Below are 105,780 nucleotides of genomic sequence, written 5' to 3'. Positions count from 1 at the left end.
TGTGGGAAGTGGGAATGGACATTACCAGAGGCTCGGGACAGTTGGCATGTACTGGTGAAACAATGGGCCAGGGAAACTTAGGGTATTGGCAAGGGTGGATGCAATGATGGACCTTGAAATACATATTGGTATTGAGAGAAACAGTAAGCCAAATCTAGAGAAGCAACATAAGGTAGTCTGGACTTAGAAACTCCTATCAGGTGACAAATGATATAGATAGAGGTAACTATGTCTTCTTAGTCTCAGATCCTCAGCTATGTCACTTGGATGTATGGATGCAGAATAAGATCTAGGAACCCCCCAAATCTGATTAAGTCTAGCTGGTCTTTACATCATACCCACCCATGAGTCCTCCCAAGGCAAGCCTTCTCAAATTCTGTGTCTAGTACAAGGGCCAGAGATGCCTGATTGTTCTCCTGGTCCTGTGATACTGTCTTGGGCATAGCTTTGGAAATCATCCCACAGGCCCGAAAGAACACAGACATTGGAAGGCCAGGCCTGGCTAGGATATAGCTGATCATTTCTAACTTCTCAACCTCCCCTCCCCAAGCCTGGATTTTGCACCCTGAAATTCCTGGGCTCCCATTCACTGGGTGGAGGAGTTCACACCGGCAAAGTGGGAACCAGCCCAACTTGCCAGGAGGTTTCTTGTATGAGTCAATTTTATCCTTACTTTAAGGTGCGCTATTGGTGTTATTGCTGGGTGAAGCAGTTCACATATCTGAGCCTCAGTGTTTCAAGCTACAAAGCAAGGTTGCCTTCCCAATGAGCTGTTGATTGTGACAAAATACTAGCACATCCTGTAGCTGATGTTATTTTTTTCCCACAACATCAGAAGTTTTTCATGTTTGTTTTCCCCTTAAATCCTTTGCTATCCTGACCAGATCTTCCAACCTGAGTCCTGGGAAATAAAGAAATTCAAATCTCCAGCCTGAAGTAAAATAGGACCAAGATTTGGCAAGTTCTTTCCTCAGGATTAAGGCTGGCTACCTGTAGTGAGGAGCCATTGTCTGGAAGTGTGGATGGAGAGGGATTTGCAGAGTGCTTGTAGAGTACTTGTGCTGTTCAAGTACACACACATAGAACTCAAGTAGTCCTGCTAATGATCCTGTGATCTCCATTCCATTGAGAAGTCAGAGCATGGAGAAGTTAAGTAACTTGCCCAATATGATGTTGCTGGAGCTTCTCAAACTTCTTATATATGTCTTTTGTGATACCTCCCCATTCACACACAGGACACAGGATATGGCCATGCCTGTAAGAGACATCCAGAATGCTAGGCTGTCCTCTGAAGTCTCAATTAGGGTCCCCAGATCAGGGCAATGATAGCTGCTAAGAGCCAAGCTGGGGTCTGGATCTAAGGCAGGAAAGAAACAGACCAGACAGCTGGTTGAGTTGAATGCCAAACCTCCCAGAAATTCTAGTACTCTTGATCCACTGAGTCTATGGACTCAGGTCAAGCTCCTTCCTTGTGCCAGGGGCCAGGCATGCTGAACACAGCAAGAACAGATTCTCCTGAGGAATCAATGAAGCCTGGAATGACAGGGTCCAAGGTTCTGTGATTCCAGAGTCCTACTCTGCCAGGCTTGGCATCCAGCAGGTTCTGAAGGAACTCTTGCTTGTAGACCCTCATAGAGTATGGGCAGGTGCTAGAATAGGATCTGGCCTTTCCCTTCTTCTGGGGGTCTAACATAGTTCCCAAAGGGTATGTGAACATGGGGACAAGCAGAATCATTCTCAAACACAGCCTGAACACAAGAAGGTCCTGCTGGGGTCGGAGTCAAGGGAGCTGAAGGAGTGGAGGCAGGCCCAACTGTGTTTACAGCAGCTTCTTTCTCAGCCACCAAGATCTGCCCTTAGAGTCCTCCTCCAGGGTTTCAGGCTGTGAGGCAGCTTCCATTCTTCCAGTGCCTTCAACAATCAAACCAGCTATGGAACTCAGGAACGACTGCTGATTTGGGCCACATGAGCCAGGCTCTCCTCCTCTCTAGCTTCTAGTTTCCCCTGCCAGGTTCCACACAGGACCAACCCTCAGGAAATTCCTTGTATTGTAATAACCTGCAAGCAAGGAAATACACGGAGGCACAGTTAAAGATGACAAAGGAGACGGGCGCTGGTGGCTCACGCCTGCTAATGATGCTAAGATCTGAGGATCGTGGTTCAAAGCCAACCTGGGCAGGAAAGTCCGTGAGACTCTTATCTCCAATAAACCACCAGAAAACCAGAAGTGGTGCTGTGGCTCAAGTGGTAGAGCACTCAGCTTGAGCTGAAGAGCTGAGGGACAGCGCCCAGGCCCAGAGTTCAAGCTCCACAACCGACCAAAAAAAAACCAAAAACAAAAAACTGACAAAGGAGTTTTATTAGTCAGTCTGCAACCCTGTCCTGGTTTACCTCAGAACTAGGAGCACCTGCAACCTCCAAGGGGGCAAGTTTTTTTTTTTCCTTTTTCCTCCATCCCATAGGCCTCTCCACTCTCTGCAGGGCTCTCTGCTCTTTGCAGGCCTCTCTGATCTCCGCAGTCCTTTCTCAGCGGGCCTCTCCACCTCTCTATTGTTCTTTCCAATTTCTTCGGGCCTCTCTACAGGCCTCTCCACTCTCCACAGGCCTCTCCACTCTCCACAGGTCTCTTCACCTCCCCGATCTCCACAGGCCTCTCCATTCTGCGCAGGTCTCTTCACCTCTCCGATCTCCACAGGCCTCTCCACTCTGCGCAGGCCTCTCAGCCTTGTGTGGCCCCCTCCACCCAGGCCTCTTTTCCGGCCCAGATCTCCTCAAGCCTGAGGAGAGCCCAGGCCCTGCTTCACTCCCTGAGGCACCTTGCCACGTTATATCTTGGGGTGTCCCCTCTCTATATTCCTTCCCCGGACCCCCCTCCTCCCTATATCTGGTGGCCCACTCCCCTCAAGCCTCCCTTTGGCCCCCTGCCCCTCAGCAGCCTGGCGTGTGTGGTGATGACATCAGCGTGGGGGCGGGACTTCCTGCCCTGAGTTAGTTTTTTCCCTATGTTGAGGCTAGACATTAGCAGTATTGCTGGGCAAAGCAGGCAAAGGTGCAGCTAGTGTTTGACCCATTACAGAAGTATGGAGGTACTCAGTCATTCCCTAAATACACCTGTCCTTTGAAATCCAATATGACAGAGAATGAGATCACAGACATCCAAACCTTCATATATAAAATGTCATGGCATTTGCATACAGCCTACACACATACTCCAACCTTCTTTAAACCATCCCTCACTTATAATGCCTGATACAATGCCTACTCATCATTCCATTCACATAGATTTAGCATAGTACTTGGCTCATGACAAATGCAAGCTTTATTCTTCAGACTTTTCTGGAATTTTTGAATAAGAAAAAGGTGGTTTTGGGTTTTTTTTAAATGGTACTGGGGTTTGAACTCAGGTCCTTATGCTTGCAAGGCAAGCACTCCACCACTTGAGTTCTAAGGGTACAAAATTTGACCTTCAGCCAGAGATCTGCTTCCTGCCTTCCAGGAGAGCTGCCCCTTTGATTCTGTGCAACAGCCAGGATTCCCCTCCTAAAATTCTTTGAAATTAAACTCAAGTCTCTATCTTAAGATTTCCCCTCCCACCCCCACAAAGCCAGGCACAAGTAGCTCATGCCTATAATCCTAGCTACTCAGGAGGCTGAGTTCTAAGGATTGTGGTTCAAAGCCACCCCAGGCAGGAAAGTCTGGAAGACTCATATCTCTAATTAACCACCAGAAAATGGAAGTAAAACTGTGGCTGAAAGCGGTAGCCTTGAGCTTTGAGCCACAGCCTTGTGCTTTTGTCCAGGGTCAACCTCAAACTGTAATCCTCTGACATCTGCCCCCCAAGTAGCTGGGATTATAGGGTTATACCTCCAAGTGTAGCCTCCCAAATATTAATAACCCATGGTTGGTTGATTCATCTGATGACAAACCCTGAGATGAGGTCCTTATTCCATTCTAAGCACCTGCTCTTAGCCCCTCCCCGGGAATCTCATCCACTCCTGTGTTCAGTGACCATGTTGCCAAGCATCTCCAAACACATGTCCTCCTCCTCTATGAACTCTTGGCATCTCCCCCTCAAAAATCCTGCATCCAGTACCATCCCCTCAACTTGCTCTTCTCACTGCACCCAGCTGAGGATCTAAAAACCAAAGCAGTTGTGTAATGCCTTCCCAGCTCCCCAAATCCAAAGTCAAGTTCTGTCCATCCTGCCTCCTTCCTGTGTCTGGAGTCTCTATTCTTTGTACCCTGCCTTAGTCAGATCTTGCTACCTTTGGTTCATTTCTGCACAGTGACCATAATGATTTTTCTATCATGATTTTATCTCTCTTGTAACAAAAAAAATGTAAGTCCACAGTTACTCTCAGGGTGGAGTGTGAGCTCTGCACCTGTTTGTAAGGTCCTAAGGCCTCCTCAGACCCTGCACTCCAATCCTCCCAAACTTCTCTTTCTTAAGCCTTTTCTGCATCAGTCACTCTCTTGATTTCCTTCTCTGCCAGCTCTTCCCTCAAAGGCTGATACTGCACCCCAAGGAAGAATGTGAGGGCAGCTACCCAGCTCCTGAGGATTTCTATCTTCTTATCTGAGAATGATGTGGAATGAAAGGTGAAATTTCCTATGTATTCCATATATTCTAAGGCCCTGGCCTTAGTTGATTGGACCCTTTGGTGAATACTTGATCCATATTTGACCAAACACAGTCTCTTACCTGAGTGCTTAAACTTGAAATCCAGGGCTTGGGAGTCCTACACATAGAAAGTCACATGGAGGGGCTGGGAAGGTGGCTCAGTGGTAGAGCGCTTGCCTTGCATGCCTGAGGCCCTGGGTTCGATCCCTCAGCACCACATAAGCAAAAAGAAAAAAAGCCGGAAGTGGCGCTGTGGCTCAAGTGGTAGAGCGCTAGCCTTGAGCTGAAGAGCTGAGGGACAGCGCCCAGGCCCAGAGTTCAGGCCCCATGACCGGACCCAAAAAAAAAAAAAAGTCACATGGAGAACCCCTAAGCAATAAGGTTCTAGGGGTACAAAGCCTAACCTTCAGCCACAGAGATCTACTTCCTGCCTTCCAGGAGAGCTGCCCCTTTGATTGTGTGTAACAGCCAGGATTCCCCTCCTAAAATTCTTTGAAATTAAACTCAAGTCTCCATCTTAAGATCCTCCCTCCTACCCCCCACCACCCACCAAAAGCCGAGCACCAGTGGCCCATGCCTGTAATCCTAGCTTCTCAGGAGGCTGAGATCTGAGGATTGCAGTTCAAAGGCACCCCAGACAGGAAAGTCCATGAGAATCATATCTCTAATTAACCACCAGAAAACCAGAAGTAGAGCTGTGGCTGAAAGTGGTAACCTTGAGCACAAAAGCTCAGGACAGTGCCCAGGCCCTGAGTTCAAGCCCCATGACTGACACACACAAAAAACATTTTGCCCCGTTGCTCAGTCTCCCTCCAGCAACTGTGACTCTGTCCTTCCCTTCTCCTTCATCAAGATTCTTGGTAAAAAAAAAAAAAAAAAATTGGGCACTGGTGGCTCACAGCTGTAATCCTGGCTACTCAGGAGGCTGAGACCTGAGGATCGGGGTTCAAGCCAGCCCAGGCAGGAAAGTCCATGAGACTCTTATCTACAATTAACCACCAGAAAACTGGAAGTGGTGCTGTGGCTCAAGTGGTAGAGCACAAGTAGTAGAGCTGAAGGGCTCAGGGACAGTGCTCAGGCCTAGAGTTCAAGCCTCACGACCAACAAAGGAAGAAGAAGGAGGAGGAGGAGGAGGAGAAGGAGGAGGAAGGAGGAGGAGGAGGAGGAGGAGGAGGAGGAGGGGAGGAGGAGGAGGAGGAGGAGGAGGAGGAGGAGGAGGAGGAGGAGGAGGAGGAAGAAGAAGAAGAAGAAGAAGAAGAAGAAGAAGAGGAAGAATATTCTTGGTAAAGTTTTCGAGATATCTTCTACTTCCTCACCTTCATCTTTTCCTTAAGTGCACAGTCACCAAAATCCACAAATGTTCAAGTTCCCTATCTAAAATAGTACATTATTTATATATAACTTACACAAACACTCCCTTACACTTTAAACCATCTCTAGATTACTTGTAATGTCTGTAGCAGTACCCACACGTAATTTCATTTGCATGGATTCAGCATAGTTTGGGCACATGGCAAATACAAGTTTTACTCTTTGAATGTTTCCCCAAATATTTCTGACCTATGTTGGTTGAACACATGGGTGCAGAACCCATGGAAGACTGACTGTAGGAAGGGTTGACTGTAATTAGCATCCATCTTGTCAGTCTTGGTATATACAACTTGGGGCCTTAGAGAGCTCAAAGTTTATCTGTAGGAACAGGCCTGGTGAGGGGCAGGTCCCAGTGGTCATAAACTAAGATGTGGCCAGGGCAATATGGAGAAACTGATAGGGTGTGACCGAGGGAGAAGGTAATGTAGGAGAGGAAGTCTAGGGAAAGTCTTTCAGCTGAATGATAAAATCTGGTGTAGGAAAAATGCACATGGTGATTTCTTATTTTTAATTAAAAATGAAAATCAATTTATTCCTCTATAAAACATAATATTATATATAACCAGATTATCCACTTCATTGATAAGAAAATTTTCAGTAAGAAACTTGGCACTGGTTTCTACCCGCTTGAATGTGTCCTCCAGGCACATGTGAAATACATTTGAAAGGCAGGCCCAGGGGCCCAGGGGTCAGGAGGCCAGGGACTGACATTAGAAGGGTAGGGCTCCCCAGGCAGGGGGAACAAGGTAAACAACTACATGGCACATAAACCGTTAAGTAGGGAGTGTAGTGAGGAGGCACAAAAGGAGAACAACAGGCCAATCCAGGCCTGATCATAGAGGCTTTTCCTCCATACTCTTCTGCTGTTAGGCTTTATCCTAGGAAAAGCAGGAAGCCACTGAGAGTTATTGAGCAAGAGCAGGTCATTGACACTTTGGTGGACAGTGACAGGAAATGGAGGATTGTTCTGCCCCTGGTCAACCTTTAGGCCCTAGCTACCTTTGTCCCTGAGATCTGAGATGCCCACATAGCATCCACTGTCCTTAAAACATCAGAGATGGAAGGAAGGGCAATGTCCGAAGATCGAAGATCAGAGAGAGAAGTGGTCCCTGCTTCCTTCTGTCTCCAGTTCACCAGCCCCAGGTTGGATATAATTGTCTTCAATGAAGCCATCATCATCCTCATCTTCACCCACCACTGGACGGTCTCCACCCCTAGTCCTGGGCAGAGGGCGATGCTGGTAGCTGGCACGGTATCGGCGGCAGACATGGCATTTGGCAGCAAGTGCGATGAGGAGAGAGAGGAATACGGCCCCTAGCACAACCCCTACTAGTACTGGCCATGCCCGGCCCCCGCTGCTGGGCTCAGGGGTCATAGCTGATGCTGTGGGGAGCACTGATGGCCCCTCCTGGGCTGCGGAGAAAAGGACAGCATTATAGTCCCCAGCTGATGCTGCCAGGAAAAACTAATCAAAATGCAGGCAAAACCCTTTTCCCAATCCCACCAGCTAAGGGGACCCATCCTCTCATTAGCCACCCACGCTGCTACTCACTTTGGTTTGCCTCACTCATGGAGTGGCCTGATGACATCAGGGAACTTTCGCTTCTACCAGCCCAGGCTCCAGAGAGACCCCAGATGCCCGGCAGATGTAGGGCAAAAGTCTAGAAAATACACAGAGGCATAGGGGTCAGGGACAGCCAGAGGATCCACAATTCAGGCCATACTCACAGCCACATCTGGCACTACACAGATGCTGATGGCTGGGCCACTGCCCATTTGTCCAGAGAAAAGAAAAAGCTGAGTGCACAGAAACTGGCTCTGCCTTTCTAAGGGATGGTTGCTGGGCTTAGTTCTAGAAACTTGTAAAACAAATACATTCTGATGCTCTTAATGACAATTCCTGAAGGCTCAGACATCATGTAACACACACACACACACACACACACACACACACACACACACACACACACACACACACATTGTGCATATAAACACTACCCCACCTTATAGATGAGGACACGAAGGCCAGAAAGGTGAACAGACCCAACCAAAGCCCTCAAACTTGAACCCAGGCCAATCTGCCATGCTGCCTGTTAATGGGAGATCTGGCAGAGGCAGATCCTGGCTCCCAAGATTAGACAACAATTTTGGGGGACACTGAGGAGAAGGATACAAGTCCCTCCGAGGACAGAGATCTTAGATACAGCCAGAGCAACCCAGAGGGGCAAGGGCACTGCCACACACCTCTACCCTCAGCCCTTGCAGCAGCGCCTTCAATACTTAAACCCACAGGAGGCCTACACTGCACCATAAAGGGAAAGTTTATACCAGAGATTATCCCAGCCAGGACTGCCTTAAGCAGGAAATGATGGGGCTGAGGATCACCTAGGCTGGGCACCCTGGAGGGAAGCACCTGAGTCAGGTGACTAGCTAGAGAAGCTCATGTAGGTTTGGGCACCCCAGGAAGAATGGCACCTGAGTCAAAGGTATGGGAGAGACACACCTCAATGTACCAGAGAAGGGACAGCTAGGGCTGGGCTGTACTTAGGGATCCATGCAGCAGAGCAGCCCAGCTAGGGAAGCACCTACAGAGAAGCACCCAGTGTCGGGAGTACCCAGGCTATCCTATGCGTTAATAGAGATTCAGAGTGACACCTTTGTTCCCCACACTCAACCAGCTTTCCAGCCCCCAACTATGGAAAATACTTCCAGCTATCCACCCCTCCCCCACCCACAAGCCACCATCCCCTTTTCCCTCAAGCCACTATCTCCTAACTGGTCTTTCCTGACCTCTAGTCCATTCCCCAGAGCAACTCTGACCCTAACACATGCTTTAAAAAAAGAAAAATCTTTCCAGAACCTTTCCATGGCCCTCAGCAATGCGGTTGTTTTTTTTTTTTTTTTTTGGTTCCTACCCTATCTTGAGGCCTTGTAATCCATCATGGAGCCCTCAGGCCAAACTTCTTCCTAGATTCCTAGATTCCAAAGGCTCCACACTCTCATTATTTCTCTTTCTTTCTCTTCCTCGCCAGCCCCAACTTGCTCTCCAGGAGACTACTCCTCGCCTCAGGTTTTTGAGTCTTCATCTCTCAGGACCAACACAAACCATCCTAATCATGGTTGCCCAAGGATTCCCCTGGGTGACCTCTGCTTGTTCTACCCAGTCAGCTACCAGTCAAAATGGGCCACTGTCAGTTTCCTGAGAGCCAGGACCAGGCTGACTGATGTGTGGTCAGTGCTGCAGGCAGAGCTGGGCACAGGTGAGTGAAATTAATGGAGGAAAGGGGAGAGTGAATGAATATGGGAGGAAATGCTTTACAAAGGAGAGACACATTGGTCATTCATCCATTTGCAAAGCACTAAGCATGAGAGTTCATTACCTTGAAAGGAACCAAATCCAATTAGAATTTCTTTTTTAGTGTACAGCTATTCCTTTTCTCCCTGTAAATTCTTCCAAAAGATTCCCGTATATACACACGTTAGATACATTCCCCAAACGACTGAACTCACAGCCCATACTGTCCTGTGCCCATACCCCCTACACACACACACACACCTACAGATCCTGGCCCACGCAGATCTGTAGTGTTTGTTTTTTTTCTCCTGCTATTTCCAGCAGCCTTTGGGGATCCCTGGGGCTCTCCCACGCCCCCTCCCAACGTCTCCCCCCACCCCTGCTCCCCACCTTCAGGAACTGTGCACAGGCGGTGGAGGTGGCTTCCGGCTGGGCGGGCAGAACGTGGACAGGTGGGCGGGCTGCCGCGGGCTGACTCACCTGCGGACGCAGTGGGCGGGGCGGAAGTGCAGGTGCGGGGAGGGCTGAGCATCCGGGAGGCGGGCAGCGCCTCGGGAAGGGAGGACTCTTACTACATCTTCCCAGCTCTTTATGGGTGAAGGCGCACCCTGCCCACGGGGTGGACAGTTGTTACATCTGGGGTGCAGAGGCGACCTAGAAGGGGCCTAGCCGGCAGCGGCTCAGGCTGGTTGCCCTGATAAACAAGTGAATTTCCGGTGACTGAGGGTACAAAGTTCGCAGTGGAAGGGAGAGTTTTGCAGGCCGCGGCCGGCGGTGGACCGGAACCGCAGGGGAAGGCGAGGGCATTCTTCCCAGGCAAAGCCGGAAGCCCACGGACACTCCAGTATTCCCCATGAACAGGTGTGTGTATGAATCCCTGGATTTTCAAGCTTCCTGGGTCCCTGCCAGAAGGCTCTGAACCTCTCCCAAGTGCTTGCCTACCTTTCACCTGGCTCTTCATCCCTGGGCCCGGTGCCACTTGTCTGTCCTTCAAGATACAGAGCAAGAGTCACCTTCTCAGGTGACATTGATCAAGACACACTGTACCTATAGACTGATTTGTTTCATTGAAACCTTTTTGTACAACGACTTAAATATAATGAAAAAGGAAGTGGAGGAGGAGGTGAGGAAGAAGAAAAAGAAGTCACCTTCTCTGAACTCTTTACCCTGGCAAGCCCTACCTGGTTTAAGTGCTGGGTACTCTGTGGATACCTTGCAGCATTTTTCTCAGTACCTGATACTAATCCTCTCTGTGCTGCCTTCCCCAGTGGCCTGAGAGCTCACTCGGAATAAGAGACCCTTCTGAGTCATCTCTGGGTTCCCAGTACCCAGCACAGAGCCTGAGGCAGAGCAGGCTCGATAGACATCTCAAGGAAGAAAGATTGCCCACGCCAAGGCAATCAAGGTAGCTAAGACAAGGACATGCCAGGATCCACAGGGACTGAGGGCATTGCTGAAGCAAGGGCCGCCCAGAGGTGGTACACAACAGTGATAAGGAAAACCATCTGAAATATTCTGTTTCATTACAGAGAAATGGAAAAAGTTCATCAGCCACAAGTTACAAATTACCAAATGAAAAGTCTGAAACAAGAAGCAGCAGCAACAGCAGCAAAAACCCAGCATTGGTGGCTCAGGCTTATAGTCCAAGCTACTCAGAAGATTGAGATATGAGGATCTCAGTTCAAAGCCAGCCTAGGCAGACAAATCCAAAACAGTCTTAGTTCCAACTCAACAGCAAAGGGCCAGAAGTGGAGAAGTGGTTCAAGTGGTAGAGTGCCAGCCTTGAGTGAAAAAGCTTAGGGACAGCATGAAGCCTTGAGTTCAAGCCCCAGTCCTGGCATGAAAAATTAAAAAAAAAAAAAAGGTTTATTTTACCTTCTTAAATGTGTGTAAAAGCCTTAAGTGACAGTCCTAATTAATACAGGTCCACCTCCTGCTCTTTGGTGTTATCTGCCCCTCATGTATGCTAACAAAGGGGTCAATCTAAAAAGCCTAGGCTTTTCTTTCTTAGATTTTCATTACCATGAACTCTAGCTTTTTAGAGCCCACTGACCTTTTTTCCCCCAGGTGTTACCTGACCTGTTGCTGGGGGTACAGCAGCTTGTCCCAGGACCGGTCCTTTTCTGACTAGCACCTGTAATGTTTTAATAGTTGTACAAAGGGGTTACAATTCAACATGTCAGTTTATGAGTACAATCATCTTGATTGTTGTCACCTCTTCCATTTTTCTCCCTTTCCCCATCTACCCCAACCCCTCCCATCCCCTCAAGTTAATCTGGTTTCAGGAACCTTATTGTCTAGACCAGTCTTCCTTGATGCTGCCTCATCTGAGTGAAAACCCTCTCCACTTCATCTGGTCCTGCACCCCACACCCCTCAGTCCTTCTCCTCCATAGCCCTGACCATACTGCATTGTGTTGTTCTTTTTGTATCCCTTACAGTTGTGGGGGATATTCTGCATTGGTTATGTTCTCATGATATCCCCAATATCTATCTACATTGGCAAAAATGAATGCTGAAATGAATGAAGGAAAAGAAAGTGGTCATTAACCCTAAATGGAATAATGTATGCCAAGGAATGAGAATTTTATTTTATTTATCTTGTATTTATTTATTTGTTTATTTATTTATTTATTTATTTATTTTTGTCAGTCTTGGGGCTTAAACTCTGGGCCTGGGCACTGTCCCTAAGCTTTTATGCTCTACCACTTTGGGCCACAACTCCACTTCCAGGTTTCTGGTGGTTAATTGAAGATAAGAGTCTCACAGACTTTCCTGCCTGGGCTGGCTTGAACTGCGATCCTCAGATCATAGCCTCCTGAGTAGCTAAGATTATAGGTGTGAGCCACCAGCACCTGGCTTTATTTTTGAAACAAGGAAGTCATACCAACATCATTGAATGACCAACATCCATTGAACACCTACTATGACCCAGCACTTAATATTTACTGGAGTTATTCATATAGCATAATCTAATTTATATAACATAATATCCACCTTTTTAGTCATTTGCAAACAAATGATTCGGTAGCATTACTACATTCATAATACATAAGATAGATACTGTTTATCCTCTCAACAGATGAAAAAGGTGAGTCCAGGAGAAGGTAAACTGTCATGAAATCCTCAAGAAGAAAATAAAGCAAAATCTCCATTCATCAGTCGATCATCCATCATTAGTCTAGCCTTTATGCAAAGAATACTAATCGAATGGCCCCCAGTGGTGCCACAACCAGCCCATAGAACACAAAACAACAGGTAACAACCTGCTGGATGATCCCACAGCACAGAGAACAGAGAGTAAGCTGGAAAGCAAAACATCCGCTGGAGTTTCAGCAGCTCTGGTGCACTGACCAACCTTTACAACCTTCCCGGCAGCACTGGCAACGGTGCGGTAGGCTCTGTGTGAGCTGCTGGAAACAGTTGATGCTGCCTTTACACTTTCATTCTGGCAGGAAAAACAGGCACTACACAAACAAATAAGACTATTTCAGATAATGGCAGATGTTAGGAACCAAATAAATTCATTTCATGTGTGCATTAGAGGAGGCTGTTATTGTAGATGGCCAGAAAAAGAGGGGACTCATCGAAGGAGAGAGAGAGAAAGGGGTGGAGGAGGTGTGGGAAGGGAGAGGAAGGCTATGCCAATATTTCAGGAAGAGAGAACAGGCCGGATACATAAGAGTCATGTCTGGCTGATTCAGACAGCAGCAAGGATGCTGCTGGATGGGATGCAGGAAGGTAATTGGGTGATCGATGTAGATGATCTTCTGAGGTTCATCAGTCCTGCCCCCCTTCTGTGGGGCTCAAGGCTTTGCTATTTGGTCTGAGGAGGCCAGGATGAAAGCGAGGAGGGAAATCAGCTAGGCCGCTGCTGTAAGCTTGTAGGGGAGAGGAGACACAGCCTCGGGGAAGTCAGGAGGAGAAATATTCAGATTACAGATATATTTTGAAGAGGAAGCTAACAAAATTTGTTGACTGGATGTGGGATCTGAGAAAGAGAGAGAGAAGAAGAATTTTGTCCCAAGTAATTGGGAGATTGGAGCTGCCATTTACTAGTGCAGGAACACAGTGGTATGGAATATAGCGAAGGGAGCCAGGACCAAGGCTTTGGGCACATGAACTAGCCTGGGTTCTCACGGAACCTACAACAGGTGGATGATTTGCTTTAGTCAGATGTTTGAGTGAGATTCCTCAAGGTGAAAGAAGAGCTCAGGAATATACCAGGAGTAGAGGTCAGAGAGGGGAAGAGAAGCAGGAAGTGAGCTTGAAGGAGTGGCGGTGTGGTAACAGAGGGAGCCTGGCCAGAGAAGAAAGCCATTTCAAGGACGAGGACTTGGTTAGCACAGTTAAGTGCTACAAATAGGTCAACTAAGGTATCGACTGCAAATCAACCTTTGAAATTGGCCAAGTGAAATCCCCAATATCCTTGACAAGAGCAGTTTCTCCAGTGTGTTGAAAATCGATGCCTGATGGAGATGTGCATGAATTTGCAAGCAGAGCCCTCTTTTCCAGGAAACTGCTATAAAAAGGGAAGACAGACAGACAAAGAGAAGGAAGACACTGGGGAGGAGCAGAACACGAGCTGCTACATCATGCATGTGCTGATCAGAATAACCCAGGAGAGACAGGAACTTGATGATGAAGAAGGAAGGGAGAAGCAAGGGTGAAGTCCCTGAGGAAGCAGTGGAGAGGGTGGGGTTGGATACAGAGGTTTGGCCTTGGACAGGAGCAGCACAGTCCCTCTGAGTCACTGGAGGAAGATGGCCTGTACAGAGAAAATACAGGTCTGTCATGGGAACCTCAGGGCGATTTCCTCTGATGCCCTCTGATTTTTTTTTCCAGAGCAGTAGCAAACAAAGTCCTCAGCTGGGAGGGAGAAGTGGGAAGGGGGTACTGAGGCTGGAGAAGAGAAGAGAAAGTGTGAATTCATTCCGGAGCAGAGGGAGAGTATGGGCCTAGCTGTGTAATAGGTTTGTGGGTATGCATCAAGTCCCTTTGGGGTAAAGGAGTCCATTTGGGTGGCTGAATGCTTTTATTTTCTGATCACTCCAAGTATAGGTGGGGAGAAGATGGTGAGAAAGATTTAACCAGGATTAGGGATTTTCCAGGCAAATACAATAAATCAAGAGAGAGGCAAAGGCACTGAGCTATAGGCAAGGGAGTGGTTATGGGGATGGACACAAGATCTAGCAAGAGCAAGAGAAGTGGGGGTGGAAGGTGTGGGGAAAACAAAACAGACAGAGTGATCTGATGATTTTAGCAATCGTTCCTGGTGTACTAGAGAGAGTAGGTGGACATAATGGCAGGTGGTGGGCAGATGGAAATGAGGTCATCCAAGCAGTGCGATTCTTGATAAAGACAGGTACTAGTGTAAGAATCTTAACACAGTCCTGAAGTGGGACCTTCAGAGCAATGGTAGTTTTACTCTTATCTGAAGCACGTGATTAACCTGCTGGATCAGAGCCTAAGGACAACATTCTTAAGACTCGATTAATAAATAACTCCAGGCTCCTGACTCTTGGTCCAGCACCTATCCAGCTCTATCCTTCTCCACTGATGATCCAAATTTCCCATCACAGTTTTTAATTCTGCAATCATTTGGAGTAACAGATAGCAATCACTTCCCTTTGGAGATATAATTGCATTTCTCAAAGATAACTCAGGGTTCTGCTACCTAAACAAGGCATGGATATGGAGGAAGCAAAAGCATGAGGATCCCCAGAACCCACTCACACTGGCTCCTTTTCCCATCAGACCTAACTCCCACCCCCCTGGAACAGGTAAGACTCCTAATATGGGGGTCTCAGTCTTGGGGTAGTTGCACAGCCTGCTTGAGAAGCTGAGGGAACAGGAAAGCACATGTGTACATGCAGGAATATGCTCACAGGTATGAACATAGTCACACTAATTGATGATCAATCAAAAATTAGTTGGATTGAGGTATGGTTAAGATTCCAGGCAGTTTACTTGCTGGCTCTGGGTCAAGAACTGGTTATCAACCCTCTCCATTCTGTGTGCCAGGAACTATGTTCTGTTATAAACAGATATGAAACTTTTGCAAGCCTCTGAAGGGAGGTTTCCCATCTCTCATGCTTCCAGCCACTTTCACCCTCCCGCCCCCAAATCATCTCCTTCTTTGGACTTAGGCTTGTTCTTTCAGAGGACACACATCTTGTCCTCCTCTCAACCTTCCCTTTCCCAGGAATCTGGCCTTTCTCCACTCTAGATCTGCTACTTCCCACTTCCTAGATATGTTCCCTTGCCTAGCCCCTGTCATTTAGAGCATCCCTAAAGTCCACTGAGGATAGGGTTTGGTGAAAATGAACCCTTCACTGAGAAATCAGTGTATGAAAAGCTCAAAGGACCCTTCTCCCAGTGGGAGACCTGAGACCAAAGCAACATTTCAAGACCATAGTTTCTAGGGTTTTCTCACCTCCTCAAAGTTGATGGACCTATCCAGCATCATAGTATTCCAGGAGGCCCTGAGGCCTTGGACATCCCCAACCACACTACACTAAAACTCCAATAAAATGACCTCACAGAGTTGCCACATTGAATTAACATCCAGGCTCATGAGTCAATTTCTTCCCAAGCCACCAAATCCACTTGGCCATATCTGATACATAAAGATAGACATGGTACATGCAAAGTGTACTGATGTGGCAGTCTGTGGACCGTCATGGTTTTAGTGAGCTCTGGGGTAGCCAGGCCTAGGGAAAGCAGAGTTCGGTGAGCCTGGCAGGGATAACCACGTCCTCTCCTGAGGGATGCCTCAACCATGCAAGTGGGTGGAGGTGTTAGACCAGCAGGACAAGAGGTACCCACCATGCTGTCATAGGGCAAGTAATAGAATGGTTACGTTATGCCTGACATGTTCTTGCTCTTATGGAGATTCGGTTAGGAAAGGGAAAGGAGGAACATGGTTACCCACTTGAGGTCTCAGAAGTGTTGGAGCAGGCCCCATGCAGAAGTCCTCTGGTGACAGGAACCACTCAGGCCTAGATGTGGACTATCTCCCCGTCAGAGCAGGATACTCACAACTGTGTGCATTTGTAACACCATGCACCCTGCCTTTTGGAACAGTGTTCCTTCTTCCAAAGGGAAACAAGGGCCAGGTTGGCAAACACCACTGTGCCTTCAAGGGAAAGGGCTAAAGAAATCATAGAGTTGGAACACTGCCTTAAAGTTGTGCTACCATGGTAAACACTAGTGGATTTGTCACTACTTCTTGTCCTTCATCTAACATTTAAAGTATTAATGAGCAACCAGAAGGCACTCCTCATGAGCAGATCCTGAAGTAATATGTGACTCAGGCCATGGTGGCAGGTTTTTTCTTATAAAATGTGCTTTGTATGCCAAGCAGGCTTGCTGTTGTTTGAGTCCAGACAATGAGTCATTTGTGTCCCATGTTACTGGATGTGCTATGGGTTCTAGGATTTCAGAGTGACCCAGTATAACTCTGAGGCAAGATGTCCTTAAAGCTCATGCCTGCTGCTCCCCATGTCTGCCCTTTGCATTGTAAAGGGCCCCATTCCACTGTAACACAGAACAGAGCTCAGCTCATGGTTTTTCCAGAGTAAAATCTAATGCTTTCTGAGCATTGGTTTTTCTAAGTCATCGATGCATGCTCTCTGGCTGTGAATCAAATTGTCAGAGGTCAAAGCTGAACTCTACCATGAAACTAACCTGAGGAAGCATTGTTTTCTTCATCTGTAAGAGTCCATGAAGAGCAGCCAATACCTTTCTGGCACTCTTAAGTCTCAATATCTGTTAGCTATTGTAACCTCTGTTGGTAGCTATTCAAGTATCAGATTGTTTGCATTACTGGGTAAATCTCATTCTAACCAAGGTCAATAAAAGTGTATTCCAATTTAAGTAAGTCCTGAGCTTCTGTTCGATCCCTGCATGTCCTGTTCATTTCAGCTTCTACCTCACAAGACTCCTCAGAGCCAAATGGCCTTTGTCAAGCATTTTGTATAAAAGGGACTTCATTCAAAGCCTTGTTGAATTAACTGGGCCTTCCTTTAAATAAAGGCCTGTTTTTAGAAGCTTTTGTTTTTCGACAAGGAAAAGAACACAACCCATTCCAAGTAATCTACAGTCCTCATCACAGCTTATCACAAACACCTGGCACCTCTTTTCAGCCCAACATAAACAAACAAACACACACACACACACACACACACACACACACACACACACACACACACACACACACACACACACACACACACACACACACACACACACACACACACACACACACACACACACACACACACACACACGCTAACTTTAGGACACTGCCTCAGCCTGATCTTCCAAAAATATTTGCTGACAAACTTCCTCTCACTACTTGTTTCCTGGCTTTTAACTCACCAATATGTTTAGTTTCTGCTGAAGTGAAAGTTCCATTGTTACTATAAATATAAATCTCTCTCTCTCTCTCTCTCTCTCTCTCTCTCTCTCTCTCTCTCTCTCTCTCTCTCTCTCTCTCTCTCTCTGTCTCTCTCTCTGTCTCTCTCTCACACAGAGCAAAGATACTGTTCTTTCTGTCAATGGACATGAGAAGTTGAAAAGTGTTTCACTGGCAAATTTGATTTCAGACAAAGACAGGACTTAAGAATCTGTTATCATGTTACTTATTCTAACCAAAAGTAAACTTGATGATGTTGTTTGGGCGACACTTACTTGGTTCTTCAAAAAGCAACTGTGTTAAACAATAAAGTGAAGGCACAGAGATGGAAAAGACAAAGACACCAGCTTTGGGCTTGCACATGACAAAGAAATATCTCAAATACTTTTCAAAATATTCTTGGAGCCAAGATACAAGGGCATGCTTTAGGAGAAGATAGGAATGTCATCTGGGAGGGGGGATAAAAGGCATGTTGGAACTGCTCGTTTCCAAATCACTGAGCAGGACAAAGCAGCCTTCAACTTCACATACTGACTTCACATAGTTTGTACACAATAGCTTCCCCAAGAAGCAAAGATGTGACTCTTACTCCATTAATTTTGAAAAATAATTGCATGGACGCTCAGGTAATCCACCCCAGTCTGGCAGGTTTACTTGGGAGGAGTCTCCATCACTTCAGAAGATGACCAATATGACACTACTTCAAATGGTTATGATGTCAATTTTATTGTTTTGGTGGTGCTGGTAGTTAAAGTAGGGCCTTATCCCATGCTAAACAATGCACTCTAAAACTGAGCTTACCCCTCCACCCCCTGCTTCTTGAGGCCAGTTTTGGAGGACAAGTTGTCAAAGAATTTCTGTCTTTCCCCCTGATAGCCTCTTGATGGAGCCCAAAATTTCACCAGTAACACTTCTGCATTTCTTGCCTTTTAGGCAACCCAAGCTGGCCTGGGATTCACTACGCAGCCTACATTGGCCTCACTTGAACCAGAGTGGTTCTCCTGCGTCTGCTTCCTGAGTGCCAAGACTACAAGTGTGCACTACCATGCCCTGCACTCATTTTATTTTCAACTCAAGGAAATAAATGTGAAAAGCAGAGTTACCTTTAAATGACTTATTCACAAGAAGATAATATAGGTCAGAGAACAGTCAGCAGTTTATACGAAAGATACATGATTAAGTTTCTCAGTACCAGCCCTCTGCTCCCATTTGCCTATAGCTTTCATCCTAAGTAATTAATCTTATTTATTATCTCTCCAAAGTTTCAATATATACAAGCAGTATTGATTATAGATTCTTTTCCTTTCTTAGACTAAAAAGTATCCTTGTGTATACTATTTTGTACTTCCTAATTAGTACATCTTGAGGAACTTAAAAGTACATGAACCTGAAGAGTTTCTTCAGTCATGTTTATTATGCTTTTGTAATATTCCATTGTAGCGCTGTATCAAAATTTCGTTATTAGTCCCCTATTGGTTAAGGTCTGGTTACCAGTGTATGTACAAGGTAGCCATAAGTATTAGTAGTGTTTTATATGGTGTAAGTATATCTGTAGGATGAATTCCCAAAAATGTGAGTCAAAGGGTAAATGAATCCATGAATTTTTTTTTGGGGGGGGTGGTCATGGGGCTTGAATTCTGGGCCTGGGTGCTGTCCCTCAGCTCTTCACCTCAAGGCTAGCACTCTACCACTTGAGCCATAGTGCCACTTCTGGTTTCCTGGTTTGGAGATAAGAGCCTCACAGAGTTTCCTGCCCCATCTGGCTTTGAACCATGTTCCTCAGATCTCAGCCTCCTAAGTGGCTAGGATTACAGGCGTGAGCCACCAGCACCCAGTACATCCATGATTTTTGACATCTATTCCCCAGTTGCTCTCCATGGGAGGCAGAACAGTTTGCATTATGTATGAGCACAATTGTGATGATAGATAAAAATACTGGTCTTTGTATTATTATTACATGGGTAAGCTCCAGCATGTGTTTGTATATCAAAAAGCCATATGTTACTTTTCTATACACTTTTTATAATCACACCCTTTTATCTTTTTCATAACCTTTGCCCAGTTACCTACTGGGTTACCTATCATTTTGATTTCTAATCTTTCACATAAGCTAAAAACATTCCTCTCTTATTTTTGCTGTTAAGGTTTTTCATTTGTAACATATCTGATTAATATTTTCTTTTAGAATCTGTAACCTTTGAGTTTGACTTAGAAAAGTCCCTCCCACCCAAAGTTATAGAGGAATACCCATGTTTTTTAGTTCTTTTGTAACTTCTGTTTTTGAATGTTTAAATATTTAATATACTTGGTGTTTATATTGATAAAATGATGTCAATATTATCTTTCAGATATCAAGTTGTTGTAACACTGTTTGCTAAATTTTTTAAAAAAGCCCAACTTTTCCCACTGGTTTGAGGTGCTACATTTTTCAGAAGTTTACTTTCTTCATGACTTAGGCTCATCTCTAGGTTTTCTTACCATGCTGCTTTAATGAGTATGGCTTTAGATATGTTTTGTATTCTAGCAAATACTGAGGTGAAATGAATTCCCTCATAACCTAGTTACTTAAAGCAACAATGGCTTTATTATTTCTCAAGTCTCTATGAGTCAGAAATTTGGTGGCTCAGTTCTGGCTCATTCATAACCAGTACTATCTGACCATTGTCAGTGGGTAATGAGAAGTGGAACTGTGTTGAAAGGACAAGGGAAGTGCTAAAACAGCTCAGGCTAAACAATCATCTATCTGCATACATGCATTCATGTGTGTGTGTGTGTGTCTCTTTACCTGCCTCTCTGTCTCTGTCTCTTTATCTCCCTTTCTAACTCAGTCTCTTTCTGTCTCTGTCTCTGTCTCCCCTCCCAAGCCCTCCATATGTAGCCTCAAGACTTTTTTATGTGGTTTCTGTGCATAGGAGACTTTGGGCTTTCTCCTAGCAGGGTAGATTCAGAGAAATGGTTTTATGAAAAAAGTAGAAACTGTCCTACCTTTTCTAGCTTAGCCTTCTTTGGAAGACACAATGCATCATGATGCCTGCATTCTGTTTTGTGTGTGTGTGTGTGTGTGTGTGTGTGTGTGTGTGTGTGTGTGCACTTGTGCATACCAAACCTCAGATTTGAACTCAGGACACTGTTCCTAAGCTTTTTGGTCAAAACTAATGCTCTACCACTTGAGCCACAGCTCCATATCTGGCTTCTGGGTGGTTAATTGGAAATAAGAATCTCAAAAACTTCTCTGCTGCGTCGGGCTTCAAACCGTGATCCTCAGATGTCAGCCTCCTGAGTAGTTAGGATTACAGGCATAAGCCACCAATGGCTGGCCCATGACAACACTTCTCATAGGAAAAATGCCAAGGTTACAATGAAAGAACATGTAGAATGGGAGTGGCCAATTTGGAAAATACAGTCTGCCACATCTTACTTTCTACTGGGGATGAGGCATCTTTCACAGATCTCTTCCTTAGTTATTATTACCCATAGAAAATTCTTACTTTCAATTAGCCTTTTTAGAAACCTGCTATATAAGGTCAGTTTGCTGATAATCACATGCCAACCTTTTATCATCTTCATATAGTATTTAACTTTAACTGTGGATAAATTTCCACTGTCTTTTTCCCCCTTGAAGATTGAAGCCAGGGTCTATGCATGCTAAATAAACACACACTTCCCACTTAGCTGCATTCCCAGCCCCCCCCACACACACACATAGGATTTGCTTCTGAAAATCTTTTTTTTTAATAAAATAGTTGGCATGAATGTTGCGTGTGTGTGGTGGGGGATGGAGGTTCCCAGATCAAAATCATTACCTCTGATCCATATGATAATAGGTGAGAGTTGGGAGTCATGTTTAGCTTAGCACCTATACAAATAACTACATATAGAAATACATTTGCAACAGTTAACACATGTATTTCCTTGTCAGCTGAGAGATCCTAGAAGCAATGACAACTTGGTACTAATAAGTGATCCCAGGTTTTGCTTGGTGCTGAGTATTCAACTCAGGACTCATAGTTGCAAAGTATCTATTCTACATCTGAGTTGTACCCCTGGTCCCCATTCTCAAATTAAAGAGACCAGGGCATCTTGAAGGTATGGGATGATTGTAGGACTACGGTAGTAAATGTGCAAGATGAATCTAGAGCATGTTGTTTGTGCTTAAAAGTAAACAAATGATAGAGGATAATAAACAAAGAACAAACTTTAATTTGTGAGTGTGCTAAAAGGGACATGGGGCCAACCAAAGGACTTCCCAATGGCCAAAACTGGAATAATTCAAGCAACAAAATGAATAAAGTAATATTGGAGTATAATACAAAGTGTGAAAGAAATATCTGTAAGTCAATAGTGATAAAAAAATAAAAGATTAGTTAAGTATATAAGTGGGTGAAAAGAGAGAGGAATCTGCCTTTAGAAGATTTCCAAATAATTTATGGAGATACTTCACCTTCAAAGAAGGAAGACATAAATCTCCTCTCCTTAAGTTCAGGCTATTTATAGTGACTTCCTCCACAAAGTACGAATGGAAAGGGAGGAGAATAATAGTAATTTTACAGTAAAGAAATCTGAAAAGTTATACCACTAGCCAGGTTATTGATATCAACACGGGCAATGATAAACTGTGTTACTACTATGTGCCCTTGACACAATATGATGAAGATAGCATTTGACCTCTGTAGTCTTCCTCCCAGAAATCTATAGCCCCAGTCCTTTTTCATGAAAAGCATCAGGAAAGCATCAGGAAAATTCCAGAAGGGGTCATCCTATAAAATATTAGCCTTGTACTCTTTAAAATTGTCGAAGTCATCAAAGCAAGGAAATCCTGAGACACATAGCCAAGAAGCCTAAGGCGACATGACAATAAAATGTAATATGCTATCTGCAAATGGGTTACTGGAAGAGACATAGAGGTAAAAAGATGGAATATCTATTTCATTTGTTTAAAGTGCTATCCAAAGAGTTCAAACCCAGCCTAGGCTATATAGCATGATCATGTCTTTAAAATATCATAAATAAATAAACAAAAGATGGACAAATAAATACCATTATCCTCTCTATCTCAGGAGATGGAGATAATGTGATGCACAGGAGTCTGTGGGCTGTGTCCATTGGCAGTGCAAGCCATTGCCTCATCTCCATTGCCCTGACACTTTGTAGTCCATCCAGGCACCATCAGCTCTATCCTTGACTTCTACACAAGCATCAGGGTAAAAGCTGGGCAATCCCTTGGCTTAAACCTGGGATAAAGGAATGTTTGCCCAGGACCATCATTATCTGAAGTACACACCCAGTGGGACTTAGGTAGATATTCCTCACCCCTCAGGGTAAGCTCCGCACCACCTCCTGCCTAATATCAGCATAGCCTGCTGTTCTCTGTTTCCCTAGCGACCCCCCCCCACCTCTATTCCTGGAGGAACAAGGGTGGAGGAGGTCAGATGAAAAGATGGTCCAACCTGGAGGAAAGAAGTTCCAACCCTAAATAAAAAAGCAAAGGGCCAATCAACCATATCTTGGGGCCTTCTTAGAGCCTTGGAATTAAGTAGACCATACATTGGTCATTGGTCATACCTAAGAAAAGACACAGGACTACCACCCTAACACCTTCATCATTTCAGAGGACCGTCCTTCTCATCACCACTCAAGAAATCTTGGAATCGGGCTGGGAAGGTGGCTCAGTGGTAGAGTGCTTGCCTTGCATGCATGAGGCCCTGCATTCAATTCATCAGCACCACATAAGCAGAAAAAGTCAGAAGTGGCACTGTGGCTGAAGTAGTAGAGCACTAACCTTGAGCTGAAGAGCTGAGGGACAGCGCCCAGGCCCAGAGTACAGGCCCCACGACCAACAAAAAAAGAAAGAAAGGAAGAAAGGAAGGAAGGAAGGAAAGAAGGAAGGAAAGAAGGAAGGAAGGAAAGAGAGAGAGAGAGAAAGAAAGAAGGAAAGAAAGAAAGAAAGAAAGAAAGAAAGAAAGAAAGAAAGAAAGAAAGAAAGAAAGAAAGAAAGAAAAAGAAAATCTTGGAATCTCTCTATAAGCAAACTAGAATTGCATCTTGAGTTAATTTAAGAGTCTCAATGTCTTGTTATGGTCTTGTCTTCAAGTTTCCAAGTGTGTGCCATGAAAGGATCTCTCTTATTTCTTAAGCTGTATGTTCCAAGGTATAACATCTCTCTTCATGGTTGTACCTTTAGCTTATATCCCAACGTCTGACATATGGACGGGCTTAGTAAATACATGATCTGCCTCCATCTTGTTTTCATTAGCCTGGTCCCAGAGAAGGGCTGTTTCTCCAAATGCAGAAGCCCTAAATCTACTAAGCAGCTAAGAAAAACACATATCAATGTTCCCTGTCACTCAGTACAGTCAGCACCAGGAAGCAAACACAACCCTTCTTAGTCCACAGCCCACTGTCCTAATGAGTCTTGGATGGTTCTGAAACACATCTGTTTTTTAGTAGAGTTAAGAAAATAGGCTGGGAAGGTGGCTCAGTGGTAGAGCGCATGCCTTGCATGCCAGAGGCACTGGGTTCGATTCCTCAGCACCACATAAGCAAAAAGAAAAAAGCCGGAACTGGCGCTGTGGCTCAAGTGGTAGAGCGCTAGCCTTGAGCTGAAGAGCTGAGGGACAGCGCCCAGGCCCAGAGTTCAGGCCCCATGACTGGACCCCAAAAAAAAAAAAGAAAGAAAATGGCAGCTAATTCCATTAGCTATTGTGGATTTTTTTTTTTCTGAGATGGTCTCATTATATAACCCAGGCTGGCCTCAAATTCAAGATCCTCCTGCTTCAGTCTACCAAGTACCAGAATTACAGATGTGCCCCACCACCTTCAGCTTTACTTTTTAGGCCCTACTATATGCTTTTAACTACTTTACCACTGCTAAATCAAGATCAGTAAAAGTTAGCATTTGGAAACTAAAATTACAGATAGCATTTACTCAAAGCTTTACCTCAGTGCTGTACCGAGAAGTCTGGCTGTTCTAGACCCCTGGCAGCCCAGCAAAAATCCAGCATATCCCCTGGTGCCCACAGTTAGAATTCTGGGGAGGAGGATATCTTGGTTAGCAGTGATATATTAGCTTCATGTAGAGGTGGTCATGCTGCCATCTTTGCTTTTTATAAACAGCCTTTGGCTTAGCTCTATCATGATCAATTTGGTTTATTTGGGTGGTAGAGTTAATCTTATAATTGACAGAACTACATATTTGCTCTAGCGTTATTTTTGGCCTATAATTTTCCAGTCACTGAGCCTTAAAGCTATGTATTATGGTTTAAGTATTTCCTATTGTAACAGCTGATGTATTCACAACCCACTCAACATTTGTCTATGCAGTGATATTTCATTTAGCACATGCTGTTTGTAAACTGATGCTATTTAAATTACTTGCAACATAAACTCAACATATGTAAAAAATAGTTTACATTTTATAGGACATTGTTGTATAATACAAATTCTTATGTATGGACTGTAACAGTTGCCTTTTATTTATCTACAAATCATAATTATCAGGATTTGTTTCCCAATTGAAAGTAAGGAAGACAGATGGGCCTAGAGTCTATGTATATGCAAGGGTTAGTGTCTCAAACTTTCCTATTCAGAGAAAACACCTGTGCCTGTCTCTGTGTCATTTTCAAGAATAAACACTGTTCTGGTAATTCCATATATCTACAAAATAACATCATGTCCACCAGGTTTTCCCAGAGCCAAGGACAAATTCCACAAAGGTGTACTCTACCTGCAACCCTGCCACACAAACGACCCCAGCATTTTCCAGTCCCTTTCTCAATCCAGATCCAAAGGTCTTGGCACCAAATGAGCTGTATTTTAAGGCATCAACCACTCCCATTCCTCCCAGATCCTGCTCAGAAAGAGCTCGTGTCAGCCTCTGACCTAGGAAAAGGAATACCTGTAGACTAGGGAGGTCTTTATGATCTTCTTTTCATGGTACAGCTGGAGTCAAACACTTGGGAATTCCCAGGAACATTCAGAAGAGTTGCCTAAACCGTCGAACCTATGTGGAGGGATCCAGCTTCTCCAGGAAAGTGAATTTGAGTCTATATCCAGAGGAGACTCTAGCTGTCTCCCAGAACAGGTTCTGGAAGATGTCCCAGCCCCAGAAGGAGGATATGCACTTCCAAGTCACCTAAGTTGATACTAGGTCTCGGCTCCACCTGACTCATCCCATTTAAAAGGGGGTACAGAGGTAATCAGTGAGCACCTCCCTCGCCTCTCTGCAGCACAGCATTCACACTACAAATCTTGTTCTGTTCTGGGAGCTACTACTTGAGCTAGAAATGAGTATGAGCATCCGTGTGCTGAGAAATGGGTCTGGAAAATGCAGAAGAGGTCAGAGTCATGGGGTTTGAAGGAAGGGCTAATAGACTAGGGCTGTTCCCAGATATGGTCAGCCTTTTAAGAGTGGATGCATCTCAGCCAGGCACTAGTAGCTCACACATATAATCAGCTACTCAGGAGGCTGAGATCTGAGGACTGTGGTTTGAAGCCATCCTGGGCAGAAAAGCTCATGAGATTCTTATCTCCAATTAAAAAAAGAAAGACAGAAAGGAAGGAAGAAAGGAAGAAAGAAAGAAAGAAAGAAAGAAAGAAAGAAAGAAAGAAAGAAAGAAAGAAAGAAAGGAAGGAAGGAAGGAAGGAAGGAAGGAAGGAAGGAAGGAAGGAAGGAAGAAAGAAAGAAAGAAAGAAAGAAAGAAAGAAAGAAAGAAAGAAAGAAAGAACCAAACTAGAGATAAGATTCAAGTAGCAGAGCACCAGCCTTGAACAAAAAAGCCAAGTGAGCCAGGCACTGGTGGCTCACGTCTATAATCCTAGCTACTCGGGAGCCTGAGCAGGAAAGTCTTTGAGACTTTTATATCCAATAAGCTATTCAGAAAAGGCCTGGAATGGTGCTGTGGCTCAAGTAGTAGAGTGCTAGCCTTGAGCAAAAGCAGCCTGGGGACAGTGCCCAGGCTTTGAGTTCAAGCTCCAAGATTGGCACCAAAAAAAAAAAGGTCAAGTCAGAGGCCCTAAGTTCTAAGCCCACAGTAATGGCATGTGTGCACATGCACGTGCACTTGAGCACGTGTGCGCACGCGCGCACACACACACACACACACACACACACACACACACACACACACACAGAGTGGGTATATCTCCCCTACAGACTTCTGCTGCCTTCATATACAGAGGAATAGACACGGATTTGCTGCAAAATAAATCACAACAGACAATGGGCTAGAGCCTTGTCAGCAGCCTCAGCTAAGGGCCATCTACATCACAACTCACTGCTTGCATGCTCCCCTGAGTCTGCTTAATGTGTATCCTTGTGGAACAACCAGCACTAACATACCAACGCCCGAGTCATAAGTTCAAGCCCCAGCATTGACATGACTTCTGTATGTTCTTAAGCTCTTCAGGTCTAAGTTTCCCACATGTAAAGTAAGAGAATTTTGCAAGATGGACTGAAAGGATCTTTGTGAGCCTTGTGTTCCTTTGAGTGTACATTCTCAGATCCAAAAGATCCTTGGAAGAGGTGGAGTTGGAAGGGATGGGGGAGACTGACAAAGAGGTGACATTGATCAGGATGCATTGTATTCATAAAGGGCTTTACTGAGTGGCAATTCAATGGCTTAACTGAGTGGCAATTCCTTTGCACAACTACTTAAAGATAATTTAAAAAAACATATTTTAAAAAAAAGATCCTTAGGATGCATGCGAACTCCTCTCTAAAATCCTATGCAACACTGCCTGTGTCCTGGAAGGCCATGAAAAGTCACATGGGCTGCATTGTGTATCTGTGCTGGGAGGAGGGGGGATTACAGGACAACGTCCTGCCTCCAAACCTCCTCAATAGGCGGAAGCCACTGGCTTCCTCCCTTTCCTGCCTCCTGTGTGCCAGCAAGACTCAGGGCTGAAGGGAGAAGGGATGGGAAACATCCACCCAAACATCTCTAGCGCTGTCCTTGCCATACCTTCTCCTGACCCCCACCTTTCAGGCGGAGAGAAGGCTCCTTTTAGAGCCTTCTAGGCCACACTCACCCCTAGCCTCATGTGAGCTGGACTGGGGGGGCCTAGAGACTGGGAAACAAGACAAACCTTCCCCACCCCACTCCTACCACGCCTCCCATCTAAGCCACCTCATTTCCTTTTCCTCCCCAGCACCAGGGCACACTGATCAGCACAGGCCAAGAACTCAGACCACAGCAACTAAGCCCAGGCCTAGTCGGTTCTGGCTGGCCTGGGTGAGTTTCTGGAGTATGGTCTGGCTGGGCTCCTTTTTCCTGTTGCCTGTTCTCTTCTTGGCCTCTCATGTTGGTAAGTTTTCCCACCCACCTCGTTCCCCTCCACCTTATTTCCAGACTCCAAGGTCTTTATTTGTTCCTCTAAGAAACCCTGTTGTATCATGGAGACAGAGCCTAATAGTAGTTGCCATGAGCTGGGGAGGGGAAATAGGACTTATTGTTTAATGGGTAGAGTTTGTTTAATAAGATGAAAAGAATTAAGGAGATAGACAGTGGTGTTTGCACAATGTAATGAATGTATTTAAAAACACTGAACAATGTGTTTACAAATAGTTAAGATGGTAAAGTCTAGGTTTTGTGTATTTTATCACAGTAAAAAGTAATCAGGAAAAAAAGGATACTGTTATCATCATTGTCATGACTTTGATCAGCCAGAAAGTGCAATCAGGATGCTAGAGCTAGAAATCACTGCAGCCTGGTCCTAGGGCAGGGGTGTGGACAGCCACTGAGCACTGAATCTCAGGGTCAGTGGGAGTAGTCAATGGCCCTGTGACATTTTCAGTGCATACTTACAGGTGTGTTGAGCTCAATTATTCACCGGACAAGATTTATTGAGCACCAAGAATATCCCAATACCTGAGGCCGGCAACCTCTAGACCTGCCGTGATGCTGACCTATGGCTCCTATAGAGTTTAGCCAATATAATGTATGCAGTGTGCTCAGTACAGCATCTGGCTCTTGGCAAAGCTTTCTGAACAAGTGGGCTGGTTTCTTCAGTCTGCTGTCTAGAGAACTAGAACACAGAAGCTGCCTTTGAGTGGTTTGCTATCTAGTGGGGAACACAGGCCCAAGGATGAAGGTTAAACAGAGACAGACAAGGGGAGGGGGCGTGAGGGGAGAGGAGGCAATGAGAAGGAGGAGCCACCTTATTCTGCCTCAGGCAGCAGACAAAAAAATGGAGTTTGGAAAGATTTCATTAAGAGGAGTGGAAGTATGTGAAAGCTAGATCTAAAATAACAGAACATAATAAATTATACAAGTTTCTAGGCATTCACATACAATGAGACCAAAAGAAGATACTCGTAGGAGAAGAACAGAAGGCACAATGCCTATGTGCATCCATAAGAAATAATAGTTATCGAAATGAACTCCAGGAAATGAAAACAAGAGTCTTTTTCTTTTTTGCTACTTTTGTTTTCTTTTCTTTTTGTTCTGTTCATTTATATGTCTCTGGAAGTATTAACGGAAGGCACAGAAATGGAGGGACAGAGGGTTAAAAAAAAATACAGCACTGGTACTCACCAGACACTTTGTTGAAAATGAACTATACAACTTATGGGTGAAGATGGGAGGGAAAAACTGAGAGAGAGTGAAGGAAGGGGTGACACTGTCCAGAAAGAAATGTACTCTTTACCTAACTTATATAACTATAATCCCTCTCTACATCACCTTAATAATAACAATAAAAAGAGGTGTGGAAGCCAAATAATAAATGCACATCTCAGAGTCTTTGAAGTACATAGGAGAAAAGACGCTTGCAGGGAAAGTAGCCAGAGAGATAAGTTGTGAGCACACAAGTGCTCAGGAGCATGCACATTCTCCTGAGAGCAGTGGGGAGCCATATAGGATTATAGTCAAGAGTCACAAGGTGGCTTTTGTTTATTTGTGCTAATCATGGAGCTTAAACTCAAAGTGTGAGCTGCCGCCGCTGCTGCTGCTGCTTCTTTTTATTTATTTTTTTTTTAAAGCTAGCAATCTACCACTTGAGCAACAGCTCTACTTCTGGCTTTTTGGTGATTAATTAAAGATAAGAGTCTCACAAACTTTCCTGCCTGGACTGGCTTGGAACTGGGATCTCCAGATCTCAGCCTCCTGAGTACCTAAGATTATAGGTGCCAGATGACAGCACCTGGCTCACGAAGTGGTTTTGAGTCAGATGGATCACTTTGGAGGATAAGCTGGGAGCGGGGAGGATGTTTGCTGGGATGGTTCAGGTGAGGCTTGAACAAAAATGGGCTTGGGAGATGGGGATGGTGTCGAGGGGTTTTTAGGAAGCATTCTGCAGAATTTTGTAAGTCATCAGGATGCTCAATAGTATGGATTTTAGATTTGGACAACTTGGCTCTGCTAGTTGCTGACTGTATGGCCTTGGGCAAGTTGCTTAACTTCCCTGGTTCTTCCTTTCCTGGCTACAAAAAGGGTCTAATAACACCCACCTTCCAGGATAGTCAAGATGGTAAAATGAGAGAACATCAGTAAAGTGCCCCTTGCATGGTTAATAGTCAATAAAGTTCCATTATTTCACAGTGGCTGTATGACAGGACTCCTTAGTCATGGTCTCGGGTAGCAGGTATTCTCCTGAGTCAAATAACCCAGCAGGTTTGGGAAATACTGTGGAAAATTATTCAGGTGAAAGATTATGCCCAGTACTGACTCAGAGGTGACAGTTAAAGCCCAAAAGTGGAAGAACTTGTTCAAAGAAGCTTGTAGGATCATAATGATCATTCCTTGTAAATAGAAAGAATGTCATCCTTCAATACAGGCCATGAAGACTCAATGGGGAAAAGGTTTTGGTAGGTGGCCGGTAAATGCCAGATTTGTTCATTTATGGCAGGCTTTCAAAGGATAGTAACTAATAAACTATATGGCCTTTAAATTAATTAATGACTGGATAGTTAACAAGCAGGGATAGGAAAGAAGGGGGCCTAGAAGGTGTGAGGTCATGAAGCTAAGGTAGACTAACTAGCCTCTAGTTTCATGGTCTCTGCAGGTGCTTCAGTCACCCAAACTTGAACAGCTCCCTCCCCACCTACCATGGTTTTCATGCCATACCTTTCCCTGTGTCTAGAATGCCCACTTCCCACCTGTAGCCCTCTCCTCTCCCTTCTCTTCACCCATGGTATCCTGCCCAAGTTTCAAAAGCCCTCAAGTTTTGTTTTGTTTTGTTTGGGGTGGGGGGTCCGGTCGTGGGGCTTGAACTCTGGGCCTGGGCGCTGTCCCTCAGCATTTCAGCTCAAGGCTAGTACTTACCACTTGAGCCACTTCCGGCTTTTTTTTTTTTCTGATTATGTGGTGCTGAGGAATCGAACCCAGGGCCTCATGCATGCCAGGCAAGCACTCTACCACTGAGCCACCTTCCCAGCACCCAAAAGCCTTCAAGTTTTATCTTGAAGATACCCCTCCACCTCCTCCTTCCTCAGGCTGGGATAAGTTCCCTCTCTGCTCCCACACAGAGCACCTCTTCAGCTCACAGCATCCATGTCTGTCCCTTCAACTAAGCAGTGAGTTCTGTGTCAGCAAAGACCTAGCCCTACCCATGTCTGCGCCCACCTGGGTCCCAAGTCTCCCCCTGTATCTCTGGACAGGACAGGGCCAGCTTTGTTTCTGCTCCAGGCCCACCTGAAACCTCGACATATCAACTATTTCTCCATTTTTGTAATGACAAGGAGGGGGCATGGAGACACTGTGGTCTCCATGCTTGTTCCAGACTACATCTCCTGATAGGAGCAACTAGAAATGGCTCAGAGGCAAAGTTGGCAGAGCAGTTTTAAAGAGGAGCCTAGCTAAGGGGTCTCACAAGGAGGAAAAGAGATGGGGAGCATAGATCATTCCCTTGGGAAGCTGGACTGTCAAGGGAAGCCATCTGGCAGGAGCCAGAGGTTTATATGGTTTGGGTTTTGTTCCAGGGTAAGGGGCCTCAGGGCACCAGGAAGGGGAGAAAAGAGAGAGAGGAGGAGGGGGGAGAAACAGAGACAGAGACAGAGAGACAGAGGGACAGAGACAGAGACAGAGACAGAGAGACCTAAGGTAGTGAGGTGTCTGGCAGGGAAGGGGTGAAGGCAGGTACCAGGAAAGGGAAAAGAGGCTCCCCCTTCAGAGGGGATCAAGGACCGGAGCAGAGGCTCTAAGGCTAGAGGATTGGCTGAGGCTACCATGGAGTCACCGTTGTCCTCGCCCAGGTGCAGCGGTGGACCTGACACTACTGGCCAACTTGCGCCTCACCGACCCGCAGCGTTTCTTCCTGACCTGTGTGTCCGGGGAGGCGGGAGCGGGGAGGGGCTCGGACGTCTGGGGTCCACCCCTGCTGCTGGAGAAGGACGACCGCATCGTGCGCACCCTCCCGCCGGGACAGCCCCTGCACGTGGTGCGCAACGGCTCCCACCAGGTCACGCTGCGGGGCTTCTCCAAGCCCTCTGACCTGGTGGGCGTCTTCTCCTGCCTGGGCGGGTCCGGGACACGTCGCACGCGGGTCCTCTACGTGCACAACAGCCCCGGGGGTGAGTGCGGCCTGCGGGGGGGCGGGGGGGGGGAGGGTGCCAGGAAGGATGCCCGCCCCCAACACTGACCTCACACTCCACCCACAGCCCACCTGTTCCCAGACAAGGTCACGCACACAGTGAACAAAGGCGACACCGCTGTGCTTTCTGCCCGGGTGCACAGGGAAAAGCAGACGGATGTCATCTGGAAGAACAACGGTGAGAAGGGCATTTGGTTGGGCTGATGGACACTGGTTCTGACCACCCCTGCACTGAATTCTCCTTCAGGGGCTTGAGCTTTGGCCCCATCAGCTTGATGTGTTGTTCCTTTTCTGAAAAAGGGGCCCCTTTTCTTTTCTTTTTGTCAGTGGTGGGGCTTGAACTCAAAGCCTGGGAGTTGTCCCTGTGCTCTCCTGCTCATAGTCTATCACTTGGAGCCACAGCTCTACTTCTGGCTTTCTAGTGGTTAATTGGATCTAAGAACCTCATGGATTTTCCTGCCCAGGCTGGCTTTGAACCGCAATCCTCAGATCTCAGCCTCCTGAATAGCTAGGATTACAGGCATGAGCCACTGGTGCCCAGCTCCTGGGGCCCCTTTTCTGTCCTGAACAAGATCCTTTGGACCTATCAGCTCTAGCGCTGAGTCACCTTCCTACTGTACTAGGAGATGAGGAGCCAATAGTCAGCTACCTCTTAAGTGCTAAAGTGCCCACAATTGCCTCTCCCCTGAGTGTTAGCAGGTTCATGTAGTCCATCTTGGTAGGAACATCCCTCCTGGTGAGAGCAGCAGTCCTTACAAGGACAAAAAGAACCTCTACCAAGGTGTTCAACACAGGCTTGAAAAGTCCAGCTCGTCCAAAGATCTACCCAGCCCTGACTCTTGATGCCCATGGCAGACAGACCTATGGATTACAGTTGTACGTCTGCCCTCCACCTTGACCCTATCTGGCCTTTTGGCCACTGAAATGGAGAGCTCTCAGACCGGTTTACATCTCAGACTCTTGCATCCATGGGCTCCTGAGAAGGAAGTGTTTGTTCCCTGAGCTCCAAAATCCCTGAGCTGGATGTAGCAAGAGACATCATTCTCTAGATTATCAGTGCTGTCCTGAGCAGATACAAGAAGAGGCTGGGGCAGGAACGGAACATTTGGCTAATAGTGTAAGCCCTGAAAGGAGAGCCTGTAGAGGAAAACACTAGACTCAAGGGCATCTACAACTGTGCTCAGAAGTGGGAAGACAAACGAGGCAGGCAAGAAAGGAGGAAAGGCATTCCAGGAAGCCTAACTGACAAGAGCAAAGGCTTGGAGGGTCTGAAAAACCAGGTGTTTCCTGCAGAGACCAAGCAATTCGGGACTGTTAGGCGTCAGGCAAGGTACAGAGAGTATGGGGGCGGGTTTGGGGACTCAACTGGAGAAAAACAACTGCTAAGGAGTTGAGTTTTTGTCCTGAGGGCAGTGGAGTGCTCTGAGAGTCTGGAAGGTGAGGGGTGTTAAGGAATGTTATAGAAGAATCAATCCCATGGGTGGGCAAGTGGAGGTTGTTAGAAAGATCCAACATGGAGGCAGAGTCCATGTACTAAGCAGCTGGAGGCTAAGGCCAAGGTGGTGGAGGCAGTAAGTGTGGGGAGACGTTGGCTTGTTTTACAATATGAGGAAGAAGTAGACTGGCTAGAACTTGGTGATTTACTGTGTGGTTCCCAAAGTATGAAGAAGAGGCTGTTCCCCAGCTTTCTGGCTTGGTTACCAACATCTCATGGTGCTTTATCCCCAGATCTGATCCATGGGGCACATGGATGTGACTTGGGCAGAGGGAGGCCTGTAACCTTGCTGCACTGAGGCCCCTAAACCTTTGTATCCCCCATCCCCAGGATCCTATTTCCATACCCTGGACTGGCATGAAGCCCAGAATGGGAGGTTCTTGCTGCAGCTCCAAAATGTACAGCCACCATCAAGCGGCATCTACAGTGCCACCTACCTGGAAGCCAGCCCCCTAGGCAGTGCCTTCTTTCGGCTCATCGTGCGGGGTCAGGAGCAGAGGTCGTGGGTGGTGTGGGAGGCTATGAGCCCCATGGGTCCTTCTGGTGGGCTCCCAAGGATCCTTGAGCTACCCCAGTCTTCAGTCTATGTGGGAAGGTAGGTAAAAGTCAGCAGCTGAAGTCACTGTCCTCCAGGCTGTGGGGCCAGACGCTGGGGACCAGGGTGTGCCAAGGAATGCCCAGGCTGCCTGCATGGAGGTGTCTGCCATGACCATGATGGGGAGTGTGTGTGTCCCCCCGGATTCACCGGTACCCGCTGTGAGCAGGGTAAGGAGGAGGGCAGCTAGGACCCAGGCAAGAAAGAATGCCCAGCTGGGAGAGTCCTAGAACCAAGGCATTGGTGCTTGGAGGGTGGAGGTGCCTGCTAGGATGGGGACTGTGGTGTTGAACAGGGGCCAGTACACCCACACACCTTCTTTCTAGCCTGCAGAGAGGGCCGTTTTGGGCAGAGCTGCCAGGAGCAATGTGCAGGCACAGCAGGCTGTCGGGGGCTCACTTTCTGCCTCCCAGACCCCTATGGCTGTTCTTGTGGATCTGGCTGGAGAGGAAGCCAGTGCCAGGAAGGTATGGACTCACTCATGGCCTCCATGGCCACTAGGTTGGCCCAAACTCTTCACTCCGACTCTGATTTACACACCAAGCCCTCCACAGTCACCTGACTGATGGTCTCTATACTCAGACTGTTATGCAAACCAGGCCCCATCTGTGCTCTCTTGGCCTCTGGCCCCTAGGCCCTCCCTTCTAACCACATCTCCTCTCTTGCCAGCCTGTGCCCCTGGTTATTTTGGGGCTGATTGCCGCCTTCAGTGCCAGTGTCAGAATGGTGGCACTTGTGACCGTTTCAGTGGCTGTGTTTGCCCCTCTGGGTGGCATGGAGTACACTGTGAGAAGTCAGGTATGAGCATCTGGGTCTCTGAGATCCCTCAAGTCTAGTCAGCCTTTACCAAATATCTCCCTAGCCCTCCTCCTTTCCTTGTTATCTGCCCAATTCTAACCCTCAGGCAGCAAATAGTCTGCCAGGAGTTCTCACCATTCAGCCTCCCGTATCATGGAAGATGGCAGATCAGAGTATAGAGCCAAAGGAAACCCAGAGCAGTGTGAGAATAAGGGAAGGCTTTTGGGAGGACAGAAGAGCTGGGACTGGATGCAGCGGATAAGAGAGAAATGGCCAGGAAAGAATGTGGAGAAAACCCAGGCATTGAGACTCAGGTTTGGGTACCAGGACAGTGAAGTCGAGGCTGAGGGACTGGCCTTTGAATATGTGGCCAAAGGGTTTACACATTCAATATGACAAGAGAGAATGAAAACTGTTGAAGGGACACAAGGTGGTCAGGCTTGTGTTCGAAAGAACCTTTCATGGCTGGGCCAACTACAGGAGCAGGAGTCTGTGGCCAGGGACCAGAAAGGAACAAGCCCTGAACTGCTTTGGCTGTGAGAGTGGTGATAGGCCTGGCTGTGAGTATTAGGGGGATTGTAGGAAGTGTATTGGGAAGGGGTAGGAGGTGGAAGCTGAGGATGATTTGATCTGGGGCTGAGAGCAGTTGCGTTGGACAGAACTTTGCTGGTTTCTAGGCTTAAGTGCCTAGAAGTGTTGAGGCCTCCACTGAGATGCAGGGCAAAGAAGGAGGTGTATTTCAGTGGTCAGGGGTCTGCTTTATGGGAGCACCAGGATGAGTGTCCTTTCTCTCATACCAGACCGGATCCCCCAGATCCTCAACATGGCCTCAGAACTGGAGTTCAACTTAGAGACGATGCCACGGATCAACTGTGCAGCTGCAGGAAACCCCTTCCCAGTACGGGGCAGCATAGAGCTACGGAAGCCAGATGGCACCGTGTTCCTGGTCAGCCCTAATGCCACCAGCTTTACAATTGATTCCTCAGTCCCTAACCCTTCAGAATTTTCTGTAGGCTCTACCTAGTAGCCTGGCCATGGCTCCAATGGGATCTGGTTAGTTAGTAAGATGTCTCTGGGATCCTATCTCAGCAGTAGTCCAGAAAGACATGAGATCTGCCTCATGGCTGTACATTTTCTGTTCCTCTCCCCTTTGTCTTTCTTAGCCTACCAAATCCATTGTGGAGCCAGACAGGACCACAGCTGAGTTCGACGTACCCCGCTTGGCTCTTGGGGACAGCGGGTTGTGGGAATGCCGTGTGTCCACATCTGGTGGCCAAGACAGCCGGCGATTCAAGGTCAATGTCAAAGGTCAGTGATATCTTAAGGTTATTGGAGAATGGAAAGTAGGTACAGTAGGGACTATTTGATGCAGGTCACACCAGGGATCCTCGCCGAAGGTCAAAGACATCTAGGTCACTGTCCAGCACCAGTCAAAGAAAAGAAATCTGGGCTGGGCAGTGTCAAGGCTGGAACATAGCTTGGTCCCATCTGAAAAGGGCATCCCATGATTCAGAAACTGAGGGTATCTCTAGACTTGCCTTGCCTCCTACCTACCCATGTTCCTCCCACCACTGCACACAGTATGCTTTTAACTTTGCCTCTAGCACACTGTTCCATTTCTGAACCACTCCACATGGACATCTGCTTGGCTGTCCAGAACAAGTACATGCACTGGAATCAGCCAGATGAATAAGAAAGGTACTGCCAATGCCCAGGATCGCTCTCTGAATAGAGCACCCCTTCCCTGGATTAGGCATCCTTTTACCTCAGCACCATAATCCCTGGGCAGCTCACACTCCTGACCACCACCAGGCTCTACTTGACCTCTGCCCCTACCACGGCCCCTACCTACCTCTTTCTCACCTGCACACTCTGCTTCTCAGTTCCTCACCATGCCCACCCTACCATCCTGATCCATCACCACCATCCACCTTCAGCTGACTCCCCCCCTCAGCCTTTGCCATCCCAGGCTTCGGGCCCACACCTTCATTTGACTGAGATTTGAATTCTTTCTCTAAAAATTCCTAGCTCCTGAACTGGGCAAGTAGCCCAAGGGATAAGAGTATTTTCCAAGCAAACCTAAGTTTCTGAGTTCATTCACCAGGACAGGGGTGGGTTTGGGTGTATACTCCTAGCCCTGTTACCTGGAGGTAGTTTCTCTTCGTCTTAAAAGAACTCATTGGATAGGGCCTGTTCTGGGACTAAACTGGATGATGCGTTTAAGTAATTAGCACACTATCTGTCTGACACAGGGTTTGTGCTCAGTATATACTGATAGTTATTAGCATTTAAAATGGCATCTACTTCCAAGACGCCAACCCTTGGGACTCCCACCTGTGTTTTGCAATTACCTCTCCTAACCCCAGAGCTGTTTGGTGGGATCTCCATGAAGTTAGGTGGAAATTCTGTGGAAGTCTTGTTCTAAAGTCAGCATGGTTGTTTAGTGGCATATGACTTAGGGGCCCATCTTAAACCCAGCTACCTCCTGTACATCTGATCCTGCATGAACAACATGAACTACAGGTTTCTCAAGATCCAAACTGAACTTCATTTCCCTCACTAAATCTGCACCTGCTCCCAACATATTCATTATTGCCCGACACTCCTTCAGCTTACTACTCTGCATCTTCTGTTCTCCATGCCTATCTGTCTACCTCCTTCCCTGCTGCCTGCCTGCCTTTGTTCCTTCATACCCTCCGTGGAATTTTTTTAGAAGAGGCAAGAAAACAAAAGGCGTTCATACAATAATCTGGAGAGAAAACTGAGGCCAGAATAGAGACAGTGACCATGGTAGAAGGGGGTAGAGTTGATTTGAGGAGTCCAGGTCAGGTGCCCTTAGTTATTCAGTATCTCTGAGCTTCGGTTTTTCCATTTATACCACTGAAGCAGTGAGCCCCATCTAAACACTACCTGTGACAGTTAGAGGTTAAGCTTATGGAACAGCAAGGGCAGAGCAGACAGTTCATCTCTGGCACCTCTCACGGGAGGGGGGTGGGGTTGGAACAAGAGCAAAGAGCACCCAGAATGTCCCCTGCCTTGTATTCCAGACCCTTCTGCATGGACACAGTGCTCTTCCACAACCCCTGTCTGACCATGTCACACTCTCACTTAACATCTTTTGAGAAACCTATGTCCTTATGGCTGTGTCCTATGCTCCCCAAGCTCTACAGGCAAGAGAACTATGTCCTTGGGCCCTAGTCACTTCCAGCATCTGTTGAACTTGGTCTTTTCCCATCTAGTCCAGAGGATCTTCAGATCCAAACCAATACATAGAGATGTCCAAAGCCCAAAGCAGTGAGTCTTACCCTGAGTCTCCTGGCAGTACCCCCAGTGCCTTTGACAGCACCTCGGCTCCTGGCCAAGCAGAGCCGCCAGCTCGTGGTCTCCCCACTGGTCTCATTCTCTGGAGATGGACCCATCTCCTCTGTCCGCCTGCACTACCGGCCCCAGGACAGCATGATGGCCTGGTCTGCCATTGTGGGTGAGTGGGAAGAGTACTAGGGAAGTATAGAGCTTGGAGGAAGTGGGAGGGTAAGGCGAGAATGGAAAGGGAGGGAGGGTGGAATAGGGGGTGGGGCATGGTGGCCTCAGAAAGCAGCTGGGACTAAACATATGTGGCACACTCTACCCACAGTGGACCCCAGTGAGAATGTCACATTAATGAATCTGAGGCCGAAGACAGGATACAGTGTCCGAGTACAGCTAAGCCGGCCAGGGGAAGGAGGAGAGGGGAACTGGGGGCCTCCTACCCTCATGACCACGGATTGTCCTGGTGAGAAGCCAAGAGTCATTCTTCCCTAGCTCCCTCAGGGGCTACTGCCCTGTCCACTCACAGTTGTTACATCCTATCTAGCACAGGAGCTCCTCCCTACCTTATAAGAGCTTTTCCTACCCTGTCCACTGGGAAGCGTTGCCCCATCCAGCCCCAAGAACCCATTTGACAGTTCTGACCCTTGATCTCTTGGCCCCAGAGCCCTCGTTGCAGCCATGGCTGGAGGGCTGGCAGGTGGAGAGCCCTGACCGGCTGCGAGTGAGCTGGTCCTTACCCTCGGTACCCGGGCCACTGGTGGGTGATGGTTTCCTGCTGCGTCTATGGGATGGAGCGCGGGGGCAGGAGCGGCGGGAGAATGTCTCGTCCCCCCAGGCCCGCACTGCCCTCCTGACTGGACTCACACCTGGCACCCACTACCAGCTGGATGTGCGACTCTACCACTGCACCCTCCTGGGCCCTGCCTCACCCCCTGCACACGTGCTCCTGCCCCCCAGTGGTATGCTCAGGGCGAGGTGAAGAGCTGGGGATGAGGATGGGAAACATAAAGACACGGGAGACTCAAGAGACACAGGAGGTTTCGGGAGACTGGGTGGACATGGAGAGAATGTAGGATGTATCTCAGGTGTCAGACAGGACATGGAACCTAAGGAGGATGACTCCATCACCAGAGCATATAGGATGGGAAGGTCATGGTTTATGTGAGCCTGAGTAATGGGGAGGGGCTTGATGGAGTTTGGGGAAACAGAGAGAGAAACAGAGATACCAGAATTAGAGGAACAAGCAGCATGAGGCTGAATGTGGCCTAGGAATAAAGATTAATCCATCCAAGATTGGGAGGATGGAGGAAGGTGCCAATGAGGTTCCCATTCTGGGGTTCCCAGGGCAGGGGGCATAGCTACATAGCTGGTCCAGTCTGGCTCTGCCTTCTCACTCCCCTCTCCCTAGGATCTCCAGTCCCCCGGCACCTCCAGGCCCAGGCCCTCTCTGACTCTGAGATCCAGCTGACATGGCAGCGACCAGAGGCCCTCTCTGGGCCTATATCCAAATATATTGTGGAGGTTCAAGTGGCCGGAGGCTCAGGAGACCCACAGTGGATGGATGTGGACAGGCCCGAAGAGACAAGTACCATTGTCCGAGGCCTCAATGCCAGCACACGCTACTTGTTCCGTGTGCGAGCCAGCGTGCAGGGTCTCGGAGATTGGAGCAACACAGTAGAAGAGGCCACCCTGGGCAATGGTGAGAGGAAAGTGTCCAAAGGACTCCCGGGCTCTGGAACTGGTTGAGTTCCACCTCACCCCCCCCCCCCATCTTAGAGCTAAGCTATGACATCCCAGGCCCCAACCAACAAGTGACATAAGCTCTGAGCTAGCTGGAACAATCATACAGCTCCCCATGGCCTCTTATACAGATTACCTCCCCATGTTCTAGTGCTGGGATCTTTCATCTTTTCACCCATTTTCCTCTGTGGGTGGCCTTACGATTCCTCAACATAGGCATCCCCCAATGTTCCTCTGTGTCCAGGTCTACAGAGTGAGGGCCCAGTCCAAGAGAGCCGGGCAGCTGAAGAGGGCCTAGATCAGCAGCTGATCCTGGCTGTAGTAGGCTCCATCTCTGCCACCTGCCTCACCATCCTGGCTGCTCTACTAGCCCTGGTGTGTATCCGTAGAACCTGCCTACATCGGAGGCGTACCTTCACCTACCAGTCAGGATCAGTGAGTGTCCTTGGCTTTGCCCTTTTGTGTGTGTGTGTGTGTGTGTGTGTGTGTGTGTGTGTGTGTGTGTGTGTGTGTGTGTGTGTGTGTGTGCGCGCGTATGTGTGTGTGCGTGTGTGTTTCTGCCCATACATATGCAGATACTTGTACACAATACATTAACATAGGTGTTAATGTTACACATGTAAGATTGCACTCAACAGTGCAAAATACCATTTTCTTTCTTCTTGTAGAACTGAACTCAGCTCGAGCCCATTTGCATTTTAGTGGTGAAATATTTAACATTTCCAGCTCAAGAGAACTCAGTTTTGTCTGTATTGTAACCTTGGCCAACTTCAGGCTTGGAGGTGGTTAATTTGAGATTCTCCTCCCAGTCTTGAACTTTCCCGTGGGAGTGCTGCCAGCCTAGATGGCATGGTAATATCCTAGAGAGGCAACTGGGTCTATTCTTACAGGCCCTCCCCGCTTGGGAACCAGCCTCTTGTCCCCACACATCTGGGCCTGAATTGTTCTCCTGCCAACAGGACATTCAGGCTGTGGACTCTTATCCTAGCCTCCATTCTCCCAAATCCCAAAGCCCTCTGTAGAAACTGCCCTGTGCTTGCCTGTACTCTGCAGAGGGCAGCAGTAGAGGGCTGTGACCCCAAATAATATAGCTGGCTTTGCCCCTCTAGCATTGCCTCAGTCTTCACACATGAGAAGCAAAGTATGTGTCTTTTCTTCCAGGATTCCCCGCTAACCTGCCTGAGTTTTCTGTCTTCCTGTAGGTCAATCCTCTGGCCAGATATTTATGTGAGGTGAAGGAGGGGGGCTGGCATCTCTCAATATCACCTCATCATACTGGGCTTGTCTCTTTTAAACAAGTCCCACTATTGTCATTGGGATCTGAACTCTATCCTTGACCCCACAGGTCTAGTTCTTGATATCTGGAGCCAAGCTTTAACATTTAAAAGAAAACAAACAAATAAAAAACAACAACCCTCTTCTCTCTTAAGGGTTGATTCTTATGATAGAAAGCCCAGTGTCCAAGGCCAGTGACTCTGCCATGCCTTTAAAAAATCCATCCAGAGTTTCAATTGGCTTCTTTGTTCAGACGATGTTGTCCCTGCTTCTGAGGTCAGCACACACAGAAAGCCATCACTGCCAGGGGGCCAAGGGGGAGGGTAACTGGGACAAACATTGAGGAAAGGCAGTGAGAAAGCAGCCTTTAATGCACATATGATCCTAACATATCAAGATGCATCCCTGTTACATGTGCTTGCATACAGCAATGTGTGGATATGAATGTGTGTGCATGTGTACCAGTGTGGGTACTCCATGCATAATAAATGTGTCCTTGTGCATCCTCAGGGTGCTCGTAGATATGCATGTGTAGGTCTGTATGCATGCATCTGTGTATGGTGAGGCCACAGAACATGCTGGTCCATTCTGATGTGTGCCTTCAACCATCCATGTTTTGTGTACATCCATGTGACCTATGTCCCCAGCTTTGCCCATCAAACTGGGGTTTATTTCATCCCACCACAAGGTTTGTGGTGATCCTCCTTCTAGTTCTCATATTGCAGCTCCTTGGTCCTGTTCAGTGATCCCCTGTCCTGCCATCAACCTGGCCCAGACAGACCTCTAACTTCATACATGGAATGTCCATTCTTCTTTGTTAGGATCCCACTTTCTTCAGGTCCTGACTTTAGAGCTATGGCTAGATGCCAAGTGGGTGAGCAAGAGTAATCTCTGCTTCTACTACTGTGGGGAAGAAAACTCTAACACTGGCTCTGAGTAGCCAAGGGCTTAGTATGTAGGAGATGCTCACTAAATGTACCCAAAGCTGTCACCTCTCCTGATTGGGATTTTAAAAAAAGCCTACTTGTAGGATCAGCACAATAATGGGAAGCTCACTACTTTCCAGTACAACTCACTCTAGTTCTTTTCTGTTTTAAATGTCAAAATGCCATCTTTCTTTCTATTGACTCACCTGGCAGCATTCTAATGACTTCCCCATAAGTCCTGGTTCTACCTTCTGGAGCTCCATAGTCTAAACCTCCAGCTTGTGACCTCGGCATTTCTCTTTTGGGATACCTCTTCAGCCAACCACCCTCCTGTGGCTCTCTTACCTCTGATTCTGTGTCAGTTTAAGTCTCTGTCCCAAGCTGAGCTCCAGGGTGCCCTCTGTCCATTTTTCCTTGTATTCCTGTCCTTGTGTTTCTTGTGTCTTCCCATTTGTCTTATCCCATGAAGGGAGAAGAGACCATTCTGCAGTTCAGCTCAGGGACCTTGACCCTGACCCGACGGCCAAAACCTCAGCCAGAGCCCCTCAGTTACCCTGTGCTTGAGTGGGAAGATATTACCTTTGAGGATCTCATTGGGGAGGGGAACTTCGGGCAAGTCATTCGGGCCATGATCAAGAAGGATGGTCTCAAGATGAATGCAGCCATCAAAATGCTCAAAGGTGCCTTAACCCCAGCCTGACCCTCTATCCCTCAAAGATCCCAAACCCACCTTGTTTCTACCAGCAATTGCCTCTAGGCCTCAACAGCCCATGATCTTTCTCCCCATTTATTTGTGGCAAAAGTGACACTGGACTCTTTACACAGAGTATGCATCAGAAAATGACCATCGGGACTTTGCAGGAGAACTAGAAGTTCTGTGCAAATTGGGGCATCATCCTAACATCATCAATCTCTTGGGGGCCTGTGAGAACCGAGGTGAGCCCTCCACTCATCACCTACCCCTTTCTTCTTTTTTTTTTTTGGGGGGGGTCCAGTCGTGGGGCCTGAACTCTGGGCCTGGGCGCTGTCCCTCAGCTCTTCAGCTCAAGGCTAGCACTCTACCACTTGAGCCACAGCGCCACTTCTGGCATTTTTTCTTTTTGCTTATGTGGTGCTGAGGAATCAAACCCAGGGCCTCAGGCATGCAAGGCCAGCACTCTACCACTGAGCCACCTTCCCAGCCCTACCCCTTTCTTCTAAAGCCCCACCATTGGCCATTACCTCTATATCAGTGGCTTGCAAAGAGCTGTTCAACCACATATCACTCCATTCTGCTGCATGCTTCACATTCCCCATCTCTTACCATCAGGTACTGCTCACACGGTCTGTTTCTGAATCACCACCCTCTATCTCCTCACTTTCCAGGCTACTTGTACATTGCTATCGAATATGCCCCCTATGGGAACCTGCTAGATTTTCTTCGGAAGAGCCGGGTACTGGAGACTGATCCAGCTTTTGCCCGAGAGCATGGCACAGCATCCACCCTTAGCTCCAGGCAGCTGCTGCGCTTTGCCAGTGATGCTGCCAATGGCATGCAGTACCTGAGTGAGAAGCAGGTGTGTGTGAGTGTGGGGGGGGCAGAGCCTGAACCAACCTCAAGAGGCAAAATGAGTGGCTCTTCCTGGGTAGGAGGGCTGAGGAACAATGAAAAGGACATGACTTTGGACTCTAGACCACTGAAGGGCCATGGTGAGGGAGCAGCGAATGAGAGGCAGGCTGGAGAAGGTACAGCCCCTGAAGTACCTGAGGGAAAGTCTGCTCTGTTGGAATGGATGACTGTGGATGAGAGGCCAGGAGAAAAGCCTGGGCAGGAAAAAACAGTCTAGGAGCTATCATCCCAAGATGCAACTCCAGTGGGGAGTGAAGGGTAAAAGGAAAGAGGTGGGGGGACTGCTGCCAGAAGGGAATTTGAGACTGAGGAAAGTGAGCCAGGCACTGGTGGCTCACACCTATAGAGGCCACTCAGGAGGCTGAGATCTGGGGATCACTGTTCCACACCAGGCCGTGAGCCTGGGCAGGGAAATCGATGAGACTTTTATCTCCAATTAACCACCAGAAAACCAGAAGTAGAGCTGTGGCTCAAAGTGGTAGAGCACCAGCCTTGAGCAAAAAGGATCAGGGGCTGGGCACCAGTAGCTCACGCCTAGCTACTCAGGAGGCTGAGATCTTAGGGTCACAGTTCAAAGCCAGTCCGGGCAGGAAAGTCTGTGAGACTCTTATCTCCAATAAACCATTAGAAAACTGGAAGTGGCGCTGTGGCTCAAGTGGTTGAGCGCTCACCTTGAGCTGAAGAGTGCAGGGACAGCACCCAAGCCCAGAGTTCAAGGCCCTGAGTTCAAACGTTCAAACCCCATGACTGACAGACAGAGGTGGGGGTGGGGGGGAAGGCATCTCACAGAGTTAAATTTTGAGGGCCTTTGAAAGTTAGGAGCCAGAGCCAGTACAGGAGGAGAGGCTGATAGAGAAGACTCTTGGAGGATGGCGGAAGGCCACGAGGGAGGGCTCTCCAGAAAGGCTCAAAGGGGGCCATCATCAATGGGGAGATGGTGAGAGAAAGGAAGTAGGAAACATGGCAAGAAGAGAAAATGTGCTGTAGTCATTATGGTCCTAAGCAGAGGGATACAACCTGCACATGGCCAAGGAGACAGGTCACAGGAAGAAGGGAACATGCTAGCACTGACCTTTCCTAGACAGGTCAGCTTATCCAAGATTGAGACCTATGTGGACAGGAAGAAAGGCACCTCAGATATCCGCACACAAACCCCACTGTACTCAAGACTGATGATCTTGAATTCCCTCACTCCTCCCTTCCCTGATTTCGGACTTTACCTGCAGTTCATCCACAGAGACCTGGCTGCCCGCAATGTGCTAGTTGGAGAGAATCTGGCTTCCAAGATCGCGGACTTTGGCCTTTCTCGGGGGGAGGAGGTGTATGTGAAGAAGACTATGGCAAGTTTCATTCAACCCTCCCCCTCCGAGCCCCTGCCTAGACCCTTTCTCTACACCTGACCCCAGACTCATTCTCTCCCAGGGCCGTCTCCCTGTGCGCTGGATGGCCATAGAGTCTCTGAACTACAGTGTCTACACCACCAAGAGTGACGTGTGAGTGTGGGGGTGGGAAGGGGCAGGAAGCCTTGGCCTTCCAACATCACTTGGGCATAAAATAGACAAAAGTGAGTAGTCTAAGGCATGATTGGGGCTGTTGGGTGTGGTCCAGATGTGACATAGATGCATGTTGAGTATACCTTGGTAGAGTCCAGCACCTTAGACACTGGGTGGGGACCATCTAGAAGGAAGTTTTATCGGGGAAGGTGTTTTTTTTGTTTGTTTTTTTTTTAATTTTTTTATTGTAAAGATACTATACAGAGGGTTACAGTTACATGAGTGAGGTAATGAGTACACTTCCTCTTGAACATTGTTACCCCCTCCATTGCTTTCCCCTACCATCCCCTCCCTCCCAAGGGGAAGGTGTTTTTGAGGCAGGGACAGTTTAGGATTTTGTTTCTGTGCGAGATTGAGGCGATGCAATGGGTAGTCCCTTGGATAGCTGGAGAGAACACTCAAGAAGTATGTTAACCTTCTCCCACAGGGCAAACTCATGATTTCCTGAGCATATTACCAGCTTATGATCCAACTTTTTCTGGGCTCCCTATATCAGATAGCTATCTTGGCACGCTCCTCCTCTGACTCAAGAATGTCCATCTCAGTCTAACGCTTGACCTGCCCAACTTTTTAGATTTGTCTCCTGCTCTACTCAAGCCCTGAACCCTTTCACCTGGCCTGCCCTGCCCTGTTTGTTGTCCATCATACTGAATGCCCCCTTGATCATCATGTGCCTACTTTCTGCTATGCCTCAAGACCTCTTAGATTCCCTCCCCTTACTAGAACTCCTTGCCTTGGCCTTGGCCTTGACATATACCTACATGGAGTTCTTTACTCTGTGAGATGTAGGTAAGAACAAGAGTTTTGGAGACCGACTGACTGGGTTTGAATATCTGCTCTGCTGCTTGTCAGCTGTGTGATCTTGGGCAAGCTAGCTAATCTCTTGGTGCTTCTGTGTCTTATGGAGTAATAAGGGATAAGTTTACTGGTAGAGTGCTTGCCTAGCATGCATGAAGCCCTGGGTTCAATTCCTCAGTACCACATGAACAGAAAAAGCCTGAGTGGTGCTGTGGCTCAAGTGGTAGAGTGCTAGCCTTGAGCAAAAGGGTTCAGGGACAGCATCTAGGCCCTGAGTTCAAATATTCAAAGAGAGACTTAGGGACAGTGCCCAGGCCCTGAGTTCAAGCTCCAGGATTGGCAAAAAAAATGGGGTACTAATAGAGCCTTTATTATAGAGTTGGTTTGAGAGTTAAATGAACATATGCACTCAGTGCATGGACTATAGTAAATATTCAATAAAAATGCAATTCTGTTGAACCCAAGGTCAGAGGTTATGAAGGAGTATTAATGGAGTATAGATGGCAGCTGGTCAAGGCCAGGTGCTTGCAGAGTAGACACATGCAGGGTCTGGAACGGGGCTGCACATCCTGGGTAGATACAGACTAAACTACTGGGCCCCAGGTCCTGGAAGGCAATCAAGTCTATCCTTCTCATTTCAGCTGGTCCTTTGGAGTCCTCCTCTGGGAGATAGTGAGCCTTGGTGAGTCCACACCCAGTTTCCCAGAGCACCCCACCTTACCCACGGGGTTCCCCTAGACTGAAGAAGCCTTATTTCTCCTGCAGGAGGTACCCCCTACTGTGGCATGACCTGTGCTGAGCTCTATGAAAAGCTGCCCCAGGGCTACCGCATGGAGCAGCCTCGAAACTGTGACGATGAAGTGTGAGCCACTCACCCTTGAGCTCTAGGACCTCATGTCTGTGATGAGTGACCTTGATTTTGAGCCCTGTGCCCCCACCTGGTGACAGTGGCCTGACCCTCCCTCCCAACACCTGTCTGTAGGTACGAGCTGATGCGCCAGTGCTGGCGGGACCGTCCCTATGAGCGCCCTCCATTCGCTCAGATTGCACTGCAGTTGGGCCGCATGCTGGAAGCTAGAAAGGTGAGGGGCTGGGCAAGATGGCGGTGGAGGCTCACCAAGCTCACAGGAGTGCAGGGCCACTGAGTCCCGGTCCCCACCACACTGCTCACCCAAACTCCCTCAGCTGAAGCTGTCATCACAGCTGGACTAGGCCCAAAACTCAGCCCCCTTACAGGCCTTGCTGGGTTAGACACTAGGCCCTTCTACAGCCTTCCAGGATTGTCAGTGTTTAACCACAGCATCAACCCTTTCTCCCACCCCACAGTCCCAAACTACTTGCCTGTCCTCCTCTGCTGAGGCCATCAGGACATCGTTATCTGGTATCATTCTCCTTAGCTGGCACAGAGCCAGAGAAGAAGGCATGAATGGCCCACTCACCAAGGATGGATGGGTGAATAAATGAGACAGGAAAGGCTCAAATGTGAAGGAGGGAAGTTAGCAAGTAGATAAGATAATCATATGAATAAGTGTACAACTTAATAATGGAATCTAATAACCAATCACGTGACTAAATGACTAAGCAAGTAAATATATGGAGAAATACATCAAAATGAGTAAAGATGAAAATACTTCTTCATATGATGAGAGTCATATTCATCTTAATTAATATTCATCTTAAGTAATACTCATGATGAATTCATGATCAGTCATATAAATGATAGAATTGTCAACACTAGCCATAGAATTGATGGCTACATGAATGAATGAGTAAACAAATGAGCAAATAATTGATGGGATGAGTACATAGAAAGGCCTCATCTAACACTTGTGTCTAGGACCTCTCATCTGAGATTCCCAGCTATGGTCTGATGCCCTCACTGCTCTGGGCTGGTATGGACTACCCTTGATCATGGGGCCAACTTGAATCTGTTCAAATCAGTACCAACTACATGAAAGTTAAGGAGTTTGAGTCCAGAAATGGCTCATACTAAAACTTGCTTTGTCCCCAGGCCTATGTGAACATGTCGCTATTTGAAAACTTCACTTATGCGGGCATTGATGCCACAGCTGAAGAGGCCTGAACACCCCTGCCTCTCGCCAGAACCTCGCTCTGCTGGCCGGAGCAAACTACTCTCCAGCCTGTGTCTTCTGACCCTTCTAGACTTGGACCTGAGCTGCCTCAAATAATCATTTTAATTTAAGGGGGGAGGAGAGGAGATCCAGGAAGGGGGCAGCTGAGGAGAATAGGGTTCCCCCACCCTTTGCAGCTGCTCTTATAGCTACCCTTCATGCCCTTCTTTCCCATTAAGCTGCTCCATATATGTGCTGCCCATTCTGCTGATCCCTAAGCCCCTACTTCAACTCCTTTGCCTAAGCCAGCCCACATTCCACTAACATGTCTGGTTCAGTTATTCCTCCCTCACTGCCTTGTACTCAGAAAAAATAAACGCTCTGAGAAGCTGCAGCCAATGTCTACCTTTGACTGATGGTCAGTGAGGGGAAGGAGCTAAACACAAGAGAAACTGGATTTCACAGGAAAAGAAGTGCTGTCCCTGGACACACTGTCTGGGACCCAGGCACTCTGAGCAAATTGTCTCTTCATGATGGGTGGGAGAAGTTCTAGGGCTCTCTGGATACAAACTCCACGAGTCCCCACCTCTGTTCCAATTTTGTCCCTCACTCCCTCCCTGCTCTCCAGCCTCCTCACCAACATGTTCCCTTGTATCTCTGGGTAGCTGCCAACCTTGGATTCTTTTCTCTGTCCAAACACAATCCATGCCGGCTGGAGCCCAGTTCACACCAATATTCAACATCAGGCATATTGTGACCTGTCTCTAGTTTCCTATCTTCCTGGTGCCTCTAGGCAGACTTGTCCATCTGAGTAGACACTTACCTCCTGGCTGATGGACCCAAAAAGAGGAAGGCAGGGTTCACTCCCCATGTCATCTAGCCATAGTGAGATTCCTTTGCCTTCCTCCAGATCTCATGATGTTCTGGAAGGAGCTTGGCTTCCCTCCTGGATTCTTGCTCCCTATCCTAAAAGTCAGTCCTGCACTATCCCATGCTATGTCTTGTTTACCTCTCATCTTGTTTATCTCTATGACTACTGCCATGCTTCTGTTTATATGATTAGATTGATGTCAGTCACTAAACGAATAAAAACAGGTAATATTGCTGGGTATGGTGGTACATGCCTCTAAATCGCACTTGGGAAGAATCATGACTTGGAGGCCAGCCTGGGCTACACAGAAGACCCTGCCTCAAGAAAACAAACAGAGTCTTGGGCAATGCCTTCCCCAGAGACCTGGCTGCCTTGTCAAGAACCATCCATGAAGAATTGGTCCTCTACCATCCACAAACTTGAATTTGGTCCCTAGAAGGCAATCAGAAGTATACAGATTCCCCAATAACACTATCAAGAGATGGGGAATTACCTAGGAATCCAAAGACGATTAAGTCATTGTCTAAACCGATTAATTCGTCATCTCAACCGTTCTCCTGAACAAGTTTTTAAGCTGGAGACAACTATAGACAAAGAAGAATGTATGATCTGCTTAGAAGATCTTGTCTGTGGGGACATTGTCCGACAGTTGCCATGCCAGTACGTTTTTCATTCAGAATGCATAGAAAAGTGGCTGGTGATGTCCAGCACCTGCCCCTGCTGCAGGAGGCACGCCGCTCCAACTTGATGGATTCCTAGACAAACACTGATATTGATAGCTTTGACCTTTATCATGAAGTACCAGGAGCCAGCCTGAAAAATTATAAATAAGAGTTTTTGAAACATTCCCCAGTGACAACGGGGATTGGGATACAGCAAGTGACATTAAAAAAAAACTGACAAAGAAAGTAAGATGATATGTTGTCTGGCACTGCTTGGGATTGAAGTCAAGGCCTTATGCTATTCAGGCAAATCTTGTACCACTCTTGGACCATGACCCCAGGATTTTTCCTTATGTTTAGTTTTTAAATAGGGTGTCAAGCTTTTTCTGGGATAACCTTACACACAGATATACTTACACTACCTCCTGAGAACCTGGGATTGAAGCCATATGTCACCACAACTGACCCAGTAAGATGATAATCCACCCAGGGTTCATAAATATAATTGTATTGAGGTCTTGTGGGTGTTCCAGCACATAGGGGTTGGCTAAAGTGTACCAACAACTCTGTGATATTGAATCACTTAGTATTAAGGCAAACAAAAGTAAAAGAAAAAAACAAACAAACAAGCAAACAAAAACCAAGTCACTCATGCCCAGAATCCCAGCCACTCAGGAGGTGGAGATCAGGAGGATTATAGAATGAGGCCAGCCCAGGCACAAAGTTTGTGAGACCACCCCACCCACCTCAACCAAACAAGTCAACATGGAGTATGTACCTGTTGTTCTATCCATATGGGAGACGTAGACAGGATGGTAGTCTAAGGTAGGCCCAGAGAAAAAGCAAGATGCTACCTGAAAAATAAACTAAAACAAAAAAAAGGCTAGAGATGTGGTTCAAATGGTAGAGTACTTGCCTAATAAATGCAAGGCCTTGAGTTCCAAGACTATTACCATCAAAATTTCCCTTTTGTTTGTTTCAAGAATGTATTGTTTCAATAATGAACTTTGCATGTAAATACCTACATATGAATAGTAAGCAGGTCAGGCTGACAATTTTTATTGTCTAGAAATACACACACATATGTAGATATAGATATAGATATTGATCCCACAAAGGCACCATTCTCCCATTTCCCATTTTTAACAACTTTGTCACAAGTCTGATTGAGAAAAATTCTCTCTCTCTCTCTCTCTCTCTCTCTCTCTCTCTCTCTCTCTCTCTCTCTCTATATATATATATATATATATATATATATATATATATATATATATATATATATCCCTCTAAGTAGCTTTCTCCCATTTCCTCATCTTCTTCTTCAACACCTCCAGTATAAAAGACATTGTAATACCTTATCAGAACTTTACCCAGATGTCCAGACAATGCTCTATCTATGGGTTCTTCTGTATTTGCAAGCTGCCTATTCATATAGCTATCAACAAATGTCAAATAGCCTTTGTATTCCATTCCCCACTTAAGTTTCGCCATCCCTGGTTTTCCTGGTAGTCCATAGAGGAAAGGTAAACTCATCATGAATACAGGTGGATACACAGGTTCTCTGCCGCAGACTGGCATGCCAGTCCCTCATGACTGGAGCTGCTGCTTTGAGCCAGAACCCATGAGCAATGAAAGAAATCCAAAATTTCTTCAAAGAACTAATAGATGGTGCTTAAATACTGACCACTGTTTCAAGCCCTTTGCGAATATTAATTCATTCAATCTTCAACAATTCTATTAGGGAGGCATCCTCTTCCTCCTCATTTTACAAAAGAGAACGGCTCAGAGAGCTTAAGTAACTTGGCTAAGTCTGACAGCTAGTAATAGGACTAGTACCAAATCTGGATATTCTGGTTCCTGCACTCCTCTCTCTTAGCCACAGTACAATGCTGCTTCTCTGGTACAGTGGGAAACAGACAGACTTGGGCATAGTAAATTGTCAAATCCAACACAAATACATTGATCCCACACAAAATGCTATGGCAACAACCCTCCCGGCCCTCCCACACAAAGAAGAGCCCCCACATTCCCATTGTGGCACCCTAACACTACTATAGACCCAGAACCCAGCTTGCAGGCATGGGCCATGGTTGAAATTCTCAGCCTTGCCTGGCCCCCACTCCACCTCATTCCAGCTTCAGTTCCCACTGCTTCCCTCTCAGATCCGATTCTCATGGGAGATGGCCTGAGCTGGGCAAGGGTTGGAGTGAGGGACGAGCACAACAACACAAGCTTGTTTCCAGAGAAACTGACAGCAAAGGCCAGAGGAAAATCCTCACTATGGAAGTAGCTGGGAAAGGCAAACGTGGTAGGCACCTGGCTAGAGAGGCTTCATTGAAGCCTATCCTGGCCACAAAAACGGAAGTCCCACCAGCAGCCCTGACTCATTCATTCTCCTCTCCCCCAAGGAAGGGGTGATTTCCTGCAGGCCCTTCTGGACAGCTTAGGCCCCTCCCCATGGTCTGTTCATCCTCTTATCTTACCCCAAGCCCTCTCCAGGCAAACCCAAAGCTGGCTTCAGTGGGGTGAGCCTTCCTCTTTTTCGGGCAGGCCTAGGATTCAGGAGCTGGAGAGATGCCAGCAGCCTAAGTAAAGGCAGTTCAGAGGCTAGGATGTCTCATGGAAGACAGAACAGAGACAGAGAGCTGACAGTCAGCATCCTCTGTCTCTCTGTCTCTCTGTCTCTGTCTCTGTGTCTCTGTGTCTCTTTCTCTCCCTCTCTCTCTCTCTCTCTCTCTCTCTCTCTCTTTCTCACCTCTGTGATCTGAGGATTACTGTTAGAAGCCAGCTGGGGCAGGAAAGTCTGTGAAATTCTCATCTCCAATTAACTGCCAAGAAAAGCCAGAAATGGAGCTGTGGCTCAAGTGGTAAGATACTAGCCTTGAACACAAAAGCCCAGGAACAATGGCCCAGGCCCTGAGTTCAAGTCCCAGGACTAGCACACACATGAGATAATGAGAGAGAGAGAGACAGTGAGAGAGAGAGAGAGAGAGAGAGAGAGAGAGAGAGAGAGAGAGAGAGTTTCTTTTTGGAAGGTGAGGAAGTTGTTCAGGAAGGACAAATGCCCACTCCTATTCAGCTTTTACCCCAGCAGGAGAGACTTAACAATCCCTTCTGGGATATTCACAGCTCCTCTATCTGGGACAGAGGCAAAGCATGGCTATTGACATATAAAACTACCCCCAAAGTGCTGGGAATGTGGCTTAGTGGTAGAATGCATGAAGCCTTGGGTTCGATTCCTTAGTACCACATAAACAGAAAAGGCTGGAAGTAGTACTGTGGCTCAAGTGATAGAGTCCTTGTCTTGAGCACAGAGAGGCCCAGGGACAGTGCCCAGGTCCTGAGTTCAAGCCCCAAGACTGGCAAAAAGAAGCACCCCAAATTCTGTGTAAACTCAGACGCAGACAAGATTTTGTGCATGTAACCCAAACGTCTCAAGGCTGTGGCTCTTTGGAGTCACTCTTTCCACTGCCTGTATCCTCTGGGAAATCTATGCTGTCCTCTGCTTTTATCTGGTTTGTTTGTTTGAGATGAGATCTTGCTTTGAACAGATTGGCATTGAACTAGAGCCTCCTATTTCAGTCTTTAAGTGCTGGGATTACAGATATGCATTATCACACGTGGCCTCTCTGCTGTTATCAGAACCCTCGCAGAGTTTACATCCTCTCCATTCCTCCCCAATCTGAATTCTTACTCTTGCTAAACTTTTGTGTCTCCCGCCCTCTCTCAGCTCCTGAGGTGGTCATATCTTCCTTTGCTTGGTTCTTACGGCACCATGAATGCAAGATTCTAGGTACAGAACACTTACTGAATGTTTAGGTGTGCTGTGAGAAAACTAACCAATCACAAAGTAGGAAACAAACTTAAAACTAAGCACTTGTCATTACTGTCCTAATTTCCCTCCGGCAGTCCTTCACTCTGGAGTTTCTTGTTGGTTAACTTTTTTCCTCTTCGAGCTATAGTCTGTCTTTCTCATTGGTTCTCCTCCTTGACCTTCCTTCAATGTGGCAAATTTAGCTCTTTAACTTCCTCCTATCAAGATCATACACAAAGGCATGATCCTCTTTTTTCAAATGATAAAAACAGTTTCTGATCACTAGCAGGGCTGATTGCTCATGCCTGTACTTATAGGCAGAAGTAGGAAGAACTTAAGTTTGAAACCAGTCCAGTCAAAGGTAACAGAGGACACTCTATCTCAAAAACAAAATACAGAGTCAAAGTATGTCAGTACATGCCTGTAATCCCAGCTATTCAGTAAGTGTTGGAAATTTTGAAATGATGGGGAAATAAAAGGCAAGGACTCAAAGCTCATGTGAGCCAGTTCTCTTCCCAACTCACTGTTGACTAATAACCCTGGCAATGGTAGCAGTTCTTATACCACAAAACCAGAAAATCCTACAATACAGGACCTCTTCCTCTGTGAGAGCCGGTTTCAAAGTACACTGTGACCCAAGGCTCCTCATTCAGCAACCCCTGATAAAAAGCTATGCAGCGATCAAATAATAGCTTTTCTAAAACAAGGAGTTTGTTTTCTATTCCAACAGAAATGTGTAGGCCTGCTGAGCTGGGCTTAGAACTTAAAGAATTTTCAGGTCTCTTTAACCAAAGAAAGCAGCTCTACAAAGCATCATTTCCTCTAGGCCTGTCCCATTTTCTGTTTGATTTCCAAAAGAAGTTAAGAACTGGGGAAGGCAGCTCTTTGTAGTTGTGTAGAAGATGAGCAAAGTAGAAAATGGCAGGGTAGGATCTCTGGACCTCTCCCCATTCAGGTGCAGAAAGACCCCATCTCAACTCTGACAGTGATAGACAAGTCCCTTGTGGGATATGTATCTTTAACCCCTGCCTCTCTCTAGAAGCCATAGAGCTTGATAAGGACTCAGATGCCAAAGTACAGAGTAAAGATTTGATTATCACTATCAGATTTCAAGCTTAGATGTCTCAGTAGCCCATGAGATGCTTCTCTTCTTATAAAGAGAAGCGCCAAAAGGGAGTGTGAGAGTTAGTAATGGTTCTGTTTAGGACTTGGTGAGTTTGATATTGAGATGTCCAATGAGTAAGAATTTAAAGTTCAAGATAGGGATGAGGTCTTAAGAGTTACTAGTGTATAAAAAGTATATTGAAACCACATGATCACTGAGATAAAGGACTCAGCAATGTAAATCTGGGGAACAGCAAAATAAAAATAAATCACCAAAGGAAACTGAGAGGGAATGTTATAGAAGGTAGCAGGAGACCAGGAAACTATGATATGGTAAAGATGTACTGTGCTGAAAGTCTGAGTAAGATGAGAATTTACAAGAAAGACAGTACAGCTATTGTGGCTGATAGGGAATGAAGAAGAAATTGGTAGGAAATAAAGTTCAAGGGACCAGGACAGGCAAGAATTGTATTACAAAGGCAATGGAAGTCTTGACATGGGAGGGGAGATTTAAGAAGGCAGTGAAGACAAAGGATATATATGCACGTTAAATTTATCACTCTGTTGTGTGAAGGCTGGACAGGATTAAGAGTGGAGATGAAGCTGTGAATGTGGCTGACCGGTAGCGTGTTTTCCTAGCATGTATGAAGCCCTGAGTTCGATTCCTTAGAACCACATAAACAGAAAAAAGCCAGAAGTGGCACTGTGGCTCAAGTGGTGTAGTGCTAGTCTTGAGCAAAAGAATCTCAGGGACAGTGCCCAAGCCCTAAATTCAAGCCCCAGGACTGCCACAAAAAAAAAAGTGGAGATGGGACACCAAGCAAAAAGTGATTATTATTTAGATGTGTACTAGGACGGGAGGAGTGGAATGGTTAAAATGTGTGCAGGATTAGGGTTCATTTTAAAGTAGTAGATGGGGCTGGGAAGTTGGCTCAGTGGTAGAGCACTTGCCTTGCATGCATGAGGCCCTGGGTTCGATTCCTCAGCACCACATAAGCAAAAAGAAAAAAAGCCGGAAGTGGCACTGTGGCTCAAGTGGTAGAGTGCTAGCCTTGAGCTGAAGAGCCGAGGGACAGCACCCAGGCCCAGAGTTCAGACCCCATGACTGGACCAAAAATAAATAAATAAAGTAGTAGATGACAGACTTGCTAATTAATTGGACAGAGGGTAAACAAAACCAATTTTGAGGTTTGGAATTTGATCAAATGAATACAAAGGTGGGCATGACTAGGAATTTTTAAAAAACAGCAATAGGAACTAAATCAATAATTTTCTTTGAGGAAACTGGAGGTATAGCTCAAGTGGCAGAATACCAGCTATGAGTCAAAAGCTGAATGAGAGTGCAAGGTCCTCAGTTCAATCCCTAGCATACACGTTGTATGGGTGCATGCAAGCACGTGCACACACACATACACATACACACAGAAAGATTTTTCTTTTGGGCAATCTTTTCTTCAGATGGTTATCTTTAATTATGTTGCCCAGGCTGGTCTTAAACTTATGGGCTCAAGTGATCCTCCCTTTTTTTGTTTCCCAAATAGCTAAGATTATATGCATGAACCACCATATCCAGCTTGGCCATCTGAAATACAAGATGTTTATTAGACACACAAATGCAAAGTCAGATAGTTGGCTATCCATATCTAGAACCCAAGGAAGAATCCATAGCCAGAGGCATTAACTTTGAAGTCATCAGCATTCATGTAGCATTTAAAGCCCTGGGACTACATGAACATTAGAGCTGCCCCCACCCCTCCCACCCCTGCAAAAACAAAAACAAAAACAAAAACAAAAAACCTGAGCACCTGTGGCTCACAATGTAATCCTAACTACTGAGGAAGCTAAGATCTGAAGATCAGGGATCAAAGCCACCCCAGGCAGGAAAATCTGTGACTTTTATCTCCCATTAATCACCAAAAAGCTACAAGTAGAGCTGTGGTTCAAGTAGTAGAGTGCTAGACCCTTGAGCAAAAGGGCTCAGGGACAGCACCACAGCCCTGAATTCAAGCTCCAGGACCATCATAAGAACAAAAACAAACATAAAAAAACTGCAAAAACAGGGGGCTGGGAAGGTGACTCAGTGGTAGAGTGCTTGCCTTGCATGCATGAGGCCCTGGGTTCGATTCCTCAGCACCACATAAGCAAAAAGAAAAAAGCCGGAAGTGGTGCTGTGGCTCAAGTGGTAAAGCGCTAGCCTTGAGCTGAAGAGCTGAGGGACAGCGCCCAGGCCCAGAGTTCAGGCCCCATGACCAGACCCCCCTCCAACAAAAACAACAACAACAACAACAAAAAAGGCTGGGTTTCTTTTCTCACTGGATCTAACAGAAGTTGGAGAACCCTTGATGAGGAGCCGGGGAGGAGAGGTACGTCCGAAGTCATTACTATTGATCTTTGCAACCTGAGGGCTAGTAGGACAGAGGACAAACGTGACTCAGATACAACTTGTGAAGAAATGGTGCCAGAAAATTAAGACTTCACAGGAGGCCTCAAGGACTTCCCTTTACTTATCCTCACCTCCTAAAAATTCTGTCTGTTGGTAAAATGAACTCAAGAAGAAGAGGGAGGAAGAAGAAGAGGAGGGGTATTGAATTAAATTAGTCCCAGCAATGGGAGCTGGAGCTGGTAAATGTGGCAGTTAATGTGGCTATGTATGTTCTTCACCCCCAATGCCTCCTCCCCCATCCCGACAAGAGTCCGCTCCCAGAATGAGCACAGAAACCACCTACAATTCCATGCCCAGGAGGAAGCCTGGCTTTCCATGAAGAGATTGTATCTACACCTCTGCTACTGAAGATTGTATCTAGACCTCTGAACTAACATAAAGAAGACAATCACAAGCTAAGAAGTTGAGGTTAAATATTCCTAATTCTGAAAAATGCCGATAGAAATATGAGAGACCATTGCTTTTTTTCTGTTTCATTTTTTATTATCTCTAAGTAGTTGTACAAAGGAGCTATTCAACAACATTGTTTATGAATACAATACAATGCAGCTGGATCAGTGTCAACTCTTTCAACATTCTCACCCATCCCTCCCGATCCACTCTTTCCTTCACAATTTTGTAGGATATATATTGGATTTTTGCCTGCATTCCTCTCCCCTTCTTCTCTTCATATACACACTCACAAATTAAACGTATGTGTTTAGGATCATCTCACGTACTTACCATTCTCCTGTAAGAACATTTAAAATCTACTCTTTAGGAATTTCCAAGAATGATGTGCATTATTACTAAAGCCAGCTGTGACCTGGCATCTGTAGCTCATACCTGTAATCCTCGCTACTTGGGAGGAGGATATCAAGGCCAGCCCAGGAATTATCTGAGGATTTTGATAAATGCAGTTGGTCTGGGGTAGGGTCTAGGATTCTGCTTTTCTAACAGGCTCCAGCTATTGTGCCTAATAGATCATGCTTTGAGTAGAATGCAGCTGTAGAGACTGACCACTATGGGTGGTAAGAATGTTTTGTCTATACACAAGCTTCCAGAACCTATTTAAAGTAGAAATACCTATCTTCCATTGTGGTAAGGCCGACAGTCATGTCTTAGCAGGTTATACCCAAGTGCATAGCATGGCTATCTGGACTCTGATGGTTGCCCTCCTGGGCTTTATGTCTTAGTAGGTATATGGTCTTAGACAAATCTTTAACTTCTCTGCATCCAGGTTTCCTTATCTTTATAATGGAAATAGCAAGTCTACTGTAATGACTTTCCAAGTCAATAGGTACAAAGTGCTTAATGTAAGCAGCTTAATTAAGTGCTCATTCAATTTTGCTAATCTTGATGATAGAGGCTGTTCTGTTACAGTTAACACGGACACACAGGCTTATTCTCCTTTTGGTGGATGGTCAAATATAAACCCCTCCATCTCCCTCCTACCAAAAGGCCTATGACCTCTCTTTCAAATTCTTCCTACCCTTCTCCCCACTCCCCCTCCTCTGGCCCCAGTGTGGTCTGGATGGGCCCCAGAGGGGCAGGGACAGGGACAGGACGTGGGGCTGTATCTTACAGGAACCTTAGGGGCTGGCCTGGGAGGGGATTGGGGCCCGGCTTCCTGAAAGGAGGATGGGCTAAGGCAGGCACACAGTGCCGGAGAAGATGCCCTCCTGGGCCCTCTTCATGGTCACCTCCTGCCTCCTCCTGGTCCCTCCAAACCTGGCACAAGTCACCAGCCAAGGTGAGGTGTATGGAGGGGCCCAGGCATAGGGAACCCTAGGAGGGGATGGGAGCCCTGGGAAGGGATGTGAGGTAGGAAGCCCCCCACTAGTTTCCTACCCATAAACATGCCTGGGGGAAGAAGGAGGGGAACCAAAGCCCAACTCACCAGCTATTTCTTAGATGTCTCCTTGCTGACCTCGGATTCAGAGCCCCTGAACTGTTTCTCCCAAACATTTGAGGACCTCACTTGCTTCTGGGATGAGGAAGAGGCAGGACCCAGTGGGACATATCAACTGCTATATGCCTATCCAGGGTAGGTGCTGGGCTGTGCCCCTTCCCCCATATATCTGCCCCTGTACTTTGTGCATCCTATTAGCTTCCCTGTCTTTGGCCCTATCAGGGCATGATTACACTACATGCTCTAAGTAGCCACCTTATGCATGGCCTAGCTCAAGCCACCACCCAAGCCTCATTCCACTATGCCAGTGAGTGAGAAGAAAGTGGCAGTAATGGAAACAGAAGCTGGGCATGGGCCCCACCTGGGTCCTCAGGGCTAAGCATGGTGGCTGTGTAGGTAGGACCTCTCTTCTGCCAACAGCGAGGAGCCCCGCACCTGCCCTCTGATCTCTCAGAGCATGCCCCACTTTGGGACCCGTCATGTGTGCCAGTTTCCAGCCCAGGATGAAATACGTCTCTTTTTTCCACTGCATCTCTGGGTGAAGAATGTGTTCCTGAACCAGACTCTGATGCAACGAGTGATCTTTGTGGATAGTGTGGGTAAGGACATCTCAGTCATTCCATTCTCTGCCTGCAATCTAGCTCCTAGAATCAGACTTGTGTAGATAATGTGGACATTCCCCACTTTCTGACCCCCAGAGGCATCTTGAGATCCTTTTTACCATTTGCTCCAACTTTAGTATCCAGAGCTAGACCTAACCTACAAATCACTTCATACCACCACTCACCTATTCATTTACTCATCAATTCAACAGTTATAGAACACCTCTGGGTGCCAGGTACCATGTCAGGAGAGGAAAATACGGAGATGAAAAGTGGTCCCTGCTGTAAGGAGCATGGAATCTGGCAAACCATTACACTATAGTGAGGTCGCTCTTCTTGTGAGGAAAGGAGAACAAGATAAGGAATCATTCTTCCTACTTGTCACTCAGCTCCAGAGAGTGATGACCTGTGATCTTTTAAAATCAGAGCTGCTTCTAATTCCATCTCCAGCACCCCTTCTGCAGTCCATGGGTTGAATCATAGTTGGTGGCACTCACAGTTTTGATCTACCCTATCTTGCCTTCAGGTCTACCGGCTCCCCCCCATATCATCAAGGCCATGGGTGGGAGTCAGCCAGGGGAACTTCAGATCCGGTGGGAAGCCCCAGCACCTGAAATCAGTGAATTCCTGAGGCATGAACTCCGCTATGGCTCTGCAGATCCCAGGAACTCCACTGGCCACACAGTTATACAGCTGCTCCCCACTGAAACCTGCTGCCCCACCCTGCCAAGGCCAAATCCCGCCTCCACCCTACACCAATCTCCATGTGCTCTGCCCACAGCAACCCAACAGGATGGACCAACAGAGACCTCTCCAACTGGAGAAGTATTTAAACCTCCTTCTGTTCTATTTCCTATCCCCTTCCCCCAACATTTCCCCAGTCAGGGACAGGTCATACTTTGGAAATTCTAAACTCGGTTTGTCCTTGGAAGTTATTGTAGACTTTGATTAGAGCCCTCTCTCTTTAGGTGGTAACTCACTTTGCATCATGTACACTGACAAAATTGAGATCTAATGGGCCTCCTGGTTAATGGAGATTTCCTTTCAGAAATCTCTGAATATCCCCTGAAACCCACCAATCTGGTCCCCATTCTGTGTGTTGTACATCTAACCAGTAAGGTGCTAGCTCTGAACACACGTGGCATGGGGCTTCAAGTATTAGGGGTAGATGTCTCGGATGAGAGGCAGACCTAGATTCTGATGCTGGGATTTTTATCCCCAGGCTCCATCTCTGAAAGTCAGGGGTGGAAGTTGCCTCATCTCAGGGCTCCAGCCTGGCAAGTCCTATTGGCTCCAGTTGCGTAGCCAGCCTGATGGGGTCTCCCTCCGTGGTTCCTGGGGATCCTGGTCTTTACCTGTGACTGTGGACCTTCCACGGGATGCAGGTGGGTCAATAAAGAAATGAGGAGATAGGAAGGAGATTAAAAAAAAAAAAAAAGAACTGTAGGAAACCTTAGGCTGCATGTGAAGGCTCTGAGAACCATGGTCCTGCCTGATAACCTCAAGCTTGCCATTGTGAAGGGCAAACTCTGCTCAAGTGAGAGAAGAGAGAACAGAGCAGATATTCTGTTGTAGTTGTAAAAATGATCTGGATACTCTATCTACAGCTCTATAGACTATGCATGGCTCTGATAGGGCTTCATATTTTGACCTCAGTGACAATTGGGCTTCAATGCTTTACCTTGGACCTGAAGAATGTTACCTGTCAGTGGCAGCAACACAACCATACTAGCTCTCAAGGCTTCTTCCACCACAGTAAGACACGGTGCTGCCCCAGAGACAGGTAAGAGTTGAACTGAGTTTTTGGTTGGTGTGATATCATGAGAGAGATGCTAAAACCAGCAGAAAAATGTAAAGATTGCTCATGGAACTCTTCACTCTCCTGCTTTTGACTGCTAACTAGACTCTTTGCTTTGTTATTTACTCTCCCATTCTCACATGAATGTTTTGTATTCTCAACCTTATCTTTCCATTCCTCCTAGGAATGCTTTAATCACATCATATCCTTGTTTCAGCCTACAGTCTCATTTACTTCAATTTGTTCCCCATGCTTTGTACTTAGCTAAGCTCAAACATTGCTAGATCTGTGTAAAACTCATACTTGGTATAGCCTTCAGCACTCAAATATGTAATACAACTTTGCATGGTCAAATATGGTTTCTGATCTGTTGAATCTAGACAAAAATTAGCCTGGCCTTTTGGGATGTCTACCAAACTCCTCACTGACACACATTACCAACTTTTGACTTCTACCAATTAAATATCTCTAGATGATGTCCACTGTAGTATAACGCTGCCATTACAATGGTCCAAGCCATTATCATCTCTCACTTCATGAAAAGAACTGATACCTTTCCAATCATTCTCCGCCTAGGGGCTGGAGAGTTCTTTTGAAAGTACTAAACTGAACAAAACATTCCCAGCTTTAAAGAAGTCTATCATGGCCTTATAAAGTTCTGAAGATCTACCTCCCATGTGTTTCAGCTTCTATGCTATACTGCCCTTTGCTCCCTCTGTTCCAGCACTGGCCTTCATTGGCTCCCTTATATCTGCCATATTCCCTTCTGCTTCTGAGTCTTAGCACATACTATTTCTCCCTCCTATCTTTACTTCTCTGTACTCCCTCAGGGAACTCTCCCTGATCTTCCTTATTAGATCCAATAGCACACAATTTTACATTCTTGTTCTTTTCATAGTTTACCATTTACATTTTATGTGATTATTTGGTTGACTAAAAAGTTCTCTCTCAGAACTCTAGTTGAGAAAAGCTGACATTGACTATATATGACCCAAAAGGATAAAATCCACCTGTTTTTATGCACAAATATGTTCTCATCTACCTGAAATACAACAGGTGCTTAGCTGAAAATTGCTCAGTGATATGGGTATGGTGGCTGGATGTGGTGGCACATACTTGTATTTCTAGCTTTCAGGAGGCAAGAGGATCATAAGGGAGGCTAAGGCAGAGGCCAGCCTATTGAAACCTGTCTCAAAAAACAGGCTCCAGTGGTAGAGCATCAGCTATCAACCATGAGCATGCAGGCTGAATGTGCACCTTACATGGACCTTACACAAGTCCAATACCAGCAAAATAAATTACCAAACAGTTCAATGAGTGAATAATTTTTAAAACACTCAACAACTGCTGGGTGCTGGTGGCTACTCAGGAGGCTGAGATCTGAGGATCACAGTTTAAAGCCAGTCCAGGCAAGAAAGTCCATGAGGGGCTGGGAAGGTAGCTCAGTGGTAGAGCGCTTGCCTTGCATGCATGAGGCCCTGGGTTCGGTTCCTCAGCACCACATAAGCAGAAAAAAAAAAGCCAGAAGTGTCACTGCGGCTCAAGTGGTAGAGTGCTAGCCTTGAGCTGAAGAGCTGAGGGACAGCGCCCAGGCCCAGAGTTCAGGCCCCACGACCAGACCCAAAAAAAAGAAAGAAAGTCCATGAGACTCATATCTCCAATAAACTACAGAAAAAGCTGAAAGTGGAACTGTGGCTCACGTGGTAGAGCACTAGCCTCAGGGTAGGCTCAAGGACAGAGCCTATGCCCTGAGTTCAGTCCCTGGCATTAAAAAAAAAGACAACAACTTTTTAATGTATGTGTTTGCTTCTATACATTTAAAAATTATATAAAATATTATTGAGAGCCGGGCGCTGGTGGCTCACACCTGTAATCCTAGCTACTCAGGAGGCTGAGATCTGAGGATCACGGTTCAAAGCCAGCCCGGGCAGGAGAGACCGTGAGACTCCTATCTCCAATAAAACCACCAGAAAACCGGAAGTGGCGCTGTAGCTCAAGTGGTAGAGCGCTCGCCTTGAGCTGAAGAGCTAAGGGACAACGCCCAGGCCCAGAGTTCAAGCCCCACGACCGACAAAAAAAAAAAAATATATTATTGAGAGCTAAACACCTGTGGCTCAGCCCTATAATCCTAGCTACTCAGGAGGCTGAGATCTCAGAATTGTGGTTTAAAATTGCCCACCAAAAGTCAGAAGTGGAGCTTAAACAGTAGAGTGCTAGCTAGAACACAGAAGTTCAGGGGCAGCCCTAAGACCAACATACATATCCACATTTTTTAAATTAAACACACACACACACACACATATGATCACATTATACATACTTTTTTTTTTTAACACTTGTTTTTGCGGTGCTAGGAATAGAACCCAGGTCTCACATGTGCTAGACAAGTGCTCTATCACTGAGCGTTGTTTGTTAATTCAGTTTTTAACTATGTCTTGGAACTCATTACAAAAAGATGTCATTCTTGCCAGGGACCGGTGGCTCACATCAGTAATTCTAGCTACTCAGGAGGCTGAGATCTAAAGATTGCAGTTCAAAACCAGCCTGGGCAGGAAAGCCCGAGAGACTCTTATCTCCCACTAACTACCAGAAAACTGGAAGTGGCACTGTGGCTCAAGTGGTAGAGCACTAGCCTTGAGCTGAAGAGCTGAGGGACAGTGCCCAGGCCCAGAGTTCAAGCCCCACAACCGGAAATAAAAAAGATGTCATTCTTTTAAACAAACAGTACAGATTTCCATTGTGCAGAGGTACAATCCATGGACGAAAGGGTGACAAAGCTGAAATCATCATTTATTCTATCAAAACCTTCTTTTCTATGTGTGTGTATACATGTGTGTACATGTCTACATGGTGTGTGTGTACGTGTGTGTACATGTGTGCATGGTGTGTGTATGTATGTGTGTATGTGTGCCAGTACTAGAATTTGAACTCAGGGCCTTGTGCTCTTCTTTGGCTTTTCCATTCAAGGCTGGCACTCTACCACTTGAGATCCACCTCCAGATTTATGCTAGTTAAGTGGAGGTAAGAGTCTCTTGTATTTATCTGCAGGCTTTGAACTATAGTCTTCAGATTTCAGCCTCCCAATTAGCTCAGATTATAGGCATGAGTCACGAGCACCGGCTTCTACTTTTCTTCTTGATTGCCCTCTATTCTACCATGAACTCAGTTTCTACGTAGAAGTCACGCAGGACGTTCTCCATCCATACGTTTTCTACATCCATCAGAAATAGACTGGTCCCTTCCACCTCTTCAGTATCTCTTGAATCATCTTTACTCTACCCCACCTCCACCACTTATCTTCAGACCTTCATCACTTGGCACATGAAAAACCACAACAATGACCTAATGGGTTCCTCTCTTTCTACCTACCCCTCACAAATCCTTCCTACAAGCTGCAGGTAGAGTTTGACACTTTTCTGTTTAAAATCCTTAACTGTCTCCACCTTTTCTTCAAGATTAAATTCAAGTGGGCTGGGAATGTGGCTTAGTGGTAGAGTGCTTACCTAGAATGTATGAAGCCTTGGTGTCAATTCCTCTGTACCACATAGAAAAAGCTGAAAGTGGTGCTGTGGCTCAAGTGGTAGAGTGCTAGCCTTGAGCAAAAGGAGCTCAGGGACAATACCCAGGCCCTGAGTTCAAGTCCCAGATTAAGTCCAAGCTCCTTGGAAAGGCCACAAAGCCATCCATGACTGGGCTGTACTCTCACAAGCATTATTACCAGGCCTTATGTCATGTTACAGTGTATCACCAGGTCCTGTATCCTAATACCATTCTGCACCATTTAGTATTTCCCCCAAAGCACTGTATGTATATGTGTGAATATCTTATCTGAGCATAAGCATGTACCTGAGATGCTCATTTGTTCCCTTTACCCTGTCTCTCCAGTCAAGGTTAGATGTCCCTCTGTGATGCTCCCAGGTCAGCCTGTCCATGTTACAGAAAATACCTGTTTTTCTGCTTCTCCCAATGAAAGGATATTTCATTGAAGATTATTCCACAATGCCTAGCATATGAGTAACAATTGTTTGGTGACTAAATGGGTAAAGATATAAATATATACATAGTGTTTTAGAGATGACAAGTTACTTAGGAATCGTAATCAAGAATCAGACATGATTCGTTTGCTCAGTAAACAAATTTTTTTTTAGTAAACAAATTTTTGAGGTGAGTTATATGCCAGGCATTGGGGATAGAGAGACAAAACAAAAAAGATTCTAGGGCTGGGAATGTAGCTCAGTGAAAGAGTGCTTGCCTAATATGCATGAAACTCTGGATTTGATCCCCAAACAATAATAACATTTTTTAAGTAGGGAAAGGATCCAGCATTGATAGGGCTTATATTTTAGTGGGGAGTATTGAGAAGGACAAGGATAATAAGTTTCAGATATATACATACATACATACATATAATAAAGACTAAGCAAAGGAAGTATTACTTTAAACTGAGTACTCACAATAGCCTCATCAAGGAGGTAATAGGTTAGCTGAGATCCAAGAGACAAAAGGGAGAAATGCAGGACAAAGGCAAAACATAAAGACAGGACATGTGGCATATTTGTGATAGAGACAGAAGGCCCACATAGATGAAGGGGATGAAAATCACAGGATAAAAGAACAGTTAAGGAAGGAGGAATCAAAACACATAGAGTCTATAAGCATAACATTTAGCCTAATTTAAAAAAAAATTGTTGTTCCTAAGGCCTGAATGCTGTCCCTGAACTTCTTTTACTCAAGGCTAGCACTCTACCACTTGAGCCACAATGCCACTTCCAGCCTTTTTTTTTTAATTGTGAAAATACCATACAGAGGGGTTACAATTACATGGGCAAGATAATGAGTACCAAGCATTGTTGCCTCCTCCTTTGTTTCCCCATACCATCCCTTCCCCTCTCCACTCCCCCATCCCCTCTCCCCCCTCCAGTCTTTTTGAATAGTTTATTGGAGATAAAAAGTTTCACAGACTTTCCTGCCTGGGCTAGCCTCTAACCTCAATCCTCAGATCTCAGCCTCCTGAGAAGATACAAGTGTGAGCCACCGGCACCCAGTTTAGCTTGGATTTTATGCCAAGTGGGATGAAGAGCCATTGAAGGATTTTTAAGAGAACGAGTAAGCTGGTGCTTTTAAATCACACCTGTAACCCTAGCTACTCCTTGAGGTTGACATCTAAGTATTGTGGTTTGAAGCAGCCCAAGCAGGAAAGTCTATGAGACTCTTATCTCCAATGAACTACCAAACAGCTGGAAGTAGAGCTATGACTCAGATGGTAGAATGCTAACCTTGAGCAAAAAAATACCCCTCAGGAACAGTCCCAGGTCCAACATTCAAGTCTAAGGAGGGCAACAAAAAAAAAGGGGAATAATAACATGATAGATAGATAGATAGATAGATAGATAGATAGATAGATAGATAGATAGATAGATAGATCAGGGCTAGGGACATAGTTCAGTGGCAGAGCATTGTCTAGCAAGCATGAGGCACTGGGATCAATCTTCAGCACAGAAAGAAACAAAAAATCCAGGTAGAGTCCCAGCACTCAGAAAAGATTAAGGCAGGAAAATCATGAGTTCAAGTCCAGCCTGAACACTATAGCAAGACCCTCTCTCAAAAAGTAAAAAAAGCCAGGTACTGGTGGCTCACGCCTGTAATCCTAGCTACTCAGGAGGCTGAGATCTGAGGATCGCAGTTCAAAGCCAGCCCAGGCAGGAAAATCCATGAGACTCTTATCTCCAATAAACCACTCAGAAAACCAGAAGTGGCACTGTGGCTCAAGAGGTAGAGCACTAGCCTTGAGCTGAAGAGCTGAGGGACAGTGCCCAGGCCCAGAGTTCAAGCCCCACAACCGACCAAAAACAAAATGTAGAAGTAACAAAAAGGAGAGTATTTCTCTGTAAGAGAAATAAGAGTAGAAGGCTACCAGTTAAAAATTTGCTTTAATCTAGACAAGAAACAATGGTAGTTTCATCTTGAAAAGATAAAAATAAATAGATTTATGATATACTCTGGACATTGTCCAATTGATATTTGAAGTATATTCTACTAGCTGTGTGGAGAATAAACTGAAAGCAGTGGTAGAAATGGAGGCAAAAGGTCATTTAGGAAGCTGTTGTAATAATCTAATGCAAAATACCCAATGGAGGGTATCTGTATGAGAACAATTTAAAAATATACAGATGTTTCCCCTCTAGAAAGATGAAAGATCTTTACTCTTCGAAGTAATTCTGTGAAGTAGGTATTAACCCATTTTATAAACAGGAAGAAACTAGAGTGGAGTTTTGTTTTGGGTTTTATTTTTGGGGTGTGTGTGTTTTATTTTTGGGGTGTGTGTGTGTGTGTGTGTGTTTGGTGGGGTTTTGTTGTTTTGAGGGGAAGGCAGTCCTGGAGCTTGAACTCAGGGCCTTGTACCTGCTAGGCACATCAAATAATTTGCCCAAAGTTATACTCTGGTGAGCCAAGACCTGAATTCTATAGACTGAGCTATTTTAAAATATCATATCAGCTCAAGGGGAAGAGGCAGGGCCTCCTGTTGTAAGACAGAGGCCCACTCAAGGGAGGAGTTAGATTTGCAATCCACATGGGCCATAGTTTCTGTGAGATGGGGAGGATAGAGGTGATTCTCTTGGACAGGCCTGCTGCAATCACCATATTGGGCTGCTTCTTAGGGACCCTGTCTGGGAGAAGTGTGAAGAAGAGGCAGAACCAAATTCAGGATTACAGCCTCCTCAGCTCTCGCGCTGCCACTTCAGGTCACGGAATGACAGCGTTATTCACGTGCTTGTAGAGGTGAACACAACCCAGGGTGTTGTTTACAGCTACCTAAGATCCCCTTTCTGGATCCACCAGGCTGGTAAGATCTTCCCTATTCCTCCCACACTATTCTCACTCCCACCAAATGTATGTATGTGATTCCTCTTAACCCTTCTGACCCATGCCTCATGCACCAAAGGGCTTAACCCAGTCCCTGCTGAATTCCCTGTAGTACTCCTCCCCACCCCAAGCTTGCAATGGAAGGAGGTGTCCAGTGGGCAGCTGGAGTTGGAGTGGCAGCACCCATCCTCCTGGGCAGCCCAAGAGACCTGCTATCAACTTCGATACACAGGAGAAGGCCATCAGAACTGGAAGGTACAATCAAGTAATAAATATCCACAGACTACTGCACATACCATTCCTAAGGTCTACCATGTCTATACTATGTTCTTCTATCTATGGTCAGGCTTGTACATCTATGTTAATCTCTGTAGCTGCTCTTGGGCCTGTGACACTGCTGGTTCCCCTAATTCAAATGTTCTTTTCTATTTATCTTTGGAATATCAGGCTCTGACTGAATTTTCTCACTCTCCTATTCTGGCTCCAGTCGTTCATAATAGCTGCTGTTTCCTAGAGTCTCATGCTAGACACTTTGCCCCTACGTAAACATATACATCTCTCTAGGTGAGTGCTTCAGTCCCATGGTTACAATATCTATATCCTAATAATCCCAGTTTTACCATTCTAACACACACACACACACACACACACACACACACACACACACGCTTTTTTTTTTCCCTGTTGTGGTACTAGGGTTTGTTAGGCAGATACTCTACCAATTAATCATGCCTCAGCATCTTGTTGCTTCTATATAGTCTTGTATTTATGCCCAGCAAGCCTAGGGCAATCCTCCTACTTATACTTGCTGCATAAATGTGGTGATAGGTAAACACCACTGCTCTGGCCTTTTATTGGGTAAAATGCAGTCTCTCTGACTTTCTTGCCAGGCTAGCTAGAGGACCCTTGATTTTCCTTATCTCTGCTTCCCAACTACAACTATAGGTATGAGCCACCATGGCTAGCCTAACTCCCACTCTGAAAAGAGGTTAAGAAACATAGGCAAATTACCTCAATTTTCAAAGTCTGTACTTCCTTGTTGGTAAAATGTGAATAATGCCATCTACTATATGGAGTTAGAAAATAAGTAAATACCTAGCATAGTGCTTGTCATACAGAAGGTGTTCTAATACACTAATATACTAATGTTATTTCTCTGCCTACTTTATATATATGTAGAGAGAGAGAGATACACACTTCTTACCAGAAAGCTGTACCTAAAACAACCACCCTATCTCACACAGTTCAAATTCATTGTATTCAAAACTAAACTCATCTGCCCCCTCTAATGTACTAAGATTTAGCTCACGTACAATGAAGTGTACAAACCTTAAATGTTGAATTGTTTTTACATATATACAGCTATGTGTCCATTACCAAGAACAAGATACTAATTATTTCCAGCATCCCATAAACTACTTTTGTCCCCTATTCACCTTACCACCAAAGAGGAATCACTATCTGACATTACCATTAATTGGTTTGGCTGTAAACTTTTTTCCTTTTTGAGACAGAGTTCACTATGTAGTCTATGCTGGCCTGTAACTCAGGATTCTCCTGCCTCAGCATCCTGAAAGCTGGAACTACAAATGGAACCCACCAAACCCAGTAACTGTTAAACTGTATAAACTAGAACCATACAGAACTTCTTCAAGCTACTCCTGCTTCCTGTCTCTGACATTGCCACTACTTATTGTGTAACAAAGCCTGGAATCATATAGTCTTTTCCTTTCTCTTTCCTTCCTATTAACCAACAAGTACATTAAATAACGTACTAATTCTTCAAATCCTTACTACTACTACCTTAGCTTTCTCTTTGACCATCCAGCTTTCCCATCTGTGGCCTTAGCATACTGAACTATCCTTTAATCCCCAACCAAGCAGCTCAGGCAGCATTGAATGTTTCTTTGGGTTACCATGGTGCTTTGTACTAATTAGTTGTGATTCTTTGTTTGGCTGCCTCATTAGATACGTGAGACTGTGGGTCATTTATCTTTGCCTCCAGTGCCAAGCACAATGTTTGCATATTCTGAGCAATTCTTAACTTCCTAAGCCATTGTTAGTAAGTCTCCCACTTGGGTGTGTCTCTGGGTGGCCAGGGCCCAATTAGGGCCGCATCTCCTTGTCAGAGATCTCTGTGCGGGTTGGGGGGGGTGGTCCCCACATGTGTCCAGCTGCGTGGCTCTGGGAAGGTCAGGTCTGAGTAAAGGGTGTGTACTCTGTCTGGTGGGCTTCTCCGGCAACAGGGGAGAGGTCCAGGTTCTGCACCCGGGTGTTAAGGGAGGAAGAGCGTTTTGCAGGCAGTCAGGCCCTTGGGTGGAGATCCCAGCCTTTCTGGGGATTTGACGTGGTGGGATTTTGGTCCAACTGGAGCAGAGCGCTGGGGGCCCGCTGCAGGCCCGAGCCCGGCCCACCGCTGGCTTCCCCGCGCAGGTGCTGGAGCCGCCTCTAGGGGCCCGGGGAGGAAGCCTGGAGCTGCGACCCCGATCCCGCTACAGCTTACAGCTGCGCGCCCGGCTCCACGGTCCCACCTACCGGGGCCCGTGGAGCGCTTGGTCTGACCCTGCGAGGGTGGAGACGGCCTCGGAGAGCGGTGAGGCGGGGCGGACGGGGCGCAGCTCCCCGGGTGACCCGGGCAGGGCAGGGCAGGGCAGGGCAGGGCGGGGAGGGGGGGAGGCAGGGGCGGAGCCGGGAGGGGGAGGGGGGAGCAGCCAAGGTCAAACGATTTTTGTCCCCTAGCCTGGATCTCCTTGGTGACGGCTCTGCTCCTGGTGCTGGGCCTCAGTGCCCTCCTGGGCCTGCTGCTGCTGAGGTGGCAGTTTCCCGTGCACTACAGGTACCGTCCCTGCCAAGGGGGAGAAGGGCAGTGGGCCCGGCCTGACCCCGGAGCCTGGTTTAGAAGCCTCATCCTAGGGTCACTGGACGCCACGCCAAGTCTACATCTGCAACTTCAGCTGTTTCCTGCACGCCCCCGGAGTCAAACGTGCTCACCTCAAACAGCCCCTTCTCACTGCGCACGTCAGTGATCTGGCCCCCAACCAGGACACTTTAGCGCCTCCCGCTCCACCCCAGCCCATCCAATAGGCCACCATGTCTGGTCCTTTCACCTCTAAACCCTTGTTCAAACAATGACTCCCTTTCTCCAACCAGACACAGGACTTGACTCGCTGAAACAGAGCCTCTTCTCTTTCCCATCTAGCCTCAAAGCCACCAGAAAAACCTTTCCAAAAGGCACTTGTGAGCCTGTCATTCTCCTCCTTAAATCCCTTCAATAGTTCCCCAGGATAAAAGCCAGACCAGTGAGTCTTGCATGCCCCACACCTTCTTCTATCCCGTGTATCAGCCTGGCTAAACTGTTGGGTGATTTTCGCCACAGCCTGTTTTGCTTCTCAACTGCTTTGCACAGAATGTCCTCTGTGCCTTGATTATTCTCCTGGCTAAGTAATACATATTCATCTATAAATAACTTCACGTACTCTTAAAAATCTCTTCCTGATCTGCCTTTATTGACTGCTCTTCTGTGCTTTCTTATTGTTTTATTGTGTTTTTTTTTCTTTCTTTTTCCTAAAAAATGAACTCGTGGCTCATGCATAACGTTAAGCACACACTCCACCACTGAACCACCCCCATCTCCCTGGTCTTGTATGTATTTCTTTATGTCTTCTCCATTATACCTTACTTGGTCATTTTTAAATCCTCAGCACAGAGCCTGCCAAGTAGCAGGCCCTTAAATAAATGTTAGTAATGAGTAACTCACTTTTGTGAGGGCTGAGGAGAAATGCCACTTGAAATTATAAGCATGAAGGATAGAATCCATACCACCTCAGTGTTCCAACTGGTACAGTCTGCTGATTCGTGAACACTTAGAAGTGAGCTCCTCCAATCATTGTGTTTTCATAGTCCTAGGCTAGATTAGGTACCCCTTTTGTGGTCTCACAGCTCTCTTTGAACATGTTTCTCTTAGAACTTTTAGCCTGCCTATGTGTATGCACAACTTGGAATGAAGCCTTCATGCAGATAGCCAGATCCAACAAAAATATTAGGGGGGGATGGGGGGTTGCTGCTGAACCAGGAATACTGCATTTCTTTTCCACAATTAGGTAAGTCACCCTATTTTCTTAGAGGACATAGAGGTGACGTAATGGAAGAAGCCAGAAATGTTTAGCTAAAGTCCTTCTGCATAGAATTATAAGGTTAAAGAACTGGAGGGCTCCCCAATTCATCTTAGACTGTACTCCCAGATAGATGGCCCTGTGTAGGAACTTTTTCTTCCTCTGGTACTAGGGTTTGAACTCAAAGTATTAAGCTCTCACTCAAAGTATTAAGCTTTCTTGCTCATTGCTGATACCTTACCACTTGAGCCATACCTCCAGTCTAGCATTTTGCTAGTTTATTGGGGATGAAGTCTCATAGATTTTTCTGCCCAGGCTAGCTTTGAACGGAAACCCTCCAGGTCTCAGTCTTCTGACTAGCAAGGAGTACAGGCATGAGCCACTGATACCCAGCTCAGTTCATAATTTAATAAGAAGCTCCAGTGGTTTTGTACATTCACTAAAGTAATTTCTTAAGCACTTACTATGGTCCTCCAGATGCTGAAGATACAGGAGTGAAAAAATACACAAACTCTGTTCCCAACGAGTTTGATCTGGGGAGTAGACACACACACACACACACACACACACACACATACACACACACACACACATACCAATACAATAAATATAAAACAAATAAGTCAAGTGCTATAAGGAAAAATGAAACCAGGCATGGTGGTACACATCTGGAATCCCAGCACTCCACACACTCAGAAAGATCCCAAGTTGAGGATAGCCCAATCAATTATACTGAGACTTTGTCTTTAAAAAACAAAAACAAAACAACCACCATAAAAAAGAAAGGAATGAAAAAAAAAGAAAGGAATGAAGGAAAATAAAGCAGAGCATAAAATAGTGAGGGGGAAGGGAAATGGTAATGTTAGCAACAAAGAGGGCATTGCTTATCCGGATAACATATTAACAGAGATGTAAATGAAGTGTGGGCCAAGTGTTTCAGGAGAGAGAAGATCAAGTGCAAAGGTCCTAAAGCAGGACTGTTTGGGGAAGGTCTGCTCAATACTCTGAACTATATTTTTTTTTGGGTCCGGTCATGGGGCCTGAACTCTGGGCCTAGGCGCTGTCCCTCAGCTCTTCAGCTCAAGGCTAGCACTCTACCACTTGAGCCACAGCGCCACTTCCGGCTTTTTTCTTTTTGCTTGTGTGGTGCTGAGGAATTGAACCCAGGGCCTCATGCATGCAAGGCAAGCGCTCTACCACTGAACCACCTTCCCAGCCCCTCTGCACTATTCTTTTTGAAGCTGCCCACCAGTGACCACCTCCCTCTCCACCTGAGGTTTCCTTATCTTCCTTTACACCTCTATCTCTCCAAGCTGTATTTCTCCACCTCACTGCCAACCCCACTGTCCTGCTTCACTGTTCTCTTCATCCATCCCAACTCATTCCCACAATAAAGGCTCCCCATCTTTCTTTACCCCTAGGAGACTGAGGCATGCCCTGTGGCCCTCACTTCCAGACCTGCACCGTGTCCTCGGCCAGTACCTTAGAGATACTGCAGCCCTGAGTCCAGTGAGTACACCCTCTCTCCTACTTTCTCCTCTCCTCACCACCCATGACCCTTGTCACCACCCAATGCAACTTGTTCAAGGGTCTTGCCCAGCAGTGTACCACCCCCAGGTACTACCCCTAGCCCAATTCTCCTTCCACTGCAGTCCAGTTCACCAGGATCTGCTCTAACCCAGTTCCTTTTGTCCATTTCTCTCAGCCCAAGGCTACCGTCACAGATAGCTATGAAGAAGTGGAACCCAGCCTCCTTGAAATCCTACCTAAGTCCTCAGAGAAGACTCCCTTGCCCCTGTGTTCCTCCCAGGCTCAGGTGGACTACCGAGGCCTCCAGCCTTCTTGCCTGGAGGCCATGGCTCAATCTGGATCCTGCTGTACCACCCACATTGCCAACCATTCCTACCTACCACTAAGTTGCTGGCAGCAGCCCTAAAAGCAGGCCCCTCGCTCCCAGTTCCCTGGACAGATACAGGACTCTGCAAACCTTTTGACCCTGATCCCAAGGCCTCAGACCTCACACCCATTCCTGTCTACTTCCTTGGGCTTTATTGCACTGATCTTTCTAACCTTTTCCTGACAAATCAAGGCCCTGTTGTAAAAGGTATTTAAAAACTACTGCTGAAAAACATGACTCCCTACTTAGACCTCCAAATTACTTCAAGGCAGAATAAAAGCTAGGCATCCCTACCATGTATCTATGTCCTTTGCTCTGGCTATTCTCTCCTGCAGTCACAACTATCCTGGAAGCTAGGAAGGAGGAACAAACCACTGAACCCACCAGGCATTATTATTCTTACTGTAATAAAATCCCATCTGACAAATCGTGACTGTCATAGCACCTTTGACCTGATACTGGGACTCTGACTCATTCCTCTGACCTAGGACTACAACTGCTTAACCCTGCCTTTCATCCCCTGCTCCTAGTTCTTTGTCTATTTAAACTTATAACTCATGTCTATAGCCCGAAGATGGCTGGCTGAAATGCTATCTTCCTATAGCATGTCCATGCTATGTAATAAATTTCCTTTCTCTGCCCTTCACCATGTCTCTTTATTTGGCATTTAGAGGCAAGTGGCTGGACCTGACACATGGAAGCCCAGGAGTTTCCGCCTGAGATCTAAAATACCAGTTCCATTTTCTCCACAGGCAGGTTTGTTTAACTAAGTCTCTCTGCTTTTTACCTTACTCTCTCTCCTCTCAAATATCAAAGTCATCAAAAAGAAGCCTTATTCCCCTGCTACTTTTTAGAATACTTCAATTGTTCCTCTAGTACCTACCACTTCTTAGTGAAACCACTGAGGTGAAGTTCACATCAAATTTTTTTCTTTTTTTTTTTTCTGTCGGGCTTGAACTCAGGGCCTGGGTGCTATTCCTGGGGTTTTTTGTTCAAGGCTAGTACTCTACCTCTTTGAGTCATAGCACCACTTCCTGTTTCTAAGGGTTAATTGAAGATAAAAGTCTCACGGACTTTCCTCCCTGGGCTGGCTTTGAACTACCGTCCTCAGATCTCAGCTTCCTGAGTAACTAGGATTACAGGCATGAGCCACTAGCAACCAGCTCAAATCTTTTCATTGCAAGATCCACTAGGATCTTGTTAATCATCTATTTATTTGATCTCTCTGTGATATATGTCATAGTTGACCACTCTTTTCTCCTTTAAATTCTCTCCTACCTTAATTTCCTACACCATTGTTGCCTTCTCTCCTGGTCCCTGCTCCTTCTGAGTATATCAGCAGTAAGGTAGATAAAACTGGGGTCATAACTGGGTTTAATTCAGGTCTTTTACACTTGCTAACTACACCTTAGGCAAATAATTGTCTCTGGACCTCATTTTTCATGTGTATAAAACAGGGAGAAAGCCAGGTGCCGGTGGCTGATGCCTGTAATCCTAGCTACTTAGGAGGCTGAGATCTGAGGATTGTGGTTCAAAGCCAGCCGGGCAGGAAAGTCCATGAGACTCTTATCTCCAATTAACTACCAGAAAACTGAAAGTGGCGCTGTGGCTCAAAGTGGTAGAGCACTAGCCTTGAGCTGAAGAGCTGAGGGACAGCGCTGAGGCCCAGAGTTCAAGCCCCACAACCAACAATAACAACAACAAATATACCAAACAGGGGCTGGGAATGTGCCTTAGTGGTAGAGTGCTTGCCTAGCATGCATGAAGCTCTGGGTTCCATTCCTCAGTACCACATAAACAGAAAAGGCCAGAAGTAGCACTGTGGCTCAAGTGATAGAGAGCTAGCCTTAAGCACAAAGAGGCTCAAGGGCAGTGCTCAGGCTTGAGTTCAAGCTTCAGGACCGGCAAAAACAAAAACAAAGAAAAATCGGGGATAATGAAAGCAATCCCACAGAGTTGTAAGAATAATTGAGATAATATAAGTAGAGGACAGTACCTATCTATAATAAATGCTTAATATATCTTAAGTACTGTTGTAACTATTTCTTTTTCATCTCTTTTTCTGGCATTTCTTTCATTCTTCTATTCCTTAATTAGGTGCTAGTGGCTCACGCCTGCAATCCTAACTACTCAGGAAGTTGAGATCTGAGGATAGCAGCTCAAAGCTAGCCTGGGCAGGAAAGTCAGTGAGACTCATCTCTAATAAACTACTCAGAAAATGCCAGAGGTAGAGCTGTGGCTTTAGTGGTAGAACGCTAACTAGCCTTGAGCAAAAGAAGCTCAGTGATAGTGCCTGGGGCCCTGGACCAGCAAAAAGAAAAGATGGTATATTTATTTTTTTGGTAGTACTTGGAATTGGCCCTAGGATCTTGCACAGACTAGGCACATATACACATGCTTGACCTCAGAGCTACATTCCTAGTTCTTTTGTTTTGTTTATCCCTTAAGACAAAGCCTTGCTATATAGCCCAGGGTAACCTTGAACTCTAGATCCTCCTGATTTAGCCTCCTATGTACTGGGATTACAGGAATGTACCACCCTATCTGACTAGACTCCATTCTTAATTTAATCTCCAATTCCACCTGCTTTTGCTGCCTTTACAGTATGTTGACCATTCCAAAGTTCTTAGCTCTAGCCTAGACTTCTACTATACTTGTGATGCTTTGTGGAAATAGCTATTCACATGTTTGTTTCTTGCTACTTATTTCTTGAGGGCAAGGGCCATGATTTGTGCTGTTTCTCCAACAGTAGAATATTTCTTGGAGCACAATGGTAGACCTTCAATACATACTTTTTCTTTCTTTTCTTCTTTTTTTTCTTTCTTTTCTTATTTATTACCAGTACTGAGGCTTAAATGCAGGGCCTTCCACTCTTACTTGACTTTTTTGCTCAAAGCCTGGTACTCTACCACTGAGCTACACCTCCACTTCTGTTTTTTTATGGTTAACTGGAAATAACAGTTTCATGAACTTTTCTGCCCAGGCTGGCATCAAATCACAGTCTTCAGATCTTAGTCTCCTGAGTAGCCAGGATTACAAGTGTGAGCCAACAGCACCCAGTCAAAAAAATGTTTTCTGGACCCCACACCAATTTCCCTCATCCTCTAAGCCATTAATACGCAGTGGTAAATGTACTTAAACTACTGAAATTAGGGAATCCCCTAACATACTCAGATTCTCAAACAGATGTTCTTCTGTTTATTTGGTTTTTTTCCCCCCAGATCCAAATATATCCAAATATATCATGGTCTTGGCAGAGCAGATGGTGCACTACTGGGTAATTTGATTCCTTTAATATAAGATATATTTCCAAATGTGAGGACGATTTGGGAAAACCATCAAGAAATAATGCAGTATTCCAGGGCTTATACAGAGAGCTGGCACCAATCCTAGACATCAAGGGGTCAGAAGTGACCCCTTGTGATTACCTAGAGAAAATAACTGTGAGACAGGCCTTCTTGGCAGGAGTTGTGGCCTGTGGGAGGAAGATGCGACCAACCTCTGGGGACATGCAAGGAGGTAGACAGGGAAATAACAGCGCAAGTTCATGTTTCTCAGGAATCAAAGTATTCAACATGTCTGGGGGAGTGTATTATGGATATGCTCTATGCCATCTATTTTCCCCAACCAGATCCTCTCTATCCTTCTTCATTTTAATTTGTGCTTTGCAAAGCTGATTCATGTGGATTGTATAGGTGGATTTCCCTGGACTCTGGTTTCTATTTACATGTTGAATTATGTGCCCCTCAAAATTCAGATGTTGAAGCTTCAACCCTTAGTACCTCAAGCGTGACCTTACTTGGAAACAGAGTCATTGTATATACAATTACTTAAGTTGTGATCATTAGCCGTAGTCCAATATGATTAGTATTTAAAAAAAAACAAAAAAAAGGAAAAGGAAAACTTGTAATCCTAACTATTTGAGAGAGGTGAAGATCAGAAGTGCAGTTGAGACCAGCTTGGGGAAGAGTTAAAAGAAACTCCATCTCAACAGCAAGCTGGGTTTAATGGTTTATGCCTATAAGCCCATTTATGGGGGAGGCCTAGATTAAGAGGATCAGTCCAAGGCTGGTTCCAGGTAAACAAAATTAAGACCCTATCCAAAAAGTAAACAAAACAAAAAGGGATAGAAGTATGGCTCAAGTGGTAGAGTGCATGCCTAGCAAAGGCAAGACTCTGAATTCAAGCCATAATGATCCTTCCCCACCCTACCCCCACCCCCTATCCAAAAAAAGAAAATTTGACTACCACTACACTGGGAGAACGCCAAGTGAAGATGAAAGCAAATTGGGTGCCATCAAACCACAGGAGGTTAAGGCAGAAGCTTGGAACAGATTCTAATAGACAAGTGCTTGGACTGTAGTTACTTATCACTGCACTTTGCATTTTTCTCCTTTCCTTCCTTCCTTCCTTCCTTCCTTCCTTCCTTCCTTCCTTCCTTCCTTCCTTTCTTCCTTTCTTCCTTTCTTCCTTCCGTCATGGGGCTTGAACTCAGGGCCTGGGCTCTATCTCTGAGCTATTTTGCTCAAGGCTGGCGCTCTATCACTTTGAGCCACAGTGCAGCTTCTGGTTTTTGAGTAGTTAACTGGAGATAAGAGTCTCACAGAGACTTTTCAGCCTAGGCTGGTTTCAAACCACAATCCTCCCATCTCAGCCTCCAGAGTAGCTAGGATTACAGGTGTGAGCCACCAGCACCCAGCTTCTTTACTTTAAAATGTATAGTTGTACCCTTACTCTTATACAGTTAGTTATACTTAGTCTAGAAGTTGCAAATTACAGTCCATTTTCTCCCCTCAGATGTTTTGTCAGCACTTTCCTATAGAAAAACCCTTACGAATTCCCAAGTACCTAGCAGATTAAATCCAAACTCTTCATGGTAACACACTAGACCACCTTCTCTAAGCTTTCTGTGGTTCCAGAAAGTTTTCTGGGGGTCTGGGGCTCCTAATATATCCAACTCCTAGTTTTTCAAAGTAAATACAAACAGAAAACATAAAAGTTTTAAAGTGAAAGATAATAACATTAAGTTTGGGTTAAGACCTGCAGATTATTTTTGGTCATCATCAATTAATCACTGAAAGTCTGGCTTTTTCAACTTTTTATCCCCAAACAGCATTTTGTTAGGATTGCCGAGGCTACTCCAATTGCTTGAATCAGAGCTCTACATTGACTGTGTACCTTTGCTCAAGTTTTGAACCTCATTCTGGCAGTTTCTTTTTTTTTCTGTAAAATGAAGATAATTATCTGCTTTACAGGATAAAGAAGTTAAGAAACATGTAAACGGTTTTTAACACATTTCACGCAGATGGTCAATATATATATATATATATTTTTTTTTTTTTTTTTTTTTTTGGGGTCCGGTCATGGGGCCTGAACTCTGGGCCTGGGCGCTGTCCCTCAGCTCTTCAGCTCAAGGCTAGCGCTCTACCACTTGAGCCACAGCGCCACTTCAGGCTTTTTTTTTTCTTTTTGCTTACGTGGTGCTGAGGAATCGAACCCAGGGCCTCGAGCATGCAAGGCAAGCGCTCTACCACTGAGCCACCTTCCCAGCCCTCAATATTTTTTTTATTATTATTGCTGCTTCGTCTCTGAGCAAGTTAACAAATACAACCAAGCTGTTATTAGATTGGGAATCAGACCTTGACCCCTACCAACTTCTTTTATGACGTCAGGCAGATTGCTTCTCTGTAAGATGTGATTTCCTGACAGCTCTAAGATTCCATAGTTACAGTGTCTCCCAGGGAGTAGTTTAACCCTATCTTCCAGATGGGCAGGTTTGAATGCTGATCCTTTTTACTTGACCTTAGGCAATTCACTTCCTCTTTCAGCTTTATTTTCCCTGTTTGTAAAACAAGCAAAACAAAACACACACGGGTCAGTTCCCACCTAGCTCATCTCCCCACTCCCCGGGCCCCACCCCTAACTGCCGTCCTCCCCCCGGGCTTTCTTTTCCCTTTCCGGAACTGCCCAAGGAGTTGTGGATCCCTCCACTAATTCTGTGCATCCGTACCATAAACACGACCCCCTCTCCCCCCGGCCCCCCCGCCCCAGCACCGAGCCCGCTTAAAGGGTGCGCCCAGGACTCGCAGAGCCGTCCGCTCCCATCCGAGCCCGGCGCGAGCTCGCAGGGGGCCAAGGGATGAAAGGGAATGAATGGGAGCAACTCCCGAACGCAGGCCCCGCCCAGACTCCAACTTTCAGAGCTGGGCTTTGGACCAGTCTCTCACCTTTCAAATCACGCTCCTCCCAGGACTCTCGTGAGATCTCTGACCTTCCCACCCCCGGAAAGCCCGCCCCCTAGTTCGCAGCAGCCAATGGGTGAGGGCAACAGTTGCGACGGTTGGGTTTTGAAGGAGCCAATGAGCGCTCAGAGCGGAGAGTTTAAGAGGAACTGGCCCTAGACACGGGGGCTTGGAGCTTGCTCGGTGTTGCACGGTGAGTGGCGGACGTGCCTCGGGCCCGGGGCCTGGGCGGCTCCTCTGGAGGGCATGCTAGGCCGGGAGGCCTAGATTGTGAGGCTGGCCGGGAATGGAGGTCCCCGCGCCGCCCTCGAGCACGGTCTCCTGTCCCTCCAGGGCCTAGCGTGCACCTTCTCCAAGCGCCCCTTGCCCTGCCGGCGCTCCCATGGCGCAGTTCGTGTTCGAGAGCGACCTGCACTCCTTGCTTCAGCTGGACGCGCCCATCCCCAATGCACCTCTTGCGCGCTGGCAGCGCAAGGCCAAGGAAGCGGCGGGGCCGGCCCCCTCACCCATGCAGGCCGCCAACAGATCCCACAGCGCCGGCCGGACCCCGGGCCGGACTCCTGGTGAGTTGGGGTGCGGCGGGAACCCAGGGCGAGAGGGACAGGTACCCGCCGGAGAGCAGTCTTCTTGTTTCTTCCGAAGCCTGGTCAGACTGTCTGGCTTCTCTTTCCCCACCCCAGGCAAATCTAACTCCAAGACTCAGACCACCCCTAGCAAACCTGGCGGTGACCGCTATATCCCCCATCGTAGTGCTTCCCAGATGGAGGTGGCCAGCTTCCTCCTGAGCAAAGAAAACCAGCCTGAAAACAGCGAAACCCCCACCAAGAAGGTATGTTTCCCAAAGGAGCAAAAGCCATGGTACCTGACTGTGTCCCTTGGATACCAGTTTGTCTCACCACAACTCTTATATATACCAGGAGCATCAAAAAGCCTGGGCTTTGAACCTGAACGGTTTTGACGTGGAGGAAGCCAAGATCCTTCGTCTCAGTGGAAAACCACAGAATGCCCCTGAAGGTGAGATCTAGAGTTCTAGGGAGTTTGGTGTCAGTTCATTGGGTAGGGGGTGAGAGGAACTCCTTTCCAATAAGGTGGAGGATAAGGGAGATGCCAGTTTTTCCCATGGATCTAGGCCCATTCCGTTGCCACAGGTTACCAGAACAGTTTGAAAGTACTTTACAGCCAAAAGGCTACCCCAGGCTCCAGCCGGAAGACCTGCCGTTACATTCCTTCACTGCCAGACCGTATCCTGGATGCTCCTGAAATCCGAAATGACTACTGTAAGTGCAGCCTTGTCAGTGGAAGGAGAAAGATGGCTTGAGGACCAAGCAAACAGGATGCTAATGCTCTTCCATTTCTGCCTTTGGCTAGACCTCAACCTTGTGGATTGGAGCTCTGGGAATGTGCTGGCTGTAGCTCTGGACAATAGTGTGTACTTATGGAGTGCGAGTTCTGGTGACATCCTGCAGCTGTTGCAAATGGAGCAGCCTGGGGACTATGTATCCTCTGTGGCCTGGATCAAAGAAGGCAACTATCTGGCTGTGGGCACCAGCAATGCTGAGGTGCAGGTGAGAATGGTCCCTGCATACTTATGACCACTTGACTTTGGAGAGACTTGCTTTGCCCAGTTAGAGGATGTTAATGCCAAGCCCCAGTTTTTCATTCTACTGTCTTGTCTCTGCAGCTTTGGGATGTACAACAGCAGAAGCGGCTTCGAAACATGACCAGTCACTCTGCTCGAGTAAGCTCCCTAAGTTGGAACAGCTATATCCTGTCCAGGTCAGTGGTTTTGTTTGTTTTTGTGCTGCTTAGTTGTTGTTTTTACCATTCTATAGAAAAAACTAAGTTTACTTTTTGTCCCTAATGTATATACATTAGTTTGTATTTTGTGCATCCATAGAACCTAAATCTCTTCTTCCCATCCCCTAGTGGTTCACGCTCCGGCCACATCCACCATCATGATGTTCGGGTAGCAGAGCACCATGTGGCCACACTGAGTGGCCACAGTCAGGAAGTGTGTGGGCTGCGCTGGGCCCCAGATGGACGACATTTGGCCAGTGGTGGCAATGATAATGTGGTCAATGTGTGGCCTAGTGCTCCTGGAGAAGGTGGCTGGGCTCCCCTGCAAACATTCACTCAGCATCAAGGGGCTGTCAAGGTAAGAAAGGGTTGGGCTGAGGTCTCTGCAGACCCTCAGGGCATCCTTCAGGTCTATGAAAAGGAGATGGTGTGGTAGCATTAGATACTGGGTTCATCTGCAGCCCCCTTTAGTTCCTTGTCTAGCTCTACCACCACTGACTGAATCCTGCTTTTATTCCACGTAGGCTGTTGCGTGGTGTCCTTGGCAATCTAATATCCTAGCAACAGGAGGAGGCACCAGTGACCGACACATTCGCATCTGGAATGTCTGCTCTGGGGCTTGTCTGAGCGCCGTGGATGCCCATTCCCAGGTACTTTTACCAGTTCCAGCTCCAGGCTGTCCTTACTCTATGCAGTCTTCTGTAACCATGTCTACTTTGTTGTTCTGTAGATGAACTGCTGACTTAGGTCTCATTCCTGAACTCCATTTCTAAGTCTGGCTTATCTCATTGCCCTCTTGCTTCAGAATGGCAGAACCTGCTCAGGAATCTGGAATCTGAAAAGCCTCCTAGAATCTATTTGTTCTTCTCATCAGCATCTGTCAGTTAGTTGTACCTTAGAATATCATTGGCATTTATTCTTTCTGTGGGCTACTTGACCAGTCTTCAAGGGTTTTTTTTGTTGTTGTTGTTTTGTTTGTTTTTCTGTGAAGGCAGAGGGAATACTAGAGTTTCAACTCAGGGCCTCACACCTGTGAGGCAAGTTGCTCTATCTCTTGAATCATTCTTGCATCTCTTTTTGCTTTTAGTGATTTTCTAATAGGCTGTTGCGTGTTTTGCTAGGCCAGCCTGGACCAAGATCCTCTTATTTATGTCTGCCACTTAGCTGGAATGATACATGCAACACCCTAACAATCGGTTGAGATAGTCTAATTTTTTGGCTATGCTGGGCTCAAACAACTCCCAATCTCCACCCCTCGAGGAGTTGGGATTCTAGGCCATAGCCATTGTATCAGACCAACAATTCAGGATTTTTCTTTTGATTTTTTTTTTTTTTATATGTGCTCCCTCACAGGCTGTGTTCTCCCCTCCCCACAGGCCACTTGCCCACTCACAGTCCAGGCTCCCTTACAGCCTAGCTACCTTCCCCCAGCCCAGGTCCCCCTCAGAGCCTGGGCTCCCCAATTCCACATGAGGCTTCAAATCCCTTGGGGAGTAAGTTATCCTTGGGTACACAGGATCCCAGAAAAGTGGCCCAACTAGTGTTTTACAAGAAGTAGAACTCAGGCACCATGAGCTGTAAATAAGGGTGAGCAGTGACAAAGCCTGGTGGGCACTATTGGAAGCCAGGTACAAGTTGGAGTCTCCCTGCTTCCCTCAGGCCCCCCAGAGGACACACTGGCAGAGGACTTAACTGACCTCAGATGTGAGTTGGCAGCAGCCCACCTTGACCTGCCAGGGCAGGGGCTGGAGCAGCATGCACCTCTGGGGCTAGGGTTGGGCTTGAATCCAGACCCACTGCAAGCTGTGAGAAGCTTACAGGAGCCTCCAGAAGGGCCCAAGGTTTTTGTTGTTCTGAGTTTGTTCATTTGTTTTGTCTCTCATAGTACTGGGGTTTGAGCTTAGGGCTTTGCATGCTAAGCAGGCAGTCTACCATTTAAGCCCTACCCCCTTTCCAAACCGTTGTGTATCTCCCTTAATCTGTTGTTCCACTCTGACCTGAGTAGAAATGATGTAGTACTGTCCTCTAGTACCTCTAGTGGCTCCCATCACCTACAACATACAATCCAACTTAGAAAAATACTTGGCAGCTATTGCTGGTCAGCCTACCTGCAGCGGCTTTCTTTCCATTCCATCTACAAGCAGCCTTCACTTTAGGCCTGCAGTCTGTCGTTACATAGCTCAATTTCAGATTCTTACTGTCAAAAACTTTCATGTAGTTTAGGCAACTTATTGAACTTGTGATTGACTCATCTGAAAAGGACTGACCATGAAAGTCTGTCTGTAACATCTGGCAGAATACCTAATCCTGAAATCGATTCAGTTCTGATTTGAGTAGCCTTGTCTGTAGGTCATACTCATGCCAGTCTTTCTCAACAGGTGTGTTCTATCCTCTGGTCTCCCCACTACAAAGAGCTCATCTCAGGCCATGGCTTTGCCCAGAACCAGCTGGTTATTTGGAAGTACCCAACCATGGCCAAGGTGGCTGAGCTTAAAGGTAAGTCACTAAACTAGGCACCAGTGTGGCTCACGCCTGTAATCCTGACTGCTCAGGAGGCTGAGATCTGGGATCACAGTTCAAAGACAGCTCAGGCAGGAAAGCCTATGAGACTCGTATCTCCAATTAACCACAAGAAAACTGGAAGTGGCACTGTGGCTCAAGTGGTAAAGTGCTAACCTTGAACTGAAGAGCTCAGGGACAGTGTCTAGGCCCAGAGTTCAAGCCCTACAACTGACAAAAATAAATAAAGCTACTTAGGTGGCTAAGTGAGAAAAGCCAGACAGAAAAGCCACATATTATTTGACTCTATGAATAATAACCAAGTAGGTCAGTGTAAAGAGACAAAACAGACTAATGATTGCAAGGGCAGAGAGGAGAGAGTAATGAGAAGTAATGAAATGTTTTGGGACTAGATAGTGGTAATAGTATTTACTAGAATCCCACTAAATAGTACATTTTAAAAGGCACATTTTATGGTATGCATAAAATTGTCAAAATTGAAGGACAGCTGGGTACCAGTGGCCCCTAGCTAGCTACTCAGGAGGCTGAGATGAGGATCAGGCTTCAAAGCCAGCCTGGGCAGGAAAGTCCGTGACACTCTTATCTCCAATTAACAACCAGAAAACCAAAATTAAAGTAGTAGAATGCTAGCCTTGAGCAAAAAAACTCAGGGACAACATCTAGACCAACCTCCAGCCCCAGGACTGGTACCAAAAAAAAAAAATTCTTTTTTGAAGTGCTATGGGTATGTCTACATTCACATGAACTGCTCTCACTTTCTCTCCAGGTCACACAGCCCGGGTACTCAGTCTGACCATGAGCCCAGATGGGGCCACAGTGGCATCAGCAGCAGCAGATGAGACCCTTCGGCTATGGCGTTGCTTTGAGTTGGACCCTGCTCGGCGACGGGAGCGGGAGAAGGCCAGTGCTACTAAAAGCCTCATCCACCAAGGCATCCGTTGAAGACAACCCCATCCCCTCAATTTTGTTGTTTTTTTATTTTTATTTTCTAATAAAGTAATATCTCCCTTTCTCCTTGGGTAACTTAAGTCCCAACAGCATCTTTTCCTGTTCTTATCAAAGCTAGAACTGGCTGTGGGAGCCATTACCATCCATCCCTTCTGTTTAGACAGATAATGCCAACTATACCCCACCTCTATTCACACAGGTCTACATACACACAGCCTCAGTGGTTTCCTCTTTCACTTTAATTAAGACACAAGTGAACAAGCAGCCCCCAAATGCTGTATTACCAGGCCCCCAGCCCACCTAGTCCTTTGGCCCAGAACCATCTGTTTCTGCAAGGGGTGGAGGAGGGAGCTTGAGTCCGTAGTGAGTTTATTGCTGACCTCTTCAGTATGAGGAAAAAGGCCACCAGCCCTATTGAGGGCCAGCCCTGAGTGTTCCTCTCCCAAGTTTAAGGCAGGGAGGGTGAAGTGTCCAGCCCTTTCCGCCCCTAGCTCTGGTGGCAGAGGGCATTGAGGCCACATCCTTTGGAGCTGGCCGGGAAGAGTGGGTGAGGAACGGAAATGGTGGTCCCTGTAGACCCAGCTGTGGGACGGGAAGGACCAATCCCCTGCTCAGTCCTCACCACATGTGCCCTGGTCACAGGTAGAAGTGGGGAGGACACTGATGGATGCTGCCCAAGGTGCAGTCCTGAGGCACTTCGGTGGGCACCTATCCAGGCCTTGCTTCTCAGTTGGCCTTGATCTTTTCACCATTTGGCGTTCCATTCTGCTGAAGCACACGAGGCAGCCGCTTGCCCTTGGTGTAAGAGTGATACCAGAAATTGGAGAACAGCACAAAGAAGATGGTGCCATACATCCAGATAAGGTGGATAATGACTGGGTACTGGTAGTTGCAGCTGGGCATGAAGTAGTACTGGGAGATGTGCAGAGAGACCAGGACAAACTGGATCTAGGATAGAGAAAGGCAAAAATGTCAAAGGAGTAGAAGGGGTAAAGTAAGAGACAGTGGGAAGGGTGTCAAAGTTGAAATAGGACAGAGAAAAGCTCCAGACTAGGAATTTGGGGGATAGTTAATTACTACCAGGCTCCTCACCAGCTGAATGGCTGTCATGTGCTTTTTCCACCAAAGGTAAGGCTGGGCCACAGGTCCGAGAGCAGACAATCCATAGTACAGGTACATTATAACATGCACAGAAGAATTTATCATGGCATGGAAAGAACCCATTCCTCCTGTGACGGAACCAAATAAGGTCAGGCGCGTTGAGCCTCTGCTCTCTGTGGTTACCGCTTTTCCCCAAAGGCCTTCACCTCTCACCTGGAGCAATCTTTATGCCCCACCACCAACTCCAGGGAAGCACTGAGTGATGGAAGACATGTAGGAAGGTCACCTGCCCGTCTTTCTTCCGGAGAATGAAGATCACCTGAGAGAAAAATCGGGAAAGGGTTCAGAACTAGGGCCATCCCTCCGCCCCCATCCCCCAAGTTCTCACAACTATACTCACTGTGTCCATCAGCTCAATGAACTTGGAGAAGAGAAAGAGCCAAGCCACTCGAACCATCTGGAAAAAGTCAGGGCAGCCTTAGTACTCCACACAGTACAATGAATCTCCCCAAACTTAAGCCATGAACACAAGTCACACAGTTTGCATCACCTAGGTTTTGTTATGACTTACCCCGTCCCTACTTACCCGAAGTGCCTGAGGGCTATTAGAGTAGTCCACAGGGTCACAACGCCAGGTGTATGTACTCAGCCAACCAGACATTAGGAACTAGGAAGGAATGTGGATTAAACCACCAGATTTCCCTCTCCCAGCAATCCCTCCCCGTCATGAGCTGAAGAAATGGATGTAAATGTCTCTGGAAAAGAGAGGTGCCATATTTTGGCCCTGTGGCCCACCCTTCCTGATAACAGAAATTAAAGCCTAGGCATTCTGGCCCACCTCATAGACAATGTAGAGGGAGAGTGCCACCAATGAGAAGTTATAGACAATCATGAAGTTTCGGAGTTGGAAGGGCTTCCGATTGGCCATAATTCGAGGCCCAAGTGAGAGGACGAAGTACACATAGGTCAGGAGGATGGAGGTCATTAGCAGGGGAGATCCCATCAGAGGATAGTTCTGGATTCGAGGATCTGTGAATAAGGGTCAAGGAGTCAGGAAGGGTCACAGAGTTCAAAGGGGGACTCACTAGGTCTACAGACATGAGATCAAGGTCAAGGGATTCACAAGGACTTCATTAGGAATAGCCCTAGATCCTGAGATTAAACCAGGGAATTGTGGAGGAAAGGGTTGGTAGACAACATCTTACCTGCATGCTTCATCATCTCCTGATACAAGTTCACAACAGCCTCCATCCTGGCTAAGGATTCTGGAGGAGAGATTAAGGGTGGCTATCAGACATTTCCCATTACATGCCACTGTCTTACATCTGATGAATGGAAACAACAGAAAGAACCAGACAACTCTCATGCCTCATTGATGAAGTTCAGGACTGAAGACGAAGCTCAGCAGAGCACTTGCCAGAGCACAAGGCACACACACACACACTCGGGGGGGGGGGGGGGGGAGAGTGAAAGGAAGGAACTATTGGGGACTAGGAGAGGAAGAAGCAATTGGTGGGGGCATCCTGCCTTCCTGCAGAGCGTAAAAGTTGTTCCACCTTTCCTCTCCATACCATACACACTGCTCTTGGCTCCTCTCTAGAGCCTTACTTCCTGACCTCTCCTCTTCTTCCACTCTATGATCTCTTCCCTGGTTCCTTTCTACAGCCTTCCCTCCTTAATTGACAAAGATCTCAGCTTCAGAAATGAACCCACCATCCCTGCCTCTATGGCTCAGAGAAGTCATTCTTCTCTACAGGACTCCTCCTGCCTGTTTTTCTCCCAAGACCCCCCTCATCTCCCCAGTATTCTTACCTCCTGGCTTTTTAATGCCCTTTCCAGAAGCTTAGCAGACTAGGGTTCTTCCTCACCCCTGCTAGACACTTGTCTTCCTAGGTCTGTCTTCTGGGGTTCTCACCTCCAGCCTCTCTTCTCTTCCCTTCTCCTCCTCACTGGTGCTCTCCTCTCCTTTTCACTCTTCCTCTCTTGGAGCCTGGCTCTGTGAGACTCCTGCCCTGGCGGCTCCACCTGTCTGACTAGATCTGGCAGCAGCCCCGCCCTCGGCCCGCCCCTGCTGTATTGGGCATGGGGTAGAGGGTGGGTCTAGGCCACAGGTCAAGGCCTAGGGGAGCAGGACCCACCAAGATTGAGAAAGCCATGTAAAGCCCCAGACTCACCACCTACCAGCCTAGATCAGCCTGATCCTAGGAGCTCCAGAAACCTCTCCTGGCCCTGGCCCTGGCCCAGGCCTTGGCTCAACAACTTTCTAAAATTCCATGCCCAGCATCTTCCCCTGAACCAACCACAAATTCTCAGTATGTCTCATTTCAGAATGGGTACAATCACCCTTCCCTTCCTGGAGGTGGCAAAAACACCATTGGCATGTGAGGAGGTGGGGAGGAATCTTCCCCTCCCTCTGGGAGGGGTACTAATGGGCTAGGCCCCCTCCTCCTCAAAGCCTAAAGAATGTCGGGGGAGGGCTCACACGAATACAAAAACCTCTGCCTAGATCCAAGAGAGCCTGGGACTTTAAGACTGTCCCAGAGAGATCGCTCAATAGCTAGGACAGCAAGTGGTCCCCTTTCCCTCCATCCAGAAACCCACCTGGCCAAGCCCCAAGCCCTGTCATCCACACCTTCCCACTCCAAACACCTGCTTCACACACACACACACACACTCAGGGCTAGCACATAGCCCACACACTTCCAGCTGTTCATAAGTGCCCTGCCTCTGACACACTACCCAAACTAGCCTCAATAGAACTGTGACACAGGGGCTCCTAAGCCTTACTTACACACCTGCTTGGACTGCAGTCCCACTGGCACCCACACATCACCATGCACAGGCCCAGAAGCACTGTGTACACTGAGCAAGCATCTGGCCATGCACACCACATGTGGACACTCGCCTCCCTCCCTCACACCAGTCTTCTGGCCTGTGGCAGCTCTCATTTCTTTACCTATAATCAGACTTTGGTTGGTGGCCTATGCTGGGGTAGGGCCTAATGCCTAGGCTTAGACATGTGCTCTGGAACAGTTCTCTCTAGCCTGTGTGAGGTTGCTAGCTCCTTATCTTGCTCAAGCACCCCTCCAGGATCCCTATCTCTCCCTACCCTACACACAGGCACCCTGAGAGACGCAGGCTTCTGGGAAGCACCCCTCCAAGCTGAAGGGAAATCCGGGTGTGTCCCCAGCAGGGAAATGCAGCCGGTTCCTTCCTTCCTTTAAGATAGAGGTGAGGGAAAGGGCCGTCGGCAAACGAAAGGATCCGGGAAAGGAGAGGATCAGAGGGAGAGGGGTAAGCCCCAAGTGGTGGAGGAAGGCCTGTGGTTCGCAACTAGGGACCAGGGAGCTAAGGTCGAGCGAGGGAGGGTGATGGCCAGGCCCGGCCCTAGCGGCTAGGACCTCCCACCCACTCGCCCCAGGAACAGCCTCGCCCACAACCTGAGCAAGGAAGGCAAGGCAGGGCAGGGCAGGGCAGGGAGGGCAGGGTAGGGGCAGGGCTAGCCAGGCAGGGGGCGCTGGCACGTGGGGAGCCGTGGAAGGTCCAGACTCACCAGTGGGGACCAGGCGGGCAACACGGAGGGCTCAGAAGGAACCGGACCAGAGTGAAGTCCCCAAGGCCAGCCTGCCGGCCACTTCCTCATCTGCTGGGCCGACTTTCTGTCACCAGAGGGGGAGGGGGCGGGCCGGGTGGGGGGACTGCCTGCTGATTGGGCAGCCGGCCTAGGCAGGAGGGCCGTCCAGCGCGGGCTTGGCCGCTGGGGCGGGGGCAGGGGCGGGCCGTCAGATCCCGGGGCAGGAAGCACACCCAGCCCGGGCTCCCCACCCCTTCCCTGGGCCCGCCTCGCCCGTGGCTGCGGCCTGGTCTGCCTGGGGAGCACAGCCTTGAACAGCCCCATTCTTGATCCTCTGATGAGTCCAGCAACAGGCCCCACATCTGCTGGCTGCGGCAGGCGCAGCTTAGGACTCTGGGGGAAGTTCCAGGGTTCAGCATCTCTTTCCTGCATCAGGGACCCACCAAGCGGCAGGGGAGGAGTGGGGGTGACCAGCTGTGTGTACTGAAGGCTGAGTCCGGTGGCCCAAGGGGGCTTAGCTGGTGGGAGCAGCTGGCCACGGATGCCAATCCTCTCCGGGCCTATAAACTTGGATGAGCTCCAAGATAGGAGCACCAGAGTTTCCTGGAATGGAGGTGGGAGAATAGAAGCTTCTGGGGGCTAACCGCGAATCACTTACTAAACTGGCCTGCAAGGTAGTGAAAGGGGGAAAAGAAATTGAAATGAAGTTGGCTGGGGCTGAATGTAGGAACTGAAGACCAGAGGAGGCTGTATGACTTTTATTCTTGAAGCAGAGAACTGAAATGTGTAGTGCTCATGACCATGTTAAGCTCTGGTGAGTCGGTCCCCACCTTCATAGGTTGCCAAGTCTCCCTAGAGTCACATAACAGGAAACAGATGGGATTGGCGGAGGCAGACCAAGTGGGAATTTCCTCAAGATGCACCACCTGCCTATTTAGTTATCAATTCTATACTCTCTTGCCCCCACTTCCACTATCATTGGGAATAAGAAACAGATTTCAGTAAAATGAAACCTCTATCTCCAGCTCCTAAAACAGTGCTTTGCATAAGTGATCCAAGAACCACTTATACAATTGGCTGATACAAATGTGAACAGAATTCAGACTGAAGAAAGAGGTGGTGGCTACATGGATGTTTTCATTGCAGAGCCAAAATACATCCCTTTAAGCCAATTCATTAGTACCTATTCTTTCTTTTTTACTTTTTTCTTTCTTTCTTTCTTTCTTTCTTTTTTTTTTTTTTTTTGCCAGTTCCAGGGCTTGAACTCAGGGCCTGGGTTGAACTGCCCCTGAGTTTCTTTTGCTCAAAGCTAGACCTCTACCACTTGAGCCACAGCACTACTGCCCGCTTTTTCTGTTTATGAGGTACTGAGGAATCAAACCCAGGACTTGATGCATGGTAGGCAAGCACTTTACCACTAAGCCACATTCCCAGCCCCATTAGTACCTATTCTTGACAGGAAATAGCAAAAAATAAAAATAAAAATCCAACTATTCCAATGGTCCAGTCTCGTTAGCATTGTATATTAAGGTGCTACCAGGTCCTCTCATTCTACCTATATCACTCTTCAGAGCTACACCCTGTGCCTTCCAAGAATGTCAGCTAGCTAGGCAATGATGGCTCATATCTATAATCCTAGCTACTCAAGACACAGATCTGAATATCGTGATTTGAATCATCCCAGGCAGGAAATTCCATGAGATTTTTCTTTCCAGGTTACCACCAAAAAACCTGGCTCAAGTGGTAGAGCTCCAGTCTTGAGAGAAAAAGCTAAGAGACAGTGCCCCAAGTTCAAGCCCCTGTACCACATACCTTCACACACACACACACACACACACACACACACACACACACACACACACACACACACACACACACACACACACACACACACACACACACACACACACACACACAGTCAATTTATTTCATACTGTTCCAACCTTTAAGCCTTACCCCCTGACTCAGCACAAGGTATGGTCCAGTTCCCCAGACTATAATTTGCTCTCTCCTCTTCCTCCCAAAAATTTCCTGTAATGTAATATCTGCATTCTTGGGCTGGGAAGGTGGCTCAGTGGTAGAGTGCTTACCTTGCATGCATGAGGTCCTGGGTTCAATTCCTCAGCACAACATAAGCAGAAAAAGCCAGAAGTGGCACTGTGGCTCAAGTGGTACAGTGCTAATCTTGAGCAAAAAAAGAAGCTCAGGGACAGTGCCCAAGCCTTGAGTTAAAAAAAAAAAAAAAAAAAGAGGAATGAAAGGGAAAAGGATACTGACAAAGGAAAGAGGAAAAAAGAGCAGGGGGAGCTCATGTTTTAGTCCTCTCAAATCTCCATCATCTGTCTCAGTTCATCCTCCATCATGTTTACTGAGAAATATTAGAATAAATGAGACAAAGTAAGAAAGGAAAGAGAGATCATGTTACCTAGAGTCAAGTAGAAGACAGGATAAATTCAAGTGTTTTACTTCCCGTAGGGTCAGTATTCATTAAGTCAATTCACATTTATGGACTAATTAAGACATTAAGGCCTAATGTCTTCCAAGTATATTCAAATAACTTTGAGGTCAGCTCTGACTCCAGATCATGAGTTTTAATGTTCCAATGAGTACCTGTGTGACCTTATATAAATTACAGGAGCTCTATAAAATGGAAACAATAATAGCGCCCCTCTCAGAATTATTGGGAGGATTAAAGGAGATAACTCATGTAAAGTGCTTTGATTATCACTTTCTCAATATTAATAGACATGGTAGGAACTAGATGTGGCAACACACAGCTGTAAATTCCAACACTTGGGAAAGACTGAAGCAGGAGGATTTCAAATTTGAGGCTAGCCTGGGCTAAATAGACTCTGTAAAAATAAATAAAAATAAAATAAATAAAAAACCAGACAAGCTGGGGAAATAGCCCCATTTGTTAACAAAAAATATGCATGTATGTGGATTCATAAGCATTCATTTAACAAATTTTTTCTAAACAATTTATTGTGTGCCAAGCACTGCTTTAAAAGCACTATACTCTAAAAGCACTCTACTGAAGATACAGAAGACTAGTATAGACTGACTATGAGCCTGTCCCAAAGTCCAAACATATTAGTGACAGAAAACTTCAACTATACATTTATTCACTTGGGCCACACTGATAAGTGACCATGATAAGACCTACATAAATGTTGGCTAACTAAACAAAAACATTCTTTTTGTTGTTGTTTGTTTGTTTTATTGCTGGTTGTGGGACCTGAACTCTGGGCCTGAGTGCTGTCCCTTAGCTCTTCAGCTCAAGGCCAGTGCCCTACCACTTGAGCCACAGCACCACTTCCAGCTTTTTCTGCTTATGTGGTGCTAAGGAATTGAACCCAGGGCCTCGTGCATGCAAGGCAAGCACTGTACCACTGAGCCACCTTCCCAGCCCCAACAAAAACATTCTTAAAGACTCTTTATTCAGTTCTTTCTAAGAGAAAACATCTTCCAGTATCTGATAACAGACCCAAATCATGCTAAATGGTATATCTATACCTTTGAGATTCTTGTGAAACTAACAGAATAGACAAACATAAAAATGACTACAGTAGCATGTAGTACTTCCAGAGATAAACCCAGAGGGTTATGAAAAACACTGGGAGCAGGGTGTTAATCCAGGGTAGAGGTTAGTTCTTGAAGACTTCACAAAATTGATGCCTCTGTTGAGCATTAAAAAACCCTGTCTAGAAGGTAGAGAAAGGCCTTTCAAACAGATAGGAGCGCGCATGCATGCATGCATGCATGCATGCACACACACACACACACACACACACACACACGAACGCAGGAAAGGGAAATATAAATCATTTGAAGAACCTTGTAGCCATGGTTAAGTGTGTGTTGAGATAAGGTCTTGCTATATATATAGATGGCTTTCAAATCCTCCTACTTTCTAAGTGTTGGGATTACAAGTGTGTGCCACCATTCCTAGCCTGTTTTTATTTTTCAGCTCAGAAGCACATTAGAGTTATCTGGGGAGTTTTTAAGTGCCTAACTCTTACCTCTAGATTGATTCTAATGGCATTTTTTTTTTGTTTTTTATAGGAGAGCTGGAGCCTGTTTTGTTTATATGTGTCGAAGGGAACAATGGGATCTACTACACATGAAGAGACATTGGCCTTGGCTAATAGACTGAAACATATAACAATGAAGATTAAGTCTGTAAGTGGATTGGGAGGAATCGATGAAATTTTCAACTAAAGGAGTCAATTTTCCCTTTAGTCAGATGGTAAGACATTCATTAACCATCAGGTTGTAAGAATTTTAGGAAGTGATAAAAGTCTAATACTAATGATGATAGACACTGGGTAGGCTCAGTGGACAGAGATGAAGGGCCCATAGAATAGGGGGACCATGCAGAATAATAGTCCCTAGCATAGCTTAGGTCCTCTGTTTGTTTTGAGACATGGTCTCACTATGTAGTCTAGGCTGCCTTGAACTCAGGATCTACCAGCTTTTGCCTCCTGAGTACTGGGATTACAGGCAACACCACCAAGCTAAGCTCCCAGCAGAGTTTAGGGAAGTAGGCAGAAAGACAGTGGGAAAGGAGATTGGTGGGGATCTGTGGGGAAACTAGGGAGAAGGACTTGGAGGTGAGAAGGCTCAGAGAAGATTAGGTAGAAAGACAATCAAGCCAGGGTAAGCTGACAAACTGGAGAAACTGAACCCACAGGTTCAGGATGAGGATGAAGTACTGCCTAAAATTCCACCTCCTTTGTGGAGGCTTCCTGACTCATGGGAAGTGAGGTGACAACTTCCCCCTTTCCCACCCTGGATGACTCATTCTTCACTCACTGTTCTTGAAGCGGTTCTTCTGTCATCTTTCCTCAAAAGATAAAACATTATGTCCTTTCTCAGCCTGCAAGCTATCCTCTGTAGAAACTCTACCAACGCTATTACCATTATTTTTTTTTCCCTATGCTGTGTTTCAGTACAGAAGTTAAATGGAAGTGGGATCAGAGAAGTAGCAATGGCAGTAAGGAAGAAAGGCAGAGTATGCCCACTTGTTTGTGTGAGTGAGTGAGCAAGCGAGTGAGAACAGTAGAGGGAAGACAATATGGGATACACAGTGCAATCCACTACAAAGAACAGGAAGTGACAAGCTTGGACAAGGGGCAACAGGAGTGGGGTAAAGTTGAGAGCAGTTTCCTAGGGTCTGTGTCAAATTTCCCCATTATAAACAGCAAAGGGCATTTTCTACCTATTACCCACACAGAGGAGCTGAAAGAGGACAGAGGAGCTGAGAGCAAAGGGTTTGCCAGTTAATCATTCTGTAGGTCTCTGGGCTTCAGTCAGCTAACTTGTGGACACTGGGATCATGGACTGGAAATACATCTGGCTTGCAGAAGGGAGAGACTATTCAAATGCTCCTCTTCAACTGGAATTTGAAGATGTGTCTGGACTTCTAAAGGTCACTTACTATGGGTAGCATTTAGTGGAAAAAAGGGAAGCTCCCTGAAGAGAGAAAAAGGGTGGATTTTTGTTTGGGGATGAACCAGAATAGATTAAAAGGATGGAGGTAGGAGAATTAGTAAGGTACGTGAGAAGGATGGAGAAAAGCAATGCATATTATTCTATCCCATTCTTCCTTTGACAAGGAGACCAGCTGCTTTTCATCTGCTCTTGTTGAGCAGACCTGTCAGTACTATTATCCCTCTTAGCAGATGAAGAACATAAAATCAGAGAACCTGATTTACATAGCAAACAAGCTTGAAGCAACATATAGGTATTTCAGGCAGAGGAAAACATGTAGGGCAAAAAAATGGATAGAACCAGAAAAGCATAGGACATGCACATAGAACTGTAAGGGATTCTGTTTATGATGAATAAAAGGCCTTCATATAATAGGTTAAAAAGTAGGTTGGAGTCTAGTGTGGTGGCTCGTGTTTATAATCCTAGCTAATTAAAAGGCTGAGCTTGGAGATTCAACAACAGTCAAAAATTCATGAAACCCCATCTCAACAAAAAAGCTGGATGTGGTGGCCTGAACATGTCATCCTAGTTTTGGTGGGAAACATAAATAGGACTGCGTTCAGGATAGTCTAGGCTTTCCAAAGCAAGACTTGCCCAAAAATAACCAAAGCAAACAGGGTTGGAGTCATGGCCCAAGTGGTAGAGTGCCTGCCTAGCAAGCAGGAAACCATTTCAGTACTGCAAACAAAATAAAACAAAATTGATTGGCCTGAAGTCATGATTTTGGATAGAAAATAAGGAGCTGTTTGTACAAGATCGTCTCTGAGGATATTTGAAGAAGTTGATATGATCCCCATTGTGTTTTGAAAGACAAGCTTGTCACTGTAGGTATATTATCAAGAAGAAAATAGGAAGAAATAGGAAGAAAATAGGAAGCTGGGGACCTATTCAGGGATACAGGTATGCAGATGTGACACAGCAAGGACTGACCTAGGTCAACAGTAGAGAGAAGAAGAAAAGGTGATAAAGCAGAGTGAGCCCAGAACTGACCTAAGATAGGCACACTGGATAACATGGGTGGAACAAACGGAGAACATGAATGTAGTTTGGACAGGAGAGTGAGGTGAGATGGCACAGCCAACAATCTGAAACATGAGGCTGAAAATTCAGGAGAAATGATGGGGCTCAAGAAAAAAAAATTAGGATTTTCCATAGAGGTGAAATACCACCAATACTACTATGGGAGATCTAGCTTTTGTACTAGCTTTAGTTGTGTTCAAACATTTACCTATCCTTGGCTGTTATTTCTTTTAAGGAATTCCTCCTTCTCATTGAGCTCATTAGTCCTGCTGCCAGCCCCTACTCCCCACTAATCCAAGCTCCTAATGGAATTTTATCCAGAAAACCAAGTTCTTCCATAGGTAGCTACATGATGTAGAATGGAGAAATGCAGAGGCTGCTTACACATTTAAGTCCTTAGGCCTATTGAAAGCCATCCACATAACCCAAATACAAGTATATATCCTATTTTTTGTTTTTGGTTAGACAATTGTAATTGTAATGGGTTATAATAAAAAAAAAAGTTTTATAGCTGGGTGCTTGTGGCTGATGCCTGTAATCCTAGTTACTCAGGAAGCTGAGATCTGAGGATTGCAGTTCAAAGCCAGCCCAGGCAGGAAAGTCCAGGAGACTCTTATCTCCAATTAACAACCAGAAAACCAGAAGTGGAGCTGTGGCTCAAAATGACAAGAGTGCTAGCCTTGAGCTGAGCAGAAAAGCTCAGGAACAGCACCCAAGCCCTGAGTTCAAGTCCCATGACTGGCAAAAAAGCAAAAGACAGTTTTATGGAATAAAAGTAATTCCACAGGAGAAAGGAACAGCACCCAAGCCCTGAGTTCAAGTCCCATGACTGGCAAAAAAGCAAAAGACAGTTTTATGGAATAAAAGTAATTCCACAGGAGAAAGAAAAAGAAGAAAATAATAGCATTTAAGTGCTAACTATGTGCCTGAATAACTGAATGCTCTTCTAAGAAGCTTGGGCTTCTTCTTGTTTGATTGAAGGTACTCTTTGATTTGTTTTGTTTTGTTTTTTGGGGGGGTCTGGTCATGAGGCCTGAACTCTGGGCCTGGGCGCTGTCCCTCAGCTCTTCAGCTCAAGGCTAGCACTCTACCACTTGAGCCACAGCGCCACTTCCAGCTTTTTTCTTTTTGCTTATGTGGTGCTGAGGAATCGAACCCAGGGCCTCATGCATGCAAGGCAAGCGCTCTACCACTGAGCCACCTTCCCAGCCCCTGAAGGTACTCTTTGAGATCAGTACTATAATATCATTCTGCAAAGATTCTTGGAAATGAAATAACTTATTTAAGGTCCCACAATAGGTGCCACAGTCAGCATTCAAACTTATACAAAAGAATTTCAATGGAGCTGAGTATGGTGGTACATGCCTACAATCCTAGTACTTTGGAGTCAGAAGAATTGTGAGTCCAATGGAAGCATTGTCTATATGGTGAGTTCCAAATTAGCCTGGGGTACTGGGCAAAATAGCAAGGCTGTATCTCAAAAGACATATTGCAACAGAATTATAAGTGCTGTAATGGCAGTACGTAGAGGGTTCACAGGTAGTTTGAGAATAGTCAAGTATACAAGAAGTAGGTGACACTTGAACTAAAAGGATGAACTGTCCACCATCTGAACAAGGGAGCAAGAAAGAGGACATATGTTAGGAGTGGGTATGTTAAGTCATGAAAGCTGAAGCAGTTTTTGGCCCCAGGGATTTCTGTATGGCTATAGCTGAGAATCCTTGCAGCAAAGTGACAAGGAAGGTACAGATGTCATGAGCCAAGGACTGAAGGATGGCTGCTGGTGAAAATGAAAGACAAGAATGGGACCAAGGAGCTCTGGTTTTGACACCAGTGAATTAGACAGAGATACTTGTGTTAACCTGAGCCTGACCTAGCAAACAGGCATAGACCAGAGAGGTGGAGAACCATCACAACTACAGAGAAAAATCTGTAAGTAGTTCAAGACCCCTGTTTAGAGCAGAATGCAGGAAGACTGTGGAACTGAGTCTGTAGCTAGCTTGGATAGACAGGAGACACCGTTTAGAAGTGATTCTTTTAAAAAAGAACATTTTAGGTGAAGGAGTTTGTCATTGAGGCTCAGCTCAAAATGATATGATTTAAGACCAAACTGGGGCTTACGAGAACACAGGTAACACGGTAACACCTAAGTAGAAATAAAACTCACAAAACTAGACACAAAATTGATTCGTCATATTAGGCTGTCCCATGTGAAAATGTTCCAGGGCCTTCTCTGTAGCAATTGCTAGGGAGATACCATGGGGAATGGAACTGGCACAAAGTATGTTTCCTGAGGAGTTCCTGAGGCTTCATTCAGCACAGGAGAGCTATATAAGGAGGGAGAAGTTCCGACTTCTCAGAAAGATTTGTCAGTCAATGATTTATTCAAACAATGACTGCTGTTGTGGGACTAGCTAATGTGTACTGAGGCTCTCCGACTGTTAGGAACTATCTTAAGCACTTTATATACGTTGACCCACTACAGTCCCACTGAAGACCCACTAACGTTTGCAATTTTGTAAACTAGCCACTATTATTATCCTCTATAGGACTAAGGAAATGGAGGCAGAGAGAAGTACACTAACTACTCAGGGCTACAGAGCTAGTGATTGGGCAAAGATTTAAACCCAGGCATTCTGCCACTAGAATCTATTCATTCAAACTGTTATTTTATGTTACCTCTCCAAAGCTAAATCATAATGGAAATAACAATAGTAGCATTCCCATTGTTAGTGTTTCTTTTTTTTTTTTTGGGTCCGGTCGTGGGGCCTGAACTCTGGGCCTGGGCGCTGTCCCTGAGCTCTTCAGCTCAAGGCTAGCGCTCTACCACTTGAGCCACAGTGCCACTTCCGGCTTTTTTCTTTTTGCTTATGTGGTGCTGGGAATCGAACCCAGGGCCTCAGGCATGCAAGGCAAGCGCTCTACCACTGAGCCACCTTCCCAGCCCTTGTTAGTGTTTCTGATAAGTCAGATACTATAGTATACCAGGCACACATTATCTTACCAAAGATTATTGTTCTCAGGTTAGAAGAACTATGGCCAAACTTTGACAGTTCACGGTACTTAGACTTAAAGGACAATAAAGTGTAGCAAGAGCTAGGATAGATTTGTTCATAGTACAAAGGTGGAGCATAACAAAGGCAGTGACTGACTTTTTTGAGCGGCAGTATCATTGAGCTATGAAGAGCCTAGGATGTTAGAAAGTATCACAGTCATACAAGTGATGAATTTGAAAGTTAATGGGGTATTTATCAGACAGCATGAGGGTACAACATAGAGGAGTAGTGGGGATAATGGAATGGAGGTTTGAAAATCAATTTACCTTCTGGAAACTAAGATGTTTACACCACAATATAGATGAGTTAGGAGGAGGTAAGGGTCTGCATCACAGAATCGTACTTGCCTTTCAAGAAATGTGAGCTATTTCTAAAAACTTTTCCAATGGGTAGATATTGCCAATGATTCTGGTGTCTTAGTCTGAAGTTCTTCAGACTAGCAGGAATTCTTGGGAGGTTATTTCCTGTTAATAATATATGCATGCTAAATTTGCATTCCTTGCCCCTCAAATAAAATGAACACTTTGGGATGATTTTATTTTATAATTTTATTTATTTATTGCCCATCCTAGGGCTTGAACTCAGGGTCTAGGCACTGCCCCTGAGCTTTAATTGCTCAAGGCTAGAACTCTGCCACTTGAGCCACAGAGCCACTTCTGGCTTTTTCTGGTTATGAGGTACTGAGGAATTAAACCCAGAGCTTCATGAATGCTAGGCAAGCACTCTACCACAAAGCACATTCCCAGCCCAGATTTAAATTTTTGAAAGATCTATCTGGCAGACTTTTGGAAGAGAATATGGAATTTCCAGGACTAGAACTAGGGCGTCTGAAGAGTATTTTTATTGAGAGGCCCAAAATATAAGCTATAAGACAGGATAGATACCAATGAATCCACACAGAATTATATTAGGGAAACAAACTGATAGAATTCGGTATCTGATCAGTTATAGAACTAGGGACATGGAAGAGAAAGAATGTAGGATAGCCCCTGTATTCCTTGCTTAGATAATGACCAGAAAAATCAGAAAAGGAAGTTATGGTGGGGGGTAGGGGCAGGGAGGATGGCTGGATTTGGACATCCAGAACCCAAGGAACTTGTGGCTCCTATAGGTAGAGATACCTGACAATAATCTGCATCTCAGCAGAGACATCTGGGCTGTCTGTTTTGGGGAGAAAAGAGGATTAAAGACAAGTCAGAGAAAAACAACATTCAAGAAGCATACAAAAAAAAAAAAAGCATACAAAGGTCCAAAGTCCAGAAGTTGCAAAGAAGAAACAGCCAGAGGTTAAAGAACAAGTTAACTTTGTGCCACAGAAGTTGAGAGAAAAAGAGATTTGAAGGAAATGTTCAGTATTGTTAAATGATGTGAGGAAATTTGGTCAATTAAAGGGCTAAGACTTGGCTCAAGTAGTAGAGCACCTGCCTAGCACATGCTAAGTCCTGAGTTCAAACCCCAATATTGAAGAAAGAAAGAATTATGTTAGAGAGGGCATATAGAGCCAATAAGGATTTGTAACTCTGAAGACACATAAAAACAACATTAAGTAATAGTGCTAATGATGCCTGCCTCTAATCTTAGCTAAGGAGGATGAGATTTGAGGATCATGATTCAAAGCCAGTACGGGCAGAAAAGTGAGAAACTCTTATCTCAAGTAAACGATCCAAAAGCAAGAAGTAAAAGTATGTCTCAAGTGGTAGAGTGTAAGCCTTGATTGAAAAAGAGAGCATGAGACTCTGAGTTTAAGCCCCAGTTCCAGTGTGTGTACGTGTACAAACACACACACACACACACACACACACACACACACACACACACACACACACACACACACACACACACACACACACACACACACACACACACACACACACACACACACACACACACACACACACACACGGTGGTCAAGCCAGGCACTGGTGGCCCACACCTGTAATCCTAGCTACTCAGGAGGCTGAGATCTGAGGATCATGGTTCACACCAGCCTAGGAAGAAAAGTCCATGAAATGCTTATCTTCAATTAACCACCAGAAAACCAGAAGTGGAGCTATAGCTCAAACTGGTAAAGTGCTAGTATTGAGCAAAAAAATTCAGAGACAGCACCCAGGCCCAAGACCAAAACAAAACAACAACAACAAAAAGACTAGGTGGTCCCAGAAATGACAAAAGATGTGGGGGAGGGACAAAACACAATGAAGAAGAATCAAAAGGACTACAAACTAAAGAATTGGGGTGCGAACAAGGCAAGGCAGAGGAATGGCAGAAAGTAAGAATGGCCCAGGGCACTTTATATTTAGTTCAGTAAGGGAAGTTACTATAATAGAGAAAAAGTCTAAAATCGGGCTGGGAAGATGGCTCAGTGGTAGAGCGCTTGCCTTGCATGCATGAGGCCCTGGGTTCGATTCCTCAGCACCACATAACCAAAAAGCAAAAAGCCAGAAGTGGCGCTGTGGCTCAAGTGGTAGAGCACTAGCCTTGAGCTGAAGAGCTGAGGGACAGCGCCCAGGCCCTGAGTTCAGGCCCCATGACCGACCAAAAAAAAAAAAAAAAAAAGAAAAAGAAAAAGTCTAAAATTATTCCTCTGTTGAAGGAGTCATCTCTCCATCCACACATCTTATCCATGGGAGAGATAGATGTCTATGGGAAGGTGATTTCCAACATACACATATCTTGATGGTAACATCTCTTTGTTAAATATTTATCAGAGAATTGTATGAAAGTCAGAAAACTGTTAGGGAAGTGGTTTACAAAAGGTTGCAAAAGTGGTTTGCAAAAGTAGTTGCAAAAGTGAACTTTGGGAACGGTTTGTAGAAGCCTTAGGGAATTAGGATTAATCTAGAAAAACTGGCCTATCTATGTAACATAGCCCTATAAGTAAGGAAAACAAACCAAAAGGTCTGCACAAGTTTGTCAGACACTTTCAACCTATAGAGATCACTGGGATCATGTAGGTTAAAAAAAACCCCAAAAAACCAAAAACCAAAAAAACAGGCCCAAGAAAGTCAGGAAACTAATCCAAGCTGTGCCTAGGAAACTGCTATATCCAAATAGTAGCTGACATCCTGAAAGCACTCAAGAACAAAGAAAACAGCTGAGTGCCAATGGCTCACCCATATAATCCTAGCTACTTAGGAGGCTGAGGACTGTGGTTCAAAGCCAGACCAGGCAGAAGTTTATAAAGCCTTTATCTCCAATTAACCAGAAAAAAAGTTGAAAGTGGAGCTGTAGCTAGAGTGCTGGGCAAGTGGTAGAGTGCTAGCCTTGAGCAAAAAAGCAAAGGGATAGCAATTGGGCCCAAGTTCATACCCTCATACTGGCACCAAAGAGAGAAAGAAAGAGGGGAGAAGGGAGGGAGGGAAAGAAAAAGGAAATAGAAATAGAAATTGTCCAAGGAAAAAAAGAGAAGTTTGTCCTGTGGGACAAGGCACATGCTGGTAGGATGGAGCACTATGGTCTTGTCAAATGAGCTGAAAAATTGCCACCTTTTCTAATCAGAAAACTTTCATCCACATGATGACAAACCCTAAGTGCAAGCATTCCAGATTTTCATGAAAGAGCCAATCAAGCTTCTTTAAGTTGGAGCTGTGAACTCTCAAGCATGACCAGAAAATGGACCACAACTCTTGGTCCTACTTCTGGCTAACACTAAACTACCAGGTTTAGCATTTGGGGCTACCGGCAGCCCAAATCTAAGGCAGACAGAAAAAAAAAAATACAGCCCTTATTAGTTTCCTCTGGATAGTAATCAGGAACTGACCCAGGGTGGGCATTTGGAAGGATTCAGCCTCTGTCCTGCCCGGTGCTGGGATCAGCTTACACGGCCCCTGTGTCCACAAGACACAGAGAATACATTGTCCATAAGGAGGATTATTCTGTACAAGAAAATCAGACAAAGGGAGAAGTTGTTTCCAGCTGCCTGGGGGAGGTGGTAAGGGAATAGGAAAAAAAAGCCAAGCCTTGTACTAGGGTATTCTTGCAGAGTTCGGCTTCTTCCTTATAGCTACAGAACAGAGGTGGACAATCACATTCCCCCAGTTCAGGCCTTGTGCTGGGATCTATTATAGAGCTAGACACAGCACTTGACTGCAATCTATCAATCTTAGACGTTTTCCAAAACAGTGAATGGTTGGGTGAGGTGAACCTGTTAAGTAGGGCAGCAAGCCACACTGGAAGAAAAACAGAATAAGGTGACCTGAGCAACGTGTAAAAGAAGGTTCATATATGACTGAATCTTAGCTTCAGGGAAGAACTGGACATGGAAAAGTCTTAGGCAATGGATGATAATACTGACATTGATTCAATAACCTTCTGCCTTCAAGGGGATGAACTGTGCTATGTAAGCCCTTGAGATTTCACAGCTGCCTCTTCTTTCTCCATCCCAGAAACAAGCCTGGGAGACAATCTAATCCTTTTTTCCAGAGTTTCCAAAAGTAGGAGAAAGTGCAATCCCTGAGAAAAACTGGTCAGAATCAGAAAAAAGAATACCAGAGGAAGTGGCGCTGTAGCTCAAGTGGTAGAGAGCTCGCCTTGAGCTGAAGAGCTGAGGGACAGCGCCCAGGCCCAGAGTTCAAGCCCCACGACCGACCAAAAAAAAAAAAAGAATACCAGAATAGGACAAGAATCACCTTTTGCCAATCTAAATTTGAGCAAAAAACAGTCATGAATGTCCTCTTCTTCACATATGCTCCCTCCCAAGGGACCAAGTGGCCTGGCTGTCAAGATCTATTCCTTCCATTGAGGTGTTCACTTAGGTATAAGGGCCTCAAAGAGGAGTTGTTTTCTCTTTATATAAGAGATGGAAATGGCTGGGCGCTGGTGGCTCACGCCTGTAATCCTAGCTACTCAGGAGGCTGAGATCTGAGGATCGCGGTTCAAAGCCAGCCCGGGCAGGAGAGACCGTGAGACTCCTATCTCCAATAAAACCACCAGAAAACCGGAAGTGGCGCTGTAGCTCAAGTGGTAGAGCGCTCGCCTTGAGCTGAAGAGCTGAGGGACAGCGCCCAGGCCCAGAGTTCAATTCCCACGACCGACAAAAAAAAAAAAAAAAAAAGATGGAAATGAGAGCATGTGTGCCTACGGTGACTTTGGAGGTGTGAGCACCTCCTTGGCATGGAGTGTTTCTTAAGGGCCCAGATTGTAAGTGAGGCCTTGCACTTATTCCTGTTGGAAGATGTTCTGCTTTTAAAGGAAAAGGAACCCATTTCAACCGGGTGGTGGAAATAAGATCTCAGAATCAGCCTGGGATACAAAGAAACTTGTGAGGTACATCGGAATATGCCTCTTAATTACAACACTGGGGAGGATTAAGAGTTCTGCACAGATCTGAGCTATATAATGAGACCCTCTCACAAAAACAACAAAAATCTTTGGAGTTGATACAATGGAGTTGATACATTCACTGGAAGATGATCTGGGGAGTCTAGAAAAATCTAGCTTGTGGTCTACCCAATATTGAAGTTAGCTTTCTGAGTGGAAAGAGAAGAACTGAGAAGATAACACTTCAGTGGGCTGATAGGTCAGTCTGTTTAAGTGGGAGAAAGGTCTGGGGCCCAAGAGATGACAGCAGG

General features: G+C 46.2%; 5 protein-coding genes across 9 annotated transcripts; 3 read left to right on the top strand and 2 right to left on the bottom strand.

Annotated features, from left to right (window-relative positions):
* Nucleotides 1-6,499: 6,499 nt before the first annotated feature.
* LOC138823659 (type III endosome membrane protein TEMP-like) lies at nucleotides 6,500-9,786 on the bottom strand. 2 transcript variants are annotated; one of them, XM_070017136.1, is made up of 3 exons: nucleotides 9,678-9,786; nucleotides 7,545-7,653; nucleotides 6,500-7,405 (listed from the first exon to the last, which is right to left on the bottom strand). In XM_070017136.1, exons 2-3 carry the CDS (start codon nucleotides 7,579-7,581, stop codon nucleotides 7,083-7,085), a joined length of 360 nt encoding a protein of 119 aa, XP_069873237.1. In that variant the 5' UTR covers nucleotides 7,582-7,653; nucleotides 9,678-9,786; the 3' UTR covers nucleotides 6,500-7,082. The 2 variants fall into 2 exon arrangements, with proteins under 2 accessions (XP_069873237.1, XP_069873238.1); XM_070017137.1 differs by lacking the exon at nucleotides 9,678-9,786 and adding an exon at nucleotides 9,549-9,629.
* Nucleotides 9,787-27,804: 18,018 nt separating this feature from the next.
* LOC138823658 (tyrosine-protein kinase receptor Tie-1) lies at nucleotides 27,805-48,795 on the top strand. Its single transcript, XM_070017134.1, has 23 exons — nucleotides 27,805-28,007; nucleotides 31,894-32,211; nucleotides 32,299-32,409; nucleotides 34,057-34,212; nucleotides 34,360-34,491; nucleotides 34,648-34,788; nucleotides 34,991-35,119; nucleotides 35,920-36,065; nucleotides 36,283-36,427; nucleotides 38,442-38,600; nucleotides 38,754-38,891; nucleotides 39,091-39,387; nucleotides 39,837-40,127; nucleotides 40,413-40,603; nucleotides 42,839-43,049; nucleotides 43,195-43,305; nucleotides 43,735-43,925; nucleotides 45,205-45,318; nucleotides 45,401-45,471; nucleotides 46,971-47,011; nucleotides 47,095-47,191; nucleotides 47,312-47,411; nucleotides 48,341-48,795. The coding sequence occupies exons 1-23, from the start codon at nucleotides 27,950-27,952 to the stop codon at nucleotides 48,410-48,412; spliced, it is 3,420 nt and encodes a 1,139-aa protein (XP_069873235.1). The 5' UTR covers nucleotides 27,805-27,949; the 3' UTR covers nucleotides 48,413-48,795.
* A 10,153-nt stretch (nucleotides 48,796-58,948) lies between these two features.
* On the top strand, nucleotides 58,949-75,092 carry LOC138823594 (thrombopoietin receptor-like). The gene is made up of 12 exons (XM_070016993.1): nucleotides 58,949-59,027; nucleotides 59,189-59,321; nucleotides 59,607-59,785; nucleotides 60,315-60,613; nucleotides 61,011-61,173; nucleotides 61,445-61,571; nucleotides 68,246-68,430; nucleotides 68,563-68,705; nucleotides 70,884-71,043; nucleotides 71,190-71,286; nucleotides 73,984-74,071; nucleotides 74,268-75,092. Exons 1-12 carry the CDS (start codon nucleotides 58,949-58,951, stop codon nucleotides 74,496-74,498), a joined length of 1,884 nt encoding a protein of 627 aa, XP_069873094.1. The 3' UTR covers nucleotides 74,499-75,092.
* Nucleotides 75,093-80,808: 5,716 nt separating this feature from the next.
* On the top strand, nucleotides 80,809-86,041 carry LOC138823655 (cell division cycle protein 20 homolog). Its single transcript, XM_070017129.1, has 11 exons — nucleotides 80,809-80,894; nucleotides 81,035-81,264; nucleotides 81,382-81,530; nucleotides 81,619-81,715; nucleotides 81,850-81,978; nucleotides 82,070-82,266; nucleotides 82,383-82,477; nucleotides 82,628-82,856; nucleotides 83,023-83,148; nucleotides 84,877-84,994; nucleotides 85,785-86,041. The coding sequence occupies exons 2-11, from the start codon at nucleotides 81,084-81,086 to the stop codon at nucleotides 85,958-85,960; spliced, it is 1,497 nt and encodes a 498-aa protein (XP_069873230.1). The 5' UTR covers nucleotides 80,809-80,894; nucleotides 81,035-81,083; the 3' UTR covers nucleotides 85,961-86,041.
* A 146-nt stretch (nucleotides 86,042-86,187) lies between these two features.
* LOC138823656 (very long chain fatty acid elongase 1) lies at nucleotides 86,188-90,738 on the bottom strand. Of its 4 annotated transcripts, none has more exons than XM_070017133.1 (8): nucleotides 90,645-90,738; nucleotides 88,273-88,354; nucleotides 87,906-88,096; nucleotides 87,654-87,734; nucleotides 87,468-87,524; nucleotides 87,281-87,386; nucleotides 87,059-87,195; nucleotides 86,188-86,914 (listed from the first exon to the last, which is right to left on the bottom strand). In XM_070017133.1, the coding sequence occupies exons 1-8, from the start codon at nucleotides 90,708-90,710 to the stop codon at nucleotides 86,693-86,695; spliced, it is 942 nt and encodes a 313-aa protein (XP_069873234.1). In that variant the 5' UTR covers nucleotides 90,711-90,738; the 3' UTR covers nucleotides 86,188-86,692. The 4 variants fall into 4 exon arrangements, with proteins under 4 accessions (XP_069873234.1, XP_069873231.1, XP_069873232.1 ...); XM_070017130.1 differs by having other exon boundaries at nucleotides 88,273-88,332; nucleotides 90,621-90,709; XM_070017131.1 differs by lacking the exon at nucleotides 90,645-90,738 and adding an exon at nucleotides 88,880-89,093 and having other exon boundaries at nucleotides 88,273-88,332.
* Nucleotides 90,739-105,780: the final 15,042 nt, after the last annotated feature.

This window comes from Dipodomys merriami, unplaced genomic scaffold, assembly GCF_024711535.1.
Source record: "Dipodomys merriami isolate MVZ:Mamm:240054 unplaced genomic scaffold, mDipMer1.0.p SCAF_121, whole genome shotgun sequence".
Taxonomy (NCBI): Eukaryota; Metazoa; Chordata; class Mammalia; order Rodentia; family Heteromyidae; genus Dipodomys; species Dipodomys merriami.
Note: the sequence above shows the minus strand (reverse complement) of the source record. Positions and strands in the feature narration are given on the sequence as shown.

What these genes read in the sequence shown, in the direction of transcription:
- LOC138823659 (XM_070017136.1), bottom strand. Translation starts at nt 7,581, where the DNA reads ATGTCATCAGGCCACTCCATGAGTGAGGCAAACCAAA. An exon ending in CATGAGTGAGGCAAACCAAA is followed by an intron (nt 7,406 to 7,544) that starts GTGAGTAGCAGC and finishes TTTTCTCCGCAG; the next exon opens with CCCAGGAGGGGCCATCAGTG.
- LOC138823658 (XM_070017134.1), top strand. Translation starts at nt 27,950, where the DNA reads ATGGTCTGGCTGGGCTCCTTTTTCCTGTTGCCTGTTCTCTTCTTGGCC. An exon ending in AGCCATCAAAATGCTCAAAG is followed by an intron (nt 43,050 to 43,194) that starts GTGCCTTAACCC and finishes CTCTTTACACAG; the next exon opens with AGTATGCATCAGAAAATGAC. An exon ending in TGTATGTGAAGAAGACTATG is followed by an intron (nt 45,319 to 45,400) that starts GCAAGTTTCATT and finishes ATTCTCTCCCAG; the next exon opens with GGCCGTCTCCCTGTGCGCTG.
- LOC138823594 (XM_070016993.1), top strand. Translation starts at nt 58,949, where the DNA reads ATGCCCTCCTGGGCCCTCTTCATGGTCACCTCCTGCCTCCTCCTGGTC. An exon ending in GATCTTTGTGGATAGTGTGG is followed by an intron (nt 59,786 to 60,314) that starts GTAAGGACATCT and finishes TCTTGCCTTCAG; the next exon opens with GTCTACCGGCTCCCCCCCAT. An exon ending in CAGTTTCCCGTGCACTACAG is followed by an intron (nt 71,287 to 73,983) that starts GTACCGTCCCTG and finishes CTTTACCCCTAG; the next exon opens with GAGACTGAGGCATGCCCTGT.
- LOC138823655 (XM_070017129.1), top strand. Translation starts at nt 81,084, where the DNA reads ATGGCGCAGTTCGTGTTCGAGAGCGACCTGCACTCCTTGCTTCAGCTG. An exon ending in TGAAATCCGAAATGACTACT is followed by an intron (nt 81,979 to 82,069) that starts GTAAGTGCAGCC and finishes GCCTTTGGCTAG; the next exon opens with ACCTCAACCTTGTGGATTGG. An exon ending in CCGTGGATGCCCATTCCCAG is followed by an intron (nt 83,149 to 84,876) that starts GTACTTTTACCA and finishes CTTTCTCAACAG; the next exon opens with GTGTGTTCTATCCTCTGGTC.
- LOC138823656 (XM_070017133.1), bottom strand. Translation starts at nt 90,710, where the DNA reads ATGAGGAAGTGGCCGGCAGGCTGGCCTTGGGGACTTCACTCTGGTCCG. An exon ending in CGGTTCCTTCTGAGCCCTCC is followed by an intron (nt 88,355 to 90,644) that starts GTGTTGCCCGCC and finishes AATGTCTGATAG; the next exon opens with CCACCCTTAATCTCTCCTCC. An exon ending in ACATGACAGCCATTCAGCTG is followed by an intron (nt 86,915 to 87,058) that starts GTGAGGAGCCTG and finishes TCTCTATCCTAG; the next exon opens with ATCCAGTTTGTCCTGGTCTC.